Here is a 143,403-nt window from a genome sequence, read left to right as displayed (position 1 = left end):
CGTGCTGCCTGAGTTAGGGCGATGCTCACCGACCACACAAAACCAAGGACGACAAAGAGCTCACCTTTAGCACGGGACATGCTAGCCCTGCCCGCAGCCGGCCTGCACTTACACACGGCCCTGCATCTCCCCCCCCCCCCGCATTGTTCAGATCTTCGCACGATCCTCTAAAGCAAATATCCTCATCATCATTTGCAGAAGAGCCTGTGATTAGGAAGATAGGGAAGAATTTGTAAACTGGGGCAAAGATGAAGTTAAGACAAGAGTTTGGGGAAAAGGAGGTTTTTAAGGTCACTTCCTCTGTGCCCCCCACCTCCCCCGGACCCCTGGCCGGGGAAATGATCCGTTAGGGGTTTACCACCGGGTCTGACCCTTTCGGTCCATAGTTCCACCCCGGGAAAATGGAGGGGGTGGCAGGGAAGAAAAAGGATGCTCTGGCTATTCCCACATCGCTCCCACTTTAAGATGGTGCGTGCAGTGTCCTCAGCTTCCTTGCGGAGCTTGGAATACTTCGCAGTCACTAGGAGAAAGACAGGTTGGGTGCAGGATATTCTGTCCAAGGTTTGCATCATTCTGGGGGACTGAAGGGGCAGCTCGCAGTTCAAAGGAGTCCTTTGAAAATATGGATTCCCACTCAAAAGCAAAAATCGAAAGAAAAAAAAAACAACTGCTCACTGTTTCCGGTATGGGCATTGTACCAAGCGCTTGCCTGTGTTAGAACCCAAAGGCTCCGGAAGTCCCTGGAACATCTCCTGTAGAGTGGCCGTGGCTTTCCTGTCTCCTGAAAAAGGTGCTCTTCCCAGGAATCCCTGCAGTGCGTAGAATATCAACACGTCACAAAGTGGAAATGAAATATCACTGCATCTGAGGACAAGCGATCACTCAGCTACAGCCAAACCGCAAACCTGCGAGAGGATTTATGGAGAAGGGTCACAGTTGGAGTGTGAGCAGCATCAGCACAGAACCCGGACACGTGGGGAGAGTCCAGGACTCTTTCCGTCTCACTGTGTAGCAGGTGTGGCCAGCACCACGGAGGTCCCGGGACCCCCACCTTACCCTGCCTGGTTGGTTCAGCACCTTGCTTCAAGTGCCCCGTGATCGACTTTGTCATTGCGCGACCCACCCAATCTCTGCCCAGTCTCCGTGCCCAAGCGGTGACCCGAGCTCCCTTCTTTCAGATTCTCTAAAAGTGAAAACATGTTGTTCACCAGGAGCGGTGGCTCACGCCTGTAATCCCAGCAACTTTGAGAGGCCGAGACGGGAGGATCACTCGAGGCCAGGAGTTCAAAACCAACCTAAGCAAGAGCCAGATCCCCGCCTCCACCAAAAATAGAAAAATTAGCCGGGCATCCTGGTGCACACCTGTAGTCCCAGCTACTCGGGAGGCTGAGGCGGGAGGATCGCTTACACCCAGGAGTTCGAGGCTGCAGTGAGCTGTGATGCGGCCACAGCACTCCAGCCTGGAGTGACAGAGTGAGACCCTGTCTCAAAAAAATAAAAAATAAAAAAAGAAGGAAAGAAAGAAACATGTTTGAGTTTGCAAGCAGGTGTTTTGCCTCTGTACCAATCAATACTCTTCCCATTAAAGCTCTCCTTGAGCTACTCAGCTGGTTCGCAACTCGGGCTGCCCTTGGACTTGGGAGGTGGAAGAGGGGAGGCTGCAGGGAGGGGGCCCAGCCTGAGATCCAGATTCAACAGTTGGGACCGTGAGCGGCGTCTAGAGGGAGCTGGGTGCCATGACACACCCGTGGAGGAAGTACCCGGGGCCGAACTAGGCGCCTGCAGCAAAGCTTAACTCCTGCGGTGTAGACAGCTGACTCTGCGCTCGAGCCAGGAATCAGCTAATCCACAGGCCGTGCGTGTTCCATGGCTTCGCAATCCGTGATTTATTGTTTTCCCTCCAGAGCCCGAGGGAGAACTCAGTATAAAAGTACCCTGTTCAACGCACAAGTCAAATGACTCCTAAGTGAGATGGATTGGAGGCCGCGTGTGCCCAGAGGGGCGGGCAAACCGAATGCCAGCTGAGCTCAGGGGCTCAGCCCTCCCCGGCTCCCCACAGCCCTGCGGAGAAGAGGCCGGGATCAGAGTCTCCATGTGGGGACCTCTCCATCCCAGAAAATGACTAATTAAAAAAAAAAAAAAACATAGGTAAACAGTTATAGAATCCGAAATGTAAAATGATCATTTTAATTCCCATCCTTACTTTTTATTTTTTTGAGACAGAGTCTCACTCTGTTGCCCAGGCTAGAGTGAGTGCCGTGGCGTCAGCCTAGCTCACAGCAACCTCAAACTCCTGGGCTCAAGCGATCCTCCTGCCTCAGCCTCCTGAGTAGCTGGGACTACAGGCATGCACCACCATGCCCGGCTAATTTTTTCTATATGTTTTTAGTTGGCCAATTAATTTCTTTCTATTTATAGTAGAGACGGGGTCTCGCTCTTGCTCAGGCTGGTTTCGAACTCCTGAGCTCAAATGATCCACCTGCCTCGGCCTCCCAGAGTGCTAGGATGACAGGCGTGAGCCACTGCACCTGGCCCCTGTCCTCACTTTAAATGTTTATACTCATCACTTGCATTGACTGTTTTTATTCTCCTTGACCTCTTATTTTTAGTTGTTTATTTGAATTTTTCTCTGAAAACATTTTGTGACATTCGACTGGGTTATGAAGGTCCTTGAGCTTTCATGCTATCCAGGGCTTCCTTGTTCTCCCCATCATTTCTTAGCTGGGAAGGAGCAGAGGTAGACGTCACAGTTCAGACTCTTGACTCTAAAGCAGTGCTCTCCAAAATTGTTTATGGCATCATATGCCTACCTGTAAGAAAAAAAAAAAAGACCATAAATAAATACAAATAATCGAACCTGAGCTCTCTATTAAATGCATAATTATTTATTTTTATAGAAAATGGCCAGCTGGGCGTGGTGGCTCCCGCCTGCCATCCTAGCACTTTGGGAGGCTGAGGCGGGAGGATGGATGGAGCCCAGAGATTTGAAGTTGCAGTGAGCGATGATGGCACCAGTGTACTCTAGCCAGGGCAACAGAGTGAGACTCTTTCTCAAAAAACAAAACAAAACAACAAAACCCCACAAATCTGATCATGTCCCTGTCTTGCCTGGAATCCTTAAAATGCTTTCTATGAGATAAGTGGGCAAACGTGCCGTTCCTATTCCGGCCTCTGCCTATGTCTCCAACCTCATCTCTTTTCCTCAGTCACCAGCAAAATGCCACCAGGCACTGCAGTCTCACTCCATTCTTGAAATATCTTGAACATACCCTGTGCTTCCTGGCTTAAAGCCTTGGTGTGTACATTGCTGCCTCTACCGAGAATGTCCTTTCTCCCTTCTTCGTCTGTTAAATTCCCACGAATGCACCAAAAATTCCACCCAAACACCCCATCCTTTTTTCACTCCACCAGCTGACGTCAATTGCCTACCTTGGACGCTATGTTAACAGTGTTTAAGACGACGGGTTTCAAAGCCAAAAACGGTCCAGGTTCAAACTTCAGGTGCCACCACTTACTGGCTCCGTGGCTTTGTCAAGAACCAAGCAGAGTTCGAGACTTTCTCCTGCTTACAAGCTTCATCAAGTTATAGCTTGATACAATGTTGCCGTTTTGTAGATGCCGGCCCAAGACATGAGACTCCTGGGTCAGAGACAAAGGACTTGGTTGCTCACAGCAGACACGGCCGACAGAGCTGCGTGTTACCTCGTGTTGGTTCCCTGTGTCCCTGGAGTCTTAGGGTGGGGACGCCAGGGGTCCGTCACGGATGACTACACACAGAGTTGGTCACGTTACAGGAGAGGAACACTGACGGGGGGTGGGGGGAACCACCGCTTTCACAATAAGTGGGATAAAAAGCCCTCTCTTTGCCCTGGGGCGGATGTTACCTATTCCTTAACACAACCCTGAGAAACAGCCCAGGTAAGGGGCAACCAGGGCGTGCCCAGCAAGATGAGGAAGGAACACTCAGGGCCCAAGGTGGATTGCCCATCCCAGCAGCCTTGGACCCATTACATAACCTCTGGGTGCTGCAATTTCCTTGTGTCTTAAATGAGGACAATAATATTAACTACATCATATGGACTTTGAAAAGCCTAACAGCACATTCAGTTCTTTTTTTGAGATGGAGTCTCATTCTGTTGCCTGGGCTAGAGTGCCGTGGTGTCAGCCTCGCTCACAGCAACCTCAAACTCCTGGGCTTAAGCGATCCTCCTGCCTCAGCCACCCGAGTAGCTGGGACTACAGGCATGTGCCTGGCTAATTTTTTCTATATGTTTTTAGTTGGCCAATTAATTTCTTTCTTAGTAGAGAAGGGGTCTTGCTCTTGCTCAGACTGGTTTCTAACTCCTGACCTTGAGCAATCCTCCCACCTCCACTTCCCAGAGTGCTGGGATTACAGGGGTGAGCCACAGCGCCTGGCCCATGCACATTCAGTCCTTAAGTCAATTCCAAGCCCATAATAATTGATCGGTAAGTTATTGCTATCAATTCTCCAATCTGCCTCCTTCCTACCATCCACCTATTTTACTCCTAGATTTTTATATTATCTAATGGTAAATATTTCTTTACCCAGTTTTTTTTTCTTCCTTCCCAAGTGCTCCTGGAGGCATGATCATCCTTGCACCCCGGATACCAGTACAGGGTAGGCAATTATTATATTTGTTGATTGAATAAATAAATAAATAGTCTTCCTGTATACCAAACAGTGGGACCTAAGGAGAGTCCTCTCACTGTATTTTTGATAGAATCTGAGGATTCCAAACTCTTCAATCCTTTGGTGCAGAAAAAAAAAAAAAAGTCAGTCTCTTACAGGTGGTGCTGTTTTCTGACAGAATAGCGTGGAATGGCAATTCGCCAATATAAGAGGATTAAGTAGTTCCTCCGATAGGTGGCAAATTATCTCCTCTCATCTGTCTCTATTTCTATGAAACGAATATGATACTAGTGACTCCTCTATAGTGCGGTTGGGAGGATCAAATGAGTTCATGTATGTAAAACGTTTAGAAGAGCACTTAGCATGTGCGGAATCTATGTTAGCTTTGAATCCCTCATGAGATCCTGCGTCCTCTTATGCTCATTGAGTTAGGGAAGGTCCCTGCTTAGGGGTACTTCAATCACTTGTGATGTAGAAAAGACTGAAATTTAGTTTCATCTATTATTGCTTTAATTCAGAAAACAATATATCTGGGGGACAGGAGTTTGATGGGTCCTTGTTCCTTCAGCTGCTACCCAGAGAACAGTCCCAGCAGATCTGTGGCAGCTGTCCTCGTGGACTGGCCACACCTAACACACTTCCTCTGGCCAGACAGAAGCAGTGACCCAGCACCTAGTGTAGACTCTAGGACCAGCAACTTGGTACACCTTTTGGAGAATGAGCAAATAAAGGAATGCATGAATCAATGAGTGAGGAATGAAAAAGTCACCGAAACCACTTAACATGGTCACTGTTTCACCTACTCAATAGGAGATCACCACCTAGTGTGGGTTTTTTTTTTTTTTCTTCTGAAATAAATTAGGCTCTGGATGGACGACTGTTTGTATTAGAATGTCAAATTCTTCCAGCTGTGCTTCCTGAAATCGTGGTCTTTCACCCTCCTTCTTTGACTGTGCAAACCCTGCTGAGAAAGCCTTCCCTGTCCTTTGGCCCCGTGCGCCGTTTCGTTAGCTAGAAAATGCAGCCTCGTCACAGCTCCGTGTTTTACGGGTCTCCGGTGTCTACTAAATAGCCCAAAGCCCCTCTCGCCCTGGAAACGGCAGAACTGAGAACCGCCCGTGGGGCTGGGGGCGAGATGGGATGGATTGCAGGGCTGCTAACGCCTCGGTCTCACAAGACCCGAGTTGCTCCCTGCTCCGCGGTCCACCCAGAACGGGGATTTCAGCCACAGCTGCTGCCAGCAGCGGCTCACCTCTGACGACACGCACCTGCCCGGCCGGCCAGAGAGCCAGGGCGCCAACGCACTGCTCCTGCAAGGGGGGAGAGGCAGCATGAAGAGGGATCGACACAAAGAGTCGTTCGACAGGTACAGGACGTTCAGGAGGGAAAATTCTAGTCCCAGTTCTAACCCCACCTGGCCCTGTTGCAGATGTACAGCTTTTTAGGTGCATGTGTTGTATGTGCATGTGTGTATATATTTGCACACACATATAAAAACATGTATTCTTTTAAAAAAATATCTAACAATCATAGAATATTATAACTAAAAGGGACTTTATTATTTTTCAGATTAAGAGGCTAATATATCCTAAAGCACATACCTTGGTTGAGAACTGGTCCAAAACTAGCTCTCGTTTACTACGATTCTAGCCCCTCCTATAAGAAAGCGATAGGCTGGGCACGGTGGCTCACGCCTGTCATCCTAGCACTCTGGGAGGTCGAGGCGGGTGGATTGCTTGAGGTCAGGAGTTCAAAACCAGCCTGAGCAAGAGCGAGACCCCATCTCTACTATAAATAGAAAGAAATTAATTGACCAATTAATATATATAGAAAAAATTAGCTGGGGAAGGTGGCACATGCCTGTAGTCCCAGCTACTGGGGAGGCTGAGGCAGGAGGATTGCTTGAGCCCAGGAGTTTGAGGTTGCTGTGAGCTAGACTGACACCACGACACTCACTCTACCCTGGGCAACAAAGCGAGGCTCTGTCTCCAAATAAAAAGAAAACTATAGACGAATGAAGAAAGTACACGGCCTCATCTCTTTAGGTTTGGAAATTCTAACTCTATGTTTCTACTGCGTGAACCAGTAAATTAGAGTAGTCTTACTTACCCAGTATTTGAGGGAAATAGCAAGGAATAATTGATAATCCCGAAATTATTTACAAACGTCAAATGTCATTTTAAAATGTATAAGCAAAGTGTGTCATTGTTAAAGAGTGCTTGCTAGTTACACAAGTGAAACACATTCAGTGCATTAAACTTGGGGAGCACAGAGCAACCTACAGAGGAACATGAAATGCCCTCATCGTCCCACCGTGGCTTTTAAAATTCAAGCATGCAGCCTTTCGGTGCTTTTTTTCCCTAGGCATGTATGTTTTAGCCAAATGAGATCACATTGTATAAACAGAATTGTAACTCGATTTCTCATTTACCAAGAAACAGATGTGTAGCTGTCCACGGAGCTCCAGGTGTATTTTAAGAACTGCAGGCCGGGCGAGGTGGCTCACGCCTGTAATCCTAGCACTCTTGGAGGCCAAGGCGGGAGGATTGCTCAAGGTCAGGAGTTCGAAACCAGCCTGAGCAAGAGCGAGACCCCCGTCTGTACTAAAAATAGAAAGAAATTACTTGGACAGCTAAAACTATATAGAAAAAAAAAAATTAGCCAGGCGTGGTGGTGCATGCCTGTAGTCCCAGCTACTCGGGAGGCTGAGGCAGGAGGATTGCTGGAGCCCAGGAGTGTGAGGTTGCTGGGAGCTAGGCTGACGCCACGGCACTCTAGCCCGGGCAACAGAGTGAGACTCTGTCTCAAAACAAAACAAAAATTAAGCAGTAATAGATTTGGCTCTTCTTTTGTCTATTTTGAAACACACAGACAGGGACACATTCTTTGGGAATCTTAAGCTTTTTAACTCAAAGGGGAAATCAATTTCAGTGAACTGCTCTATGCGTGGCAGCTGCAAACCAGAGTCTGTTAATGTGCAAAGCCACACTTTTCAGGTCTATTCTTTTAACTGATAGATCTCCCCTGAGCAGAAACCACAGCCGCAAAATGTCACAAGCAAGAGAGTAACACGTCGCAGCCACTTAGTGAGTCAGAGGTGGCTGCACCCCAGTTCCACGGTAGCAGCTGCCTTCGCCAGGCACCGGGTAGCGGTAAGATCTTCATTAATTGCGTGAGGCCCCAGGATGTGTTCTGGTTTTGCAGGCTGTTTGGCAGAGCCCGCCTTCCTGTTTCTCCGCCTTGGTGCGAGCTGCTCACAGCACACACGATTCAGAACCCAAGCACGTGTCTTTTGCAGCTCAAAACCAGAAAAGACCACAGTGTTCTTAATTAGACTAAAAAAAAAAAAATAGCCGCTCTGAAAGATCTGTTCCTCTAAGTCTTTTCTTTTGAAGGCTGCAATTAAACACATTTATGGAGAGAACAGATCTTCACAATCCTGAGAAAAGGTGGGGGAGACAGGGGAGATGTAAACCCAATTATTATTATTATTTTTTCTTTTTGAGACAGAGTCTCACTCTGTTGCCCGGGCTAGAGTGCCGTGGCGTCAGCCTAGCTCACAGCAACCTCAGACTCCTGGGCCCAAGCGATCCTCCTGCCTCAGCCTCCCGAGTAGCTGGGACTACAGGCATGCGCCACCATGCCCGGCCAATTTTTTCCTATATGTTTTTAGTTGGCCAATTAATTTATTTCTATTTTTTTTTAAGTAGAGAAGGAGTCTCACTTTTGCTCAGGCTGGTTTCGAACTCCTGACCTTGAGCGATCCTCCCGCCTCGGCCTCCCAGAGTGCTAGGATTACAGGCGTGAGCCACCGGGCCCCGGCCTTAAACCCAATTATTTGGCAGCCAACTTTGCCCCTCCCGTAAATGGAACTGCAAAACCGTCTTTTACCAGACACCCAGGCACGGACAGAAAGCAGCAGGGGCCACTTCTTATCCATCCCCTTAGGGCATGATTTAAGCCAAGAAATCTGTTGTCAGGAGGGAAGTGGAGCAAGGACAGCCCCAGCAATGGCTGCAAAGTGAGGGTGAAGGGGTTTTGCCTCCCTTTCAACCCTGTAAAACTAAGTGAAACCGATCTCTGACTCATTATTAAACACTTTGCAGTAAATGCCTGGGTGTGCGCATTCAATCCCCGGTTCTCGGCAGAGCTCTGGCTGCCGGGTTGCGGTGCTGGGTGCTGGGAGGGAGGTGCCCCCCCCAAGTAAAGGAAGTGGGGTGCACAGGTTGGCACAACTCCTGAGGATGCATGCCATTCCTTGTGGGATGAGAGAATCAGGTGAACAGATATGCATCAATCACCTTCCCTACCGAAGGCGAAGACTCAAGCCGGTGTGAGCGGGAGGGGAACAACTATTTGGAATTCTTGTCTTCCCTTCGGAAGGGGCATGCAGATGGCACCACATTTCTTGTGCATCCCATCCCTTGCAGAATTAATGCCAACAAAGGTCTAGCGTGTTTCTCTTTATTTTTTCTGGCATGAGTTATTAATTTTGGGTGTCGCTTATTTGTGCATTGAAAAAGATTCTGCGCGGCGGTGCCTAACACCGTGGTGGTGTTTCTTTCGTCTAGATGAGGATCCCTGGGTCTTGAACCGAACACTTGGTGGACTGCAAGCGGCAGGCATCAAATCACAGTGTCTTTATTTGCTAGAAATGTTTTCTTCCCATCTTTATGGTTTTTGGTCCCCCCCCCCACCCACTTCACTTGGAATAACATCATCATCTCTCATCTATCTGGGGATAAAAGATGATTACCTTTTTGTTCGGATTCCACTAAACTAATACGGTTACTCTGTTTGTTGCTAAGCAACCGGAGCTGGGTTACCCAGGAGCAGCCGACTCCTCGGTCAGTTCCCTGTTCTCTTTTGGATAATTGACCGTGGAGAGAGTTGGCCTGTTAGGGAGGAAGAGCTTGTAATCAAGAGACTTGAAGATTAAAAAAAAAAAAAAAATTAACTCTCTCCCAAGTTTTGCCAAAAACTTCTATCTTAGATAAACAAATTATGGTTTAGTCATATGCTAGACACTTATCAGTAATAAAAGGAGCAACACGCAGCAACACGGAGGGGACGCAAGTGGATTAGAAAGAAGCCAGACACAGTACTGTGCACTTCATCTCATTCTACAAGAAACTCTAGAAAACACAAATGTGATCTAAAGAAACAGAAATCAGGGCAGGGTTGCCGGAGGCTGTGAGGAGGGTTGGTCTGAGATGGGGCCAAAGGAACTTCTTCAGGAAGGTGTAAATGTCCTGTTACCTATATCTCTTTTTTTGAGACAGATTCTCACTTTGTTGCCCAGGCTAGAGTGAGTGCCGTGGCGTCAGCCTAGCTCACAGCAACCTCAAACTCCTGGGCTCAAGCGATCCTCCTGCCTCAGCCTCCTGAGTAGCTGGGACTACAGGAACACGCCACCATGCCCTGTTAATTTTTTTTCTATATATTTTTAGCTGTCCAAGTTATTTCTTTCTATTTTTAGTAGAGACAGGGTCTCGCTCTTGCTCAGGCTGGTTTCGAACTCCTGACCTCGAGCAATCCGCCCGCCTCAGCCTCCCAGAGGGCTAGGATTACAGGCGTGAGCCACCGCGCCCGGCCGCCGTTATCTGTATCTGGATTGCAATAGAGGTTGCACAGATGCAAATGGAAAATGTCATTTAAATGAATGCATTTTATTCTATGTAAATTATACCTCAACAAAGAAACCAAAGCTCTCAGCCTGCATCCCAGTTTACTAAACTTTGACTTCGTTGTGTTATATTTTAAGGCTAGGTACTTATTTTTCTATGGAGAGAGAGAAAGGATTTTTAGTTTTAGCAGGGGAAGGAAATTCATGTCACAGAAGTAAAACACAACTTAATTTTTTAAAGAAAGAATTTTGTGTATTTTTTTAAAGGATGTTTGCTTGAGAAGTACTGTAATTAATGTTTCTTCCTTTGATGACTTTTTCGCCCTTGTCATCTTAATTTTTATTCAAGTTATACATGCATATAAAGAGCATTCTACTCCTTAGACTTTTCAATGCTTTTTAGCTGTTTCTTTTGGAATTGGTTTTATATTTCTAGTAAAATACTTATATTGTTTCTTCTAGATTTTTTTTTCAGATTTGGCTGTATTGATTTATTACTCTGGAAACTTTAGTATTTAGTATTCTCTCTCTCTCTTTCTCTACACACATACACACACATACACACGCACGCACTTTCCAGTCTCCTGTGTTACACAATACTTTCATTTAGATTTGGTATTTACCTTATCGTGATGGTGTAAATGCCATTCTTGCTAAGACAAGCAGTAAACTATGATTCCCTTTCCTCCTCTGCACAGCTTTTTGTTTTCCCTGGAGTTAATCGGAGCCAGGGTTTTTCTTTGTACTGTTGGTCTGTTGGCTCCAATCAGCTCTCTCGCTCTCCAGGATCACTGGACAACCGTCACCTGCATCTTCTTCCATCCACATCCTGCGGGTCCCCTTTGCCTCTCCCGGGACTGACGCACCTGTGCACGGGGTCACTCGTCCTACGTGACCCCTTTGAAAGGGACAGATGGCAGGTCTGCGTGACTAGATACAGAGAGGGACGCTAGGATCAATAAGGAAACAGACGCAGACTATCATTGAATGAAAGGTCTGTGGTCTGGTGTTGCTGCTAAAGTCATGTCCTTGCTCTGCAATGGAGGACCACAAGAGCAAAGACGTCCCTTAGGTAGTGGACCTTAGTCACAAAAGCCACAGCATGAAGGCTCCACGTTCCATAAAAAAACCTCCACACGACACTTTTCATGCAACTGGAATGTGTCCTAATATGTTTACCCGTCCCTCTCGCCTCCTCCCTGCTTTGTCTACATTAACTGCTATCGTGTTTCCCCGAAAATAAGACCTACCCATAATTTTAAGCCCTAGCAGGATTTCCAAGCATTTTCTCAATAGCAGCCCCACCCCGAAAATAAGCCCTAGTGACAGGCGTGGCTGCGCAGCGCATCTGCACAACCCATGCGTGTCGTCGCGGAGCGGGAAAGAAGACGAGCAGCCCTTCTCATCCGCCCCATGAGAGCTCTGATGCTCCACATGAGAGATCGGGGCCAGTGGTTCTAAAGGAAATAGAGTCGGAAGACATTCAGGATGGAATTCAGGGTTTCGAGAGTGATGATGATGTTCCAGAAGAAGACGACTTCACTCTATTTGAATAAATGTAGATGGTTGTACCGCACTTAAAAAAAAATAACACCTCGCCTGAAAATAAGCCCTAGGGTGTCTTCTTGAGGAAAAATAAACAGAAGACCCTTGTAGAAACACAGTAGTTACTGTAGAAGGTGAAACTCTGAGGGGCCCTGGGCAGACAAGACCTAAGGTGACCCCAGTGCCTTTGCATAGAAGAACATCTGCCACGAGATAGTTTAACGTTACTATGTATAATAACTGATGCACCAAAAAACAACTGAAGTGTCCAGCAACAGAGGGGCAATTTAAAGATGTTATTTGGTTTTGTTTCTTTGTGTGCACTTCGGACCCGCTGGGCAACACACCTGCAAGGTAAATATTTGCATCACCTTTTTGCAAATGACCACGGGGGCTCAAAGAGGAAACGAGATTTGCCCAAAGCAGTCTGGCAATTAAGGATTATAAATTTAGTTCCAAAGCCAATATGTGTTTCCCTAACCATGCTGCAGAGAGGTCAGGCATTGTTTTCAGACAGCCTGTTCTAGGATTACGTCTTTCTTCCCTGGGTGGACACACACTCAACAAATGTGTCTTAATTTTTAGTGACCACAGAAGCAAGAAATCAGGAGTTCCTAAGGCTTCACTATCCTGGGCTAAGCATTTCAAATAGGTGAGGGGGAAGATATTTTAAAAAAACATCAGTGATTATACCATGGAGTACTATTCAGCTCTAAGAAACAATGGTGATATAGCACATCTTATATTTTCCTGGTTAGAGCTGGAACCCATACTACTAAGTGAAGTATCCCAAGAATGGAAAAACAAGCACCAGATATATTCTCCAGCAAACTGGTATTAACTGAGTAGCACCTAAGTGGACACATAGGTACTACAGTAATAGGGTATTGGGCAGGTGGGAGGGGGGAGGGGGGCGGGTATATACATACATAATGAGTGAGATGTGCACCATCTGGGGGATGGTCATGCTGGAGACTCAGACTTTTGGGGGGAGGGGGGAAATGGGCATTTATTGAAACCTTAAAATCTGTTACCCCATAATATGCCAAAATAAAAAAAAATTAAAAAAAAAAACATAATATATAATACAAAAAAAAAAAAAACATCAGTGAACTAGGGACAGGGACTCCAGGGGTGTGAGTTAAAAAGGCAAAGAGCAGGCATCTATTGGCAGACAGCCGACAAGGGGCCCGTCTGCCCTAATAACACAAGACCTTCAGAACTGTTTGCCCTTGACTGATGGAAACCCTGCAAAACACCCTCTAAGTTATCACTATTTTGAAACTTGAGAAGACCACAGAAAAATCCAGATGGCTCCTATCCACGACCAGTTTCAAGATAGCACACAGAAAACATAACAAGAGCTCAAATGTGGGGATTTTCCATTAAAAAGTACAGTATGTAGCAACTTGTGGCACTTAAAAAAAAAAACCAAAAAAAAAACAAAAAAAAAAAACCAGCTGTGACTTTGGCAGCCAAGGCCATAATCTGGTTTCCTAACTGCAGCTTGGTGGAAGAGATTAACGTTCAAAGCCTCACTTTGAAATCAATCTACACAGGCACCAAGAGGAAAATCAGAGAAAACACGGAAGAGTCGGTAATTATGCTTCAGCGTTTCTGAAGCAATCAGGCAGCAAAGAACTATGCGAACCATCCGATGGTTTGAAAGAGAATCCTCACTTTGTCAAAGATTTAAAAAAACACACACAAAACACCCAATCAGCCATCCTTTTGTAAACTTTTCTGCATTGTTACTGATGAGGCTGAAATGAAGGCTTTACATACGGCTTCCTCAATCACAATTCTCAAAACACCAACATGTAAATTATTAAAAATAACTATTAGAAATAATTGACATGTTCACGCCAACGTGTAAATTATTCAAAATGCATTCAAACGCTACCCCTTCGTGAGCATGTACATTTAAACTGGAAAGGAAAGGGAGAAACCTTAAGGCAAAGACGTAAGATTTTTTTTTATGGCACAACGTTTGGGGGATGGACAGGCTTGAAGCTCTTACCGGAGGGGGGAGAGGAGCAAGGGCAATATATGTAACCTTAACACTTGCACCCCCATAATATGCTAAAATTAAAAAAAAAAAAAAAGATTTTTTTATGGCAGAATTTCACACAGGAGAGGGTAGACTGAGTCACCGAGCTAGAGTTTATCTACTCCAATTTCCTCTTGTTACAGAGACCGTGGGCATAAACGTGTAGGTAGTTGGCCAATGTCAGAACGTGGGTGTCCTGCCTCCCAGTTCTGGGCTCTGTTCACCTTGCCAGGCTCCTTGTTCTAAGGGAGGGGGAGATTTCCCTTGTGGCAGCCGGGCCTGTGGCATCCAAGGACCGAGACAGGGGACTCCACATCCGCTTAGGGTGAGCCCGAAAATCTTCGGGGGGTTTTTATGGAGGGGGGTGTCGGTGGGAGAATTTGACAACCCTCAAAAGAGAAACCTGACGCAGACGTGTTTCTGAAGGCTGTGGTCTGCCTCCCAGTCTTACACAAGGTGTTCGATAAGAAAGGCTGCTTTGAAACATTTTGGCTTTAAAGACCTTCCACCTGTGAGCGTGAGGCATGCTTCTCTGTGGTCTTCATTTATTCATTTTCTTTCTAATAATGATGAAACATAACCTCAGAATTACGAGTGCATAGATCATTCCAAGTGTGACTGACTTCTGCAGTGTGTGCTCCCTACAACATAAGTTAAAAAAAAAAACACGATCCCTGCCCATTTTCTTTCCGAAGAAGGCTCAGAGTATTAATAAACAGATCTCTTAACAAAAACCCTGAGCTGAGGCTCCCCAGATAGCCCCGTCTGTAATCACCCATACTTTCCCCCTCTGCTCTTTCTTCTTTCTTTTATATATATATATATATTTTTTTTCTCTTACTTAAGTCTGTCCCATTATTGCTTGGAATAACAAGAAACTACCAAATAATTATTTCTAATTATTCCTGTGGAGGATTCGACAGTTTGAAATAGCAGCCAGTTCCACTTGCAGAAAGATGTAATTTTCAGAAAGTCTCGGCAAAAAGTGTCAGCAACCCTGTCTTGCCTGAAGCCGGAATAATTTCGAGCAGGGAAATGTTATCATGGTAGTCATTCAGGTAGAATTGGATTTCTGCTTCTAACCGGATTGGACCCCTGGGAGGCCGTGGCTCCTACACCCCACCTGGTGTCCCACATGTCCACACCTTCGCTTCCGGCTCAGTGCAAACCCTAGTCTCTGACCCAGGCGTCTCACCGTGAGCCGGGCACAGGGGGATTGGAGATGGAGGAAGGCCCTGCTCAACAATGTCTCCACCACACGCCGCAAATCCACCAGCCCTCTGCACCAGGAACCAGGAGGTGGCAGAGGGACCCCCTCCCCAGGGGAAATGAAGACTGACTTTTGTCTGTTTGCAAGTTTGCTTTGCGCTCCGGTTACTGCCCAGGTACCGACGCCTCTGTTAAAATATTAAGACCAGGCCTGGTGGCGGTGGCTCGCACCTGTAACCCTGGCACTCTAGGAGGCCGAGGCGGTTGGATCGCTCAAGGTCAGGAGTTCGAGACCAGCCTGAGCAAGAGCGAGACCCCCGTCTCTACTAAAAATAGAAAGAAATGAATTGGCCAACTAAAATATATAGAAAAAATTAGTGGGGCATGGTGGTGCATGCCTGTAATTCAAGCTACTTGGGAGGCTGAGGCAGGAGGATCACTTGAGCCCAGGAGTTTGAGGTTGCTGTGAGCTAAGGTGATGCCACGGCACTCACTCTAGCCTAGGTAACAAAGTGAGACTTTGTCTCAAAAAAAAAAAAAAGAAATTAATTGGCCAACTAAAAAATATATAGAAAAAAAAATTAGCCAGGCATGGTGGTGCATGCCTGTAGTCCCAGCTGCTCTGGAGGCTGAGGCAGGAGGATCGCTTGAGCCCAGGAGTCTGAGGTTGCCGTGAGCTAGGCTGATGCCACGGCACTCTAGTCCAGGCAACAGAGTAAGATTCTGACTCAAAAAAAAAAAAAAAGAAAAAAGAAAAGAAAAGAAAGAAAAGACCAGATTGAAAGTGGAAGTGGGTACTCAACCCCCATTCAGTCCCATCCTCCTCTGCTTGTAAGGAGGAGAGAAAGTGAGACCAGAAGAAAAGAAGAAGGAAACCGTCCCCAAACATTCCCGGCATCTGCCTTCTTAGGCGGCCACTATACGGCAAGAAAGATGATGGCCAAGACGCCACCTCCCCAGAGCAATGACACACCTGGTGAGCTGGGCGCTCTCGCGGTGTGTTGGCCGTGGCCCCGAGAACGAGGAAGGTGCAGTGCCCAGCATCGACTCGGTAAGGAGTGCGTGCCTGACCTGTGTCGGTTACATCTCACGCAGACCTGAGCGTCCAGGGCCTGTCTTGCTCTGGGGAGGGGATGTGACCCTTGTCAGAGGGGGTGTGATGGTTTATTGTATGTGTCAACCCGACTGGGCTACAGGGTGCCCAGATCAAACATCCCTTGTGGGCCGGGTGCGGTGGCTCACGCCCGTCATCCCAGCACTCTGGGAGGCCGAGGCGGGAGGATCGTTTGAGCTCAGGAGTTCGAGACCAGCCTGAGCAAGAGCGAGACCCTGTCTCTACTAAAAAAAATAGAAGGAAATTAATTGACCAACTAAAACTATATAGAAAAAAAAAATTAGCCGGGCATGGTGGCGCATGCCTGTAGTCCCAGCGACTCGGGAGGCTGAGGCAGGAGGATCGCTTGAGCCCAGGAGTTTGAGGTTGCTGTGAGCGAGGCTGACGCCACTGCACTGTGGCCCGGGCAACAGAGCCAGACTCTATCTCAAAAAAAACAAAAAAACAAAAACCATCGCTGGTGGGTGTGTCTGTGAGATTGTTTCGGGGATGCAATTGGCATTTAACTGGGGGAACTGAGGAAGGCAGATTCCCCTCCCCATGTCGCTGGCCTCGTCCAGTCCTCTTAGGGCCTGGAAGGAGGAGGGGGAATCCACCCCTTTTCCCTGCCTCTCAGCTCGGCTCTCCCGGTTCCACGGCGTTCAGACTTGGACTGACTCACACCACTTTCCTGGGTCTCCAGGTCATAGATGGGAGATTATTACCGGACTTCTCAGCTTCTGTGATCCTGTGAGCGATATTCGATATTCCTCACAATAAATTGATCTATTTATGTCTACCTATTTAATCTCACCCCGCCCCCATATATATCCCATTAGAGCATTAGAACAGTATTGGAAGTTATTTTGCCCACGCGTGGGGTGGGATTAGGAAGTTGGAGGGCCGTGCAACAGGCCTAGAGTCTGAAGACAGAAGTACAAGGGAGAAGAGGAAAGAAGACCTTGTAGCAGAGACTACCAGTTATTACCCAATATCCATCCATTGCCCCTTCTTAAAAGACCAAATTTGTGTCTTCACCTTGCCCTTTCCTGCAGTTTTTCGTAGCCATGTGACCAAACTGTGGCCAATCAGAAGGAGATGAAAATGCTGAGTGTGGGTCCGGGAAGTTTTCTTGAAAGGCATAAAACTGCTAGCAAGAGTCCGTTCTGCATTTCTGCTTGTCTTCTTTCTCTTTCCTTCCTTAAAGATGTGATAGCTGGAGCCCCAGCAGCTATTTTGGGCCATGAGGTGGCCTTGGAAATGAAAGCCATCCATGCACTGAAAATGTCAGAGTGGAAAGATCAGAACATGGGTACTTAGCGACCACCAGGCTGTCTTGCCCGTCTGCAGAGTTTCGTGACAGAGAAGTAAAACTCCCACCTTGCTTGAGCAACTGTTACTTTGTGGTTTTCTGTTATGTGTGACCACACCTAATTTTAACTAACCAAGAAATCTACTCTCTCTTGCCCTCCAAATAACCTCAACCTTCCTATTTACGGTTACTTAACCTGAGGTGTGGTGATAGCTTTTTTTTTTTAAATAAATTTTTTCTTTTTCTTCTGCATATACCCTTGGTATGTGATAGCTTTTATATAATGAAATAAGCAAGGACAGTGTTGTTTGAATGCTGATTTGATGGAAATACTCATTTTGTTTTACTCGTGCTCTTTGTGATTTGCCATTGAGATTTCCAAGAAAGGGACATTTGTCATGCTGCTTTCCTTGCACCAGTGGTTCTCTCAATGCCTTCAAAAGTAGGAATAGTTCTGCCTCTAGCTTCCTCCCCCATGAGCTCTGGAAGTCCCGAGAAGGGGGGTCACCTGTGCTCTGACGCTGTCCTCCTGCCACTCACCTGCCCCTCTTGCTCTCTGGCAGCCCGCAGCCGCCTAGAAGGAGTGGCTTCTGCCCCTGGTGCGTCCTGTTCTGGGCTCCTTCCCTGCCCACTGGCTCCCAAGCCTGCACCTGGCTGCAATGCATCCGTCACCTCTGTCCAGGGATCTTGCCATCGTTTGCCCCAGTGAGGGCGCCTTGTGCTTGCAACACGTTAAGTAGTTTCACAGCAATTCAATGGAAAGAATTCTTTAAATATTTAACTGCTTTTCCCCGATGGACACCTTTGCAAGTGGTTGATACAAAGCAGGTGCCACACAAGAAGCAAATTAGCATGTGCTTATTTATAAGACCCAAAGGATTTTTTTTTTTTTGCTTTATTTTATTTTTCAAAATTGAATGGGTCTGTGGAAATTATTTTCTATTTTTAGTTGTCCGGCTAATTTCTTTTGTATTTTTAGTAGAGACGGGGTCTCGCTCTTGCTCAGGCTGGTCTCGAACTCCTGAGCTCAAGCAATCCTCCGGCCTCCCAGAGTGCTAGGATTACAGGCGTGAGCCACCACACCCAGCCGAGGACCGAAGGGTTTTGATAAGCCCAGGAAGAAAGTTTATATCTGATTATTCTTTGTGTTCCCGGCACCTGGCATAGTGCCTGGCACCTGGGAGGTATTTATTAAAGTTTTTGCATGAATGATGGCTCCAGTGGATAACACGAACACTCACATTTATTTTCTCTTCTAAGCCTGCATGATTGATCATCCTGGCACCAAACCAGTGTGCCCCAGCTCTCGTCCTTGAAGATAAGGCCTCCCTGGACACTCTTGCTCACCTCTGGCCACCAGAGGGATTCACCGCAGGTCCTGGGGCTGTGACTCCTCACCACACGCAGCCCTGGACATCTTCGGGGAGCTGGGAGAAAGGAGTTAGTCTTTCGCCTCCGTAGCCTTGGTACACCCCAGCATTCGATGATGGAGAAAAGGAAGGGGGGCAAGTAGACTGTGAGCATCGTCATACTACCGTGTTTCCCCGAAAATAAGACAGGGTCTTCTATCTATTTTTCCTTAAGAAGACACCCTAGGGCTTATTTTCAGGGGATGTGTTATTTTTTTTAAGTACAGTACAGCCATCTACGTTGATTCAAATACAGTGAAGTCGTCTTCTTCTGGAACATCATCATCACTCTCCAAACCCCGAATCCCATCCTGAATGTCTTGCGACTCTATTTCCTTTAGAACCATCGGCCCCAATCTCTCATGTGGAGCAACAGAGCTCTCACGGGGCAGATGAGAAGGGCTGCTCGTCTTCTTTCCCGCTCCGCGACGACACGCATGGGTTGTGCAGACGCGCTGCGCAGCCACGCCCGTCACTAGGGCTTATTTTCGGGGTGGAGCTTCTATTGCGCACATGCTTAGAGGTCCTGCTAGGGCTTATTTTATGGATAGGTCTTATTTTCGGGGAAACACGGTATTGGAGATCATTTGACAGATGTAGGACAGGACAACTTTTGGGTGCTTGGGCGAAACTCCCAAGTGGGACCACCTTTAGGTGATGGTGTAGGGTACTCAGTCTCTCGGCCACGTCCAGCCAGAGAGCGCAAGAGCTCCTGGGTCCAGATGCAGGGATGGCGAGGAGGGGGTCTGACCTGCTAACCTGCTGCTGCAAACAGCTCTGTCCTGTCCCCATCAAAGGGGCAATGTCGAGAGCCCATCGGAAAGCTACTGCAGGTTCTTCCTAAGGAAGGTGGGAGGCAGTGGGGGCGTTGTGCTGGGGAGACCCCCATCCCAGCAACAGGGGCAACGGTAAGAAGGGAAGAAGCTGGCTTAGGAAGAACCCCACCCCCACCTTCCCCACCGCCCTGGGGAGTCCCTCTACCCTCTCAATCCCATTAAGCCACAATGGGGAGTGAATCCGTCTTGCTTCCTCATTGTATACCCGGGACGCAGCGCAGTGTCTGGCGTTTGTTAGGAACCCGATAAATATTTGTTGGACAAATAAAGGAATGCACACACAAAGAAACTGCTGATCTGTGGGCTTTAAACCAAATCTCCGGGAACGTCGCAAGGGGTTGATGCAGAGCAGATGCAATGCAGGAAGCAAATTAGCGTGTGCTTATTTGTAGGGACCGCAGGATTTTGATAAGCCCAGGAAGAAATCTATCACACGGCGTTAACCCATCTGTCCCAGCCAGCCGCAGATTGTAAAGCGGACACAGGCTCACGCGCAGCCCCCGGAGACTTCCAGAAAGTCCCTTCTCTCTTTCCTTGCAAACCAGACCCTTGTTGCAGAGAAGGAGTTGAGAAGTTGAGACATCCGGCTCCAGGTCTCACTTCCCGGCAGGGACTCGTGCGCATGCGCGTCAGGGGTTGGGGGGGCTGATTGTGCGCAAATGCCTTATTTTCTCCACATCCCAGAGGAAGGGATCGCGAAGCTAATAACCCCTGCTCGACTGAATGCAGAAGTTTGTGTCGATATCAAATCGGAGACTCAGCTTGAAAAACACTTTTAAACACCCCAAATCCAAAAGGCTGTGCATTCTTCCCATTTTGGGGTGTTCTTTTTTTTCCCTGTTCCCGACCCCCTTGGAATTTCCTTAACTCAATATCTTTTATTTTGTCCTTTCTTTCCCCGCCTCCAATGTTTTTCTTATCTTTTTTTCTTATGTTTGCATGGGTTTGTACACTTCTTTAAAATGCTTGAAAAACGCTTCGGGATCCAGGGACTCCTTTTTGTTTTGTCTTCCATAAAACTGAGCGAAAGTCATTGCATAAAATGGACGCCTGATGGATTTAGTGACACTCAGTTCTCTGCAGTTCCCAGCCTCAGCGACACCAGGTTCTTAGCTCCCCGTAGGAAGCTCCTGGAAGATTTATGCAGAGTTGCTTACTCCCATTCCTCCTATTTCCGCCCCAGATACTACCCAAACAATGACAATTTGCAGTCTCTGTGGGAACTTCTGTACAGAGAGGGGAAAAAAAAAAAAAAAGCTAAAACTACAGATTCCAAACCGTGCCAAAGTAGGACAACATCAACCCCGGATTGAAGAAGGAAAAGGGCTTGAGTTTCCACTCGGGACACAGAATTGCATTTTGATTAAATATGGAACCGTACTTTGAATTCCGAGGCTTCATCCTGCCAGGGCAGCGATTAAGACTCACGGTTCGGCCGGGCTCGGTGGCTCACGCCTGTAATCCTAGCATTCTGGGAGGCCGAGGCGGGAGGATTGCTCAAGGTCAGGAGTTCGAAACCAGCCTGAGCGAGAGCGAGACCCCCCCATCTATACTATAAATAGAAAGAAATTAATTGGCCAACTAATATATATATAGAAAAAAATTAGCTGGGCATGGTGGCGCATGCCTGTGGTCCCAGCTACTCGGGAGGCTGAGGCAGGAGGATTGCTTGAGCCCAGGAGTTTGAGGTTGCTGTGAACTAGGCTGACGCCACGGCACTCACTCTAGCCTGGGCAACAGAGTGAGACTCTGTCTCAAAAAAAAAAAAGACTCACGGTTCATTGGGAAGAGGGAAAGGCTGAGAGATCTTTCCTCTCCCAGCATCCAGTATTTGATATTCCCCAGATCGAGGATGAATAATGACTGCACCAAACATCATATCATTTAACCTTCAAGTAAAAAAAAAAAAAAATACACATCGGTACTATTATTAACATCATTTGACCCAGAAAGAAACAGAGGATTAATGACATGCAGAAGGTCACCAACAAAAAGTGGAGGTCTAACTAGGTTCATTTTTACAGTTTTTCTTTGTAGTTAATTTATAAATTCACGTTGGCTTTATAATTGTGGAAGTCCCGCAGGAAGGGAAGTTTATTCCGCTCCCCATTTCCGAAACACTACAATTTAAATGATGCACGCCACGGGTGGGATCGATAAGCATTTTTTCCTTCATAGAGCTGCCTGGGTCGCTCACACTGGTGGTTTGATCCAGATGTTGTGACAGTGAGGGTGATGTGGGTTGCTAAGCATGTGGTGGCCTACGGTTCTGCCCATCTGCCCGTCTACACCGCAGCCCTCGTGTGTGAACTTGCTAATGAACGTCGAGGTTCCTTAGTGATGGAAAGTCAGCTTTTACAGACTATTAGTTTTGATGACGTTGACAGTGGCGATTACGATCAGAATGAGTTTAAACATCCTGTTTTCCAATTATAAATGTCATTTGTTGCAGAAACTTTGGAAAGTACAGAGTGTAACAAAAAAAAATCCCTTATAACTGCTATAAACCGGAACTCATGCAATATTGGGAGATTTATGCTACCGTTCCTCCCAGCCTTCTTTTCAAAGTCCATCATGCTTTGGATTCCAGACCATACTATTTTTTTTTTCACTTAAAATCATATTGTGCTTCCCATCCCCCACCCCCCGTGGTCTGAAAAATTATGTGAAAACATTTTTTTGCACCTTTCGATAAGCCACGACTTGCCATAATTTATTGAACTATCCCCCCGGGGTTGGACATTAGGATTATTTCCTTTTTAAAAGCATGTTGTAAATAACATGTTTATTTTTGCTGAGCACACATTCCTGAAGCAGAATGGCTGGAATAGAGGGAAAGGTCGTTGTCAAGGTTTGGAATGCAAAATGTTGTGGACTCACCAGGCTGCAGGGCCCCAGGTCTCCCCAGAATTTGGGGATTCACCCCTGCACCCTTTTATAGGTTTCCATGGCCCCCAGGGCACCCAGCACCCCCTCATGACCACTTGTCTGGTCCCTTCCCCTCAGGGAGCTGCTCCCTGAATCTATGTATGTGAGCCAGGTGGAGAAAGGTGTTCTGGAACCTTCCAAATCTCTGTGTCCTCTAAGCACAGGTGTGGGTGCCCCTGAGCCCATGGGCTTCTCCCAGCACCCACTGTCTGCACTCACCCCCTGTCTGTGCGGCTTCCCCTCCTGCACTCCTGTCTCCAGAGCAGGTGGACACCAGCCCCAGGTGGATGTCCCCACCTGGAGGCTGAACCACAGGGCACCATTGGACCCATCCAAGGCCACCTTGCAAGCGCTCCTGGCCCTGGGCCCTTCCAGTACCTCGATGGGTGGGGAGCGAGTTCCTGTTTGCTCTTGGGGGAGACCTGTCACTTTAAAACACTAGAGAGGTGGTGCAAGTTCCACCTAGACTTGCGACATGTACAAATGTGCTTCCCCAGTGCTTAAGGAGCTACTGGCTCCAGCTTGATTTAGGGTTGGGGGACGGTGGGAGTCACAATGGTGTGAGCGGTATTGGGGGGTGCTACTTGGCAAGTTTCCCTCTGATCAAATGAAGAAGACCGGACAGTGGGCCCTGGCCCTGCAGGGTTCCCGCAGAGGGAAGCCGACTCCTTGTCCAGGGTCTTGCACCCACCGGCTGGTTGCGACGTGAACGGAGAAGATTGTTCTGCAAAGGGCCGTGGTCCCTGGGTCGGTCCTAAATCGAGGGGGCTGATTTCCGCTCAGAGACAAGAGAGCCCTCCGGTTAGACCGGGACGAATAGATCCGGTCGCCTTTGTCGCTGTGAGCGTAACGTCTCCCGTTCTCAGTCTTGGGGTTTTGCTAGGTCGATGCTATTCTTTTCTAAGTTGTGAACAAAATCCAGCGCTTTCAAACGAGGACCGAATGCCGTGGCTCCCCGTATGTTGTTCCACCGAACTCTGAGTGTCGGGCCCATCTGAGGAGGGTCTCTCAGGATGAGAAGGGAGAAGTCAAGAAGTGCTTTTTGTTCTACGGAGGCTTAGTATTCGGCACGTTATTTATTTATTTATTTATTTGAGGCAGTCTCGCTCTATTGCCCTGGACTAGAGTGCTGTGGCGTCAGCCTAGCTCACAGCAACCTCAAACTCCTGGGCTCAAGCGATCCTCCTGCCTCAGCCTCCCGAGTAGCTGGGACTACAGGCATGCGCTACCATGCCCGGCTAATTTTTTCTATATAGATTTTTAGTTGTCTAATTTCTTTCTTTCTTTCTTTCTTTCTTTCTTTCTTTCTTTCTTTCTTTCTTTCTTTCTTTCTTTCTTTCTTCCTTCCTTCCTTCCTTCCTTCCTTCCTTCCTTCCTTCCTTCCTTCCTTCCTTCCTTCCTTCCTTCCTTCCTTCCTTCCTTCCTTCCTTCCTTCCTTCCTTCCTTCCTTTCTTTCTTTTTTTTGACAGAGTTTCACTTTGTTGCCCAGGCTAGAGTGAGTGCCGTGGTGTCAGCCTAGCTCACAGCAACCTCAGACTCCTGGGCTCAAGCGATCCTCCTGCCTCAGCCTCCCGAGTAGCTGGGACTACAGGCATGCGCCACCATGCCTGGCTGATTTTTTCTATATAGATTTTTAGTTGTCTAATTTCTTTCTTTCTTTCTTTCTTTCTTTCTTTCTTTCTTTCTTTCTTTCTTTCTTTCTTTCTTTCTTTCTTTCTTCCTTCCTTCCTTCCTTCCTTCCTTCCTTCCTTCCTTCCTTCCTTCCTTCCTTCCTTTCTTTCTTTTTTTTGACAGAGTTTCACTTTGTTGCCCAGGCTAGAGTGAGTGCCGTGGTGTCAGCCTAGCTCACAGCAACCTCAAACTCCTGGGCTCAAGCAATCCTGCTGCCCCAGCCTCCCAAGTAGCTGGGACTACCGGCATGTGCCCCCATGCCTGGCTGATTTTTTCTATATATATTAGTTTGCCAATTAATTTCTTTCTAATTTTAGTAGAGACAGGGTCTTGCTCTTGCTCAGGCTGGTCTTGGACTCCTGACCTCAAGCGATCCTCCCGCCTCGGCCTCCCAGAGTGCCGGGATTACAGGCGTGAGCCACCGCGCCCGGCCTGGGGCCCGTCACTGATCAGCTATGATGCAAAGCTCTCTAAGATCATGAGTAACTTTGTCACAGTGTCTGAAATGGAAAGAAAGTGCACAATGGTTAGAAGTTAACTCCGTTCTCTTGTTTCTTCCAAAGAGGGGGAGGCCAAAGCTGGCATCCACGGCACTGAAAGCAGGGCTGGGTAATTAGGACAAAGAGAAGCGCTATAAATACTGGGGCTGACGGAGCAGCAGATGGTTGTGTTGGAAGAGGGTGTCTGCGGGGGAAATTTGCTAAGTGGTATTGGCATATGTTCCTTCCAGTCTTTGACCCGCTTGTTTCTCAAAAGACTTTTATTAAATGCTCGGAAAAAATAAATTAGAAGAGTTGTGACAGCAAAAGAAAGTTAGAAAAGAAAAGGACCAAAAAAAAAAAAAAAAAAAAGAGAGAGAGAGTCACCAAGACTTGTGCCTGTCCCTCCGCTTTGTGATCAATCTGCATGATGAGTAATCGTTTTATTCCTCCCGAAAAATATCAAAGCAACACCTCAAACTTCCTGGGCCCCCTTTCCCTGGTCGCCAGTCTCAGTGGCCCTGGATTGCAAAGGCGGGAAACCGAGAGAGCAGGTGGGCGACAGGCCTGTGGGTGGGGAGTTGGTTTGACCCCGTTGACCCCGTAGAGACTTCCTCCTGAGCGCTGTCCTGGGACCCCGCCCACCCACACACGCACGGCCACCGAGTGCGGCTCTGCTGGGGACAGCAGCAGCCCGATGCTCCGGCTGTTTGTTCAACCAAGCCACGAACCTCCCAAGTCTGATGCCCATCTCCCTCACGTCGGACCAAGGCCTCCAGCTTCTGTTTGGCTGCACGCAATCCGTCTTTTCTGTGACTGAGAAGTCAGCCCTGGGCCTCAGGTGTGATCTGTGCGTGGTTCATTCACGCCGTTGGCTGGAAACTCCTCCAGGGCCGGACTCTTCTCTGCGCAGCGCCCGGCACGGAGCTTCTGGCAGGAGCAAGGACACGCTCAGCCTTCATGCAGTTGCATTCTTTGCACGGGTCTCACTAGACTGCAAATTCTTTGATGGCAGGAGTCGTGTCGTGTCTTTTAAATTTTTTAATGCACCCAGCACGGCGTCTTGCACCCGAGATACCCACGAAGTGTGGCGTCTGATAGTCCGTGGCTGGGCAGGTGCACGCTCTCATCTCTGTAATGGAAGAGAGCCTCGAAAATGGGCAGTGGGCGGCTGGGCCACCCCCTGTGCCTGCAGGTTGTACCCCGGAATCCAAGCACGGAAGACCCGATCGTGAAGCAGGCGCCCCGTCTCTCCGAAAGGTGGGGCTAGAGGAACTCCAGTACTTGGCATGGGTGACACGGATGCATTGTGGAGTTAAGACTCCCGCCGTTCAGCATCAGCGTCCTGGTGGCCCGCAAGCTTGTGTGGGGTGACTGGGGTCCACGGGCATCAAGTCGGGGACGCAGAGTGGGTGGTGGCTTGGCCAGCTTGGTCCCAGGCCTGCACCTCCCCTCTGCAGGGACTGGTGGCTTGAAGCCCTCGGTGACAGTTTCCCTTCTCTCTGGGGGACGCAGTCCTGCAGCGTTGGGGACCAGCCTGCGGCGTGCAGCCTCCTGGACTGGCGGCCCTCTGGGCGCCCGACAGCAGCGCCCCAGCCTTCCGTGGGCGGCCGCCCCTTCGTGCCATCCCAGCTCCCGCCTCCGACGACTTCCCAGCTGACTGTCACCGTTGACTCGTGGCGGCGAAGCAGCGGTTTCCGCATGTCCCCGTCATCTTGCCCAGCGGGCACCACGTTCTGTGGTCCTGCCTCGATTCCTGAGGAACAAACCACAGGGTGTCACTGAAGATGGGTCCCTTCCACGGAAAGCTGGCACCAGGACAGCGTGGACGACAGCCGGAAGAACGCTGACTTGAAAACAAGCAAGTCACGGTGTTGGCTCTTGCTCCTGCCCAAAGCAGGTGGGAGAAGGTTTCTGCGTCCTGCTACTCCCAACTCTGCCCCGAAGACCAAGGACCCGAGTCTCCGTGGCCTGCTCACGTGCCGCAGAGGCTTAGACTCGGCGGTCCCGTGCAGGAAACGCAAGACCTGCCGCTTGGGGACATCTTTTGAGCTGCCGGATAGAAAATGCCGGTTATCAGCACTGTGCTTTCTCCTGCAGAGGCGGCTGCCGGGCATGTTTTCCAGGGCTCTGTTCCTGCTGTGCCAGTCTCTAAACTTTTCTGTATGCAAATTCTGCAGTCGTTCATTTTCCACCACGTAAAACTGTCTCGGGTTCCTGAGGTTTCAACCATCCAAACTTCAGATCCACTTTGGCTTTGCTCACACCAACACCACGCCTGGTGGCCTCACCAAGAACTCAGTTTGTGCCGGGTGGGAAGGTTATTGTACTTACTGTGTTGTCACGCAGGGGAAGCTACTGATGGTCTAATGGATTCAGAACACAAGGAATTAGGATTAGACTTAAAGGTAATGACCAGCATCTCTCTAAATACTGCTCAAGAGTCTATTTCACTTATTTCGTATAATTTCAATCATTTCAATTTTTTATAATTTAGAGCTAGCTCTATCTGATTAATTTATAACTACAGTGGTTTTTTTTTTTCTACTGAGACTTCCCGTTTTTATTTTTTTATTTCTTCTTTTTTTTTTGCCATTTGTTTTCTTTTTTTTTAGGTGTCAGAGTATAATGTGACCTTTTTTTCCCCCCTCTTTTTCTAATTTATTAATTGCATGAACCTATATTGATTAAGGCAAGGCAAATTCCTTTCTAAAAGTTAACTCTTTTTTTTGGGGGGGGCATATTATGGGGGTACAGATTTTAAGGTTTCAAAAAATGCCCTTTCCCCCTATAATGTGACTTTTAAATAACATCTCAGCAAACGTATATCTCTTGCTAAAATGTCATCAGCATGCAAAGATTATTTTGCACATAAAATTTTCCTAAAAAAGGGATCTGTGAACATAATTGCTTGAAAAAGCAGCAGACACTGCAATTACAAGTTACAGTGATGATATATGTGCTCTGTAATGAGACCAAAACTTCGTATGTTCCTAGGATTCCATGCACTAAAAAGCCTGTTGAAAAACATTGATTTTTAAAATAATTTATTTTTCCACATTTAGAAACACAAACTGCGCTCCCAGACACCATATGGCGGCGAGGGGTTGGATTAGAAGGAGTAGCAGGAGGGGAGGGGACGGGCTGGGGGGAAAAAGGGGGGAGAGGAAGAGGAAATGTGAGTGGACTTGGCTCCAGCTCTCCCAGTTACTGGGGCAGAAACTGCTCCCAAGACCCTGGCACAGGTTCCCAAAGACGGAAGTGCCGAGAGAGTGGGCCGTGGAAGCCACACCACACGGAACAGCTCCTTGATACGGAGTCTGCCCCGCAGAGCCTCCCCAACTCCCTGCACACGGCAGCGATGAATAAAGCGGGTCCCCGTTGTATTCGTGTCTGGGGGCCAGGGCCTCATTTGCCGTCAATGTGGCCTTTGGGCTGCGGAGGTGGCTAGAAATCTCTAGAACCTTCTAGAACCTTCTAGAAATCTCTGGAAGAACCTTCTAGAAGCCTCCTCCACCCAGTAGACCCTTCTCTAGCCCCTCCAGAGGGACCAGCTAGCCCGAATCCCTTTCTCTCTGTCGTTTCTGGCACCTGTGTGTGGGTGTGTGCGGTCCTGGCACAGCTTTCTGCGGGGTTTGGGCACTTCGGCGCCTCTAAAGAGCGCAGTTGAGTTTTGGCGCGTTTTCGACCTTGCGTCAACAGAGCCGTGCAGAATGCATTCTGTCACGTCTGGCTTTGCTCGGGCTGCCAGGGCTGGAGATGCAGAACGTCGAAGCAAGGGCAGGTTCGGGGAAGAGAAGGGACGAGTTGACACCGTGGGACGCCCACTCGCCCGCCCGCCCAGAACCGCGAGCAGCAGGCGGCTGGCACGTGAGCGTGCGGCTGGTGGGAGTGCCGGGGCCCACGTGAGGGTCCCCTGCTGTGGATGATGGCCTTGTAGCCCTGGCGCCGATGGGTTCTGGAAGTTTCTGTGGAATGGAGAGAGATTGCTTCCAGGGACCCTGAGGATGCCGATATTTAAAAGATGGACAGGCCGGACGCGGTGGCTCATGTCTATAATCCTAGCACTCTGGGAGGCCGAGGAGGGAGGATTGTTTGAGGTCAGGAGTTCAAAACCAGCCTGAGCAAGAGCGAGACCCCGTCTCTACTAAATATAGAAAGAAATTAATTGGCCAACTAAAAATTAAAAATGAGCCGGGCATGGTGGTGCATGCCTGTAGTCCCAGCTACTCGGGAGGCTGAGGCAGGAGGATCGCTTGAGCCCAGGAGTCTGAGGTTGCTGTGAGCTAGGCTGACGCCCCAGCTAGGCTGACTCTAGCCCGGGCAACAGAGCAAGACTCTGTCTCGAAAAACAAAAAACAAAAAAACACCTGTCTCCTCTATTCAACTATGTTTCTTTTCTTTCTTTCTTTTTTTGTTACCCAAGCCGTCCTTGAACTCCTTGAACTCCTGGCCTCAAGCAATCCTCCTGCTTCAGCTTTCTGAGCAGCTGAGATTACAGGGGTATACCACCACACCCAGCCCTAGGAAGCTAGGTTTTTTTTTTTTTTTTTTTTTTTTTGAGACAGAGTCTCACTTCGTCGCCCAGGCTAGAGTGAGAGCCATGGTGTCAGCCTAGCTCACAGCAACCTCAGACTCCTGGGCTCAAGCCATCCTCCTGCCTCAGCCTCCCGAGTAGCTGGGACCACAGGCATGCGCCACCATGCCCGGCTAATTTTTTCTATATATATTCGTTGGCCAATTAATTTCTTTCTATTTATAGTAGAGACGGGGTCTCACTCTTGCTCAGGCTGGTTTCGAACTCCTGACCTCGAGCAATCCGCCTGCCTCGGCCTCCCAGAGTGCTGGGATTACAGGCGTGAGCCACCGCGCCCGGCTTTGTAAACATAATCTTAAATACCACAAAGAAAACCATGACTTAATCAAAACAATTAAATCCAGGTTTTTTGCTTTTTCTTTTTTACTGGAGGAATGTATTACTTTGTAAATGTCAAATGTACAACTAGGAGGTTGTCAAATAAAAACGCTCTTGCTGCAATATATATTTAGTGTATGTACATAAATATACTGTATGCATACGTATGTACATATATATACACACATATGTATGCGTGTATATGTGTGTGTATATACTAGAGAAATATTAATCCTTGCAATTGTTCATGTTTTTCTTTTCCCTAGTGATGACTTATAAATTAGTGCCATTATCAAAGTTAAACATGTTAACACCTTAAATGTTATCATGATGGGTAACATTCATTTACTTGCAAATATTAAATGAGCTTGGTACAGGATTGTGAACAAAATTGGCATGCACTCTATTCCTAAAACCTATTTAAAGGGTGTCACTATCACAGCAATGTATTTTTGAAGTAATTAACGATCAAGAGGAAGCATTTTAAGTGTATTTTGATCTATTCGAAATCCTGTCCCATAATTTTTAAGAATGCAAAATGCAGGCATGCCTTTCTCGTGAGGTTTGTTTTCCTTTCCTGTTTGCTTGGTGTTAAGCATATCGCTGGGCTATTTAGCACGTCCCCCGCCCCTCGGTATAGTGTCTTGTTTTCTGTGTGCAGATAAATGCACCACTTTTAAACAGCATGTTGTCGTAGCCTTAGAGATTTCCAGCTTCAACAATGTAAGTTGTTTGTTTGTTTTTTTTCCCCATGTAGCCAGGAACTGGATCAATAAAGTAAAAGTATAATGACTTTCCCTGCTTTATTTTAGTAGGTTATCTGATACTATTTGCTTTTTCAGTGTTAGTCAATACTGCTGTCTCCAGGGAGGAGGAGCTGATAGCGCTTTCCTAAACCCACTTCTCCACAATCCTAAATAAAAAGGCAGCCAGGACAAAGGACACTGGCTGGTGCTGGGTTTTTTATAAGCAGTTCTGAGGTGGTTGATAGCTTCAGCCTAATTTCTCCCGTAATACCGTGTTTCCCCCTAAAGTAAGACAGGGTCTTATATTTATTTTTCCTTAAGAAGACACCCTAGGGCTTATTTTCAGGGGATTGCGTTATCTTTTTTAAAGCACGGTACAACAGTCTACATTGATTCAAATAGAATCAAGTCGTCTTCTTCTGGAACATCATCATCACTCTCCAAACCCCGAATCCCATTCTGAATGTCTTGCGACTCTATTTTCTTTAGAACCATCGGCCCCAATCTCTCATGTGGAGCAACAGAGCTCTCACGGGGCGGATGAGAAGGGCTGCTCGTCTTCTTTCCCGCTCCGCGACGACACGCACGGGTTGTGCAGATGCGCTGCGCAGCCACGCCCGTCACTAGGGCTTATTTTCGGGGTGGGGCTTCTATTGCGCACATGCTTAGACATCCTGCTGGGGCTTATTTTATGGGGAGGGCTTATTTTCGGGGAAACACGGTAATGTCCTTTGCTGGGACTGGGAGCTGAGGCTCCGCCTCTCATCCTTTCCATGCATGGATGCTTTGGGGACAAACAGCGCAGGTCACTGTCGTGAGAGGGCAGCGTGGCAACATTGCTGTCCTCGCTGACCGCTCAGGAACGGATCTGAGAGCTCAGACACCATAAATTCTGCTGCGTTATCAAACAGGAGGGAAAAAAAAAAAAAGAAATTCTGTTTGCTCCCAGCCTGGATTTCTTAGGCTATAACCGGTATATTACCTTGTGGGTACATTTATTTCCCTTCCTCCTTCCTGGAAAAGCCCCCCCTCTCCACCTCCCTCCTTCCTGTCTGCTCTCCCGATGTCTGCAGTGCTCATGTCAAAGGATGAGGCTCTCAAAGAAAAATTTGGAGCTGCCTGGTGTGATCGAGAAAATGAGATTCCACCTAAAATCATCACCCCGCTCCCCAATCCTGTTTCTGCAGACCTGTAGCTTATTCAAAGTTTAGGGAGCCAGTGTTTGTGGGTGATCCTTCCTCCACGTGGCAGTTTCCCCTTAACCGTGACAATGGTACCCCCAGAAGCTGTCAGATGACTTCTTGTCAACAATTAAAAAGCTGTGGGGGCCGGATGACAGGTGGCTCATGCCTGTCATCCTAGCACTCTGGAAGGCCAAGATGGGAGGATCGCTCAAGGTCAGGAGTTTGAGGCCGGGCGGGGTTGCTCACACCTGTAATCCTAGCACTCTGGGAGGCCGAGGCGGGCGGATTGCTTGAGGTCAGGAGTTCAAAACCAGCCTGAGCAAGAGTGAGACCCCATTTCTACTAAAAATAGGAAGAAATTAATTGGCCAACTAATATATAGAGAAAAAATTAGCTGGGCATGGTGGTGCATGCCTGTAGTTCCAGCTACTCGGGAGGCTGAGGCAGGAGGATTGCTTGAGCCCAGGAGTTTGAGGTTGCTGTGGGCTAGGCTGACGCCACGGCACTCACTCCAGCCTGGGCAACAAAGCGAGACCCTGTCTCAAAAAAAAAAAAAAAGCTGTGGAAACAGCCCAAGTGCCCATTGATCCAAGAGTGGATTAATAAAATGTGGTATATGTATACCATGGAGTACTATTCAGCTCTAAGAAACAACGGTGATATAGCACATCTTGTATTTTCCTGGTTAGAGCTGGAACCCATACTACTAAGTGAAGTATCCCAAGAATGGAAAAACAAGCACCACATGTACTCACCAGCAAACTGGTATTAACTGAGCAGCACCTAAGTGGACACATAGGAACTACAGTAATAGGGTATTGGGCAGGGGGGAGAGGGGAGGGGGGTGGGTATATACACACATAATGAGTGAGATGTGCACCGTCTGGGGGATGGTCATGCTGGAAATTCAGACTTGTGGGGGGAAGGGGTGAGAGGGCATTACTTGAAACCTTAAAATTTGTACTCCCATAATATGCAAAAATAAGAATAAAAATAAATAAATTGTTCCCCAGTAAGCAGCATTTTTTAAAAATAAATTAACCTCATGTCGTCACAGGTGTTACTGTCTGGGCTCTCATTTATGTATGTGGGAAACTGAGGCACAAAGAAATAGATTTTTTTGAAAGGCATAAATTTAGCTTCCAGAATTCACTGCTGCCGACCACTGCCCTGGACCGAGTCCAGCACATCTGTGAAAACAATGGAGAAAGTGGGGACCGCCCTGGACTCGGGTCCCAGCGCTGACATTATGTAGCCTTGTGACCCCAAGCGATTCGTTCTACCTCTCTCTCCCGGTCTGTAAAAAAAAAAAAAAAAGAGAGAAGAGGTTGAATTAGACGGGTGGGACCTCAATGTGTTACAATGCTCTGATTTCTAGTTTCATTTCCTGCAGGACAAATGGCATAAATTTGAACCCACTTACAATGTGCCACATATATGTACAATGGAAGAAAATACTTTCCCCAAAATGCTATGATTTGCAGTAGGGGAAAAGGACGCGGGCTGAGTAGGTTTGTAAGGAAAACCGTGTGGGAGTCGCCAATAAAATGCAGCTCTTGAAAGCATCGGCAGCCCATCACCTCCCGTGGCATCAGCATTTGGGAATATCATTGGGTCATCCCGATTTCATAGATGTGAGGTATGTGAGGGAGGAAGGGGACTGTGTTCTGTGGGTCCATTTTTAGCACCAGGGCTTCCAGTCACTCAAGCTGCTATTTCCAAAACAATATATGTAAGAAGTGTCACCTTTGGGGCAGCCGTTTTTTCATTCCTTTTTCGTGTTTACAAGATGAACGTTTGTTCTGCTTCACAGAACAAATTATTTTAGCCACCCAAAGACGAAAATTCAGCACCCGGTCCTAAAATAAATTATTTAAATAAAATATAAATTTTGCTTTCAGAAATAAAATTGTATCTGTCCTGATTTGTGCTCCACTCCTGATATATTTCAAACAGCAGAATGAACTATGGATTCCTTCACTATCTTCTTTCTGAGAATTTTTTCTAGATTAACATTTTTTAAGTTGAGGTCTATGGACTTCACCTGGGGAGCTTACTGTCTTTCTTGAATGGTGTAAAATAGTTGTCAAATCTTCTCAATAGAGTTCAAAAGACATCACGTATATGTCTAGATCTGTAATTTTTTTAATGTGGGCAGAAATTTCAACTTTTTTTCCAGAAATTTTAGGAAATCCTATTCTTAAAAGAGAACACCACTAGCAAGAATAAGAATCACTGTTCTAGGTATGAACTCATAGGACATGACTTGATGAGACTATAGGATTTCTTTTTTTTTTTTTTTTTTCCTACCATGTTACCTAAATTACTTGAATTGAAGTAAGGTCTTCATTTGAACTATTACATGCCTAGGCTTAAAAAATATCAAAATTTCTGAAATGTCAACTTTGTAAAAAAAAAAATCTGTGATTAGAGCTTTCACCAGTCTCAGGAAATTCTGTGTGCTTTTGTACTAAGTATCTCTTGTGACCTATTTGTTAAAAAGTTAACGTGCTACATTTATTGGTCATAAAAAATTCCTTTTGTAAAATGAATTTATACAAGACTGTGAACCTGCTTGGATTACATGGCTTTTGGAAACATAGTATATGTTTCTTCCTTCTCTCTTTGTCTAGCAAACAAACACAAATGCTATAAACCCTTTTTTTTTTTTTTTTTTTTTGCTCCACAATGTAACTACCAAATCGTTATCACTTTAGTGCAATATTTATTTAAGCCCTCTTTGTCTTCCTCCTTTTCCTTCTGTTCAGGAGTCTTGAATTTTGGCTGAAGTGAAATACATTAATTAGATGTTGTCTCCAGGAAGGGCATTGGCAGAAATTGAACCAACACAAGGAGTTTATTTCATGCAACAATCTGACCTATATAGAGTAACACAGTTTGTAATCGATCCCAGGAAGTTTCCTCTTTCTTTTCCCACTGCCCGCAAAATCAGTCGTGCTTGATATAATAACTGCATTCGTCATTTTGGACAATCCCCTTTAAGTGGACTCCACCTGTGCACTGGGACCCCGAGACAGGGACACACCTGAAAAAAAATCAAGGTCACCCGGCATGAGCCACGTTGGCGGAAACTTCAACCCCAGGTAATTCACGTGCTCGTGGGCAACCCCCCGAGCGAGCAGCACGTGGGAAGAAGCGCTGAGGAGGCGGATGCGGGAGATCTGATCCCGTGGGCTTTCCATCGTGGGGCCGGGGAGAGACCCGAGACTGTGAAACTCCAGGGAGATGCTACGTGGAGCGTGCATGCCTGTGGGGTGACACTACAGCACGCCAGAAGAGGACAGAAGTGGAGGGCCCCAAGCAGTTAAAGAGGGAATTCCGAAAATAGGTCTGGACGAGGCCGGAGGGGTGTGCAAAGCATCGGAAGGGAAGCCGAGGCCATGGCACAGCAGGGGGTCAGGGGGGGAGGGGAGAGACAGGGCGATGATGGGAAGGGAAGTGTGATGGCACAGGAAGGGCAGGGAGGGAGGGAGGTGCGTGGAAGAGGGAGAGCAAACACAGGGTTTTCTGGGCGCTGTGGCTGTGGGTGGGGGGAGGGGGGAGGCAGGTGGAGCCCCCAGCAAGAGCGAGGAGTCCCCAAACTTTAGTCACCTCCAGGGTCAAGCAGTGCCCGTGCCACCAACGACTGGCAAAGGACTGGGACAGGGACAGTGGGAGAGGGAGCAGAAAAGGGAGAGGGTTAGGAGATGAGGCAAGACAGAGGGAGCAAGGAGGAGGAGGAGAAGGAGGAGGAGGAGGAGTTGAAAGAAGCACGAACAGCCTCTTTTCATTCACCACCTCCTTGGGACCAGAGCTGTGTGGAGCCAACCCAGCTCGGTGGCATTTGGCTTTATGAAAACCGAGTCTCTGGGCGGCTCCCCAGGCGGCAAACACAGTCACGCATGGCTCAACCACCGGGACGTGTTCTGAGAAACGCGGCGCTGGTCAGTTGGGCGGCGTGCACCTGCCAGCGTGCGCGCGCACACACAGCCCCAGGTGGCGCGTCCCGCCGCTCGGTACCTGGAGGGTGCAGCCCACCCCTGCTGGCCCCGGACCTGCACAGCACGTGACTGTCCCAAATACCGAGGCGGTCGCAACACAGCGGTGAGTCGCTGTGCGTCTGAACGTACCTAAGCACGGGACAGGCACAGCAAAAATGCCATATTGTCATCTTACGGGACCACCGTCACATCCGTGGTCCGTGGGAGACCGTGATGTCGGCATGTGGCATGTGACCGTGCACGGCTGCAGAGGCGCTGCGACTCTCTTAAGCAGCCTGCTTTGGGGACTGAGGGCTCCTTGTCACAGATGAGCACCTTGGCTCACCTGGTGACATTAGGAAAGTTACCGATAAACACATGGGTGAAGCAGAACCGAAGCTCCCACCCGTACAGCTTGTGCGAGGTGGCCTTGATTTTTCCCACGCGGATTCCGTTCTTCCATCCCAGTATACACTCGGAGTCTACTTAGAAGCTTATGGTCTGGCCAGGCGCGGTGGCTCACGCCTGTCATCCTAGCACTCTGGGAGGCCAAGGCAGGAGGATCGCTCGAGGTCAGGAGTTCGAAACCAGCCTGAGCAAGAGCGAGACCCCCCCCCCATCTCTACTATAAAAATAGAAAGAAATTAATTGGCCAACTAAAAATATATAGAAAAAATTATCCGGGCATGGTGGTGCATGCCTGTGGTCCCAGCTACTCGGGAGGCTGAGGCAGGAGGATCGCTTGAGCCCAGGAGTTTGAGGTTGCTGTGAGCTAGGCTGACGCCACGGCACTCACTCTAGCCTGGGCAACAAAAGTGAGACTCTGTCTCAAAAAAAAAAAAAAGCACAAGGTCCAAAGGGACCATGTTGTCTGAGGGTCCCCCAGCTGAAAGCCCCCCTCTCAGAGTCTGACCCTGGGCCAACCAGCTCCTCGATGCCCTATTAAGCCGTTAATTATTTCTCTTTGATACTGGCTTGTTTTTCTTTATCTTTTAATACAACAGTTTTACTGTCGCTGATAATTACCCTGTCTCAGATAACTCTTTTAAATCTAATGAGGCGTGGCTAGCTCTGCTCAACAAGGCGACACATCATTAACTCCCTGCCTCTTTATTTCTTGTCTTATCACGCTCGATTGCTGGGTCACCAGCCAGATGGGCAACCTGTCACTCGTCACTTGCCACTGGCAACACCGAGTGAGGCGACCTGCTATGGGGTCAGCTAGCCGGGGGGCCTCAGTAAACTTCAGGGGCCACCCACCACCCTGTGCTCTGTCCTGCCCATGGCCCAGGTGGAGGGGACCCCCAGAGTCACTCAGCTCTCTCCACCTGCCTAACGAGAAGCTCTGTAGGTGGGGACCTCAGCGTCCTCATTCCCGGCTCCCAGGACACTACAGTGCTTTGTCTCTGAAGTCCCCGAGAAAAGCAAGGTGGAGGAATGCCAGAAGCACGCGGCTTAGTCAAAAGACTTTGGGTCAGTCTAGCTAAGCTCTTTGCCACCTGTGTGGCTCTGGGCAAACCACTTAACCTCTCTGAACCTAGTCCCCTCATCCCAGATGACGACGACAACATATTTCTAAAGGCTGTCTTGAAAGTTCAATGAGGTGATTAATGTATGTATGTTACCAAGCCGTATTACTCTAGAAGAAAGAGTAGGATAATTCCCTCTGGTCTGTTTTGGGATGAGTTACAGAATAAATGAATATAGAGTCAAGACACTATCAGAGGTCTATTTCTTTCTTTCTTTCTTTCTTTCTTTCTTTCTTTCTTTCTTTCTTTCTTTCTTTCTTTCTTTCTTTCTTTCTTTCTTTCTTTCTTTTTTGAGACAGAGTTTTGCCGTGGCGTCAGCCTAGTTCACAGCAACCTCAGACTTCTGGGCTCAAGCGATCCTCCTGCCTCAGCCTCCCGAGTAGCTGGGACGACAGGCATGCACCACCATGCCCCGCTAACTTTTTCTATATATTTTTAGTTGGCCAATTAACTTCTTTCTATTTTTAGTATAGACGGGGTCTCGCTCTCGCTCAGGCTGGTTTCGAACTCCTGACCCAGAGCAATCCTCCCGCCTCGGCCTCCCAGAGTGCTAGGATTACAGGCGTGAGCCACCATGCCCTGCCAATGCTACACCAACCAATCCATCCTTTATCTCAACAAAATGGAGCACCGGCCGCGGGCCAGCGCTGTTCTTCTTTAAAATGCACCTAATACATTCACATGACTCCGCGTTCAAAGTTAGACAAGAACGTACAAACTGAGAAGGTCCCCCTGTCGTTACCAGATTTTGAAGAAAACAGCAGCCTCCACTCATCCTCACCGCCCATCCCCACCCAGGTTATATAGCATGTTGCATTTGTTTTTTTCCAACTCCTAAGGTGCATTGTCATGACGGGGAATGAATCTCATCTCTTCCTTACTCAGCAGTGGAAAACAGTCCACGCCGTGTGTTTAGTGCGTGGTTGAGCCACGTCAAGTCAAATGGGCAGAGGGCAGGTCGGCCTCTGCGGCCGCAGCCTGGCGGTCACCGGTCCCAAGCGTGCACCCGCGTTCCTGCTGTCGCAGAAGGTCGCCTGATGGATTGATGGACCTGGGCCCGTGTCGGAAGTCTGTGCACTTCCTGCAATCACTGACCTCCCTTGTTCCCAGGGGGGGGATGTGTCGGGAAGATGAGAATTGGCTGCTTTGTAACTTTATGACAGATGAAGGAATTTCAGAAATCTGTTAGAGACATACCACGCACGCAATCTTCCTGGGTAACAACGGGCAGTGCTCTAAGTGGTCCTCTTTCACGGAGAAGGGATGGAAGTGCAGGTGATGTCACAGAAAGAAACTCTACTCCACGTGAGTGAGACGGGACACCTGCTGATAGCGAAAATACGTATCTATCAGTGTGATCTAACGACACAAGTGAGTCCATTCAGCTCTTCTTTCTCTTAGTTTTTTCCTTTTATTTTTCATTTTTATTTTTTTGAGACAGAGTCTTGCTTTGTTGCCCAGGCTAGAGTGAGTGCCGTGGCGTCAGCCTAGCTCACAGCAACCTCAAACTCCTGGGCTCAAGCAATCCTCCTGCCTCAGCCTCCTGAGTAGCTGGGACTACAGGCATGCGCCACCACGCCTGGCTAATTTTTTTTTATTTATAGTAGAGACGGGGGAGGGGAGGGCGGGGTCTAGCTCAGGCTGGTTTTGAACTCCTGACCTCGAATAACCCACCCACCTCGGCATCCTAGAGTGCTAGGATTACAGGCGTGAGCCACCGCGCCCGGCCAGCTTTTCCCTTTTATTTAGGTGCCTTATGACAATAATCCACTAGATGGGGACATTCACCTGTTTAATCTGCCAAGGTGCGGCTCTGCCTCCAGGTCGAACTCAGTTTGAAGACTGGAAAGCTAGAGGGCAAGGTTTCCTTAGAAATCAGTTTTTTAAAAACCCGCAGAGAGGAGGGGGCTTTTTCACCCAACGAGAGCGATGACTTTTCTGGAGGTAAGTGGCCGGAATCAAGGGAAGACTCTGAGTCCCCGTGAAAAGCCCTGGATGATTTCCGTTGAGTCTCGCTGCCCCCTGGGAAACGCACCTTAGATCTGGGTGCTGCTCGGGCCTCCGGCCACCTTCCGAGTTCCGTGGCTTTGCAGTGGCCGGTGTGTCCCCTGTCCCCAAGGCAGTGAGGGCAGAGAAGTGGCTTTTCAGAAACACCGATGTCACTGTTTTGCAAAAGGGGGTCACATTTCAAGGTCTTTCCTTGGGTTGGGACCGGAGGGCTGGCATGGTGGGCTCGGGCCACCAAAGCTGGCCACCAAGCGCCCGGTCCACCTCTGCTCCCCGTGACCCAGCCGCTGGGCCCTTCCAGACCTTTCCTCCCGTCCTCCTCCTCCTCCCCTTTCTCCCTTGCCTCTGCCCATCTTGCGACCTCTCCCCGGAGCCGCCTGCTGCTTCGTGTCCTTGGAACCTTCCTTTTTTGCAGGTGTGCGGATTCCCCTCTAAAATGCAAACCAACCGTTCTGTGTGCGCGCTCGGCGTGGGGACACGTCGGGAAACGGTCACTGCGGATTCCCGGGGAACTGAGCTTGTGCCCGGCAGGCTGCGACTTACCGCCGTGACCACCTCTGAACCCGGAAGTGGGGGGCAAGTGGGGGTCACCCAGGCCGGGAAGGGGGCGCTCCCTGAGACCTAGCAGCAGGCCGACGGACAAGATGCCAGTGACGACCGTCCCAGGCCACCCCGGTGCCTGTCCACTTCCATCGGCATCAACGTTGTGACGCGCTGGCTCTCGGCTTCTCGGGGAGAGGACTTAGACACTCCCAGGATAGGAATTCGGGCAAGCGTACCCACCCCCCCCACACTGTCACCATTCCTGGGTGGCTTCCCATAACGTTGCCTTTGGCGTCCCAGGCCCTGTCTTCACCCCTGCTTGAGATGCCGCCACAATCCTTGTGGCCTTCATCAAGCAGACTTGGCCCAAGTGTTCTGAGCACGCTCAATGCATCTGGTTTCCAAAACTGGCTTTTGTTTTATTTATTTATTTATTTATTTATTTATTTATTTATTTATTTATTTATTTATTTAAGTTGAAGGAGAGGGAAACAGAAATTCGTGTGTGCAGCCCCCGAAATACGGGCTGGAGTTTGCCAGCCTAAGTAAAGGCACCAGAAGGGACAGTGGGGTGTGCCCTCATGGCATTTTGCAGAACAGCTGACAGCTAGATAGGTTATAGATAGATAGATGGGCCGGGCGAGGTGGCTCATGCCTGTGATCCCAGCACTCTTGGGAGGCCGAGGCAGGAGGATCGTTTGAGCTCAGGAGTTCGAAACCAGCCTGAGCAAGAGCGAGACCCTGTCTCTACTAAAAATAGAAAGAAATTAGCCTGGACAACTAAAAAAATATACAGAAAAAATTAGCTGGGCATGGTAGTCCCAGCTACTCGGGAGGCTGAGGCAGGAGGATCGCTTGAGCCCAGGAGTTTGAGGTTGCTGTGGGTTAGGCTGATGCCACGGCACTCTGGCCCAGGCAACAGAGCGAGACTCTGTCTCAAAAAACAAAATAGATAGATGGATGGATGAGGGGTAGCGAGACTTTATACTCTAGCTATTTTGCATAACTATAAAGGCAATCCAAAGAAAAGCAAAAATAATTTGTTAGTTTCCTTCTTAGAGCAATCCCATGAAAAGGTGAACTATTTGCCAATTTTTTGGTAAAATGAGCTAAGCGGGCCGGGCATGGTGGCTCATGCCTATAATCCTAGCACTCCGGGAGGCCGAAGCGGGAGGATCAGGAGTTCGAGACCAGCCTGAGCAAGGGTGAGACCCCGGTCTCTACCAAAAATAAAAAGAAATTAATTGGACTACTAAAAATACACAGAAAAAAATTAGCCAGGCATGGTGGTGCATGCCTGTAGTCCCAGCTACTTGGGAGGCTGAGGCAGGAGGATCACTTGAGCTCAGGAGTTTGAGGTTGCTGTGAGCCAGGCTGATGCCACGGCACTCACTCTAGCCCGGGCAACAGAGTGAGACTCTGTCTCAAAAAAAAAAAAAAAAAAAAAAAAAAGAGCTAAGCGGTTCCTTCTCTGATTTGAGCTGCCTTAGCCAGGTGCTGCAGGGGTGTGGAAACATTGGGCTCTGCCCCGTGAGCTCTTTCCCCGGGAGAAGGTGGCTGCAGTCGGGCCTTTCTCTGTGAACTGTGGCAAGAAAGCAAAGTGAAAGTTTAGAGACAGAACAAAAAATGCAGCATTTATTCTGCCTTTGAGTGGCCGAACCTGTCTTAGGAGACTCCGTGGAACGCTGTGTGTATCTCCACTTCCAGGGAAGCCTTGAGGGACAAGTCGAACGCCGTCCTGACGGGCAGGGCTCCTCCGAGCATCGTTTTGACCCGAGAGCTCCCTGCCGGGCAGTGGGAAGAGAGGAAGACGGGCTACTTTGATGGGAAGGCTCTTCTGCCCAGAAATTAAAATATTCAGCGTGAGGTCTCATTAGAAAATGCTCTTGGTGAATTCTTCTGGTGGTCTTAGGCCAATCCATTGATGCACACGTCCCTAAGGTCTGTGTGCTTGCATTTTATAAATAATAATGCCTAATTAAGACTAGGTCCGCCCAGCCCTTCTGCACTGTGCAAAGTACCCTCCAAACAGCAGATGTGTCGTCCTATGGATCGGTTTAGCGACAATGGGCTCGCTTGATTACAATGCCACATGCTTCAAATATTTGCACTGAAACCGAGCAGGCCTCCGGGAGGGACTCCCTAACAAGGGAGGTCGTGGAAGGGCCCCCTGGGGAGAGAATTGGAGATCGCTTCAAAGCTTTCGGTCTTGTGATTAATAATAAGGAGGAAAGAAAGGCCCTACAGAGGTACAGGGTAGTATAGGTTCAGATCTTTCTTTTTTACATCCTTGTCCATGACTTTTTCCACCTCAATAAATCAGGAAACGTTGCTGTCGAATTCTGATTTTTTTCTTTTTCCTCCTCTTCTAGTGAAACGTGTTAAAGGAGCAAAAGGAAGAAAGGCGTGCTTCGAGAATCTGGTTAGATTTTCCCACTTTCAGTTTGGGGAACTGAGCAAGATGGAAAGATTTTACCATTTCCAGAACTTTCTTTCCCCCCAATGATAACTTGTATGCCTGTTGCTTTTTACTCCTGAATATTGTCAACAGGGCACGTTGAGGGGGTATTTTTTTTTCTTAGTTCATAAAAATAACCTTTGACACAACATAAGTTGTTCCTATTCCTGTTGCACACCACACTTGAAAGCAATATGAGATAAACCTAATATTTACAAAAAAGCATAAAGCTATTTCAGAAACACTTACTGATTTTCTTTAACTTCAGCTTATTTTTAAAACGCTGTTGGTTTGGGCATATGAATGTGGTCCAGATTTCTGGGTTACCCACTGTCCTGCTCTTGGTCTGAAGATGTTTCTTAAACTCTCTCCACCTTGATGTCCTCATCTTGTGACAGTCCAATGGCATTATCGCTTACGGTCAAAGTTATTGCAAAAATAAATACAATAGCAATACTGCAACTCAGTTTCTCCATGGAAGTCACTGGGACAGACAGAAATCATACCACGTGGAGAACGCTCACATATAGTTTATGCACATTTCATTCATTTCTAAATGCTTTCCCGTGTTAACCGGCTAGAATCGAATGCATTTGCAGCTATGTGCTGCAGAATAGTACGGTGTAGACGAGAGTCATAAAATCATGGCAGTGAAAGAAACCTACTTCTGGCTTCTCTGATATCGCCAAACAAGCAGAAGGAGCCTTTTCCATACTCTTCACTAACATGTGCCTATCAGATCTTACGAAACAGCATCTCTGAAACATACACCATTGCCTTTGTTAATCAAATTAATTGAATTTTCTATATAAGCAAACACGTATAATATCTTTAATTTTCACTCATTGCTACACAGTTGAAATTGGCTCCAGGTAGCAATTAGCAGTGTTGAGTGAATCTCTAATTGATAATATAACTGATGTTCTGTCTTTTTTTTTTTTTTTTTGCCACCATGACACTTTTTTAGCAGGACAACCTGATTTCATGGTGATAAGATTTTCCTTTTCTTCCGTCCCGACTTGACGAACAGTGTTTAATATTAAACGAACGTGTCTTTGGGAAACCACTCGATTCATCTTCCCTGGATGTGCAGCAATGCATTTTGACTTTGATCTGCGAAAATGGATGGGCCAGTTTCTCTTAAAAGCTACGGGAGAGGTGGGGGCTATCAGGAATGACACAGGCTGGTGCAGCAGCAGCTGATTGGACAAATACTGATGGGTCCCTACCGCCACCTGCCGGACACTGTGCTGGCCTTGGGACACCCAGAAATTAGTCTCTGCCCTGTGCTTCTGGCTTTGTGGACCATAGGGACGCCTGATTTTCCTGTTGCGTGCCAGGCCCTAACCTTTTCTGTTTATTCTGAGGTTTAATTGATTCTTTAACACTCTTCCCTTTTTAAATCCATTCATTCGTTCATTCGACAAAGCTCTGCTCAGTCCCTACTGTGTGCCAGGCACTGTGCTGGGGTCTGGGGGTAAAACGAGGTGCAAAACCAGGCCTGGCTCCTGTTCTTGGAGCTTACACTGCAGCGGGGGAGAAAGATGTTCATCAGAATGGGCACGGTGGCTCACGCCTGTCATCCTAGCGGTCTGGGAGGCCCAGGCAGGCGGATTGCTCGAAGTCAGGTGTTCAAAACCAGCCTGAGCAAGAGCGAAACCCCCATCTCTACTATAAATAGAAAAGAAATTAATTGGCCAACTAATAGATATAGAAAAAATTAGCCGGGCATGGTGGTGCACGCCTGTAGTCCCAGCTACTCGGGAGGCTGAGGCAGGAGGATCGCTTGAGCCCAGGAGTTGGAGGTTGCTGTGAGCTAGGCTGACGCCACGGCACTCACTCTAGCCTGGGCAACAGAGCGAGACTCTGTCTGAAAAAAAAAGAAGGAAAGAAAGAAAGAGAGAGAGAGAGAGAGAGAGAGAGAGAGAAAGAAAAGAAAGAAAGAAAGAAAGAAAGAAAGAAAGAAAGAAAGAAAGAAAGAAAGAAAGAAAGAAAGAAAGAAAGAAAGAGAGAGAGAGAGAAAGAAAGACGTTCATCAACGACTCACGGGGTCCAAATGCAAACTGGCGCCCACCACGGCTGGGCTGTCGCTGTCCAGAAGCAGCAAGAGAGCCCTGGGACAGTGGGGGAGGGGCAGGGAGGACGGCTGGGCCTGGGGTCCCAGGGTGGGAGGGGCTGAGTCAGCACTGAGGGCCTGGAAGCCTTCCCCACCCCCATCGGAAATGGGGAGCAGAGAGGGAGGGAAAGGTGTGGTTTGGGGCCAGATCAGAGAAGAGGGAGGACAGGTTACTCCACCTGCAGTGGTGGCTTGCTCACACCCAAGGTTAGAAAAGAGCTCCCCAGCTGCAGTGCGGGGGACACGGGGAGGGAGGCCTTGCTGGAAGTTGTCACTCCCAAGGATTTGTGACGTCTGAGTAAGAGCCTTGATGCTGAAGCGAGGCCCCCCTCCCTGTGTTGAGGAAGCCCCCATCACATCTGGGGAGACGGCACCGAGTCTAGCGGTCTGGAATTGCTGGGCTAGGCTTTGCAGCACGATTTACACAACAGAACACCAGCCCTGGGAGGGAACTTACTTCCAGTCTCACACGAATAAATAACATGGGTTTTGTTCCTTTTTGTTCTGAGACAGAATCTCATTCTGTCACCTGGGCTAGAGTGCCATGGCATCAGCCTCGCTCACAGCAACCTCAAACTCCTAGGCTCAAGCAATCCTCCTGCCTCAGCCTCCCAGGTAGCTGGGACTACAGGTGTGCACCACCATGCCCGGCTAATATTTTTTGTATATTTTTACTTGTCCAGCTAATTTCTTTCTCTTTTTAGTAGAGACGGGGTCTCGCTCTTGCTCAGGCTGGTCTCGAACTCCTGACCTTGAGTTATCCTCCCGCCTCGGCCTCCCATACTGGTGTGAGCCACCGTGCGCGGCCAGGTTTTGTTCCTTATCTTCCTACAGTAAGAAGCTGTGAAAGCAGGCCGAGTGAGTAAAACGGTGGAAGATAGATCTGTGGGCTCCTGAAATTCCTCTTGCTTTGCGGAGGAGCGTTCTGTCCACAAGGGCCGAAGCCGTGTGTCTTCATTGCCTGGAAACCAGAGCATCCTTGTCCCTGATCCAAAGGATGACGGGGAAAGAAACGATGGCTCATTTAACAACATGGCATCTCCATTTCAGAACTGGCTGCCAATAATACAAAGTCTCGAATTTTTTTTTAAAGGTTTTTAAGGATGGGAGGCCAGGGAAAGGGAAGCCACAATTTTCTCCACTGCGAAGGTGTTTGGGTAGTAGCTCCCTTTGCTCTTTGTTTAGGTACCCGGTGGATTTTGTTTTGGAGGCCACGGTGGCCCAGCCACTGTACGGTCCGGAGGGCAGTTCCTGTCCTGCGTGGTGGACTGTCGGGATCATTCCTTACTGGGGCGCAGAGATTATAGGAAGTGACCCAGGGGGTCCAGCTTGGGCGGATTTAGCCTTTGTGTCATAGAAGGAGGCCCTGGTGTGGCGTTTCTGTTGGCCACAGCTTAGTTTCTCACCCCGTGGGCCTCCACAGAAGGTTCTTTGTCAGATCCCCACCACTCCTGTGCTCGGCGAACAAAAGGAGCCTCAGGGGCTAAGCTGACCCGTGTGCCACGCTGGTCAGGGTTCACCAGCAAGGAGCAGGGTCTGTGCATCCAGGGCAGGCCGAGGAGATGGATTCCAGGGTGTCGGGTGACACCCCCCCCCCCGAAACGTAGGCGGGACTGAAGATATTGAAGAAACTCCAGGCTGAGTTTCTGGGAACGACCCTCAAAGCCACAACCCAGAAGCGGGCCACCAAGAAGCTGAGATTCTGTCATCATGAGACAGCTACCCGCATGCCCGATGACACAGTTCGTGCTGCGTCCACACTGGTCCCCTGCGTGTCTCTACCCCGTCTCTCCTCCCCCAAGTCAGCTCAGAATTCAAGTCCCAGGAAGTTGCTTCTGTTCGTGGAATGTAAATCCCATTTTTGGTGCCCTGAATCAGGTGTCAGGAGCCCTGTAGTCCAGTTCTTAAGAGAAACAGAACCGCCTGTGTGTGTGTGTGTGTGTGTGTGTGTGTGTGTGTAAAGAGAGATTTATTACAAGGGTTGGGCTCACACAATTACTGAGACCTGGCAAATCCACAATCTGCAAGGCAGGTCGGTAGAGGCTGGAGGCCCAGGAGAGCCAATGGCGTTGTTCCAGTCCAAATGCAGTCTGTCGGTGAAATTCCTCCGGGGTCAGACTTCTGTTCAATTCAGGCCTTCAAATAATCGGACGAGGCCCACACACACTGGGGAAGGCATCTGCTCTTCTCAAAGTCTGCTGGTTTAAATGTTAATCTCATCCAAAAGACACCCTCGCAGAAACATCCAGAAACATCCAGAAAAATCCAGAAACATCCAACCAAACATTGGTTTGACCACATATCTGACACTGATGCATAAAGTTAAGCATCCTATGGCCGGTTAGCTGCAAGGACCCTAACACGTGTCTTCCGCCCACCCCAGACAGCCCGCAGGGAGGCTGGAGTGGATGAGTGTGAGCCAGTGTGCAGAACCGGCTGTGCCAGGTGTCTATGGAGACATCCCTGTGAAAATGGGATCACTCTCTCAGTTTATTTACAAAGCCTTGAAGATCAAAGGTAGAGTTTCGCTGCTGCTGTTTTTGGTTTCCCTTGTTATGAGGAAGTCTTAGTGGAAGGCGAAAGTTTCTACTTGAGTACTATCCTAAATGTAGGGGAAAATAACCATGGCATAGCAGTTAGTCCCGGAGACGGCAAGCTGTTTTTATCACTCAACGCTAGTTGGATTTCCTCTGCTCCACAGCTCACAGGCTCCAGGCTTTGTTTCAGCATAACCTGAACCCTAACCCTAACCCTAACCCTAACCCTAACCCTAACCCTAACCCTAACCCTAACAAGATTATCAAGAAGATGCCAACTCTTACGAATTTCTCTGTCTTGGTTCATGCATCCCCTTCGAGGCAGTTCAAATGGGGTGCGATATTTGCCAAAAATTAATTTTCACTCCCATTGAAAATATATTCGAGTTCTATATTTGAAGTCCATGACCCTTTCTGAGCTTTTTTTTTTTTTTTTTTTTTTTGAGACAGAGTCTCACTGTGTTGCCCAGGCTAGAGTGAGTGCTGTGGCGTCAGCCTAGCTCATAGCAACCTCAAACTCCTGGGCTCAAGCGATCCTCCTGCCTCAGCATCCCGAGTAGCTGGGACTACAGGCATGCGCCACCACGCCCGGCTAATTTTTTCTATATATATTAGTTGGCCAATTAATTTCTTTCTATTTATAGTAGAGACGGGGTCTCGCTCTTGCTCAGGCTGATTTTGAACTCCTGACCTTGAGCAATCCTCCCGTTTGGGCCTCCCAGAGTGCTAGGATTACAGGCGTGAGCCACCGCGCCCGGCCGACCCTTTCTGTTTTAATATTTCTCCAACAGTCTCGCAAGGCGGCCATAAGAGTTCTGGGAGTGGCTGAACATTCTGGCACAGTCTGTCTTGTGATAGTTTGTTTGATATTTTTTATGTATAAACAGACCAGAAAACTTAGTATTTATGTTTTATGGAAAAAAAATGCAAGAAAATGTGCTGCTGTACTGTTTACATGGTTGGACTGCTTTCTTATTAGAAGTCAGTGCTAGATGGGAGGCTTGTTCCCTAAGGCCCTTTTTCTTGGCTCTGCCCTGTTTAAGTTTGTGCTGATAGTTTCCGGTATTTTCTTCCTGTTGGGTCTTTTTAATGTTTGTCAGGGGCTCCAACCTGCTCACATGCCCTGCACGTAGGCCTGGTGGTAATGCAGGTAGAACAACCCCACTTAAGATCATGAGGATGTTGATTTAATATTGTTGGCTTCTTAGAGCAGGCGTCCTCAAACTGCGGCCCTCGGGCCACATGCTGCCCGTCTAGGACATTTATCCGGCCCGCCGGGTGTTTTTGCCACCGCTGCCTGTCCTGCTTAGCAGCCGACTCGTCCCGGGCCCACAGTGCGCATGTGTGGAACGTGCGCCACGCTCTCCAACGGCCCTCCAGCAGTCTGAGGGACAGTGACCTGGGCCCGGTTTAAAAAGTTTGAGGACCCCTGCCTTAGAGGAAGGGATCATGCCATGTGCATTCCTTTGCATTCTAGAAAAGCACTGTCCAACGGGGCCACCTTAGTGCCAGTGTTATAGAGCAATTGCCTTTGAAGTAAATGAGTCGCTCAAGCACTTGTTGAACTTATAAAAGAATGAATGAATGAGTGAATGAATGAATGAGTCAACAACAGCTCTTCAGGTGGGCAAGATGGACCAGGAGGATCACAGGTTCTCGAGTCCAGTGCCCACTTCTGCTAAGTGATTTCTCATCCCTAGAAGCAATGCCTGGCTCCCAAAGCCTTGCCTTTGCCTCTTTTTTTTTTGGACAGATTCTCACTCTGTTGCCCAGGCTAGAGTGCCGTGGCGTCAGCCTAGCTCACAGCAACCTCAGACTCCTGGGCTCGGGTGGTCCTCCTGCCTAAGTCTCCTGAGTAGCTGGGACTACAGGCATGCACCACCATGCCTGGATAATTATATATATATATATATTTTTTTTTTAGTTGGCCAATTAATTTCTTTCTGTTTTTAGTAGAGACGGGGTCTCGCTCTTGCTCAGGCTGGTTTCGAACTCCTGACCTTGAGTGATCCTCCTGCCTTGGCCTCGTAGAGAGCTAGGATTACAGGCGTGAGCCACCGTGCCCGGGCAGCCGTTGTAATAGTCACAAAGTTTGTTTCCTATCTCAATACTTCAAGTTCCTGGAGATCTTGGAACAGTGGTTTCCAGCCCGAGGCGAGAATCACCTCCGGAGCTTTAGAAAATTTCGACTCCTGGGCCTCACACCTGAGAATGTGATTCAGGGGGTGTGAAGCGGAGCAAACAGGGGTGCGGGTTCCATGGTGCATCTGATGCACCCCTGGCGAGCAAAGCCATTGCCCCGGGGCATGAGACCAAAGAGCCCACACTACGGTGGTCTGCAAGGGCTGGAACGTAGTTTTATTCTTGTTCTTCTCTGGCTGCTCTCGTTCACAATATTCTTTCGCTTCCCTGAATTTTTACTCTATCACCGCCAGATCCCTACATATGCTTCCTCCTAATTGTCTCCTGTGCGAGTCTGCCTCACAGCTGGACAATCAGCCCTTGGCGTCCCTCACGATGCCTTGCACAGAGCGGGCACTGATTATGCATCCATCCCATCGCCGTAAAGTTGGTCTCCCCGGGTTACACGTCCACACGGAAGAAATCTGCAGCCCCGTGACCTGTTATAAAAATGCGACATCCCACTCGAGCACCCGGATGCCCTTCGAAGACAGGAAAATAAATGTCACGTTTGTCTTCTTGTTTTTCTGATCCTCGTGCGATCCGTCGTGGCTTCCCTCTGGGGATGGGAAGAGTTGGATGGGTTTGTAATTGCCGGGAAGTTAAGCGTGAGATGCACACTGGGGTGTGTTTAGCTCTGGGGGTGGTGAGAAAGGGAGAAACTGGGAAGGGATGGAGCAATGGAATCCGGCTGGGCACCCCTCTCTGTCTACTTTTTCGTGGGAGAGGAGCGGATGGTGGGAGGGTGGAAGGAATGGCTGTTTCAAGTCGCTCCAAACACTGGGAGTGTGTGGGAATAAAGTCACTGTCGGGTCAAGTGAATGCTGGTTAGAACCAGCAGGGCGAATGAGGGTGAGCCCTGGCATTTACTTGTTTGGCAGGAGTTTAAAAGTCCTTCCGACAAAGCACTCCAGCTCTCTCGAATGCAGCGCCTGTGATGTCCACTGAATCCCGGAGGCTCTGTTTTCTCTGTGGACTGGAGGGTTATGTGTCTTGCTTAATCTGCACAGCTCAGGGTGGAGAAAAATCTGTGTTCTTCTCCCATCTCTTGGCTTACTAACCCTGCTCCCAGCTGGCTTCGGTAATGCCCTTGGCGGAGTGAGTGGTGCTCTGTGGGTAGTGCCCCGTTCCTCCCCGGGGACTTGAAGAATGTGCCCGATCAGAGGTGCAAAAAGCAGACCATAGATGTGCTTAGCAGCTGCGGGCACCCCGGAGACCAAGAGAAAAAGGACTGAATACCTGAGACTCGAGCCAGAGCCGTAACCAAATCGTAGAGGAATGGAACGATCACATCGCCCATCCGATGGAGTGCCAGGGGGTCCTCAAACTTTTTAAACAGGGGGCCAGTTCACTGTCCCTCAGACCGTTGGAGAGTGCGCACTGTGGGCCCGGGACAGGCAGCGGCGGCAAAAACACCCGGAGGGCCGGATGAATGTGCCAGGCTGCCCGCACGTGGCCCTCGGGCCGTAGTTTGAGGACGCCTGGCAGTAGACGATCCGACGTTCAGTTCCTTTTGGTTTAGAACCCGATGTGCTGTCGGCACGTCAAGCTTTCTTTTTCAGATTGTGCTTGAATAATCTGATCGTGCAGCTTCTCCGGATCCTCGCAAGCGCACGCCCATCTGTGGCCGTGGCGTGCGCCCCGATGAAGGTTCGTGTGGGGTGCGGGAGAGTGGCAAGCGGATGCCACCTGTGAGGGGCCCCCAGCTGTCCATTCACCGACAACAGATTTTTCTTTTTCCACCCTTAGTTGGCAACTAGCGGCTCTGCGATGGGTCAGACGGCGAGGAAATTTTTATTCTAGCTGGAGAGGCGCGCCGTTTCGCTCCCTCCGTAATTTTTAAGTGGAGATTTGCGGTTGGAGGAGAAGCCTCGTTTGATAGTTTGCTCTTTTGCAGGTGAACTCCCTGAGAGCAGAGACCTCGGTGCATCTCTTAGGAGAAGAAAATCCCACGGCGTGCCATGCATGAGCCGAAACACAAACAGCAGGTGCACGGACCGCAAGGAACCGATGGTGTCATGTATGAGGAGTGGAGTGAACGTTTGACATACATTCTCTTCCTTATCTGAGAAGCAAAACTATATATTCCCTCCAGATGAAGGCAGAACTGAAACAAGCAAGACTCGTTCCTCCTTCGTTCCCTGGGACCGCAGGTGTGGCCCGTGAGATCTGTGGAGCCGTTCCCTGCCCAAAGGACACGGAGGCCAGTTCCTCGCTGAAGTGAGGTCCCTCCTGCACACGGCTGGTCCCGCACAGTCACGCCTCCGGGGACTTGCATTCCGCCAGGCGTGGGGGCGGAGGCGGGGAGCTCCCGGTGCCGTTGCCATGGCTCCCTCCCGGTGTTTCCAAAACACGGCCGCCCCGCAGCCCCGGCAAGGCAAGCCAACTGGGACGGACCGTCCGCCCAGCACGCCGCGAGTCGGGCTGGAAAATGATCAAGGATCCTTTGGGAGTGATGTTCCGATTTTTCTGTGTGAGAGTTTAACCCCGGCCCCAGATCTCAAAGGGAAAGCGCTGGCTGTGCTCCACCTCCTCGCCTTGCCGTGGGGGCGCTGGGAGCCAGCAGGGAGCTCCTCTGAGTGCTTTGGCTGCGGGTTCCTTCCATCTGCGGGGTCTGAGTAGCTGCCAGGAGTGGGATGAAAGTGGGAAGAACAGTGAGTAAGGACAAGGGGACCCACAGGGGCGAAGCTCCGTGGCTCAAGACTTTAGAAAGTGGTTTGCACACTTCCCTACTCTATTCTTTTTTTTCTTTTTTTTACAAAGAACACCAAGGAATTCAGAAACTTAATTTGAACCTGAGTTTTTGTTTTTTGTTTTTTCTTTTTTGAGTCAGAATCTCACTCTATTGCCCAGGCTAGAGTGAGTGCCGTGGCGTCAGCCCAGCTCACAGCAACCTCAAACTCCTGGGCTCAAGCGATCCTCCTGCCTCGGCCTCCCAGGTAGCTGGGACTACAGGCATGCGCCACCACGCCCGGCTCATTTTTTCTCTATATATTTTTAGTTGCCCAGCTAATTTCTTTCTATTTTTAGTAGAGACGGGTCTCACTCTTGCTCAGGCTGGTTTCGAACTCCCGACCTTGAGCGATCTGCCCTGAACTTGAGTTTTAAGAGATCTTCGGTTTCTTGGCAGTGGCAAGCCACCCCCCACCCCCCCCACCATCTGGGGCTTGTCAATGTCATTGAAAAAAGAGTCCCCTCCTGGCAGAAGCAGAGTGTACGGCAGGCGTGGCCAGCTTGGAATCCCCGCTGGGTCTCACGGCTCATTTTAATCAGCGATTCTATTGCAGTATCGAGTATGCAGGGGACAGAGTTTCACTACTGCTCCTGGCTCAGAACCAGGGAAACACCCTGTCGGGGCTGAGTCCCCCTGCTGTCTGCGAGCTCCACCTGCCAAGTGGGGGTACGTGGGCCCGAAGGCCACAGAGGGAAGAAGAAAAAGGAAAGGGGGAGAGAGAGCTGATTCTTTTCTTATTAATTTTTAAAGTCATCCATATCCATTATTGGATTGATTGGATCCTATGAAATTGATTAAGAGGACAGACTCTCGAGAAAAACTGCCAGGGTTTGAACCAAGCTCTGGCACCTACCAGCTGTGTGATCTCGGGAAAATTATTCAATTTCTTTGTGCCTCAGTTTCCCCGGCTGTAAGACGGAAATAACAGCAGGGTTATTGCAAGGATTCCAGTGCTTTATACTTAGATACGTATAAAGCACTTTCAAACCGTGACTGCCCGTAAGTTTTACGTGTTGGCTGTTATCATTTTAATACTTGAGTGATTTTGCACATTTAACATTTTAATCTGTTTGGCATTTCGGGGTAAGCAGTAGAGTGAGGAATTAGGGATTAATTCCCCCCTCTTCCAGTGGCTACATGGATAGCCAGTTATCCCAACATCATTTGTTGACTAACCTCTCTTTCCACATCTTATGGGTTGAATTGTGTCGCCCCAAAAGATGTGTTAGTATCCTCACCCCTGGTAACTCGGAATATGACCTTATTTAGAAATAAGGTTGTTAATGATGTGATTAATTAAGGTGGGGTCATTTGCTAGGGTGGGACCCAAACCAATACGACTGGTGTCTTTATAAGAAGAGGAAAAGGGACGGACGCAAAGGCAGAGGTCCCAGTGATGCCTGCACAAGCCAAGGATGCAAAGAAGAATGGTCTCTACCGTGATTCCCCGAAAATAAGCCCTACCCATTAAATAAGCCCCAGCGGGATCTCTAAGCATGTGCGCAATAGCAGCCCCACCCCGAAAATAAGCCCTAGTGACGGGCGTGGCTGCGCAGCGCGTCTGCACAACCCATGCGTGTCGTCGCGGAGCGGGAAAGAAGACGAGCAGCCCTTCTCATCCGCCCCGTCGTGACAGCTGCTGTCCCAGAGGTGACCGGAAAGGTGCGGGCAGCCCCACCAACAAGGTCGGCTCCCCTGTCAGGTCCCGGCCACCCTGTGCGTGCTGCAAGCTGAGGCTTTGAGGGGAAAATCACACATGCCCTGAAAATAAGCCCTAGGGTGTCTTCTTGGGGAAAAATACATATAAGACCCTGTCTTATTTTCGGGGAGACACGTTAGAGGCCTCGGAGAGCTGCCAACATCTTAACTTCAGACTTCCGGCCTCTGGAACAGTGAGACCGTACATCTCTGTACATCTCTGTTGTTTTCAGCCTTCATACTTTTGTAACTTTGTTTCATCAGCCTCAGGAAACTAACGTAACGTATCATGGGTATGTCTTTTTTTTGTTGTTTTTTTTTTTTGGTCTTATCGGTTATTCCTGTGCTTTAAGGATTTGTTTAAGGATCAATAAGTCCCATCGTTCAAAAGAAAGATGCTGAACATTCCCCTTATTCCCAATAGAAGGTTTTTGGGATAAAATCTGACAACTTGATATCCAAAGTGCCAAACCAGTGACTGCTGCCGGCCGTTGTAATTAGTCTCGTGCTTTCCTGAAAGTCTATGTCCCCGGGTCCCTGGCAGCTCCGCCTCCTGCTCCATGGCACCCCAGCGCGGAGACCCTCTCCCAAATGACACCCAATGGGAGGACTTCACAGCGCGGCTGCCATGTCGCTCCTGTACTGTAGAGGTTCACAAAATTTAGTGAGATGTGGTTGGTGATTCATAAACTCCGTCCAGGCCGGGCGCGGTGGCTCACGCCTGTAATCCTAGCACTCTGGGAGGCCGAGGTGGGCGGATCGCTCTGGGTCAGGAGTTCGAAACCAGCCTGAGCAAGAGCGAGACCCCCGTCTCTACTATAAATAGAAAGAAAGTAGCTGGACAACTAAAAATATATAGAAAAAATTAGCCGGGCATGGTGGCGCATGCCTGTAGTCCCAGCTACTTGGGAGGCTGAGGCAGGAGGATCCCTTGAGCCCCAGGAGTCTGAGGTTGCTGTGAGCTAGGCTGACGCCACAGCACTCTAGCTCAGGTGACAGAGTGAGACTCTGCCTCGAAAGAAAGAAAGAAAGAAAGAAAGAAAGAAAGAAAGAAAGAAAGAAAGAAAGAAAGAAAGAAAGAAAGAAAGAAAGAAAGAAAGAAAGAAATAATAAAAAAATCAATAACTCCGTCCATGGGTAGAACTAAAGACCGTGTTAGTGCAAAATGAAGTCTTCATTCTTCGGCGTATGATGATGTTAATTGGTTTTTAGCCGATTGCATAGGTACCAACGCCAGGTTCTATTTCAGTTGTGTAAAGAAAATCAGATTAAAATACTGAGTGACAACCCAGGAACCCGGCAGCTTCCGGGGGTGGGGGGGTGGTGACTGCCCACTGGTCTCGGCGACAGCCTCCTCTGTGGCCCACGCAGGGATGCATTTCACAGCAGCTAAGCGTCAGGAAATATGCTTTTCATTATCACTTAAGATGCGACCTGTCAGAGGTATTAGTATCACTTGTGTTTAATGAGAATTGATCTCCGGATTGCATTTCCCAGGAAGCCCAGGATAATGGAAACCCCTGGTTCTTTCCTGAGACGTTAGTCCCCGCCTGCCTCTCTGTGCAAAGCTCCTCCTCTGTGTCCGCAGCCACCTCCGGACACCTGATCTTCCCGCACACGGCCCCGGCACAGGCCTGCATAGCCTTAAAGTGGCTTCCGATGCACGAGATTCCATAGAGCTGCACCGGGCTCATGAGTTTTATACTGCAAAATGAGAGAGCTCCAGGGAAACACGAATGAGGGACTGAGGTTTTCACCAGGGCTCGCAGACTGGCTGCGTCTATGCACGCATGCAGAGCAGAAACAATGTGTTGGCAGCAGGGGCATCCATTTGAGCAATGCCCACCTCCGGCTTGGTCTTCTACTGGTTTCCTGACCTTTCCTGAAGTGGTTGTGTTAGGCATCGTGTTTCCCCAAAAATAAGACAGGCTCTTATATGTATTGTTCCTCAAGAAGACACCCTAGGGCTTATTTTCAGGGGATGTGTTATTTTTTTTAGGCACAGTACAATAATCTACATTTATTCAAATAGGGTGAAGTCGTCTTCTTCTGGAACATCATAACTCTCCAAACCCCGAATCCCATCCTGAATTTCTTGCAACTCTATTTCCTTTAGAACAACAGACGCCATTCTCTCCTGTCGAGAAAAAGAGCTCTCACGGGGCGGATGAGAAGGGCTGCTCGTCTTCTTTCCCACTCCAAGACGACACGCACGGGTTGTGCAGACGCGCTGCGCAGCCACGCCCGTCACTAGGGCTTATTTTCGGGGTGGGGCTTCTATTGCGCACATGCTTAGAAATCCTGCTGTGGCCTGTTTTATGGGTAGGTCTTATTTTGGGGAACACGGTAGATAGTTAGGATCTGGGCTCTCCCCGGGGCAAGGGCTCCCTGCTCTGGTGCTGTCTGGAGCAGCTGCCCCGCCTGGGAAGAAGGATGAGAGCAGGCACTCCACCTGGGGGGGTGCTGCCCCACCCTCAATCCTATCCCAGCAACCGCTACACCTGGGGAAGGAGGGCATATGCTTTATCAATCGGGGACTTCCCCAGCTCAGGTGCGGACAGGATTCAGAAAGCCACCTAGAGTGACCTAAGGGAGATTAACATGGCATTAGCTTGATTCTGCATATCCGGGTTCACCACCCCCAGGTGGGCTTCCTTAGAGGGAGCTCCTACCATACTTCCCTGAAAATAAGCCCTACCCATAACATAAGCCCTAGCAGGATCTCTAAGCATGTACGCAATAGAAGCCCCACCCCGAAAATAAGCCCTAGTGACGGGCGTGGCTGCGCAGCGCGTCTGCACAACCCGTGCATGTCGTCGCGGAGCGGGAAAGAAGACGAGCAGCCCTTCTCCTCTGCCCCGTGAGAGCTCTGATGCTCCACATGAGAGATTGGGGCCAGTGGTTCTAAAGGAAACAGAGTCGTAAGAAATTCAGGATGGAATCCGGGGTTTGGAGAGTTATGATGATGTTCCAGAAGAAGACGACTTCACCCTATTTGAATAAATGTAGATTATCGTACCGTGCTTAAAAAAATAACACATCCCCTGAAAATAAGCCCTAGGGTGTCTTCTCAAGGAAAAATAAATAGAAGACTCTGCTTTAGTTTCGGGGAAACACAGTACATGAAGATGGAAAGTTGAGTACACCTGTTGATCATTTGATGCATCTCCTACATCTCGCGAGAACCCCCCCCCCCACTGGGCCAATGAAAGGAAACAATCCCAGAAGCCAGAGAGAGAGATAGTGGGGTCGGTGAGTGAGTGAGTGAGTGAGTGAGTGAGTGAGTGAGTGAGTTTGGAGCCAGGAGAAGGACCGGATCTGGCCAGCTCTTGGCCGCTCAGGCGCTGATTACACGGACTTAACCTGCTGTTGACATTGAGCCACTGCTCTGGCCTGCAGGGGAGCCAGTTGGTTACACTCATCTGGAGGCGTTTCTGGCAAACAGGTGCTAGGGGAGGAAAGGAAAGCTCAGCCTCGTCCCCTGTCCTGGGAGGCTGGCGAGTTTCCTGGGCTTGAAGACGTTCCTCTGGGCTCCCGGTGGCACAGGTACCTGGGCGCTGCCTCTGCTGGATTGCCATTCACTGCCCCCAAAGCACCGCCCCTCCACGACACACACGATTTTGAGCTACGTGCTTTATTTCCACACTTTGTTTTCATGCGTCCTGGCGACAGGTAGCAGCACGAGGGGATGTCAGCTCCCCAGGAGGAAGGCCGTCCCACGCTGAGATCCTAGCGTTGGTGTCACTCCGCTGTCGTGGTGATAGTTACCTTCCCCCCAACTCCTGCAGGCCCAGGAGGTTCGTCTTAGACGACGTTCCAGACCCCCAGTGTAGGAATGCTCACTGTGCTTTTCCTGGCCAACAGAAGTTGGCCTCGGTGTCCCTCCAAAGGCCTCTCAGAGCAAAAGGGAGCAGCGCCAGGCACCACGGCCAGGGCGGGAAACTGGCTAATGGGATGGGGAGGAAGGAAACATCATCCTGTGCCATTCTTTGCAAAAGGAACATTCTCTTTATCTTTTTTATTATTTATTTTATTTTATTTTTTGAGACAGAGTCTCACTCTGTTGCCCGGGCTAGAGTGAGTGCCGTGGCGTCAGCCTAGCTCACAGCAACCTCACACTCCTGGGCTCAAGCGATCCTCCTGCCTCAGCCTTCCAAGTAGCTGGGACTACAGGCATGCGCCACCATGCCCAGCTCATTTTTTCTATATACTTTTAGTTGGCTAATTAATTTGTTTCTATTTTTAGTAGAGACGGGGGTGGGGGTGTCTCGCTCTTGCTCAGGCTGGTCTCGAACTCCTGACTTTCAGCGATCCTCCCACCTCGGCCTCCCAGAGTGCTAGGATTACAGGCGTGAGCCACTGTGCCCGGCCAGGAATGTTCTCTTAAGGACTTGGATTTCCTTGAGGAACCCTTAATGCCATGAAATGGCACGTCCTGCAGGTAAGGAGAGAGCCACCGGGGGCGCCCACGAGGCTCAGAGTAGGTTACTGGGGTGTCCACCCCCCACATCTGGCTCTGCCTGTGTTTCGAAGCTTCTCCTTAGGGTGCATATTTTTCCCAGTTTTCCGTGAACAGCCTGGAAACCCCAGTGACTCGGAGCTGTCCTGATGCTTCCTGTCCTTGAGAGTCACCCTCCAAATAAAAGAGGCATAAAGGAAGTTTAGACTTACGAGGTCTAAACTTACGAGGTCTTCTTTCCTTACGAGGAAGTTTAAACTTACGAGGGCTGGTGGCTGTCACTGGCTTGGTTCAGTCAAAGGACAGGAAATGGAAAACAATCTGTATTTATTTGTCTTTCCCCCCCAAAAAAATGTGCCAATAATAGGAAACAGAATGACCTTTAGCTTCTGAGAACTTCAAGATATTTCTAGCTTTTGCACCAAACCCACCTTCCCCTCCCCCGGCCCCAAACATTGTAAATCATAAGTATTGTTCCCACATCATTGTGTGGCTTTCCCGAGCCACTGGGGTCCTCTTTCAGCAACAATGCACCATCGGGTGGCCGGGAGTGAGTGGTTCGGGAGGGTCGGGGCTGAGCCCGGCTCTATGATAAACTTTATAATAGAAAACCTGCTTCACCGTCATTCACTACCCAGTTGCAGGGTCTTGTTCAAAATTATTTTCTGTCTCGATTACAAAATAATGAAACTTCTTATGCCTCTTTGAGGCCATCCGGTTTTGGGTGGAGGAAAACTTTGTCCTGAGGACCTGTGAACAGAAGACAAACAGGAGTGACAACCTTCAGTGGAGGTGTCACTGGTCAAAACCAAAAACTGCAGCCGGGCGCGGTGGCTCACGCCTGTCATCCTAGCGCTCTGGGAGGCCGGCCGAGGCGGGAGGATCACTCAAGGTCAGGAGTTCGAAACCAGCTCTGAGCAAGAGCGAGAACCCGTCTCTACTAAAAATAGAAAGAAATAAATTGATCAACTAAAAATATATATAAAAAATTAGCCAGGCATGGTGGTGCATGCCTGTAGTCCCAGCTACTCGGGAGGCTGAGGCAGGAGGATTGCTTGAGCCCAGGAGTTTGAGGTTGCTGTGAGCTAGGCTGACGCCACGGTACTCACTCTAGCCTGGGCAGCAAAGCGCTTTTTTAATTTTTGTCTCAAAAAAATAACCAAAAAAAACCAAGAAGAGTGTCAGGTATGAACCCGCCCACATGGCCTTCAACGTGATCCTTTAGGTGGAGTCAGTATGTGTTAAGTCAGGCATCCGGATCCAGAAAGGGTAAGTTGTTAATATACTTGCAACATTTATTACAAAAGTTACATATGCCATATATCCACTGAGAGTACTATGTATTCATTGTAGAAACTTTACACACTACTAAATATAAAAAGGAAACGAAACTCCTCTATAGTTCCACCACCCCAAAATGATGGGTATTTACTCTCCTGGCACATTCCTTGTGGTCTTTCCTGGGGTGTGTACGCTGCTTTCTTTCCCGTTCAATAGATAGGAATGCTTTCCCATGGCGTCGAACATTCTTGCACAGTAAGATTCCTTCGGTGGCATTAAGCACAGTCACTCCGCTGTGCGTGGACAGACAGGACTCTGAGGTTTGCCACGCAAGTCTGAATGACGCCAGGAAGGGCAGTCACCCCCATCTCCTGGCCTAGAAAGGGAAATGTGGGTGCTCGCCAGGCTGGATCTCTTGGGGGGGGGAGAGGCTTCTCACAGCTGGTCTGGGAGGGCTTGGTGGCCGGTAATGTCCCAGGACAGGTTCTGTGTCCCACCCCAGCAGCCTGGACGTGGGCCCTCCCTGCTGCTCATCCACTGCCTCCCTCCTCCCCTCACCCCTGCAGCAGGGCCCCCGCAGGCTGCAGCCTTCCCCATGCATGTTCTTTACGCCCCATAGCCAGAGACTGAGCGGCCCGACCTGGGGGTGCTGGGCAAATTCGGCCCCCCTCCTGCCTATCTGGCCACGCTTCCCGCCAGCCCCGGCTCCCCGAGCCCCGAGGTGCTAGGGTTTCCGGGCTGGCTGTGGGGTGGGCACGGAGCCTCTGCTTATCAGAGTCCATCGCACTGTCTCTCAGCAGGCGCCCGGCTGCCAGCATGGCCTGGACTCCAATTTCAGCCCCATTTTCTCTGCTTAACACCTCCCTGCCCGCCCCCTCCAGCCCGCACAAGGAGCTCTATTCTTCCCCAGGGCCGGTGGCGGCGGCGACAGCAGCCCAGACCCTACCTCGTGGGGACTGGACCCGGCTCCACTCAACCTGCGGCTTTTTCTGCCTGTGTGACCGGCGCTGTCAGCTGTAACCCTAGCAGGGCCGGGCCGTGAGGGCTGAGCAACGTTGGGGGTAGGGTGACCACTCGGGCGGGCCTGGCGTTGCCCCGCTGGGTGGTCGTCAGCAGTCGGTGGGTGGGAGCTTCCATCCCACCCCAGGAGCAAGAAAGGGTGGGCTCGCCCGGCCCTGGCCCCCCGGGGAGGTGTTGGGAACGGCTCTGGCCCACGTGCTGGGTACTGCCGCCTGCCCACCGCATGGGGTGCGCTGATTTGGAAGCTTTGGTGAAAGAGTGTGGTTCGGGGCCTTCTGGGGGGGGGGTGTGACATTTTATTTGTTTAAAGACCGGGAGTCCCTAGATCTCATAGCACATCAGATGCTCCAAGTGTCCGGGCCTGGGAAGAGTCCGGCACAAGGGCCCCCTCGTGATCCGGAGCTTGCCGCTTACTTTTCCCACTGCGAGGCCCAGCCAGCTGGAGGGGGCGGAGGAGGGGACGGGGAGACACGAGTCAGGGGCTGTCCAGGAGATCCTGGGGGAGCCCCGGGAACCGGTTACCTTCCCCGAAGACGGGCGGCTCCCAGCTGGACCTGCCTTCGCTCCTCTGAGCAAGCCTTGGTGCGCAACAGCGTGCAAAGGAGGCTGGCCAGGGACGCAGGAGACGTTCCCCAAGGTTGTCATCACCTTTGGGCTGTGGTGGTCCTTTCTGGTTTTTTTCCAGAGACACGGTCTCGCCGTCGCCCAGGCTGGAGTGCAGTGGTGCAATCACAGCTTGCCGCAGCCTCGGACTCTTGGCCTCTAGCCGTCCTCCAGCCCCAGCCTCCCTAGTAGCAGGGGTGTCACCACACCTGGTCTGGGTCATCGTGCTCTTTGCTGCACCTGCCCCCATCTCCCTTCCCTCCACCCTTGAGGACTCTCTCCTCATGCCTGTGACGCTGTCTCAAGTCTCTATTCTGCTACCTCATTTCTTCCTGCCTGCTCCCCCCTCAAGCTGTCTTGGGGACTTATCTCCTCCGCAGAAACCGGGGCGCGTTCCCCCCCCCCCACCGCCCAGCACAGCCCTGGAAAAGGCCGCCTCTGCCTCCACCCCCGGCCAGGTGCAGCCCAGCGGCTCATTAATCACACCAATAGCTGCATTGTCTCAGCCTCTCCCAGGAAGACAAGTGACATTTAAAAGCCACTAAATATGCATGTCAGCCCTGCCTCTCTCTCTCTCTCTCCCTTTCTGTGTTTGGAGCCCGGGGTGGGGGTTGGGGCCGGATCAGATGTGGCGACATGCCATCCCGTTCGGGCGCTCCAGGCCCCCGCACCCCTGCCCGGACGTGCTTCCGCTTCCTCCGGTCTAACGGGGATTTGCTCTGGATGCTACTGGCCCAGGCTTCTCCGTGGGCCAGTCTCTCGCTAGCCAGGTCTCTGTGCGAGAACAGCCTCGCCCGATTAGAAACACCTGGGAGGTGCAGGTGCCCTTCCCGACGCAGCCCCCGAATGCCCAGCCGTCAGACGTCCCTGCCCTCTCCCCCCCCGCCCGGCGGGCAAGGTGGCAAACTTTCCCCACAGTGGACGCCGCGTTGGCATGGAAACAGGCCTTGCTGAAACCACCACCTCCGGGGACTAAGAAAGCCCTGCGGCCACCCCTGTGGCCTGCTCGGGCCCCGCAGCCCATGGCAGTCGCCGTAGAGGCTGCCCTTGTTTAGTCCAAAGCAGCCCAGAGTCGTGAAAGCAGGAAGGGCCTAGCAGCCAGGCCATATGAGCACTGCACGAGGAGAATGATCCAGACGTCCGCTATACAACTTATTTTCCTTCCCCTTATAGTGGCTTTTTTTTTCTTTTTTTTTTTTGAGACACAGTCTCACTCTGTCACCTGGGCTAGAGTGCCGTGGCGTCAGCCTGGCTCACAGCAACCTCAAACTCCTGGGCTCAAGCGATCCTCCTGCCTCAGCCTCCCGAGTAGCTGGGACTACAGGCATGCGCCACCATGCCCGGCTCATTTTTTTCTCTATTTTTTTTAGTCGTCCAATTAATTTCCTTTTATTTCTTAGTAGAGACGGAGGTCTCGCTCTTGCTCAGGCTGGTTTTGAGCTCCTGACCTTGATCGATCCCCCCGCCTCGGCGTCCCAGAGTGCCAGGGTTACAGGCGTGAGCCACTGCACCCGGCCCCCTTATAGTGTTTTGATGAAGAATAAATTATTATATAAAACGCTCCTAGACATTTTCCTCCCCCCTCCAAACCTGCCCAGCGCTGCCAGACCTGGACCTGGCCCCAGGCTAGAAACAAAGCCTGCCTTTGTGGGGCCCTGTCCATGTTATCTGTCCCTCTGCGAGACAAGGAGAAAGGGCTGCCGTCCCTCCCGCTATCGTAACGAATTACGTCAAACAGCAACTCCAGGGCTGGGTGGGAAAGAAGCCCTGTGCCTTTCACATAGTTTGTGCTAAATATTATATAGCTGAATGAAAGCATACATGAGCGTGTTTGTTTTGAATCGTTTTCTCTGCTGGGCAAATGGCACGAGCAATTCAAGAATTATGTTACTGTTATTCAAGAATATACATGGGTTTTAGCCCATGTTTCGTCATCACCAGTTTTCAGAATGCTCTGTTTTCGTTTTTTCCAGGCAGATAAAGAGATTAGAAGGACATGTCGTTCATTTCCTACAAGTTCTAGAACTTTTAGCTTCTAGAATATTCCCAGGCTCAAATGCAAAGAAAATTCGCTCTTGAGCCGAGCCTGAAAGTGTGTTTGCCTTCCCGGATAAAGGCTTGTTACTTTCTATTCTTTGCCATATGGACCTTAGGAATACAAGCTGGGCTCTGGTAGTGTCTGATCTTTTACCTGTTATCATCAATAGAGCGTACGGTAACGGTACCGCCGAAGGATTCTGGAAACACGAGGCAGATTTCCAGATGGAAGTTGGACGGGACGGACCCAGTCTCTGTGTGGCACTCAGGCGTTTATTCACACACCACTACCCAGAGCAGGGTGTTTTCTGCACTGTCCTTATACATTTCAAATAAAACCTGTTTTCAAAAAAGCATCCTGCAATGTATTCGCAGGGGATTTTGTGCTCGAGGTTCAGCAAAGTTATGCAGTGGGCATGCCAATAAACCTCGTACGTGGGAGTCTCCAACTTATATAATCAGACATCCCCAGTGAGCCAACAGGACACTGGGTCTTGCACAAACACAGCTGTTGTTTTGAGAAAATAATATGATTAACAGGGAATTTTCAGGAAACACACTGTGTCAATGAAAAATCAATGCCAGGTTGGGTTTCTATGAAATGCACCCAACACGTGTGTGTGTGTGTGTGTGTGTGTGTGTGTGTGTGTGTGCAGGTGCGTGAGTGTACACATATATACGTATTTCTCCTGTATTTTGCAACGACCAAAATAGAAAAGGATGGTGCTAGAACTTCCCCGCCCTTTCTTTCCGGATCTCCAATCCCAAACACTGTAATTTAAAACAGAGACACTTTGAAGGTGGAAAGTTCGACCTAACGCCCGCGTTCGAGGTGACATCAGAGCCACCAAAGGGAGGGAGGGAGGGGAGCGGCAGGTTCACAGCCAGAGCCACCCACGTCCCCAGAGGCAGGCGTGGAAAACCGGGAGCGGAGAGGGTCGGGCAGGCACCCCAGGGCACGTCTGTGCATTGGCAGAGGAAAGGAATTCATCAAAGGAAACGGGACGGGTTAAAAAAAAAAATGACACAAAAAAAGCAAAGGGACCCAACGCCTTGTGAAAGAGGAAGAGGCCACAGAGTCTGGGACACGGACAAGGGGATCAGTCATGTGACACCCGAGATTTGGTTCCGCAGGTGCGGGGAAGCACCTGACGCCGTTAGCCACCGCCCAGGAGATGGGAAACACGAGGGTTTGTGTCACCCATCCCTCGAGCAAATCTGACCCCAGAATAAAAGAGAAGACAGGAGCCCCAAGGGGGGCCCAATCAAGGGATGGCAGTTTCAGACTAGAGGAAACTTTTTGGGAAGGTATTTGCAACTGAGGTGGAGGGCAAGGCACTCACTCACAGGGAAACGGTGACTTCGGTTTTGCCAGATGGCAGCAGCAGCCCTGTCCCCGCCGTGCGCCCGTGGCAGGGTTCTGAGACTGTCCCCCGGATTTCTCATTCTCCTGCGTCTCAGGAGTAGGCGGGAAAGGAGCAAGTGACATCGGTGCAGGGTTGGACACCTGTCTGGCACAGGGGCAAGGGACTGGGGCACCTGGGATCCCCCAAGTGTTCTCCACCGTGGGTTCTCAGAAACTGCCACCTCCCCAGCGCCAAGCCTGAGACCGGGCGCGGTGAGAAGATGGCACCTGCGGACTGGGGCGTGCTCGCGGCCGCCTGGCACCATAGAAACCGTCGCGTCTGTGGTTGCCTCCGTGCACGCTCCTCTTCCTCCAAGCTTGACGCTCCATCTTTGGCACGGTCTCCTGACCTCCTTCCTGCCTTCACTGTCTGAGCTCACGCCACCACCCCTGGCAAAGTTCTCCTGACAGCGCTAATCACACCTGCTTCCAGCCTCTGCGTTCTTTCTGTGCCCTGTTCCAAACCGCGAACGCCACAGAGCCGAGAACTTGCCTGTCTTCCCCGGAGTCCCTGGGCCCGGGACATCGGAACCTGAAATGTTCACGGGGGTCCCCTAGTGAGTCATTTTGCATTTATCGCTCGGCAGTTCCGGAAGCGTCTGCATCTGAAGACGGAAGCCGAAGATGACAGGGTCTCACGCATGACCTTGGTCCGGCCCCTTTGTTTTCCAGCGAAAGCAGCCAAAGCCCAGAGAGGCCGACCCGAAGCCCTCCATACCAGGTGTCGAGCGTGTTTTCTCTTCACACGGACGACCCGTGACGGCTGCCTCGGGTGCCCTGTCTGCTTTGGATCTGGCCAGGTGTCGCTCCGTTCGGAATGCAGCGGGGCGCGGTGGACATTTGCACGAGACCCGGCAGGACCACGCAGGACTGGAGGGGGGAATGCGGGGGCCACAGCTGGAAGCGGGGCCCATGGCGGGAGATGCCCCTGAGCCACAGGGAAGATGCTCCAAGCAAGATGGCAGGTAAACAAGCGCCAACAAGAAGGTCATCGAAGTTGGCGTTGCCAGTCCCCAGACAGGTATGGACCGGAGAGAGTTAAGATACTCCCGTGCACAGGGCAGCTTTAGAAGCACACAGGAGTGGCTGCTATAAATCTGCTGCTCTCTACAATCACTTGTGTTACTTTAACATTATTCTTCCAACGCCACTGGTCCGTTTACACATCGTTTCACGCCATCAGAAATTCCCAGGGACAAGCAGTGCAGTCAGATTCGTCGTGTTTGTTCTCAATAGCCCCGATTCCATTTTCCCTCAAAAAAAAAAAAAAAAAAAAACACCAAAAAACAAAATAAACGCACCAATGTGTTGTTTGCTTTTACACAGCATTTGCTTACAAGTTTTTGTTTAAGAAGAGATGCCTCTCGAATGTGAACTCTCTTGTACCCTACTTGCTATTTTAAACAGACGGAAATAAATATTTAGAGCTACATTTCTAAGTATTTGCTAAGCCGTGTTATTTTATTTGCTGTTTGTTTTAGCTGGCTGGTGTTCTCGGGTCGTTCCAAGAGTCCTTTCAATTTTCTTTTTTCTTTTCTTTCTTTTTTTTGAGACAGAGTCTCACTCTGTTGCCCTGGCTAGAGTGAGTGCCGTGGCGTCAGCCTAGCTCACAGCAACCTCAAACTCCTGGGCTCAAGCAATCCTCCTGCCTCAGCCTCCCTAGTAGCTGGGACTACAGGCATGCGCCACCATGCCTGGTTAATTTTTTCTATATATACTTTTAGTTGTCCAAGTAATTCCTTCCTTCCTTCCTTCCTTCCTTCCTTCCTTCCTTCCTTCCTTCCTTCCTTCCTTCCTTCCTTCCTTTCTTTCTTTCTTTTTTTTTTTTTTTTGAGACAGAGTCTCACTCTGTTGCCCAGGCTAGAGTGAGTGCCATGGCGTCAGCCTAGTTCACAGCAACCTCAAACTCCTGTGCTCAAGAGATCCTCCTGCCTCAGCCTCCCGAGTAGCTGGGACTACAGGCATGCGCCACCGTGCCCGGCTTATTTTTTCTATATGTTTCTAGTTGACCAATTAATTTCTTTCTATTTATAGTAGAGACGGGGGTCTCGCTCTTGCTCAGGCAATTTTCGAACTCCTGACCTCGAGCAATCCTCCCGCCTCGGCCTCCCAGAGTGCTAGGATTACAGGCGTGAGCCACCGCGCCCGGCCTGTCCTTTCAATTTTAATAGCAGCATTGTGTGTGTGTGTGTTCTGGGTAGCTTAAAGAAAGAACAAAAAAAGCAGTTCCTATGTTGAGTGATTTAGTGTCTGAGCTTGGTTGGGCTGCTAGAACAAGAATACCACAAACTGGGGAAACAAAGAATATTTATTTCTCCAGCTCCAGAGCCTGGGAAGTCCAAAGTCAAGGCACCAGCAGGTGTGGCACCTGGTGAGAGCTCTCTTCCTGGTTTGCCGGTGGCTGTCTCCTCGTGGTGTCCTCGGGTGACAGAGATCACCTCTCTCGTGTGGTTTCCTACAAGGGCACTAACTCCATTCATGGGGGGGGGGTCTCTGCCCAAGAGACCCAGTCACTGTCCAAAGGCCTCACCTCCAAGGACCATCACGTTGAGGATTTAGGCTCCGACACGTGAATTTCGGGAGGACGCAGACATTCGGCTCATGGCGCACGGCTTAGCCAAAAGATGAATGTAAAGGGATGAATCCTGCTCCTAAATCCACCTATAAATAAGGATGCACGACTCCACTAAATGTCTAACGTTACTCCTGACAGGAGCAAAGGGGCACTCGCCCCAGGCCCCAGCCTCTGCGTCCCCCCCCCCAGAGCTCCCGGCTCTGACCCCCCGCTGCGAGCATTCAGCCCCCAACGCACACCCCTCCCTTTAGCCCGAAGTCCCCGAAAGGCCAAGCGGAGGAGGACAAGGCACCTAGCATCGGTGGGTAGAGAATGTTCAGTCGACTTTATTTGGGGAATATGACACTTAAAAATCAGAAAACCGCTAAAGACGACCCATTCCGATTGTTTTCTTTGGCAGACGAGGGAGGATATTGAAACCCGGAGACAGGGACCTGCCCAGGGTCCCCATGAGTCAATTATAATGTCTCATTAGCATTAGCTGTTATGGTAACAATGAGATGCGTCTCCTCTAACTGTGACATATTTCTTAATCTCATTCAATTGCTCGTTTAGTAACCCTCACCTCTCATTTATCAATGCTCAAGGAAAATAAATGAGTACCCACCTAGTGGAAGAGTGTCAAAGCTAATAAAATGAACTCTAAGATGCTCAGCCTAGCCTCGCTCTATCTAACTCTTTTATATAACTTGATGGGGAAAAAAAATCACCCAGTGGCAGCTTGCCTCAGTTTTCCCATCTGGAACAGAATTCCTCCTTTCCTCTGCATTTATTTCAGAGAGCTTGCTATTTCACTACACGTGTAGCCGGAGGAAAACTCGGTGTTTGCTCAATGAAATGAAAAGGTCCTAAGTATAGCAGTGGCGTGAGGTTTCAGGCTCACAGATACTAACTCCAACTAAAACAGAAAACGTATTGGCAAATACTGTTTGCAAAAAAAGAGAGAGAGAGAGAAAGAGAGATCTATAGCAAAAGAAGAGGAGAAAGAAAGTGGTATTTATCTAAAGTAAAAATACAATTTTTAAAATAAAAACTCAACTTTGATACTTTTTATTTTTATTTTTTTTTCTGAGTGGGCGTGTAAGCTGTGGGTGAGTCATTGGAGTGTTTTTCTCTGCTCTTAGGCAAGGTAGCAGCAGACACTTGGGAGCTGGTCTTGGCTAATAAGACTCCCTCCTCTCTCCGCAGTGTCCAGAGCTACACCTGTGACAACAGATCGCTGCTCCAAGCGCTGCACGGTGGCCTGGGCCTCTCGGCCGGGGACCGTCTGCCCAGCTGGGGTTTACATAACGGGGACGGCCCCGGGGAAGCTGGCCCCGGGCTCGGCCGGCCCTGGCTCCTGCGCTGCCTCTGGGCCCTGAAACATGCAGCATCTGGCTGCCGCGTGGGCCGGCGGCCCTGCCACCGTTGTCGTGGAGACAGGCGGCTGAGCTTCCGAGGATGGGAGAGAAATAAACAGCAGAGCAGACAGGCCCCGGGCCCGGTGGGTTCACAGAGTGACAAGACTCCGACACGGGACAGGACAGGCAGTCTCCCAGCCCCAGCTCCCTCCCGAAGCCACCGGGGCCGACAGGGACATGCGGATGTCGTCCTGCGGCCAGCATGTTTCCCCCCGGGAAGGTGAACACGATAAACAATTTCCCTAACTCGGCTCTCTCTCTCGCTAAGTGCTGAGCACGCCTGCGCCGCTCAGGCCTGGGCCGCCCTGGCCTCGTGCCGGGGGGTGACGAAGCCACGTGGGAGGCCGGTCCCAAAGCCTTTAACCTCCGGCCCGCATCAAAACAGCCTCTGTCTCTGAGCTCGCAGTCTTTCGTTCTCTGCTCTTTGGCCCAAGCTTCCCTGCGGCCATCTGCTTCCCGGCCAGGCCCTGAGATGACCCAGGAGGAAGAAAAATCGAAAACCTCTAATCGGGGCGGGGATGGAGGCGTGGGGCATTGGCCTTTGATGACAGGACCGGGCTTTACAGGGGGGTTTGGAACGAGAAGGGTGACGTTCGCTGATTTTAACCTTTTCCTTAGCAGATCAGGTTTGTACAAGTTTTGGAACCAAAGTCCCCGTTCACATGGATTTCCTGGGTTTTGCCCATCTGAGAGGAGGGAAGCCTTTTCAACCTTTCTAAGCACATACGTTCTTCCTGCTGTGGGCACGCTGACGAGCATGCCCTGTCCTGGCTCTGTCCCCTGTCCCAGGGCTGTGTCCTGGCTCTTCCCTCCCTCCACTCCCCCGTCCCAGGGCTGTGCACATGTGACTCATCGCCTCCTGGCGGACCACAGGCCATAAAGCCCCAGGAACTTTGACAAAGGCCGAAGAGCTCCAAGTAAAAGATTCCTCACTCCACAGGCAGACTCTGCAGCACCGGGACGGGCCAGTCAAAGCCACCCACACGGGCTGCCCTGTTTATTAAAAGCACTTGGCTTATTGGAACGAATCGGAGAATACCCATTATTAGCAAAAGCAAACGATTGACAAAGCCCATTAGAGAGAGACCAGTATCTGGACTGTCCATTTTTCTATGCTCCGTTACTTTTGCAAATGAGAACCGATTTTAAGGGCAAGACACCACAGCAGAAGAAAACCTTAAGGAAAGACTTCATTGCTCACAACGATCGAATGTATGCACCGCTTGCATGACCGACCGGGGGCCCGGCTTCAACGGGGACGGGGGGGGGGGGCTTCCTTCGAGGCAGAGGCTGGCCGCACAGCCGGGGGACACCCGGAACTAAAAGGAGCGATCCCTAAGCGTCAGCATAAGGCAAAAGCAGACTGCCCGGGGCTGGCTGTTTCCATGGAGAAAACACGTTTTGGGGCAACCCACCCCTTCACCGGCAGGTGTGAGACCTTACGGTGGGCCGCCGGACAGACAAGCCAGCTGGCACAAGAAACAGACTTTCTTGCTTTTGAAGACTACGACCTTTCTCCCCGCGGGGCTACCGTGTTTCTCAGCTGCAGAGGGGAGGGTGCAGGAGGCAGGAAGAGCGAGTAGAAGGAGGCGACATTGGTGCTCGAGCTTCCCGCCACCCCCATCTGCTCAAGCAGACATAGGACCCGCACCCCACCAGCCGTGGGTCGCCGGCGGGGGGGGGGGCAGGTACCTGCCAAGACTGCAGGTGCACACAGCACACGGGCCACCTCCCAGACGAGCCGCACCACCAGGTCCCCCAGGCCACCCCCGTCTGCCGAGCACACGCGCCGCTCAGGCTGCCAGCCTCAGAGTCCCCCGGGTGCTCCCCGGCCAAGCGCCATCTCCGTGTCGAACGGGTGGGACGCCAGGTAGTCCCGGTACTCCCCGTCGATCAGCTTGGCGGCGCTGTTCCTGGCAAACCAGCAGTCCACCTGCTCCTCCCCGTTGTAAATCCTCCGCTGTTTCCAGACCACGGGGACCCGGCGCCCTTTCACCTCGAGGACGGCCTCAGAGGGCTCTGCCGCCTGGGAGGGTGGCGGGCGGGTGCGGTTCCCGCCGAGCCCCCCGGGCTCCTCCGTGAGTTCGGCCTCCTGATTCAGGAACTGACCTGGGGGGACAGAGAAAGCACCGGGTCCAAGTCACACGGGGACCGCAGAGCACGCCGAGACCCCACTTCAGCGATGCCAGCGGCAGGAGGGAGTTTTAACCGACCACGGTCCTATTAACAGAGGGCGTTCACACCTTGTCCCGTGTTGTGGAAAAAACACGTGTGGTGGAAGACGTGGAGGAGAGAAATGAGGGTCTGCTCGTAGCAGCTGCTGCTTCTGGAAGCTGCCCGGTTCCTAACGCTGCAAAGTTGCTTTAACGAGTTGAGAGAGAAAGCCACCGTCTCCCGCAGAGCTGGGAGGACTGAGACAGAGGCAGATAAACAGGGAGGTGGGGTCTGGGCTTCCCTCTCTCCTTCCTGGTCACAGACCCCCCTCTCCCCGCTATCTATTGGTGGAGGGGGTGGTACGTGCCACTTGGTGTCCAGCTCATTCCTGACACTTCGTCCTCAGAATTCTCCAGGTCGGGTGGGGGCACTGCTGAGACCCAAGGCGCACAGAGGTGCGTCTGCACCAGGGGCTCACGCGTGGCGGCCGGGCACCACGGGACCCGTCCCGCTCAGGGGCCAGGAAATCCTGCCTCTACAAAGAGCCCTGACGGAGGCTCGCCCTTCATTTTCAGGCAAGAGGCCCGTGTAAAATTGCACGTTGAAGAAAGCCAGCCAGAGTGACCATGCGGGTGACTCCCACGGAGGAAATATGAACATCTCCTGCACACTGGGTGCTGGAAGACAGGTCCCTGGCCGCTCTTTCCTGTGCCTTCTGCCTGGGGGTGGGGGGGGTGAGGAGCCGGACCTTACGATGATTTCTCCCCATTTCTTTGTTCGTTCTCCCAGAAGGCGAGTGACAACTGGTTCATAAAGCCCATTCTCATCCCAGAAGGTCACAGGGACACGAGAAACCTAACTTGCACATCATACAGACAGTCACCTGCCACGTAACGACCTCTCGGGCAATGACAGGCTGCCTATATGCGCTGGTGGGTCCCAGGAGGCTGTGACACCGTATTTTTACTGTCCCTTCTCTAGGTCTAGACGTGGTTAGATGCACAAATACTCAGCGCTGCGTGACAGCTGCCTGCAGTACTCAGTCCGGCCACACGCTGTGCAGGTGAGCAGCCCAGCGGCGTCAGGATGTACCACATCGTCCAGGTGTGCGGTCGGCCACACTACCTACCGTGTTTCCCCGAAAACAAGACAGGGTCTTCTATTTATTTTTCCTCAAGAAGATGCCCTAGGGCTTATTTTCAGGGGATGTGTTATCTTTTTTTAAGTACGGTACGACAATCTACATTGATTCAAATAGAGTGAAGTCGTCTTCCTCTGGAACACCATCCTCACTCTCCAAACCCCAAATCCCATAATGAATGTCTTGCGACTCTATTTCCTTTACAACCATTGGCCCCAGTCTATCACGTCTAGCCATAGAGCTCTCACGGGGCAGATGGGAAGGGCTGCTCGTCTTCTTTCCCGCTCCGCGACGACACGCATGGGTTGTGCAGACACGCTGCGCAGCCACGCCCGTCACTGGGTCTTATTTTCGGGGTGGGGCTTCTATTGCGCACATGCTTAGACATCCTGCTAGGGCTCATTTTATGGGTAGGGCTTATTTTCGGGGAAACACGGTAGGTTTGTGGAAGGGCACTCTGTGATGCTCACACAACAATGAAATCACCTAACAACACAGTTTTCAGAACATATCCCCACGGCTAAGTGACACATGGCTGTAAATATACACACACACACACATATATGTATATGTATAAGAGCCTTATCCCCATTGCATTTCTCAATCAAGCTACAGATATTGGAAATACCAGCTTCCCTTTGGGAAATTTAATTGCATCCTCTAAACCTGTGGTCCCCAAGCCCTGGGTGGAGGACCAGTACCAGTCCGTGGCCTGTCAGGGACTGTGTCGCAGAACTCCTCGCCCCCTCCCCCCTGCCCCGTCCCATCTGTGCAAACACTGCCTTCCATGAAACTTAGGAACCTGGGTGGGGGGATGGCGCTCCCCATTGCCCCTGAGCTCCACAGCCCCCCCCCACCCCGCACCCCCCACCCCTGCACCCGTGTGTTCCATGAAGCCGGTCCCTGCTGCCCTAAGCCCAGAGCGGAGGAGTGAGAGGCTGCCTACCTAGCAGTCCGTGGCAGTTGCCGGAGAGGCCCCCGCTGCCCGAGATGTAGAAGCCCAGGTGGTTGCGCTGGAAGGGGGCGGGCTTCTTGTACAGGTGGATGAGGATGACGAAGGCCACGGAGCCCTGGATGGTGACGGTGACGTTGGCGTTGGCGGACACGGACACCTCCAGCCCCCGGTTCCCCACCACCGCGCTGCGGTTGCAGGGTAGGACCAGCCTGTCGCCCCCGTCCAGGATGACCCTGTGGGGCGTGACCTCCAGGTACGACCTCTCGGGCTTGTTGACGAGGATGGTGATGGTGCCGAAGTAGGTGCGCTGCTTCTTGTGGCCGTTGGGAGGAGCGGGGGCCCCGATGAGCTCCCCGTTCACTGTCACGCCTCACAGGCCCGGGGGAAAAGAACAAGGGTTAGGAAGACCAACACTGTGCCCCCGCTTTCCTGCTGAAGGCATCCCATCAGAATGTCCTTCCTCCTCCGGGGTCATCATGCAAACGGCCCCAGCACGGGGCACGTGGCCTGTGGACATGCAGAGGCCACACGGTGGCTACCCAATGAATCAGTGAATGAATGAATGAATGAATGAATGAATGAATGGAGTCAGTGCAGGAAGTTATGACTGGGTTTTTCCCCTGAGTCTGACAAGTATCTTGGGATAGGGGAAGGAAGATGCACGTTTGGGCCAAGATATCACAGGAGGAAACACAATGCTAAGTATTTGTGTATCCAAACGTAGCTAAATGTGAAGTTTATTTGCCTTCATTCCCATGGCTGGTTGTAGTGACAAAAGGTCTCCTGTGGCCCCGATGTGTGTTTTGCACCTACCGGTGGCCACAGATCCTAATTAGGGGACGCCGTGATGCCGCTGAGCAGTGTGGCGGAATGCAAAGTTAGCATCAGTAGTCCCCAAACTCAAATGCCTCCACTTAGGTGCTCAAAGAAAACTTTGAGCCTCGATTTCCTCATCTGTAAAATGGGGAGTATAAAAATCTAACAATTTGAGGGGAGGCCCCCCCCAGGAGGTTGTATATGTGTAGGCTGCAAAGTGCCACCAAATATAACCCCTTTCTTTTTTCCTTCCTCATTACAAACATGACTGGGGCCTTTCTGGACTTGAGCAAAGCCCGTTCTGTGCCGTCTGGCCCAACAGCAAACAGACGGCGGCAACTGCCCGTGACATGTTGGGGGCCGAATTAGGGCGACGCACGCTAAGCGTGTTTTGCTCTCAGGCGAAGAGGCAATTTGCAATAATAAAAGATTACTGTCTAACGAATTCTTATCTTCTCTGCTTTGGGAATAACCGTCCCAATAAATCCTGGCCAATAACTTCTCAGACGTTCAAGGAGAACAGCGCCTTCCCCGGGACAGGGGTCGGGCGAGAGGAGAAACCCCAGCATGAGCAGAGCCCAGGCTCTTCGGGCTGAGCTCCCATCAGGGACACCGTGAGGAATGCAGAAACCATGGCAACAGTTCCTAGGAGAGGGGCACTTCCAGCTAGGGGAACAATTGGGCCCCATGTCACTCCTGAGCCCCTTGACCTAGGAAATAGGCGAGATCGATTTAGCTCTGAGGCTAGAAAGTCCTACAGGGGAACGATATGCTAAAGGAGGCCCAGGATCAACTTTATATCATTTAATGATACGTGTCGCCCAGCTGGGGACCCTCTGCAACGTAACCTCCAGAGACACCCATGCTCTCGGCACCGAAAACGCCAGAATGTCCCCTCTGAAGCTGGTCCTTGCAGAGCCAGGCTGCCCACATACTGCTCATGAGCATTGTCACCTGCATGGGCTCGAAACGCTGCTTCTTGCTAATCTCTGTCGCCCAGTCCCCCTGCAGACCGACAGGGACCAGGGCCCTGTTGACAGCCATGCTCACGGCACACGGCACACAGACAGCCCTGTGGCTGACACCTGAGCTTTCCATCTGAGTCGTCCAGGAACCAAGACAGGTGAGTTTAGACTCTGTCCAGCGTCGCAGCTGCTGAATGGAGGGACGTGATGACAATAACAATCCATCGTGGGTTTGCGTAGCGCCCGAGCGTTCATGAAACAACTTCCTGCCCATTATTTAATCGGAGCCACGTTAGAATAGCCGGGCGAGGCCAGCAAAGCTTCACTCCCTTCATTTTGCAAAGGAAACACCCGCAGCACCCACACAGGGGTGTGCTCGGCCTCACACGGCACCCCGGCAGGCTCCGGACGCACGCCTTTCTGACTCCAAGTCCAAGAGCAGAGTCCAATTCCTTCAACCATCGACCATCGGCCGTCTGTCCTCCCCGAGCATCTATAACGTGGCCCTTATATTTTACTAACGGGACGTTCATCCTAAGAACGGGGGGCGGGGGGGACTGAGTACCTGCCTGGTCCTTGTCCAGAGACCACGACGCGGGGCAGCACTTACCGGAGTCCAGGTGATCCGAGACCAGTCTCAGGATGTCCCCGGGCTGCCCGTCGATGTTGAAGCAGACGGTGAGCTTGCTCGCGGGGAAGTCCACCACAAAGTGGGGGTCTCCATCCACTGGGGGCCGGGGGAAAGAAGGAGAGAGAAAAAAGAGGCATCTCCTGGGTGCCTTCCGTGCGTTCAACTCTACTTCCCATTTTCCCACGAATGATTTATCCAATCCCGACGACGACACAACTGGAACTGGAACTTGCCCTCGGTTTCCACGTGAGGACGATGGATGGGAGAAAAGCCACTCCCCAAAGTGACCCATTTACGTGGTAGATTTACGTGGCAAAGTAAATATTTGGCTTCAGGCCTTCTAAATTCAAATACGATGCTCCTCTCTCCCTCCCTCGGCTGGGCATAGACGACCGAGCTTTGAAAGGCAACGCGAACGAGAAGAGGAAGAGAGAGAACTCGCCACACGCCCCAACTGTCAGCGAGCCACGCTCTCCGATTTCCCACGTGGATGTCCCTGTCATCTGCTTCCCCTCCGACAGCACAGAGGAGAGATCTGAGCGAGGACCCGTCCCTTCTCCTGCAGGCAGAGTTCTACGGCTCTTCTTCTCCCAGGAAGCCACAGGCCAGGCGTCCTCAACCTGCGGCCCCGCGGGCCACATGCGGGTGTTTTCACCCGTTTGTTTTTTTTACTTCTAAATAAGATATGTGCAGTGTGCATAGGAATTTGTTCATAGTTTTTTTTTAAAAACTATAGTCCGGCCTTCCAACGGTCTGAGGGCCAGTGAACTGGCCCCCCCTGTTTAAAAAGTTTGAGGACCCCTGCCCTAGGGTGTCCTCTCAGACACATATGTGGCGCCAGCTGTATGCAACCCCTGCTGGGAGCCACGCCCGATGCAGGGGAGTGACCCATGGGGGACAGAGTCAGGGATGCTGCTGGAAATCCCTCCTTCGGGTCACACCGACTTCTCAGCTCTCAAATTGTCATCCACAACGTTCAGCTGGTCCCTGATCCTGTCTGTTCCTGCACAGCCTTCCCCTTCTGTGCAGACAAAATACTTCCCGACAGTCGCCCTCAACTCCCTCCTCTAACGAGACTGGAGGTACAGCTTCTCTCTAAGGTACCGCCCATAAAATAAGCCCTGGCAGGATTTCTGAGCGTTTGCACAATAGAAGCCCCACCCCGAAAATAAGCCCTAGTGACGGGCGTGGCTGCGCAGCGCGTCTGCACAACCCATGCGTGTCGTCGAGGAGCGGGAAAGAACACGAGCAGCCCTTCTCATCCGCCCTGTGAGAGCTCTAGTGCTCCACATGAGAGATGGGGGCCAGTGGTTCTAAAGGAAGTAGAGTCGCAAGAAATTCAGGATGGAATTCGGGGTTTGGAGAGTGAGGATGATGTCCCAGAAGAAGACGACTTCACTCTATTTTAATACATTTAGATGGTTGTACCGTACTTAAAAAAATAACACATCCCCTGAATATAAGCCCTAGGGTGTCTTCTTGAGGAACAATAAATATAAGACCCTGTCTTATTTTCGGGGAAACACGGTATGCACCAAACGCAGCCTGCTTCACGCACACCTCTCCCTGTCTACGTGGGTGTGCAGGCATGCGTGGCCCTGTGTGCTAGAGTGTGTGGGCCCAGAGGCGGCGGATCTTTCCAAGCTGCCAGCAGATTAACGTCCTTGCTGTCACTGTCCCCAGCATCACTGAGAGGGGCCCCTGCAAGAATCTGTCTGCCCTCCCCGTGAGGAGCCTCAGGCACCCTGTGAACTGCAATGCAGGAAGAAATACGAGGTGTTGCTCTTTTGCTGGAGAAAAAAAAAAAAAAAAAGACACCCAGAGGAGATAAAAGTTCTCATCCATATTTTTGGCATCCTTTAGGTCTGACTGCAGTCACCTGTCGGTGGTGTGGCAGAGTGGCCCCAGGGCCCAGGAGGGTATCAGAATCCATGGACTCTAAGTCCCTGTTATAAAATGGCATATCACCGGCTGGTCCGATGGTCGTGGGTTCTCAGAACGTATTAACATTAGCGTCACTAAAGTTGGTATTCAACCCCGCCCCACTGCTCAATTTGACTGGCTTAAAAAAAATACAATAAAAATTTAAAATTAAAATAAAAATAATAAAATAAAATGGCATATAAGCTTCGCACCTCCTCCCGAATGCTTTAAATCACCTCTAGATTACTTATAATGCTTAAGACAATGTAAACGCTATGGAAACAGTCATTATGCGGTATTGTTTGGGGAATAACGACAAGGAAAACAGTCTGTGCGTGTGCAGCAGAGATGCAGTACTTTTTCTTGAGCAATTTCCATCTGAGGTTGGTTGAATCCACGGATATGAGACCCACGGATACAGAGGCAACTGTGTAACGTTATCTGACTGTTTTCTGGGAGTTTCTACGGGAGCATACCACACCATTTCTGCTCAAATAGTCCCAACCCTTTTATAAGGAAAGATAGTGCTCGCCCCCAAAAAAGAGGGGTGGTTCCAAAGTCATTAGCCCAGACAGCACCCAGGAGGAAGGCTTCCCTGCATTCCACAAAGCCTGCGTGAGTTCGAAGGAATTACACTCTGTCCACCAGAGACCGTGTGGCTTCCACCCCCCTTAGCTGATCCCTAGGATGTCTCCGGGTTTATGAACCTCCGCGTGAACGCCCGTCGGCAGACAGGCGACCGAAAAGGCTTACAAAGGACGACACGCACATTGTAGGAACAAAACCCGGCTCTTATGTTCCTCCTCAGGATTTTTATCTTAATCCCAGCAGGTTGGCGAAAGGAAATTTTATGACTTTTTCCCCCAAATTTTTTCTTCCCCTTCTAAAGCTGAGGATTAAAAAGCAAAAACAAAAACCCTACCGGTCACACCAGACACTGCTTTTTGTAGCACCAATTTTTTTTATCTGTAACACCAGAGGCTAGAAGCATGCATGCTTCAGATCGCTGAAACAAATGTCTTTTAAACCCAGTGACGATCAAAACGTGTCCTTGCTGTCTGTCTATCCTTCTACCAGGGCTCCGGCCGGGCCTCCTCCGGACTGTGTTATCTCCACGGTGTTTATGTGACGGCCCAGTGACCGTCCTGCCTCTTAGTATCTGCCACTCACCACTGGCTCGATGCTGGGTTCTGTGAGCTGGTTTTTTTTTTTTTTTTTTTTTGAGACAGAGTCTGACTCTGTTGCCCGGGCTAGAGTGCCTTGGCGTCAGCCTAGCTCACAGCAACCTCCAACTCCTAGGCTCAAGCAATCCTTCTGCCTCAGCCTCCCGAGTAGCTGGGACTACAGGCATGTGCCACCATGCCCGGCTAATTTTTTCTATATAATTTTAGCTATCCAATTAACTTATTTTCTATTTTTAGTAGAGACGGGGTCTCGCTCTTGCTCAGGCTGGTCTCGAACTCCTGAGCTCAAACGATCCACCCAGCTCAGCCTCCCAGAGTGCTAGGATTACAGGCGTGAGCCACCGCGCCCGGCCTACGAGCTGGTATTTTAACTGGCTTTGGGGGGTGTCTGGTTGCCCACTCTCTGAACATCCCTGGTACCCTCAACCCACACACAACCACACTCTTTTCTTTACCTGACGTTTTGGAGATTTTAATTCTTGGCTCGTACGGTTTCTCCAGTGCAGATTCTAAAACAAAGCAAGAGGATGCCACTGTTAGTCCTTAGAAAGGATGAAGGGGTTTTGAAGCAAGACTTGTCAGTGAAAAAAAAAAGAAGAGAAAGGATGAAGGGAGAGGCACACAAGAGCCGCTAGAGATGAGTGAATACAGCCCTCGGATACATTTGCAGCAACTTAAAGAATCAAACAACCTCTTCAAAACCTCATCTATCTCAAAAGAGGGAGGTTGGCCTCAAAGCACACAAGCGGGGGCAGTAAAATGTGCAGGATTCATTATTCTTTTATAAATTAGATCATATTCTTCTTTCCTTGGATTTGTGTGTATATATAATAACGAGAAACACTTTATCGCACTTAAGATGCAGTAATAGGGGGAGGGAGAAATGGGGAGTTTTTTTTCCTGGGTGCAGAGTTTCAGATTTGCAAGATGAAGGAGTGCTAGAGATCTATCGCGACACAAGTCAAATATACTTAACACTACTCAACGGGCATTGAACCGTGCACTCAAAAACGGTGAAGACGGTAAATGTCAAGTGAGGCGGTTTTTACCACAATAGAAACAAAAGACAACAAAAAATGTAAAAAAAAAAAAAAAAAAAAAGAGTTATAACCCAGTGTCTGTATCTAGTGTCCAAAGCACCCGGCTTTGAAACACTTTGCATTTCGAAGTATTTTTGTATTTGGCATAGGCATTCAATTAAAGAACAACCTAAAGGTCCTTCGTTTCTATGAAGACGCCCGCTATCTCACGTCACGTTGCACGAGCAGAACTGTGTCCCTCTCAGAGACAAAAGCTCGAGGCACCTGCATGGGTTCAAGCGCCCGCTTCTCAAAGCCGGTCCCCGGCCAGCCCGCAGCCGGGCCGCGGGGAGCACGTTTCTGCGGGATGTTTGCAGCAAAGAGCGCCAGCCGCCTTACCTGGCGGCGTGCCGGCCCCTCGCAGGCTCTGCAACACCGGCTGGGGTCCCGCGGCCGCCAACACGCCACCGTGGGCCTCCTCCAGGCTGCCCGAGGGAAGGCCGGGCCTCCTGAGCCTCATGGCGGTGAAGGGCATGAGGAAGCGCCGGCTCACGGCCAGCGCCTGGGCCCTCTGCCGCAGCTGCTCCTTCTCCCGCCCGTCGTTGCTCTGCAGCCAGGAGCTCAGCAGCTCCTTCACCGTCAGGTAGCTCCAGAGCCGCTCCAGGGGGTTGGGGTCCTCCGCCCCACCGTCGCCTCTGGGCCCCGGGCTCCCGGCGGGGTGACCCCCCGCCGCCTGGGGCCCCACGGGCACGTCCGTCTTGAGGATGACGAATTTCTTGCTGTTGCTGGCCGTGACCTCCACGTGCAGCTGGTCCAGCTGCCTGTCCACCAGCTTCCCGGCCACCACGATCTCCGAGCCGTTGAAGTAGTTGGGGAACAGGGTTTTGGTGGCCTGCTCCACCGCGCTGGCCGGGTAATCCACGCGGATGTCGGAGAGGAGAGGAGTCCTGATCTCGTCGTAGAACCTGCAGCAGTGGAACAGAGAGAGAGAGAGAGAGAGAGAGAGAGAGGGAGGGAGAGAGGGAGAGAGAGGGGATCAGGGCACTCCGGCCCGGACAACACAGTGAGACTTCGTCCACCCCCCGCCCCACAAAAAAAAGGTCTTTTAACTACACTCCCTCTCTAACCTACTTCAAAGGGCAGACTAAACAAGAACTTACTAGAAAAATGCCTTGAAATGTCAAGAACACAATTATAACCACAGGAGCCCGTCGGGCACTTAATGTGATGGCCATCCTGCCGACACTTTATGCAGGTTTGTCCACTAAGCTCTGCCGACCCACCGTAACCCTCATTATTTATACATGAGAAAACTAAGCCACAAACAGACTTAAAATCTCGCCTAAAGCCACAGAGCAGGGCCACAATTGGGACCCAGCTCTGCCCGGTTTCAAAAACACATCCTGGCCCGGCGCGGTGGCTCACGCCTGTCATCCCAGCACTCTGGGAGGCCCAGGCGGGAGGATCGCTCGAGGTCAGGAGTTCGAAACCAGCCTGAGCAAGAGCAAGACCCCCGTCTCTACTAAAAACAGAAAGAAATTAATTGGCCAACTAAAAATATATATGGAAAAAATTAGTTAGCCGGGCACGGTGGTGCATGCCTGTCGTCCCAGCTACTCGGGAGGCTGAGGCAGGAGGATCGCTTGAGCCCAGGAGTTTGAGGTTGCTGTGAGCCAGGCTGATGCCACGGCACTCGCTCTAGCCCGGGCAACAGAGTGAGACTCTGTCTCAAAAAAAAAAGACAACACATCCCGACGTCTCCCGGCGCAACGCGGCGCGATCATTTCCGGCAGACGCGAGGAGGTTCCGGGGCGGCAAAGCATCCTCCTGCCTGGGCCTCCCGCTGAACCCTACCCTGGGACAGCCCCTGGTGGCCCCGAGACGCAGACCACAGACCCGATGAGCTGCGCGCCGGCGTCCTCCTCCTCCCGCACGCGCCGTGTGAGCCCGCAGTTCTCCAGCGACAGCTTCTCCAGCAGCCTGAAGTCCACGTCGTCGCCGATGCCCACGGTGAAGATGCAGACGCGGCCCCGGGCTGCCGCCCGCGTGTTGTTGAGGATGGTGAGGGTGTGGGTCTCGCCCACGGTGGGCTTCCCGTCCGTCAGGAAGACGACCAGCGACACGCTGCGGGCCTCCATGTCCTCCCGGGCCACGTAGTCGCCGAGCAGCGCGATGGCCCTCTGCAGGGCCCCGTTGATGTCCGTGCCTGCGGGACACCAGCGCGGCACAGCTCACGCCTCCGCGCGCACCTGCTGGCCCTGCGCGGCTCCGGAGAACACGCAACCGTTCACCCGCTAGCGAGAGGGAGATGTGGGGCGGGGGGAGGAACCGCCTGCATGCATGCGGTGAGCCCAGGTCGTGCCCCCTCCGTCCAGAGACTTGGCAAGTGCTTGCTAAATAAACATAAACGGGCCGGGCAAGGTGGCTCACGCCTGTCATCCTGGCACTCTGGGAGGCCGAGGCGGGAGGATCGCTCAAGGTCAGGAGTTCGAGACCAGCCTGAGCAAGAGCGAGAACCTCGCCTCTACTAAAAAAAAAAATAGAGAGAAATTAATTGGCCAACTAAAAGTATATAGAAAAAATGAGCCAGGCATGGTGGCGCATGCCTGTAGTCCCAGCTACTCGGGAGGCTGAGGCAGGAGGATCGCTTGAGCCCAGGAGTTGGAGGTTGCTGTGAGCTAGGCTGACGCCATGCACTCTAGCCCAGGCAACAGAGTGAGACTCTGTCTCAAAAATAAATAAATAAATAAATATAAATAAATGACTCAGGACTAACCCACTGCAAAACAACCTCCTCTGGAAGGTATGTGATGATACGTTAGCTTAGAAATCTTCACTGCCTTAGCATCGATGATTTCCATCCCATTTCCTGAGAAGGGCTTTTAAAAAGAGCAAAAGTGGCCAGGCATGGTGGCTCACACCTGTCATCCTAGCACTCTGGGAGGCCGAGGCAGGCGGATTGTTGGAGCTCAAGAGTTCGAAACCAGCCTGAGCAAGAGTGAGACTCCCGTCCCTACCAAAAAAATAGAAATAAATTAATTGGCCAACTAAAAATACATAGTCCCATCTCCACATTGCTTTAAAGAAAAAAAAAATAAATAAATAAAATAAAAATACATAGAACAAATGAGTCGGGCATGGTGGCGCATGCCTGTAGTCCCAGCTACTCGGGAGGCTGAGGCAGGAGGATGGCTTGAGCCCAGAAGTTTGAGGTTGCTGTGAGCTAGGCTGACGCCACGGCACTCACTCTAGCCTGGGCAACAGAGTGAGACTCTGGCTCAAAAACAAAACAAAACCAGCTTTGTTCTTGTGACTCCAGAGCGTTTTGTAACAGGATCCGAGAGGCAACCAGGAGGGTCTCCAACCACCTCTCAGGGATTCTCCCCCCATGATGGACCGACTCTGGGAGCCATGGGTGGAGAATTTACAGAGCTGGTGTCCAGGGAAACCTGAGCTGCTGGGAAAGGTCTGGCCTGCCACCTCCTTCCCCGTCATCAGCTTCGGCTTTCAGATCCTCCACTCCCGGCCAAAAAAAAAATAATAATAATAAGTTTCTTATCACGTCGAAGCTAATAGGAAAAGAAGGAGCCGTTTGTACCTCCACTGGGGGACATGTGGTGAATGTAGACTTTGCCATCCCTGATGTTGTCCGGGGTGACTGGTATCAGGTGGTCCTTCCACACCTTGATCCGGTTGGAAAACCCAATGATGCTGAAGCGGTCCTGGGGTCGGAGGTCGTGGAGGATGGTGAAGAGCGCGTCCTTGGTCTGGGCAAACACAAAACCAGAACCGGTCACAGCCAGTCACGTTAGTGCACTTGTCCCCGTCCTCGAACAATCTCAGGGTTCAAGTTCAATGCCTACGTGCGCAGTAAAAGGAACTTGGCTGAATGTCAAGGAACTTGTCACCTCACTGGGAACAAAAAATGGTATAAACATGTCAACAGTTGTATACAAGATATGAACAAGTGTTTAATATAATAATACAGGAGGCCGGGCACGGTGGCTCACTCCCGTCATCCTAACACTCTGGGAGGCCGAGGCGGGCGGATTGCTCAAGGTCAGGAGTGTGAGACCAGCTTGAGCAAGAGCGAGACCCCTGTCTCTACTAAAATTACAAAGAAATTAATTGGCCAACTAAAAATATATAGAAAAAATCAGCCGCGCATGGGGCGCATGCCTGTAGTCCCAGCTACTTGGGAGGCTGAGGCAGGAGGATCGCTTGAGCCCAGAAGTTTGAGGTTGCTGTGAGCTAGGCTGACGCCACGGCACTCATTCTAGCCCGAGCTACAGAGTGAGACTCTGTCTTAAAAAAAAGAAGAAGCGTGAGCAGATACTCTGTAGACCTCGCTGCAGAGTTGTTTTCGTGTACTGCATCGTACGCGGTTTTCATTCGGCAGATAAACGCTCGCCACACTCTGACAGCTGCAGGGCGTGCACACACCCCCCGCTTTAATGTCTTGAGTGTGTGAGCAGCGCTGCTGTGAGCTTGTCATTCAGCCATCCTCTGCCCGGGGCTCTTGCCTTCGGACGCATTCCCAAAAATGGAGCTGGAGCGACAAAGGGCTTGCACTTTTGGGGGAGGACTCCGCACGTCCCCTCGTTGCTGCCAGAGTTAGATTTTTCAACCTTCTGCTCTTAAAAACAAAACAAAACAAAACAAAAAAAACCTCCACCGGCTCTTTGCTGCCCTCAGCAGAAAAGTTCAAATGCTTTTCGGATACAAGATCCTCCATAACCATGAGTGATCCCGGTGGAACTTTCTGGCTTTGTTTCCTGCTGTTCGAGCCCCCACTGCAGACTCTAAAGCCTCATTTCCTGGGGCACCCGGCCTCCCTAAACGACACCCTGCTTTTTGCAGGACTGCCTCCCGCGGCACAAGCCCCCACCCTCTTTCCTCACCTGTCCCTGAACCATGGTCCCTTCTGGGGGCCCCAGGCCTGTCCCTCCTGGGTGAGGACGTGCCCAGCTCGGCTGTGAAGACAGGCAGTGGCTCCGCCCGCCCGCTATGGCACCCCATTGCCTCTGCACGCTCCCTCCCAGCGAGGGGACTTTGCATCTGCCATTCCCTTCCCCCAAAATGCCCTTCCTCGCCACCCACACCGCTGCTGCTGTCCCTTCTCCTCCTGATGCGCTGGGCTCACTCGTTCTGTCCCAAGAGAGCCCTGCCCGCCCCACCGCCCACCCCGACCTTCCCTTCACTGCCCGGACACAGGGAATGAACAGTCACTCTCCTCTGTGCCTGGGCTGTCCTGCCCTTGTCCACGCCACGCCCCTCAGGGCAGGAGCATGTTCTGTTTTACTATTCTATATTTAATGCCCTATACTCTATCTTTTTTGTTTGTTTGAGACAGAGTCTCACTCTGTTGCCTGGGCTAGAGTGCCGTGGCGTCAGCCTCGCTCATAGCAGCCTCCAACTCCTGGGCTCAAGCCATCCTCCTGCCTCAGCCTCCCGAGTAGCTGGGACTACAGGCATGCACGACCCTGCCTGGCTGATTTTTTTCTATATATTTTCAGTTGGCCGATTAATTTGTTTCTATTTTTAATAGAGACGGGGCCTCGCTCTTGCTCAGGCTGGTCTCGAACTCCTGACCTTGAGCGATCCTCCCGCCTCGGCCTACCAGAGTGCTAGGATGACAGGCGTGAGCCACCGTGCCCGGCCCCTGTACTTTATTCCATTATTCTGTATTCCATAGTCAATGCTCAGCGGTGCCTGGCACGTAAGAGACGCTTGATAAACATTTCCTGAGTACGTGGGTGGTGAGTAAATCCTCTCTCTGCCACGCTTGGGAGGGGGCTCCTCGGAACAGCTGTTCCCCTGGCCTTCCCCGCCCTCCCCACGTGATTTTTTGCGCCGAGTGGGCTTTCAGTAAACGTCTGTTGCATTAGAAAACAAGTGAGAGAGGCAGATGGACAAAGAGACACTAGGACAGACAGAGATGGGGACTGGTCCTGCTGTTGCAAAGGATGTGAGAGAGGGGACACAGCCCGTCCCGGGCGACCTGGACAGATGCCACTGAGGGACAGATGACGCCCAGGAAGCCATGGACAAGCTGCGGCAGTGCCCAGTAACTCAGATCGATGGTCACGCCAGCAGCCAGGCTGCAGGGCGGGGCATGGGGCAGGGGACCCATGTCGCAGAGCCAGGCCTGTTAGCTGCCGGCATCCTCAGGGATCCTTAAATAGCGCGCTGAGGACCCCCGGGGGGACGGCTGGCTCCTGTGCTGGTGTTTTTCCCCCGTGGTGACGGGCTTGCTGCTCTATGAAGGGCGGTGCGGTCCCCCTCCTCCCCCGGCTCAGCAGCCCGAGGCTCCGTATGACCTTGTAAGGTCGCAGCTGTGCCTTGTCCTCACGTGCACCCGGGAAGGCGGGCGGGCGGCAGCCGCCCTGTCCCTGCTGGCTGGGAGAGCCCTGGACGGTCTCCCGCCCTGGTCCCAGAGGGGCCACCAGAAGTCGCTGCTGCTGCTGCTTCCTACAGCTACCAGCTGCCGTTAACCCCTGACTGGCCGGTCCCTGGGCTGCCCACACAGAGCCCTGCACCCCCAGAGGGCTGGGGGGGGTGGGGAAGGTGGGCGTCCACACAGGCGTGCACCGGCCAGCGCCTGCAGCCCCGCCTCCTGCACGCCGTGTTCCAATGCCCGCGACAGACAGAAACCCGGGCTCGGTCCGGAGCGCGGGGTGAGCTCGTCCCGGGTAGGTCAGAGACGGAGGACATGGAAGGAAGCCTGTCCGGAGGCCTGAACTGCCCCGAAGCCAAGAGGTCACCCCTGGAGGGGCTGGACTAGGTGCCCGCCAGGGTCCCTCCCGAGTCTGAGATGCTGCAACGTGCCCAGGAAGAGCTGCAGAGCCCCCCTACCAGTGCAGGGGACGGACCAGGCTGGTGGCCACCCGCCCGCCGACACCCTTCCCGCCTGGACACCCCGGGACGCCCCCTGTCCCCTGGATTTTTCCTCCCCGCCCCGTCCTCAACGCTCCCTCCAGCGCCCCTCCACGCTGCAAAGAGGCCACCCTGCTCGAGACGGGTACCCCCAAAACACGCAACGAGGCGTAATCATGCCCCCCCCAAATCAATCTGTTAGTAGGTAACCCCAGAAGCCTATGGGAAAGTCTCCCTTGGAGACCCGTATGATAAAATGAACACGTGAAATCTGTGAGCTCACGGGCTACACACAGTTTCCATCCACAGGCGACAGCAGGAGAGATCTTTAGAAAATTCCAGATTGTGTTTGGACCCAAGGGAGATTTTTCTTAAAAGGGATGCAGACACCACGCACGGAAAAGCTCTGTTTCTGAATATCTGGGCAGCGAGGAAGTGCCCGGGCCCGGCTGCAGGCGTCGGACAAGATTCCTTCCAATCCCAGTTATTTAGAATCACAAAGCATAGAGATTCCTCTCTGCTTAAAACTGTGTCGTGGTGGTGAATCCCTCTTCTTATGTGTACTTTCCTTGGGTCGACAGAAGAAAAAAAGTGTTTCTTTAAAAAAGCACGGCCTGGCCGGGCGCGGTGGCTCACGCCTGTAATCCTAGCTCTCTGGGAGGCCGAGGTGGGCGGATTGCTCGAGGTCAGGAGTTCGAAACCAGCCTGAGCAAGAGCGAGACCCCGTCTCTACTATAAATAGAAAGAAATTAATTGGCCAACTAATATATATATACAAAAAATTAGCCGGGCATGGTGGCGCATGCCTGTAGTCCCAGCTACTCGGGAGGCTGAGGCAGGAGGATCGCTTGAGTCCAGGAGTTTGAGGTTGCTGTGAGCTAGGCTGACGCCACGGCACTCACTCTAGCCTGGGCAACAAAGCGAGACTCTGTCTCAAAAAAAAAAAAGAAAAGCACGGCCTTAGAAGGCTCGTTCCGGGCTCTGCCTTGGATTTACTACCGAGTAAGTCGTTTAATCTCTATTTTAAATTCTTCCAGGCGCAGGCGGGACATAAATAAATAAGAGTAAACTCAAGATTCTCTCCATCCATTCGACCTGGCTGGCGTTGGTCCCTCTTGTCCCAGCGGGTCTTCGGGGAGGAAAATGAGACGATCCCTTCTGTCGGTGTCTGTAGAAGGTCGAGCTGGGCCTCCGGACACACGGCCTCCTTTCGTGTCACACGTCCGAGGACAGGAGTGTCCAGGCGGGCAGCTCTGTCCCGTGCACTGTGGCCCCGCAGGAGGTTGCACCAGGGGCCGGGCGAGGTGGCTCACGCCTGTAATCCTAGCACTCGGGGAGGCCGAGGCGGGAGGATGGCTCAAGGTCAGGAATTCGAAACCAGCCTGAGCAAGAGCGAGACGCCCGTCCCTACTATACATAGAAAGAAATTAATTGGCCAACTAAAAACATATATAAAAAAAATGAGCCGGGCATGGTGGCACATGCCTGTAGTCCCAGCTACTTGGGAGGCTGAGGCAGGAGGATTGCTTGAGCCCAGGAGTTTGAGGTTGCTGTGAGCTAGGCTGACACCACGGCACTCACTCTAGCCTGGGCAACAAAGGGAGAAAACAAACAAACAAAAAAAAAAACATATTGCACCAGGAACAAGGACGGATCCCTCCCTTCCCGTCCTCTCTCTCCGTCTTCCCTAGAAAACTGGGCCCGGACAACCCCAGGCTCCCGGCCCAGCCCTCAAAGGAGCCGCCATGGCGTCAGCGACCAGCGACCCCTCCCCAAGTGGTGGCCAAGCGTCATCTAACAAGACCCTCGGGGAGAAGCCAGCGGAGCCCAGGCAAGAGCCAGCTGCGAACCGACGCTGACACAAAAAGGCTTTTGTATCAGGCACCCTCGGTCGTCGGGCGTCAGGCGAGGGGAGCCAGTGACATCATAGGTGAATCCGAGTTCAAGGGATCTGGGTATTGGCCATCCTGTGCTTCGAGCACAGCGACCGGGCTGTTCTCCTGAGTGGTCCGTGCCATGACCCCTCTAAGATGCTTTCCAAGGAGCTGGCACTTTCTTCACGGGAAGTGGGTCGTCCACACGGTCCTCTTGAATGAGCCCCGGAGGAAGATCTAAGACCGACAGCTTCCAACGAGGAAACCAAGAAATCAAAGGCCTTCTAAAGGCTGAAGCGGGGCACGGGAGAGAATCGTGGTCAGGAAACACATCTCGTGAGAAGAGCCCCGAGGTAATGCTGGACAACGGAACGTGCCCAAGACGGTGATTGCAGGACAGTCCCTCACCTTTCCGAAGGAGGGCAGACAGCGGACACAGAGGGGAGGGGACAGCACGTCCTCACCGTCCTTCTGTGTCCCTGTGAGTCCTCCCCGATCCAGCAGGCAGGAGGGTCTCGGAGCCCAGGACCCCTGCCCCTCCCTGGCTGGCGGTATGGCCACCCGAGTGGACAGACAGAAATAAGAAAAACCGTCCGGACTCCAGGAAAGTTTGCAGCGACAGATGCTCACTGCAGCCTTCAACTGTGTGTCTCACCCTGAAGTGAGGAGAAGGAACGTGCACCAGCCCGGCCTCAGATCTGTCGCCCCTCTCTGCACCCCACAGACACCTGTAGACGGCGGGGTCCTGGGTCACCTTGGAGTCACACTCACAGCTGACACCAGAGTAACCGTGACTCGCCGGCGGGTGTGGCCGGTCCGCGGGTACCAGCTTCACCTCCGTGGGAGAGTTTCAAGACCGAGTGGCGTTGCAAGATCATAAAGACTTATTCTGCACAAAGGGCAGCATAAACTTCTATGACAGCCTGCCGGTCTATCCACGACTTGCAGGAGAGTTCTCTGAGATCTTACCACGACTGGCACATCCAGCGACCAGATTTTTTTTGTTGTTGTTTATCCCAACTTTAGGAGGAAGGCGATTACATTGAGTGATAAAGGCCATGTCTCCATAATATATTTGTGTTTACGTCATCGTTGCCCTTAATAAAAAAAAAAAAAATCTAACAACAATTTGGGTTCAGAGAAGAAACCAACCAAAACATTAAAAGAAATAATGCTAGTCCACTGACTACAGTAGAGTTGACTCTCAAACAACAGGTCTGAACTGCGTGGGTCCAATTGCATGCAAGATCAACCCTTCCCCCCCCTCCCTCAGCCTACTTGACGTGAACATGACAAAGATGAAGATCTGCTTCCACGTAATGGATAGTAAATATATTCTTTTTTCCTTATGATTTTATTATTTTATTTTATTTTATTTTTTTGAGGCAGAGTCTCACTCTGTTGCCCAGGCTAGAGTGAGTGCCGTGGCGTCAGCCTAGCTCACAGCAACCTCAAACTCCTGGGCTCAAGCGATCCTCCTGCCTCAGCCTCCCGAGTAGCTGGGACTACAGGCATGCACCACCATGCCCGGCTAATTTTTTCTATATATTTTTAGTTGGCTCATTAATTTCTTTCTATTTTTAGTAGCAAAGGAGTCTCGCTCTTGCTCAGGCTGGTCTCAAACTCCTGACCTTGAGCAATCCAACCACCTCGGCCTCCCAGAGTGCTGGGATTACAGGTGTGAGCCACCGCGCCTGGCCATGATTTTCTTGATCACATTTTCTTTTCTCTAGCTTACTTTATCATAAGAATACAGTACATGTAATACACATAACATATAAAATATGTGTTAATCAACTGTTTATGTTACCAGTAAGGCTTCAAGTCAATAGAAGGCTGTTAGTAGTGAAGTTTTGGGGGAAGTCAAGAGTTATATGTGGATTATCGACTTTGTAGGGGGCCAGCCACCCCTAACCCCCAGTTTGTTCAAGGCTCAACCATATAAGTAACACTTCAAGGGTTCGTGAAAACTCATAAAGGAAACCAACACCAGCATAAATCCCTAGTTACTTCTTGTTGCTACCGTGCTATAAATATATCTCCTGGAATGAACAACACTGTAGAATTTATATTAAAAATAAAAATTCTAAGCTACAATAAAAGAAAGAGACTGTAACCAAAAAGACATCTCTGTCAAATTTGGGGTGTCTTGTTGAAAGAAAACTAAAACTATTTTTCTTACTGGCTGAAATAAAATGTTCTTTCTGAGGAAACAGCGGAACCTAATATAAGCTTTCTTTATATAAATGGAAAATTTGGAATAGAAGTCATCACCTCTTCCAATATGTTAAAACACTTTAGTAGACACTATCTAGTAACTTGAAAGTCCACATAGAAGTAAAATGTAGAAAACACTGTATTCGTTGGACTCAGCATTTTAATGTTCACACTACTATGGAAAGCATATTTCTTAAACAAAATCACAGGGTTCCTCGCATTTAAAAATACATTATTTTATTTATTTTTTAGCTTTTTTGAACCCTGTCCCTTCTACAAAAAAAAATATGTTATTTTAAATAACAATTTCACATACTATTTGAATTCTAATTTCAAATGCTCTTCCAATGCAGTACTGTGCAGAAAATAATGCAGCTCAGATTTGGAATACCTCTTCACATGCCTGTTTGCCTAATCTGTGTAAAAATATAAAACAGTTATTTCTTCCTAGCAAGATAAAAAAAAAAAAAAAGAGCACCTTTATAGTTCAGAGCTAAATACTAATATCACTTCAGGGCTGGTTCTAAAATCGATTGTTACAGACTTAAATTCTGGTTAAATTCAGGCTTAACGTCAAAAAAAAAAAAGATTAGGTTTAGATATTAAAATATTTTTGCGATGTAAACATAACTAAATCGCATTAGCCTTTGTGTTTGGATAGCGTTATCCCAACGTGAGAAGCCAACTATGTGTCGTCTCAACCCTCCTGCTCGCATTCGGATCCGCTCCTGATGTTTTGACTCTGCCATGACAAGCGTGTCAAACATTTACCTAATAACGTCACCGTGCATTTGTCTAAAGAGCTCTTTGCCAGTAAAATTTCTTTGACTCTTTATGGTGTATCAGGCACATCTATCTTTCACACTTGGCGTGTAAAATGACAACAGGGGCCCAGGCGGGGGAAATGGCGGACGGGAAGGCGGGAGAGGAGAAGCCTGAAAAGTCGCAGCGAGCTGGAGCCACCGGAGGACCTGAAGAAGAAGCAGGAAAACCTGTGAAAACTAAGACTGTGTCTTCCAGTAGTGGAGGGGAGAGTTCCAGTCGCAGCGCTGAGAAGAGATCAGCCAAAGAAGCAACTGCAGACCTCCCAACAAAGCCTGCAAAGAATCTCCAAGTTTGGATCTGCCATAGGTCGTCAGACAACAAAGAAAGCATCGGCCATGTCCATCAAGCTTGGATCAAGTAAGCCTAAAGAAACTGTTCCAACTCCTGCTCCAAAAACTCTTTCAGTAGCAGCGGCTTTTAATGAAGATAGTGAACCAGAGGAAATGCCTCCAGAGGCAAAGATGAGGATGAAGAATATTGGAAGGGATACACCAACATCAGCTGGACCAAACTCCTTCAATAAAGGAAAGCATGGGTTTTCTGATAACTAGAAGCTATGGGAACGAAATATGAAATCTCATCTTGGAAATGTCCATGACCAAGACAATTAAATGATGTGTTTTGAAAAATCGGGGTGTGGGGTGGGTGTAAAGTTAAAAGGAACAGTTTCCTCTTTTAAAGAATGGTATAAGACTATCTTTGGAGCCGCTTTTTTTTTTTTCTTTTTCATTTTTTTTTTTTTTAAGATTGAGTGGTACACTAATAAATGAGAGTTTGAAATTAGAGGTAATTTATGTTTTATATACAGATTTCAAGACATTTGCTAATTTTGTAGTGTCATGTGATTAGTTTCCAAAGGTTACAGACAATAAAGAAATCAGAAATGGTAAAAAAAAATAATAATAATAAAAATAAAAAAATAAAATAAAATGACAACAGGCGCCAAACAGGTTTTTTTCCCCCCATTTCTCTCCACGTGGAAGGCTAGCACTTGCGAGGAGAGATGTCCATGATCGGTTCTATACCTCTCGCTCTGCCAAGAATACAGCCTTGTCACGTGGCCCTGGGAGCCTTCCCGAGATCACAGCCACCTGCCCCTGCAGGGTCCAGGTGGTCACGCCCAGGTGCGAAGGATGCTGACCAGGTGAAGCTCACCTGCGTCTACAGATCTCCGAGCACCTGGTGACCCCCACCCGCTGTGCTGATGAGCTTCTGGCTAAAATGATGCAGTTCCAAGTCTCCAGTGCCTTGGTCTAGATTCTAAAGTTTATATTTCCCGGCTGTGTGTTTGGATTCCGGAGTCCCGCCTGTTTCACTCTACAGATATTTTGGCGTCCGACTCTCTGCCTGCCCTTGACCCGCTGGATCCTCCCTCCAGCCCGAGTTCCCGTGATGCCTGCCCCCCGGGCTCAGGTCCATCCACCCTCTGCCTCTTACTCTACAAATTCCCAGAGATTTTGCTTGACAAAACATTAAGAACATAAAACACAAAAGTATGGAGAGGCTGGGGAAAAAGCCATGCTCCGTGTAAAAATCACGGAACAGTTATGTGGGAAGTAAACACAGTGTATCAACAAATGTCGTTTGTATATACGAGAAAGTATGTAGAGGAAGAGGAGCCACACTGCACCAGGCAGGGAGCATGACGACACCATCCCTGTGTCTCTTCCCAGACTTGCTTGAGGTGAGATTTTTATTGCAGGAGGGAAAGGCTTATAAAACTGGGTGAACTTCACTGATTATTGGGGACTGGGGAGGACCCTGTGGTTACTTTTTCTTGTCTTCCTTATTTGCACTAAACAGGACCGGGACAGCCAGAGGGTCTACGGCAGCTCTACAGGGAAAGAGGTCTAAGTGAAACCTTATACTGTGTTTCCCTGAAAATAAGACCTACCCATAAAATAAGCCCTAGCAGGATTTCTGAGCATTTGTGCAATAGAAGCCCCACCCCGAAAATAAGACCTAGTTGTAGTGACGGGCGTGGCTGCGCAGCGCGTCTGCACAACCCATGCGTGTCGTCGAGGAGCAGGAAAGAACTCGAGCAGCCCTTCTCATCTGCCCCACGAGAGCTCTGTTGCTCGGCATGAGAGATCGGGGCCAGTGGTTGTAAAGGAAATAGAGTCGCAAGAAATTCAGGATGGGATTCGGGGTTTGGAGAGTGATGATGATGTTTTAGAAGAAGATGACTTCACTCTATTTGAATCAATGTAGATTGTTGTACCTTACTTAAAAAAAATAAGCCCTAGGGTGTCTTCTTGAGGAAAAAATAAATATAAGACCCTGTCTTATTTTCAGGGAAACACGGTAGTTGACGCCCTTCTTGTACATACATTTCCTCTTGCTTTTGCACACGCTATACATCTCTCTCTCTCTCTGCTCCAATCCTCTCCTCCCCCTTCTTGTGCCACCCCTCAACTAACTTCTAAGAGACCTTCCAGACTCACTCCAGACGCCCTCCTCTGAGAAGCATCCATCAGCCCTGCACCCTCCAACCCTGGGAAGGAACCGATCACCACCCCACCGTGCAACGGCGTGACCTCGCATAACGTCTCTACCGCAGGGAGCTCTTTGCGTGCAACTTCCTCCTCTCCTCTGGGCTTCTCGAGAGAACCGGCTCTGTCTCGCCTATCTTTGTACGCCCCAGCAGCTCTCCCCCAGCAGATAACCAGTATTTGTTTCATTCTTGGAGAATCTGAAGTCTAGAGTCAAAGCCAAGACTGGGAACCTGAGGGAGAGTCCGGTGTCCCGAACAAGGGAAGGCGGCACCTGTGCTATCAGGAATCCAACGTCCCCAGTTGCAATTCAATCAGCCCCGGGGGGCTTTGCAAGCCCAGGAGTGACAAAGCTCTCTGACACTCTGATAAGCACTTCCCCGTTTGTTATCTCACTTAATTTTCTTTGACTTGCAGTGTTTATCTGGTTGTTGCTTGTAGCAAAGTTTCCTTTCAGCCTCTATCTATCCCTTTACAGAAAAAAATTTTGGAGCCTTGCGTGTAAAATTAGGAGACCAGAAATGGGCCGAGCCGGGCTTGGCTGTCGTTTCCTGGCGCCATGTTCCCAGGCCCTCCCACCAGGGCTGCAACCTGAGCAGGAAACTCAGGAGCAGGCAAAGCTCCGTAGCGATGAGTTTTTCTTTGTCCGCAGTCACATAGTGGCTCCATTCAGAGAGGCTCAGCGTTTTTAAAAGTATGACCTCGTTTGGGTACATCTTAACTACCTCGACCAAAAAAAAAAAAAAAATCTCTTAAAAAACGAGGACCTCCAATTTATCTAAAATCATCTGCATTGTCATTGTTGAAGAGCAATTTTTTTTTCTTGAAACTAAAGACGCAAGTTTTCACTGATGGGCTAGGGAAAAAAACATTCTGCCCTCTGTCCGCCATCGATTACCTCATCGTCTGAGTCAGAGACAAAAACTCCAGTTTTCCCACTGACTTCTCTTCTCTGCCCCACGTCCCAGATCTCTGTTTTGCAACGTGTTCCTGAAACATGCATCTGCAGTAGGAATGCTCTGATGAGGGAAGCCCGGTAGACGACAATAAATACTGTCGACTGAAATGACCTCTCGTCACATGCCAATAAGTCACTGCTCTAGACAAAGGGTCAGCAAACTATGGCCCGGGGCCCAAGTCCATACTGCTGTCTGTTTTTAATAAAGCTTTATTGGAACACAACCATGCCCGCTGCTTTGCATACGGCTATGCCTGTGCTCTTGAACCACAACAGCGGAGCTGAGTTGAGTGGTTACCATAGAAACCATCTGGCCTGCAAAGCTAAGATTATCTATTATCTGTCCCTTTGCAGAAAAAGTTTGCTGACCCCTTTCAGAAAAACCAGAGAGGGAAGCTAGACTATTCTAGGGCCACACTTTCCGACACTCACAAAGCCCCAGCAATCTGCATGGGCAATGCACGTGGACTCAAAGCTCTATATTTTTTATTTTTGTTTGTGGGACAGCCACAGAGTGCTTCCTTTCTGAGACTCCCCCAGTTTTCCAGACCAGATCTCATCGGGCATCTGGCATCCTCCTTCCTTCTGAGCTCCTTCATTTGTCCAGGGAGTTCTCTCTTCCTAGCCAGATGGCAAGTCTTTTGCAGCCTTTTTGGGCCCTGTGGCCTGTGCCTGACATTCCTCCAGGCTGCTTCAGGGGACCTCAGGCTGCCTTCTTGGATGCTCACACACTAATGTCTTTCCAGAACCCTCCCTTTCAAAACGTGGCAGATAGACATATTCTTGAAGAGGACAGCTAGAATGTCACACCGCTGGGCATCACTGCACTTGACAACTGTACCCACCTTTCCTCAGTCTGTACCTCCACCGTCTCCACGCTTGGACTCAACCTGTCCAGTCCAAATTACAAAAGGGAGAGAAGTCTGCAGCCTTGTACCTGTCTGAGGGATGCTGCATATTAATTCTACTGATCAGAGAAGAGCAGCTTCATTAATTATTCTTAACACCAGTCTGCTGGCTGATGCCTCTTTGGGCAGGTGACATCTGTGTGTGCACTCAGCTGAGATGGGCAGCACTGCCCCTCACATCGCTTATTCACAAGAACAGGTAGAGCCTCCAAGCTTAGCAGGTGGCCTACAGCTACGGCATGGTCCATATCTAATGTCACGGTGAAGCGCTTTAGGTAGGCCCACCTGGGCTTGAAACCTAACCTTTCTACTCATAACGTTGTGTATTTCAGCATAATTACATCGCCTTCCTGTTTATAAAATGAGGATAGCAATGTCTACTTCATTGCATGGCTGAAAGATTAAATGAAAAAAAAAATGCATGTAACACCCTCAGAGTGCTTGGTATATGCACTGATCACTCAATGGTCTCTACTGTGCCCTAAAAAAAAAATAAATGCAAGGTACACTTACTGTCTATGTGCTGGTAGTTCTGCAGCAAATGTCCTTACCTACCGTGTATCAGGTAACGTGGTGAGGGCTAGGAATATATACTATAATGAACAACAAAAAAAGATTTTCCCCAAATCATGGAGCTTACCAACTATTCCCCTGTAAGGTTACACATAAAATGCCCAAATAGCTCTTGGGAGCCCCGTTTTGGACAGTGAGGGGGAAACTCGTGTCCTAGAGCACAAAGTAAACCTGTGAATGAATCGCGAGCAGCATGCAATGCTCCAACGCGTTAATTCACATGTCCCCTCATTTTAATATGGCAACTACGGGTAAGGAAAATGCTTGTTCTTTACCCTCTAAAACTGTCGAGCAAATTAAGCAGAAAAAAAAAGAGACAACCTTTCAAAAGCTACCTGGGAACCTGGGTTGGCAAAGAAAGGCACCGAGTGTGGGAACGAGTTTGGAGAAAGTCACAGCATGAGAAGCATCCGGAAAATGATCCATTTGTTGCTGCTTGGCTGCCAAAGAGGGTCCCTTAGCCAAGCCCCTTAACATGAAGGTGAAAGTGGGAGATACAGTTATAGAGATTAGGGGAAAGGAAGAGAAGAAAGTGGTAGGTCTTGGTCAAGGAAAAGCGTATTTAAGAGACAAAGTATTATCCTTAGTGTCCCCAACAACAAGCACGGTTGCCATTGTGCAAGTGCTTATGCCTTAGCGTGCAACTAAGAAAGAAGGAAATCGACCTGATCTCATTTGTCTCCCCTCTTTTTGGTCTTCTCAGCTGCTACCCTGAGAAGTTTCACGAGCTCCCATCGGGAGCCAGAGATCCTGCCTGCCTCAGCTCTACAGCCAGTGCATTTATCTGCAGATGCAGATGGAGGAGAAAACAGCCACGACACGTGCCAGCCAGCCGGGGGGCAGCTCTGTCACTGTCCCCCAAGCCCGGGAAGTCCCGGCTTCCGGGCGCATATTCCCGCCGGAATTAGGACAAGAACCAGAGAATTCCAGGTGCCCCCAGCTTCTGGGGCTCCCCTGTGCCGATACGCCCCTCACTGAGTGTGCATTTTAAGGTTGAATGACCTTGACAAGTCATCATTAAAAACCAACTCGGTGCCCTACATTGAGATAAGTGCAGGGACGTCTTCCAGGCCCCTCACCGGCGAGGGGCGCCAAGAACATCCAGAACGACAGCGAATCTTCGTAACAGAATCCAAGGGGACCAGTGACAAAGGTCCCGAGCTGCCCAGCCTGTCGGCACAACAGGAGAGCCCTGTGCGTGGGGCAATGCTCTTTCTCACCAGTGGACATCCTAGGACAGACAAGACTCTTCGAAGCGCCAGCTAAGCTCTTCACTCAGTGCTGTGGCCTCGGAGAGGCCAAGGATTGCTGAAACAGTCAACAGTTTCCAACCCCGCTCCAGGCGGCGACAGGAGTGGCTGGACATGTGTTTGGCTGCTCCGGGGCAGCTGTCCTGGAGAGGAGCCACGCCGTAGCTCAGCAGCCAGCGGAGAGCGTGCCAGACGCTCGGGGCCAGCAAGGGATGGATTGTAACATCCAGGAATGAAGGAAGAAGAGAGAATAACAAAGGGTCTGGCATCTGTTCTTGCACGGCTCTTGCACAATGCAAGGAAACCCCTGCCCTCTGCAGCGCGTCCCTCTTCCCATGTGGGCCCGAAAACGTAAAATAGCACTGACCTTACATCCCTGTGCACGTCTCCCGGTTGCCTTGCCGCACCGGTACTGCATTTCCCCGAAAATAAGACAGGGTCTTATATTTGTTTTTCCTCCAAGAAGACACCCTAGGGCTTATTTTCGGGGGATGTGTTATTTTCCCCTCAAAGCCTCAGCTTGCAGCACGCACAGGGTGGCCGGGACCCGACAGGGGGAGCCGACCTTGTTGGTGGGGCTGCCCGCACCTTTCCGGTCCCCTCTGGGACAGCAGCTGTCACGATGGGGCAGATGAGAAGGGCTGCTCGTCTTCTTTCCCGCTCCGAGACGACACGCATGGGTTGTGCAGACGCGCTGCGCAGCCACGCCCGTCACTAGGGCTTATTTTCGGGGTGGGGCTTCTATTGCGCACATGCTTAGACATCCTGCCAGGGCTTATTTTATGGGTAGGTCTTATTTTGGGGGAAACGAGGTAGGTGCACAAAGGAACCAGAGCTTTGTGTATGGTGCATGGGCTTGGGAGTCAGGCTGGCCCTGCCACTTGTTAGCCAAGTTATTTATCTTTGCAAAGCCAGTAGCTCTCTATTTTCCATTATGTGAGTTTGAAACAGATTATACATGTAGGCTGGGAGCAGTGGCTCACGCCTGTCATCCTAGCACTCTGGGAGGCCAAGGTGGGAGGACTGCTTGAGCTCATGAGTTCGAGACCAGCCTGAGCAAGAGCGAGACCCCGTCTCTACTATAAATAGAAAGAAACTAGCCGGGCGTGGTGGCGCATGCCCGTAGTCCCAGCTACTCGGGAGGCTGAGGCAGGAGGATTGCTTGAGCCCAGGAGTCTGATGTGAGCTAGGCTGACACCACGGCACTCTAGCCTGGGCAACAGAGTGACACTCTGTCTCAAAAAAAAAAAAAAAAAATTAAATTTCCTGAAAATACAACTATTTACATTTTTCTTACACATCACTGGCAAAGGCTATTTCTTATCTTAGTCTGGTATCATAAATGTCAAAATTTTACATTTATAATCTTTTTTTTTTTTAGACAGAGTCTCGCTCTGTTGCCCAGGCTAGAGTACCGTGGCGTCAGCCTCGCTCACAGCAACCTCAAACTCCTGGGCTCCAGCAATCCTCCTGCCTCAGCCTCCCGAGTAGCTGGGACTACAGGCATGAGCCACCATGCCCGGCTCATTTTTTTCTAGATATTTTTAGTTGGCCAATTAATTTCTTTCTATTTATAGTAGAGACAGGGTCTCGCTCTTGCTCAGGGTGGTCTCGAACTCCTGAGCTCCAGCAATCCTCCCTCCTTGGCCTCCCAGAGTGCTAGGATGACAGCCTCTGCCCTCTTAAAGCCACCCATGCTGAAATGTGTGTGTGGATGCATTAACCGAATCAGTTCAGGAACGTTCTCTGTATGCAGGAAGGGCTGCATGGGAAAGCTGACATTGAGCACCGACTGAATGCTACTCACAAAGCAGGTGGTTGTCCCGGGGGAAAGCGAGGCAGGAACAAAACGGGCAGGTGACTCACCTGGCGGAGCTTGGTTCCCACCATGGAGGCGCTGCTGTCAAGCACAAACACCACGTTCTTGGGCAGAGGGGGCAGGTCTTTAGGAGCAAAGTAGTGCACGAAATAGCCATTTAGCACCTGGGGGAGGGAAAAGGACGCGAAAGTGGTAGTACCTAGACTATAGGGAGGAAAAACACCGAAAACGGAGAGTCCATGGAACTTGTAAAACTCAAAGACTGCAAGAAACAGAGTCTGGGGTCCGATTACACACCCAAAATAAAATGATCTATGGTCCTAATCCCTCCAACAGAACTAATTGCTAATTTAATTTGTAGAAGGATAGAATCTCCCCTTAAAAAATATATCAATTATGGCCACTAATTTCAATTTTAATTATCCCTCCTTCCCTGTCCCTTTCTACCTGAGAGTCCTGCTTCCCTCCTCATCTGGTTCTTACCAAGCATCTTACGAGTTGAGACATCAAGGTTGTCTACATTCTAGATGCACGTTAATACCTTTTAATATTCCCACCCTGTCTCTAGAGCAATGAAACCTAAGGGGAAAGGAGGCATGGAGCAGTCTCTTTTAATTAAAACTGAAGATGAACTGAAATTCTAACTTAATCTAAAACGCCACAGGGAAAATCATGTTACAGATTTCGTTTGCTCTCCAGATTGCTGAAGCAGGAAGTAGGTTGGCTCGGCTTCCAGCAAAAGAGCACCGCTAGTCTCTTCGAAGATGTATTTTGGGTTAGAACAAATTCAGCAAGAAACAGAAAGTTCTCCATGCCTTAGGGAAGTGTGCAATCCACAGTTCCGAGTCCAGCTAAAAGCATTCAGCAACCAACACGAAACAGCCACGGTGAACCCAGTAAGTACCTGGATGTCCCCAATGGTCTTTCCCCTGTTGACGTCGTATCGAATGATGAAGTCTCCCAAAATTCCATTCTGGGCGATCTTGGCTTGTTGTACCACACTAGGCTTAAACACTATGTTGGCAAAAGTCTTGTTTTGGTTGATAACGGTAGAAGGAGGAGGTCCAGAATCATCTACAAACACGATAGAAACATAATAACTGAACATAGAAATATTTTTCTGAAAAGAAAGAAGAATATTTTTTTTGCATAGACACATTTTATTGCAGGTATGTATTTCGTAGGAACTTCTAAGACTCTGTGCTGCCTAAGTGGACACAGGTACTACAGTAATTGGGGACTGGGCCTGTGGGAGGGGGGAGGGGGCGGGTATATACATATGTAATGAGTGAGATGTGCACCATCTGGGGGATGGTCACGCTGGAGACTCAGACTTGCGGGGGGAGGAAGGGAAAGGTCATTTTTTGAAACCTTAAAATTTATACCCCCATAATATGCCGAAATTAAAAAAAAAAGACTCTGTGCTGATAATATGTCACAATGCAAGAGATATAGATCATATAGTTCACCTTTATGCCCCCTTTTGAACCTTTTATTACGAAAAATTTTAAAACACACAAAAGTAGAGAGAATAGTAAAACCAACCCCTGTGTACCTACCACCCAGCTTTAACACTTAGCATTTTATCAATCTTTTGTATCTCTTTTTGTCTATTATCCCACTATTTCTTTTCCAAGAGTATTTTTATTTATTTATTTGAGACAGAGTCTCACTTTGTTGCCCGGGCTAGAGTGCCGTGGCATCAGTCTAACTCACAGCAACCTCAATCTCCTGGGCTCAAGCGATCCTCCTGCCTCAGCCTCCCGAGTAGCTGGGACTACAGGCATGTGCCACCATGCCCGGCTTATTTTTTCTATATATATGTATATATATATATATTAGTTGGTCAATTAATTTCTTTCTATTTATAGTAGAGACGGGGGTCTCGCTCTTGCTCAGGCTGGTTTCGAACTCCTGACCTCCAACGATCCTCCAACGATCCTCCCGCCTCGGCCTCCCAGAGTGCTAGGATTATAGGCGTGAGCCACCGCGCCCGGCCGAAAATAAGAATTCTTAATCCTAAGCGTACATGAAGGATTTTCATCCAGATACTGAATCAAAGCTAAGCTTACAACGGCTGCGAAGCAACCGCTTCTCCTTTTAAATCTCCTCCAGTTGACACCGTGGACTGGGCTCACCAGCAGTTCCCCATCTTCAGTGAGCAGAAGAGAAAAGGAAATGAGGCGAAAGTGGCCACAGCAATTTGCTCTTAAGAATAAACTTCCTTCTGCTAAGGGCTGATGAGACACCAAAGTCAAAGGAAGTTTAAACATTTCCTTTGACACAACAGACAACGATTTTTTTTTTCAGAGACAATTTAGGTGTGACCTTAACAGGAATCACAAGGCAGGACTGATGCTTCTACTAGCTGCCCTTATCCAGGGCAGGGATTTTGGAAGTGATCGGAGAGTCAGCAGATAGAAGAGTTTATTGCTGGAGGACACAGTTACACAAGGAGAGAGAACGCGCTTCCACGGATCTGCTCATCTCAAGAGGCTGGGGAAATACGGGTGGCACGTTGGCAAGTGCCACTGTCCAGGTCACCTGCGTGGTTGACGGCGCCTTGGAAACATTAGGGGAGAGGAAACAGAGGAGGCTGGAGATGGGAAGGCCCTTGAAATGAGAGGAAACCGCATGTCCCGGGGCCCATCTCTCACTGGTGATTCTTGGTAGAGCACCCAGAGTGACAGGCATAAAACACATCAGCTAGGAACTCAGGACCACGCGCCAGAAGGACTCACACTCCAATATCGGTTCCCCCCTTTTTTTTTTTTTTTTTTGAGACAGAGTCTCGCTTTGTTGCCTAGGCCAGAGTGAGTGCCGTGGCGTCAGCCTAGCTCACAGCAACCTCAAACTCCTGGGCTCAAGCAATCCTCCTGCCTCAGCCTCCCGAGTAGCTGGGATTACAGGCATGCGCCACCATGCCCGGCTAGTTTTTTCTATATATATTAGTTGGCCAATTCATTTCTTTCTATTTATAGTAGAGACGGGGTCTCGCTCTTGCTCAGGCTGGTTTCGAACTCCTGACCTCGAGCGATCTGCCCGCCTCGGCCTCCCAGAGAGCTAGGATTACAGGTGTGAGCCACCGCGCCCGGCCTCGGTTCCCCTTTTCACTCGCTGTGAGACCTTGGGCACGGCCCCGAGCCTTGGCTATCTCATCTGTAAAGTTAACGGTAGCCCCAACCTCACACCGTTGAAGAGACGAGAAGTGACGCCATGCACCCTGGAGCCATTACGGGTCATGGTAAGCAGTCACACTAGCTAATGTTATCGTCACCCTTAAATATTTGCAAAATAGAAGGAGGAATTAAGTGTAAGACCGTAAGATATGTCAAACTTGGGATACTACGTGGCAATAAAAACCAAAGAACTACGACTGCCGTTTACAACGTGGTTGAATCTCACCATAGTCATCTTGAGTAGAAAAATAGCGATTCAAGAGTGTCTGCTCTACGTTTCCATTTATGTGGGGTTCAAGAGCAAGCATAACACAACCCCGGCCATCGAAGCGGGACAGTGGCTGGTTGCCTTTAGGGCTACTGCCCGAAAACGGGTCCGGGGGAATTTTGGAGGGATGGTGAAAAACATTCCGTATCTTGATGTGGAAGGTAGCTGTGCAGGTGTATACAGATGTAAAAATTCATCAAGCTGTAACTCTACGATCTGCACATTTTGGTGCATGCACACACTCCAATGTTTAAAAGATTTACATCTGCTGGGAGTCGGGTAGCAGAACAGATGGAACAGGCATTCCCTGGCATGGAACCTACCGTGTTTCCCCGAAAATAAGACTTACCCATAAAATAAGCCCTGGCAGGATGTCTAAGCATGTGCGCAATAGAAGCCCCACCCCGAAAATAAGCCCTAGTGACGGGCGTGGCTGCGCAGCGCATCTGCACAACCCATGCGTGTGGTCTCGGAGCGGGAAAGAAGACGAGCAGCCCTTCCCATCTGCCCCATGAGAGCCCTATGGTTTGACATGAGAGATTGGGGCCCAAGTTTCTAAAGGAAATAGAGGCCAAGCGAGGTGGCTCACACCTGTGATCCTAGCACTTTTGGAGGCCGAGGCAGGCGGATTGCTCGAGGTCAGGAGTTCAAAACCAGCCTGAGCAAGAGCGAGACCCCGTCTCTACTATACATAGAAAGAAATTAATTGGCCAACTAATATATATAGAAAAAATTAGCCGGGCATGGTGGCGTACGCCTGTCGTCCCAGCTACTCGGGAGGCTGAGGCAGGAGGATTGCTTGAGCCCAGGAGTTGGAGGTTGCTGTGAGCTAGGCTGATGCCACGGCACTCACTCTAGCCTGGGCTACAGACTGAGACTCTGTCTCCAAAAAGATAAATAAATAAATAAAGGATATAGAGTCGCAAGAAATTCAGGATGGGATTTGGTGTTTGGAGAGTGATGATGATGTTCCAGAAGAAGAAGACTTCAAGCTATTTGAATACATGTAGATAGTTGCACCGTCCTTAAAAAAAAACAACACATTCCCTGAAAATAAGCCCTAGGGTGTCTTCTTGAGGAAAAATAAACAGAAGACCCTGTCTTGTTTTGGGGGAAACTCGGTAACAGTGTTATGTGCCCCTAGAACCCCTACCCATCCTTTTCCTGAGAACAAGTGTGTCCGTGCGGGCGTTTCCATGGGGATTCAGTGTCGCCAGAGTCGGAGCCAGGACCAGGTGTAGAGTCACCTGGAGCACCTGCAGTGCGGTGTCTGCACACTCTGAGAAAGACATGCTATCGGCACGGGCAGAAGCCACGCTCCTGCCACCAGAAACGTTCCAGCGAGCCGGGGGACAGTCACCCGCAGGATGGCGCAGAGCAGTGGCCACGGCGTGAGCTGGGACCAGCAACGGCATCGTCACCTGGGAACATGCTAGAAATGCAGACCCCCCGGCCCACCCTGGGGAACCCTGGATCAGACGCTCTTGGGGCGGAACCGGGCGATGCGTAGTCTGGTGAGCCTCTCAGGTGATTCCAAGTCTGGCCCGCAGAAAACACACCTGCGCCTTACCCACAGACGAGAGTCGGTACAATGCGCCGTACGTAATCAGGCAGCACCTAGATTGTCTCTTACGATTCTGCAGTCATCATTAGAGGCGACCCTCTGTACAGTGCCAGCGTGCACCTGCTTTGTGTCTGGCTTCACCTCTCTCCCACGAACACGCTTCTCACGAGGCCCCTGAATGCATGCCGTCCGAGGCTGCACAAAAGCCCAGGGGGGTTAGGAAGTATAATTTCCATCTTCATAATTCCTGTGACTGGGCTCCTTCATCGGATCGCCCATGAGAAAGGACAGTGTTATGAGGATGCCGGTTTCCTGCTCACCTCTCGAGTCAGCTAGTTCGTGATGAAAATTCGTGAGATTCGCCCCACGTGGGCTTGTTTTCCACGCCCAAGGAGTGGGTTGACCCTCAGCCTGGGCACCCGCCCAGAAGCCCGGTTCCTGACCCGGCCTCCACTCGTGAACTGCCAGACGGGACACGTTGACCCCGTGCACGTGCCGCTCCCTGTTGTTTTGCAGAAGAAGTTTACTGGGCACGATTCTAGAGTTCATAGCTCTAGAAAAGAAAAACCCTCTTTTTAGTAGAAAGAGGAGGAGGGGGAAAAAGCTGCACAGTTACGGACCCAGCCCCCAAAGCAGAATGGTAACGATTTCGTTTCTCCCGGCTGGGGGTCCGGGCTTGTCCTGCCGGGCGCCGTGGCACAGTGAACGTCCCCAGCCGGGGCCTCGGAGTCACAGGCTGTTCTGAAAAGCGCAAGGAGAGAGGTTGGGAGTGGACCAAAAAAAAAAAGGAAGAATCTGACCTACTTTCCTAATGAGAAGCACGTATCTCTTCCTCCTTTTTGTTTCCCTTCATTCTCGCCCACTTGGCTGGGAGTGGCAGCGAACGGCGGTGGCTGCTGTGGTTTGGGGGAGACCGAGTCCCCTAATGCCATTCCCTCCCCCCCCCTCCCCGGGAGCACTGGTGGTCCCACGCAAGACGCCCCGTCTCGTGCGTGCACCTTCCGGAAAATGCACCCACCGCTCCGCCACCCACCGACTGCGCTCTGTCTCGCAGGGCGCCCGGGAGGCTCTCGTCCCTCCCACAGCCCCACGCTTTGGAGCGAGAAGCGGTGTCCTCCTTGGAAGTCACAGGACACCAGTGACAGTGGGCTCCAGAGCCGGACAGAACCCAAGTGACCCACTTAATCCTCCTGAGCCCCACTTCCAGGCCTGTTAACGAGGGCCAATGCCACAATCACGGAGTCACGGTCGGGATTGAGCGGTATCACATACGCGAGGTGCCCAGCACACAGTAGGTGCTCAATGCATGCTATTCCCACCCTCTTCCCCACTCAGCTTCAGCTTCTTGTACCCTTTGTCTATCATGAAAGGCAACTTACAGAGAAAAAATATTCTTTGATAACCTAGAGTTTTACGTTGTGTCGTAATGGTTTTCTCTATACTCCTGAAAGCTTGATTTAAAAAAAACAGGCCGGGCGCTGTGGCTCACGCCTGTAATCCTAGCTCTTGGGAGGCCGAGGCGGGCGGATTGCTCAAGGTCAGGAGTTCAAAACCAGCCTGAGCAAGAGCGAGACCCTGTCTCTACTATAAATAGAAAGAAATTAATTGGCCAACTGATATATATATAAAAAATTAGCCGGGCATGGTGGCTCGTGCCTGTAGTCCCAGCTACTCAGGAGGCTGAGGCAGGAGGATCGCTTGAGCCCAGGAGTTTGAGGTTGCTGTGAGCTAGGCTGACGCCACGGCACTCACTCTAGCCTGGACAACAAAGCGAGACTCTGTCTCAAAAAAAAAAAAAAAACAAATAAGTGTTTGGAAAAGACAGACACAGAATAGTGAACATTCATAACAGGGAGTTGAATATACATATTACAGGCCGGGCCTGGTGGCTCACGCCTGTAATCCCAGCACTCTGGGAGGCCGAGGCAGGAGGATAGTTTGAGCTCAGGCGTTTGAGACCAGCCTGAGCAAGAGCGAGACCCCCGTCTCTACTAAAAAAAAAATAGAAAGAAATTAGGTGGACAACTAAAATAGATAGATAGATAGATAGATAGATAATTATCCAGGCATGGTGGCACATGCCTATAGTCCCAGCTACTCGGGAGGCTGAGGCAGGAGGATCGTTTGAGCCCAGGAGTTTGAGGTTGCTGTGAGCTAGGCTGACACCATGGTACTCTAGCTGGGGCAACAGAGCAAAACTCTGTCTCAAAAAACAAAAAGACTATATATATTACATATGTAATATAGCAATATATTTCTATAAAGAGCAATCTTTATAAAGTAGAATGGAGTCAGTATCTGTCCAAAGCCCCCTGAAATGACATGCAGAGTCTCACATGTTAGGGACACATATATGTATATTTTTTTCTTGAGGAAGGGTTCGTAGCCTTCACCACATACCCCAAGGAGTCAAAAGAGAGTTAAGAACCATGCTTCTAAGTGCTATTAAATAGTCCCCCGTTTGATTCTACTTTGCAATGACAAAGCGCTTTAAATATAGCGCACAAAGGTTGAAGGGAACAAAACATGTGTGCTTAGCTTTGTCCTGGAACACGAATGTCAGTCCCAAATAAACATTCTCCTCCTAGACAACCGCGTGGGGAACAAAGGAAGCCACCTGCTCTGGACAGTGAGCAAAGGTGACAAGATTTGGACGCAAAGAACCGCGCTCAAGGACGCCGGCTGGAGGCTGCACCCTGTGGGCAGATGGACAGAGGGATTCCCGGGCTGCGCTTCCTGCGCTGCTTGGCTTTGGCTGCTGCAGAGAAAAACAGCCGGCACCTGGTGCTTCCACTAAAGGGCTTCCCAGCGCACACTGCCTGCGAGTTTCCCCTTCAGAGAGAGCCTGACTTGGCCGCACAACGACACGCATATACCTAACACGACTGAACTGAACACTTACAAATGGTTAAGACGGTCGGTTTTATGTCACGTGCTTTGCACCACGATTTAAAGTTAAAACTAATTTTGCACTGCCGACTCGAAGTTCTGCAAGGGTGGTGGCAATGTCTTAGATATTAGTATCTTCAGATCCCAGGCACCTGGCACAGCGCGGGTAGCACGGTGGGTGGGAGCTCCCAACAGGCTTGCTGAACCCTGAAGGTGTCCGGGTGGGTGACCTGTTGTCACGTACCTGGACCCGCCCCTGGGTCCAGCCACAGGTTTGGTGGACCGTGTTGTACACGCAGGGTGACAACACCTGCGTCACACAGAAAACCAGGACAGGAGCAAAAGGGAGAAACACAGTGACATGTCCCAGGGAAGAGCGGGCTGCTCTGGGGACCGGGCTAACGAAGACAAGCTCCAAACCTCGCTCCACTCTCAAGGGCTGACCGAACGACAGCTGGTGTCGGAACAAACAAGGTAACGCGGGGGTTTTCGTACTGGCGCTAAAACAGCAAAACAAAACCCACTACGGGGTCAAATGATTCATACCTGAGTGATTTCTGCGCTGAGCAATGCTGGAAACAAGCCCTCAGAACAATCAGATTATTTCCTGGCAAATACGCAGAGATTTCATAGAGGCCAAACAGGGGCGTGCCCTGCCAGCCAGCTGCTCAGTGGACGCCAGATCCAGGGCAAGAACATGGAAATCGGGGCTTGACCAATCCGTCACAAGGCAGCCCTTTAGTAGGGTGGGGTTGCCAGACATAGCAAGTCAAAATACAGGATACCCAGTTACACCTGCATTTCAGATAAACAATGAATTTTTTTTTTAGTATAAGTATGTCCCAAATATTGCACGGCACATATTGTTTATGTGAAATTCCAACGAAACTGGTGGGCATCCTACATTTTATCTAGAAACCCTAGCAAAGGCGGATTGATCTAGAGCTAGATTTTTTTGCAACCAAAGTCTTTCTGGAACCAAAGTGAATTATTAATTCTGTCTTCTAATCCCTCCTTCATAGAAACATAAGAGCTGGACTCAAGATCTGGCAAAATTCACCAGCGCAAGCCGGGAGAGCGCTGAAAACGTAATAGCGCTATCATAACCAGCGGTTACCTGTTCCTTAGTTCAAAGAACCAATATTTATTTCACACCCATTCTACGCCAGGCACCACATCAGGGGCCCAAGGGTACAACCCTGCGAGAGTCTGCTCAGCAAAGACAGAGTCATGATGTAAACAGATCAAAGAAAAACATAACAAAACTTTAAAAACAGATTCAATTCCTTACTGGGCATCTACTGAAATACAAGACACTGTGCTAGGGGAAACATCTGGAGGCCAAGGGGACTTGAATTCTCAGCACATGTGGCTGGTCACCAACCAGTTCTCAAAGACAGGTGCAGCCTCAAGCCCTCCCTCTTCAGTAGGAAAGCCCACAAAGCTGTGTTGCGAGTGGTTCTCTTCTTTCCGATTAAGCTTCCTTAGTTCTTCTGATTATCTGAAAATCAAAATTTCACAGGAAGCTTCCATAGGGGTGATACGATTTAAAAAGCAAGCCGAGAGTTGAGTTCCACCCACTCCTATCATTTGCCTCGATAGACACGTAAAGGACTCCCAGAAAACTACTGGAGAACGCACCGAACTCGCTTCCGGGGCATGAGGAGGGAGGTGGATTCTAGCAACCTACAATGTAATTTTTTCTTTTTTAAATCAAGGTGAAAGTCACAGAACATAAAGTGTACCATTTTAAGGTGGGCAGAGCAGTGGCATTTAGTAGATTCACAACGCTCCCCGTAGCATGTTATCAGCACTTTATTCCTTTCTATGCCCGGAAAATAGTCCATTGTGCGCATGCACATACTACATTTTGTTTATCCCTTTACCTGCTGCTGGGCATTTGGGTTTTTTCCACCTTTTGGCTATTGTGAATACAGCTACTGTGAACATTCTTATGCAAGTATTTGAGGACCTGTTTTCAATCATTTTGGGTATATACCTAGAGAGGAATCGCTGGATCAAATGGTTGAACTTTGTGAAGACCCTCCAAATGTTTCCCACGGCAGCTGGACCACTTCAAGTAGTATCTCAATGTGGTTTTTATCTGCATTTTCCTAATGACTCATGGTGTTAGGTATCTTATACTTGTTGGCCACTCGTATATCTTCTTTGGAAGAACGTCTATTCAAGTCCTTTGCCCATGTTTTAATTGGGCCGTTTATCCTTTTCTGGTTGAGTTGTGAGAATTCTTTGTAGATTCTGGACGCTAGACTCCTACAAGATACATGAGGTGCAAATTTTCCCTCCCATTCTGTAGGTTGTCTTTTTAGTAAAGGGATACTCATTCTTCTGTGTTCTTGAGTGTGAGGCACTTGCCAATGATGAACCAGACGGCGGGAGAACGTGAAAATAGTTACAAAGGTCTCCTTGTTCTTGGAACTAAAGTTTCCTTTCAATGTTAGGTTGGGGTGAGGTCATATGAGTCCCTCAGTTTTGACAGAGATGAGGAATTGCGATTACCCAGAAACCCCTGCTGGGGGACTTGGAAACAGAGTCAGCAGACCAAGAAAAAAAATTTTAGGGAAGAAAGGGGGAGGAACGAAAGCCAAATTATGCTAGAAAACAAGAAGTCACAGTGTAGACCCCAAGCTTCGCTGCACGTTGGAATCACACGAGGATCTTTTTAAAAAAAATACCAAGCACTGGTTTCCATCTGCAGCTATTTTGATTTCATTGGCATGGGGGAGACTTGAGCAACAGAGTCACAAAAGCTCCCTGGGGGATTATAATGTGCAGTAAAGTATGGGAACCACCAAGCTTGGCGATGGAGCTGTGTCCAACAGCAAGGACGAAGGCTGACACTCGGGGGCTGGGGAAGGGGCGATCCCACAAGTCCAAGAAGCCACGGTGGAACCACGTTAATCGGAGAGGCCCTTTTTTGACACTAAAAATGTCCTGAATGATCGATCACGTTGCCTGCTCCAAGAGCAGACGGGACACGGAATTTAAAGCACTCGAGGTTGCATCACAGAGACTGCCCGGTAGGGACGGCCTGTTGGTGCTTCTCCTCCTCTGGTTTCCATGTCCATGAGCAGAAGCTGGATATGGGAAGCGGTTATTTCTACCACCCGGGTGGGTTATTCTACGTGGGCCTGGATCCGATAGTAAAAACATGGCGGAAAAGAGGAATAATACACATTTTAATAAGGATCCAAAGTCAGAGTGTTCTGAAGGCCCCATGAAATGAAGGGGCAATCTCGTTTGCTTCTGTAGATCAAGATCCTGACATAGCGATGTCCCTAAATTCCACCAGAAAGTCCAAAGTGATGGTCCCCCACCTGTACTAAGCATCGGAATCACCTAAGGTGTTTTAAGAAACACAGCTGTCCGAAATCTATAGGGACAAAGTGCAAATGAGTGCTTGCTTGGAGCTTGGGGGTGGGATCAGGGAATGACTGGGTACAAGGATCTCTCCGAGGTGACACAAATGTGCTAATATTGGATTGTGATGATGGTTGCACAACTCTACAATGTACTAAAAGTCATCAAATTGTACACTTAAAATGGGTAAAGTATATGGTATGTAAATTAAACCTCAATAAAACTTTTTTTTAAAGCGAGGAACAGCTGAGCATGGTGGTGCATGCTGGTAATCCCAGCACTCTGGGAGGCCGAGGCAGGAGGATTGCTTGAGGCCAGGGGTTCAAGACCAGCCTGGGCAATCAATAGGGAGACCGTATCTCTACAAAAAGTTAAAAAAACAAACAAACAAAAAAAAAAACCAGACAAAAAAACAAGGAATATAAAGGGTAAACCATGAAAGTCATATAACTATACCTGGTTAGTGGTAGGAAAATTAGTCAGCATTATTCTTTAACTTTACAAATAATTTAAAATTTTTAAAAGCACTCGTGCATTTTTAAGTTTTTAATATAAATTTATAGGATATCACACTCAAAAGTATAGCTCCCTATTCCCCACCCCACACACAAAGAAAATTCTAATTCGCTTTCTGGGCTAAGACTGGGGTGTCTGGAACCCTTTCTAAATCGCTCAGGTCACTACAGAGCATCACCAGGTTTGAGAGTCCCTGATGTAATGCCTACAGGGGAATAAAAGAAGTAAGGTACCAAGGGGCCGGGCACGGTGGCTCACGCCTGTAATCCTAGTGCTCTGGGAGGCCAAGATGGGAGGATCACTTGAGATCAAGAGTTTGAGACCAGCCTGAGCAAGAGTGAGACCCCGTCTCTACAAGAAACAACAAAAAAATTAGCCAGGCATGATGGCATGCACCTGTAGTCCCTCCCAGCTACTCGGGAGGCTGAGGAAGGAGGATCACTTGAGCCCAGGAGTTTGAGGTTGCTGTGAGCAAGGCTGACGCCACGGCACTCACTCTAGCCTGGGCAACAAGTGAGACTCTGTCTCAAAAAAAAAAAAAAAAAATACATGACCTGCAAGAGCTGTTATAAAGATTGGATGAGATCATTCTACATGCAAAGTGCTTCGTTAAAAGTAAGACAGGGTCTTATATTTATTTTTCCTCAAGAAGACACCCTAGCGCTTATTTTCAGGAGATGTGTTATTGTTTTTTTAAGTACATTACAACAATCTATTTATTCAAATATAGTTAAATCGTCTTCTTCTGGAACATTGTAACTCTCCAAACCCTGAATTCCATCCTGAATGTCTTGCAACTCTATTTCCTTTAGAACCATCGGCCCCAATCTCTCCTGTCGAGCAACAGAGCTCTCACGGGGCAGATGAGAAGGGCTGCTCGTCTTCTTTCCCGCTCCGAGACGACATGCATGGGTTGTGCAGACGCGCTGCGCAGCCACGCCCGTCACTAGGGCTTATTTTCGGGGTGGGGCTTCTATTGCGCACATGCTTAGCAATCCTGCTAGGGCTTATTTCCTGGGGAGGTCTTATTTTCGGGGAAACACGGTAGTATCCAGCACACAGAAGCAACCCTTATCTAGAGTTGTTATCTCAAAGGATGCAAATGGGTCTCGAGTGGTCTGAGGTTTGCTTACACAAATTCCAGAACTCTGATTTCTTAACCACAGCCAGATCTGTGCGAGGAATGTACTGGCTTGGGCCACGTCCACGCAGGGCCAGCTCATGTTCTGGAGCAAGCCCAATTCTAGTTTGATCTCCGCCCTAGATTTCTTCTGGAGACACGCGGCGGTGTGCAGACAAAACCACAACGCCCCGTGCTTTGCGCGGCTGGGTGAGCCCGCGGCCGGAACCACCACAACCAGAGCTGGGCTCTGCACCACGGGAACCGGGCCGGCAGGGAGGGACCCGGCCCGCGGCACCTGCCTCTGGGGCAGCTGCTTGGGAAATCTCCACGTTCCGGACAGCGAAGCGCCGGCTTTGGTATGCGGAGCCAGGAAAACAATTTTCTTGAAAATAAACAGATCCCAAGATCTGTCCGAGGTCTGGACAGATTCCTCCGAAATGCTAGCGGGCCCTGAATACAAACAGCAAGCAACTTTTTGGCTAACAACTGCAATTCATACGCCCTCCAAAACTAACACACACACACACACACACACACACACACACACACACACACACACACACGTACAGGCCTCTGAAGGGTCCCAGGGCCTCTGCAAAGCAGGGAGGATGCACGTTTCGTTACAGCGCGTGACCAGCCTCAGTGTCCCCTCCGGCCACACGTGCTGAACGCTGTGGTCTCCCCAGACACGCGACACAGGTGCTCTGCCTCCTTCCTCCCGAGAGAGAAGATGTCCCTACAGTTGCACACAGGAAAATTTCCCGCTAAATTACGATTAGAGAGAGAACGCAATTTTAAAGCATTCTTTGTTATTTGTGTGTGTGTGTGTGTGTGTGTGTGTGTGTGTGTGTGTGTGTTTTCTTTTCTTCTCAGATCTGAAGACACTCCACTGGCCATGGGCTGTTGGAAAGGCTCCGTGTTAGATACCAAGTGGACAAGGTAAATCAGGCACAGACCCACCTTCAAAGGTACTTATGCGCGTATCAGGGAAACGAGATCTGCTTTAAAAATATATATATTATATAATATATTATATATTATTTATATGATATATTTATGTACTATATATAATTATATTAATATATAATTATATATTATAATATATAAGATAATTTTATATTATATATAATATAATATATATAAATATTATATAAATATATATTATATAAATAATTATAATATATATTTATATATTATATAATATAATATATATTTTTATATAATATATATAAATATATATATATATTTAAGGTGATGACAATGATAGCAGGTGGTGGCTCATGCCTTTAATCCCAGCACTTTGGGAGGTCCAGGCAGGAGAATTGCTTGAGGCCAGGAGTTTGAGACCAGCTGGGGCAACATAGCAAGACCCTGTTACTATGAAAATTTTGTTTGTTTGTTTGTTTTTTAATTATCCAGGCCGGGCGAGGTGGCTCACGCCTGAAAATCCTAGCACTCTGGGAGGCCGAGGCAAGAGGATCGCTCAAGGTCCAGAGTTCAAAACCAGCCTGAGCAAGAGCAAGACCCCGTCTCTACTATAAATAGAAAGAAATTAATTGGACAACTAAAAATATATATATAGAAAACATTAGCCAGGCATGGTGGATGCCTGTAGTCCCAGCTACTCAGGAAGCTGAGGCAGGAGGATTGCTTGAGCCCAGGAGTTCAAGGCTGCAGTGAGTTATGATTGCGCCATTGCGCTCCTACCTGGGTGACAGAATGAGACCCCCAACTCTAAAAGCATAGTAATAATGATGATAACAATTATTCAACTCTTACAATAACCCTAGGAGGTAGTTATTATCCCTGTTTTCCAGATAAGGAGGCTGAGTCTTATAGGCTTGCAGTGATTTTTTTCAAGGTTATATCGTTAATAACCGAACCACAACCCATTAACCATATGACTGCCACCTACAAGACATAAGAACGGCGTCTTGTAATCTCACGCCATTGCTAAATGCCAGAGACCCTGAAGACACGTTTGCTTTTTCCATTAGATCTTGATGGAGAATGACAAGCTCAGTGTTGGGAGTCAACGCACAATAAGCGACCTGCCTCTCCCAAAGAGCCAGGAAACAGTCTGTGAGGGTGACAACTTCTCTCACACAAGGCCATTAACTCAACTGTGCTTTAGAAAGAATATATATAGCATATCACTGGATGTTTAAAAACAGAGTTTTAGAACATGGCCCCATAGTCCACACCCCTAATATAAAATGATTATTTTTATCACTTTCTAGTTTTCTTTCACTTCATATTTAACAAAGTGGACATACTTAATATCATAGCATATGTACGATTTCATCTTTTTCTCCCTGTCACATGCTGAATTGTCTTATAATCGTAATTTACTACTTTCCCCTTTATCGTTGGCTATTTAGGCTGATGGACTGTCTTTGCTACTATAAATATTATCAAAGAGGTTCGTACATATAACATATCCAATATTTTAGATAGATCCCCTAAATGTGGTATAACTATGCCAATAATTTAAACACCTTAAAACCTATTAGAGCCTGGTGCTTTAGAAAAATAATAATTAAGGCTGGGAGCGATGGGATTACACGCCTGTCATCCTAGCACTCTGGGAAGCCGAGGCGGGAGGATCGTTCAAGGTCAGGAGTTCAAAACCAGCCTGAGCAAGAGCGAGACGCCCCTCTCTACTAAAAATAGAAAGAAATTAATTGGCCATTATTTTCTATAATATATATAGAAAAAAGTATCCGGGCATGGTGGTGCATGCCTGTAGTCCCAGCTACTCGGGAGGCTGAGGCAGGAGGATCGCTTGAGCCCAGGAGTTTGAGGTTGCTGTGAGCTAGGCTGACACCACAGCACTCTAGCCCGGGCAACAGAGCGAGACTCTGTCTCAAGAAACAAACAAACAAAAGCAAAACAAAAATAATAATTAAAATAAAGTGCAAGGCCTGTCGTTGCTGGGTTGCTACCTTCCCAGGTCCAAGCCTCCGTCGCGGGTGGGCGCCCCCTACAGGTGTCCCTGGAGCCAGGGCCTGGCCCTGTGTGCTTGCGGCCGCTGCTCCGGGGAACTGGCACCGCACTCACCTTCCGCTCGCCCGCCGCCCTTCTGCCGGCGGTTGTGCAGGGGCAGCACCTGCAGCGCCGCGATGCCCGAGGGCTCCAGGATGTTCACCTCCACCGACAGCCTCCCGGCCAGCTGCTGCGGCCGCACGCTCACCACGTGCTCGTACTTCCCCAGGCGCCGCTGCAGGAGCTCTTCGTAACTCAGGAAGAAGGCGGCTTTGTCCTTGCTGGGAATCGCCAAAGAGGCCCTGAACACCTCCGTGCCCTTCTCCCTGGCAGGAGGAACAAAGGGGCCTCAGGGAGGAGGGCTCAGAGCAGGACAGAGCCAGGTGCCTTCCCTCCGTCCCTCCCGGGGGGGCCCCGGCCACACCCTCTCCGCTGGGTTCCAGGGAGACCCGGTGTGCACGGCGGGGAGTCCTGGGAAAGGACACGTAAAAATCAGTCCTGGAAGGAGCAAAGACCCGCACTAGAGGAAGGTCGCCAAGGGTCAGAGAACACTGAATCGGAAAGACTTCAAAGACAACTGACCTCTCCACCTCTCCCCCGGGACAGGCCGAAGGGGACAATCCAAAGAGGGGACACTTTTAAGGCCCTGAACCGCTAGACGACAGGGCTTTGCAGTCAGGGTGTGAACTGCCTTCTTCTCCCCTCTACAGGGGTGGCCGAATGAATGCCGACACTTTGCGTAACTTTCAAACAGCTGGTACGTTAGGTCTGTGCACCTGGTGAAGCTTGGTGGGTGTGTTTAGCAGGAAACATAAGGAATAAATGACTGCAAGGCTTTATAAAAAGGCAAACTATTCTGAACGCTTTCACCGTATTCACCAAAAGAATAAGCATGAGGAGTGACTGTCAGCGGGGTAAGACAATCCCAAAGGTTTCCAGAAAACTTGGGGGATTCGGTAGAGCAAGAACTCTACAGCTCAGAACATGCAGGAAGGAACTGCAGCAAAGAAGAGAGCCAACTGCAAGCCAATGCAAGCCAATGCAAGAAGGAACTGCAGCAAAGGAGAGAGCCAACGGCCTACTCTGTATCCAGCAGGACACCACCAGGTGTAAGTGACAAAGAACCAAGTCCATATATGAATGAATGACTAAGACGATGGGCTTCCTACACTCCTCTTTCCCAGAGAAAACAAGTATTGAGATGGAAAAGCTTTATTGATCACTGGGCAGAAGGAATGAAAAACTTCAGAACATCCAATAGAGAAAACATGTAAAAGGAATATTAGACCACATGAGATGCATCATCAGTGAGACTGGATGTTATAAGACATCGGAGCAATGCCTCAAGGTCAGAGTTCAGAAGGAGTATTATTTTGACTTTACATTTCATGCAGACAACCAAAATATTAATCAAGGTCTCAGAATGTTTACCTCCCATGCATCCATTCTGAGAAAGTTACTTCAGTAAACACTTCAGCCAAGTAAAGGTGAAAACCAAGGAAGAGGAAAATGCGGAATATAGAAATAACAAAAGCAACCCAGAAGAAAATGAAAAGAAACCCCCCGGGTAAAAGTTTTGCAACAAAGCTGCAAAGCAATGATGGTATTCCATGGATCTGGAGGTATTTATGTTTTAACACTATGTTTTAACAGCTCTAAAATCCAAATGTCTTCCCAACAAGTGATGTCTTACAATATCAGGCGTGATACAGATTGTCATTGCTTACAGAAACTTGGTCATAACTGTTTGTCTTGTCATCATTTCAAATGAGTTATGTGTCTTGCTAAATGTTAATAGCGAAAAAATTAAATTTTATCTCATGAGAAAGAAGAAAGGTAATGGGAGACTCCAAGAAAAACAGAAACTTAGAAGGCATGATCTAACTAAACTAAACTATGGCATGATTCTGAATAATTGTGATAAAGACTGCTTGGGACACACCTGTAGTCCAACAAAGTTAGTTTTTAATAACTGGCTACAGCAGGGAGACCACATACCAGACGGACCATGAGGCATCTCACCAAACAAAGGAAGAGACAGGGTTATTGTAGGATTGGGAGAAGAGTGGAGTGGAGGTAAAAGTTAAAGGAAACAGTGATTTCGACAGGCTCAAAGCAATGCATGGCTGTGTTTAAAGCTGTTGGTATCAGCTGGACTGAGAAACAGACTCAAGGTTATGAGTCCTTAGTAACTACGACATTAAGATAAATGTGGAATTCTGTGCCTGAAACCCCCTTATCTGAAGCTCTGGACCCAAGTTGCTTTTCTGCAGCAAAGTGAACCTTTGGCTCAGGCCTTCCAGACAAGAGTGAGATGTCCCATGCTCACTAATAGGATTTCCAACAGCAAAGTTTCCGACAGTTTAAGATTTTAGAGAACTAGCTTTCTCAAAGCTATGTCCTTTTATTAACCAGGCATACAGGTTCCCATCATTTTATCCAGATTCAAAGATCACTTTTCTGCAAAGGTTATGGAGGCCTCATGTCAGGCTAATAGCGAGGGAAATGCAATCTTCGTGCACTGCATAGCTCTGCAGTTACTGTTATTTATATAGCCCTTAAAAAGCAAATGCTATTGATTGGTTTTCGATGCTTAGATTCAGTTTAGAGACAAAATAGAGAATACGAGTATTGTTGCAGATCAGAATTTAAAAGTTAATAACTCTGATAATATCAAATAAATGATAAGGTAACAAAAGACAGGCATAGGAAATGGGACAGGAGAGGCAGAGTGAAGGTTAAGAGAGGCAATATTATCATCTCAGACAGTAAAGACCACTCAAGATGGCCTCAACACTGATTAACGGATGGAAGAAAAAATAAAATAATGATACGAACATTTGGAATGCAGAGGGAAAATAAGAGTATTGTACATTTGCTAAATCCTCTTTCTCCACAGCAGAGAGACAACAGATAATGTCTTATTTTTTATTGAGAAATAAGCTCAGGTGTGATGGTGTACCCCTGTAGTCCCAGCTACTCGGGAGGCTGAGGCAGGAGGATCACTTGAGCCCAGGAGTCGGAGGTTGCTGTGAGCTGTGATGACGCCATTGCACTCTACCCAGGGAGACAGAGTGAGACCCTATCAAAAAAAAAAAAAGAAAGAAAAGAAAAGAAAGAAGAAGAAAAGGGAGGGAGGGAGGAAGGGAGAAAGGAAGGAAGGAGAAAGAAAGAAAAAGAGAAAAATAATTGGAGGTAGAGAAGAGACCAAGATGAGGAGGCAGAGGGATGGCCAACATGCACCACCTTGCTCAAGTGGACTTTTAATTCCTTAATCAAACAATACTTACCCATTATCTTCTGCAGTTTTATTCCTTTTCTCTTTCACCCTGTTGCCATTCTTCTTCTCTCTCTCTGTAATTTCGCCCTGATAGACCTTGTCTCCAATAAGCCTGAAACACAAGAGACCGAGCTGGGTTACCAGCGAGCAGTTCCAACACAAACTCAGATGCGGATCTTATAACCATGGCAACCCGAGAAAATATTTTTATTTGCCTCTTGGGTATGCAGAAAGAGCACATTCCGGACGAGGGCACTACCCTTGACTCATTCATTTCGTCCCAGGGCCATTTTCAGCAGGTCCAAATGGTAGGACCCAACCCTCGGTGCCTCTGTCATTCTGCTGGAGAAAATCACAAGATAGGTTCGAACTTCCACGAGGGTTCACCATCTTGAACATTGCACAGACCAAAACCTAAACTCAACACCTACCTTGTTTTGCGTATCTTTTTTTTTTTTTTCTGAGACAGAGTCTCACTCTGTTGCCCAGGCTAGAGTGAGTGCCGTGGTGTCAGCCTAGCTCACAGCAACCTCCAACTCCTGGGCTCAAGCGATCCTCCTGCCTCAGCCTCCCGAGTAGCTGGGACTACAGGCATGTGCCACCACGCCCGGCTAATTTTTTGTTTATATATTTTTAGTTGGTCAATTAATTTCTTTCTATTTATAGTAGAGACGGGGTCTCGCTCTCTCTCAGGCTGGTTTCGAACTCCTGACCTCGAGCAATCCGCCCACCTCGGCCTCCCAGAGTGCTAGGATTACAGGCGTGAGCCACCGCGCCCGGCCTGTTTTGGGAATCTTTACATCTTGGATCAGAAGAGGAGGAAAGACATCCCATGCAGTATGTCAGAGGTCTCATGTTGCCTCGTGGCTCCAGTCTCAACTCAACCTTCCTGATTGCGCCACCTGACAAAGCCCCTCTCAGTCTGACTTGTCACCTTTATGACACAATTGTCTGAAATTATTCTATTTACTATTTTGCTTGCTTAATTTATTGACCATTTCTCCCCACTGGAATTTCTGCAGCAGAGTGACATTGTCCCCTTTTTGCCCCCCGAAACAGAGTCTCACTCTGTCGCCCAGGCTAGAGTGCAGTGACATCAGCCTAGCTCACTGCAGCCTCAACCTCCTGGGCCCAAGCAATCCTCCTGCCTCAGCCTCCCGAGTAGCTGGGACTAAAGGTGCATACCACCACCCCCAGCTAAATTTTTAAAAATTTTTTTGTAGAGATGGGGTCTCAGATGTTGCTCAGGCAGGTCTTGGACTCCTGGCCTCAGGAGATCCTCCTGCCTTGGCCTCCCAACGTGTTGAAATTACAGGTGTGAGCCACTGCGCCCAGCAAACATTGTCTTTTTCATAGAAGTTTATCACTAGCACTCTGGGAGGCGGAAGCGGGTGGATCATTTGAGTTCAGGAGTTCAAGACCAGCCTGAGCAAGAGCGAGACCCTGTCTCTACTAAAAATAGAAAGAAATTACTTAGACAGCTGAAAATCTATAGAAGAAATTAGCCAGGCATGGTGGCGCATGCCTGTACTCCCAGCTACTCGGGAGACTGAGGCAGGAGGATCGCTTGAGCCCAGGAGTTTCAGGTTGCTGTGAGTTAGGCTGATGCCATGGCACTCTAGCCTGGGCAACAGAGCAAGACTCTGTCTCAAAAAAAAAAAAAAAAAAAAGCAGCATATCAATCCCCTTGAAGGGTAGCTGACCTATAATGGACACTCGTTTGCTGGTGGGAAGGAGGGAAGATAAGAAAGAGGAAAGGATGGGCCGGGCGCTGTGGCTCACGCCTGTAATCCTAGCTCTTGGGAGGCCGAGGCGGGCGGATTGCTCAAGGTCAGGAGTTCAAAACCAGCCTGAGCAAGAGCGAGACCCCGTCTCTACTATAAATAAAAAAAAAAAATAAAAAAAAAAATAAAATAAAATAAAATAAAATAAAAAAATAAAGAGAAAAAAAAAAGAGGAAAGGATGGAGGAAAGAAGAGAGAATGGACAGGAGGAATGAAGAAAGGAAGGAAGGAAGGACAGGAAGGAGGGAGGAAGAGAGGAAGGAACAAAGGAGTCAGCCTTCTCGCCCACACACCATCTACCACCACGCAAACTCTCACAGCCGAAAGCCCGCGGCCCTGCCACCAGCCCAGGCTCGCCCCGAGGGCCCCGCGTGGCAGTCTTCCTCCCCCACCCAGGCGTCACCTACATCGTGAAGTTGGTGATGAAAGCGGCCGCCGGGATTTGCATCTGGAACTCGACTTGCTGCTCCCCCGAGGCTCGGTTGAGCATCCTGCAGGAAACCGTGGTGAAGGCATACCGCGAAATGACGGTGGACTTCACCGCGAACTCCGTCAGCAGCGGCTTGGTTTTCTGCAGGGACGAAAACACGCGGTATTCTCCGTGGTGCACGCAAGCACGATTCGAACGTTTTGGGGTAGGTGAGGGTCTTCTCCCCTACGAGGGACATAATCCTCAACTTGGGAGCCTGTGGCCTGCCATTCCCTTCTCCTTTCAAGCGAGTCGCCCTGAATTCCCACTGACTCCCTTCGCTCGGGAAATGCCCAATTCACAACACGCGAGCAAACCTCTAACGCAGTGACGGTTTCCAAGTAAACGGAAGATACACGTGGCTCAAGCAATTCAATCCATCACTGGAATTTCAGAAGTAAGTTGGGTGACAGATATCATTCTTTTAACAAAAGTTAATCACTTTTAGAGCACATTCACAGGACCTCTGAATGGATCAAAACATCAGAACACGCCTAGAGAAATTCTGGTATGTTCAAATCAGTCTCAATGTCAGCTTAGAGAAACAATGCACGAGGGATTCCTCACCTGGCTTTTGGCCACCTTAGCGTGAGACACGAATCGGTACTAAACCCAGCAGGGTACTGGGGGAATCAGCTCCCAGAAGACGGGAAGCCTAAGTCCGTGCTCATGAAATTTATCCCCAAATCTCTGTTCAGGGCAGTAGCTAGAGGGTGTGAATTTAAAAGCCTGTTAGGCCGGGCGCGGTGGCTCACGCCTGTAATCCTAGCACTTTGGGAGGCCGAGGTGGGCAGATCGCTCAAGGTCAGGAGTTCGAAACCAGCCTGAGCGAGACCCCGTCTCTACCAAAAATAGAAATTAATTGACCAACTAAAAATATATATACAAAAAATTAGCCGGGCATGGTGGCGCATGCCTGTAGTCCCAGCTACTCGGGAGGCTGAGGCAGGATGATCGCTGAGCCCAGGAGTTTGAGGTTGCTGTGAGCCAGGCTGACGCCACGGCACTCACTCTAGCCTGGACAACAAAGTGAGACTCTGTCTCAAAAAAAAAATAAATAAATAAAAATAAAAGCCTGTTAAAACTGTTCAGGGATACTTTCCACAGCTTTATCCTAAAGAAAAAAAAAAAAAAAAAAAAAAAAAAAAAAAAAAAAAACTGTTCAGGGTTTTTGTTTTTTTTTTTTTCCCAGCCTTCTCAACATGCTACATCTGGTGACAGCTGGCGGCAGAAGGCTAAAGGAGGAAGGAACATTCCTGAGAAAAGCCCCGGAATAACAGAGCGATCATCTAACTCCAGGGACTGGCCCAGGAATTGGCATGCATGGGACGGGCTGACTACGTCCTCCCAAAATTCACACGTTGAAGCCCTAAGCCTTCCCCTAATGTGATGATATTTGGAAGGTGATTAGGGTGAGATGAGGTCATGAAGGTGCATCCTATGATGGAATTATCAAAGGAGTGCCCTTATCAAAGGAGACACAAGACAGCTCTCTCTCTCTTTCTCTGTCTCCACGTGCTCGCACCTAGAAAGACCACGTGAGCAGGCCATCGAGAAGGCAGCCATCGGTAAACCAGGACAGGAGCCCTCGCCAGAAACCAGACCCTGCAGAACCTTGACCTTGGACTTCCAGCCTCCACAGCTGTGAGACAGCACATTTCTGTTGTTTAAGCCACACAAAGGATATGGAAGCCCAAGCAGAGAGACTAAGGCAAGACATTATCCCATTACTGTCTTGGGACAGATACCTGAAGTTCCCATTTTATTCCCATTCATAGATGGACGGAAGTCGAGCTTAGTGACAGCACCTATTGCTCCAAAGCCTGCCTGCCCACTCTCTGCAGACACATCCTACTCATCCTCCTGGGCTCGCCCCACCAGCCCGGCCTCTGGCATACAGCAGGTGCTCAATAAGTGTTGACTACAACAGACTTACTCTAAGAGGATCCTACTCCCTCCTACGGGGACTGTGGGTTACCTGGGCAATGTTTATGTCAACCCTCATATGCTGTGTTAATGTATGCACAGCCCTGGGCTGTAATTATTTTTGAAATAAACAGAAGGTTATGACCTGTTGATATCAAGACCTATTGCTCCTGTGATACCCAAAGGCGATCACAAACCCTGTTTCACAAGGGTGACCACAGTGGGCTCTTCCATTTAAACTAAATATTTACTCAAAAACGTTTGAGTCCAAGCATGCTCTGCACAGCAAAGCACCAAAAGCTTAAGATGCATCTCATACAAAAGAGGTATTTTATGCGACATCTTAGAGAAGCAGCTATAAATACAAAGCGTGTCTTAGAGAGGCTCAAACCCCCACTCGAGGGTGAGTAGCAGGTACCAGAGCAGGCGCAGGAGCAAGAACAGAGTAGGGGCAGGAGCTCTGTGCACAGGTGTCAGGACTATTCATCCTTGTGACAGGCTGTGGCCCAACTTCCAAATCTTGGTGGCTCTAGAAATTTAAAGACAGATAAGAACAGCTGAGGGAAAATGCCAGGGTATGTGTGGTTTTCTCAGAAATCTGGAAGGGATAATAAACATACAGAGTGTGGTTAAGCAACAATCAAGTAAAAAACAAAAAAAAATCTGAGCATATTTGAAAGATTTTTGTCTAAAAGAGAAGAAAACTCTGCAATTTGGTCCAAGAAGGAATTATTTGAAAGCAGCGGTTCTCAAAGTGTGGGCCCGGACTGGCAGCATCTGCTTCACCTAGAAACTTGCTAGAGATTCTCAGACTCCATCCCAAACCCTCATCAGTGACTCAGAGGATGGGCCCAGCTATCTGTAATCTAGCAAGCCCTCCATGTAATCCTACCACTCTGGGAGGCCGAGGAGGGAGGATCACTTGAGGTCAGGAGTTTGAGACCAGCCTGAGCAAGAGTGAGACCCCATCTCTACTAAAGATAGAAAACATTAGCTGGGCATGGTGGTGCAGGCCTGTAGTCCCAGCTACTTGGGAGGCTGAGGCAAGAGGATCTCTTGAGCCCAGGAATTTGAGGCTGCTGTGAGCGAGGCTGATGCCACGGTGCTCTAGCCCAAGTGACAGAGTGTGACTCTGTCTCAAAACGAAAACAAAAACAAAAAATGAGCCCTCCAAGTGATTCTGGTGGATGCTCACGTTTGAAAGCCACTATTTTAAAGTCATTTAATGAGGTGACCTTTTTCATATATTTACTCATCTGTCAATGGAGGTGGCTAGAATAACTCAGCAAAATTACATCCGCATCTGAGACCCAGAGATCTTAGGCAAAGCCAAAACTAAGGCATAGAACCTTTGGATTTAGGAAACTATTTCTGAATTCAGAAAATGGATTGTACAACTTTATTTGATGAAAACCTAGTCTCTTTAGGACAGAACCTATCTCACTTGCCAGAAGTGATTTGGATTAAAAAGAGATTCCAGTTACAGTTTAACCAAATGCTTCTGCTAAATGATCTCATTAAAAAAACATTTAATACATTTCAGTCAAGGTGATGAGGATTAGGCTGAGGATGGTAGTGATGATGATCTTAACAGCTCGACAACCTGTTGGGTTTTTTAAAAGTTAAAATTTGTATCGCATCATCTTTCAAAGAAAGAACCCTGAGGTGCATAAAACCATGAATTGCAATGAGGTGTTTGCTTTGATCTGTGTTATTTCTGGAAACAAGTTTTCTTCCTAAATTATCCATTTTTAAATATATTCTTTTATCTCCAAATCTGAGCTGCTGGACAAGAACCGGTTCACTGGTCCCATGCTCTTGTGAATTTGTGAAAAAAGTCTAAAATATCATTGCACACGGCTCTGATATCTATAGATGCATTGCAAAATAAATTGAAGTCAATGCTTTTAAAAAAAAAAAATCCTGTGAACTCAGAAAATACCAGCTCTTCTCAGTTTTATCATTCTTCAGTTTAGTTAAAATTTCAAAAAATTATCAAGTAACATAAGCACATGGTAAAAACTTCAACAAGTCGCTGAATATAGAATGGAAAGTGTATGATGGTTCCCCTCCCACGCTGTAGTCTCAGTTCTGTTTCCCAGAAACAATATTTAACAGTTTCTGTATATATATCCTTCATAAATATATACTGTGCCGATTGCTTTAGTTTCACCTAATGTTCGTCCTTTTTTTTTTTTTTTTTTCTGTCTACATTCCGGGTATCTCATGCTGCTTAACAAATCATTCTAAAAATTCAGTGGTTTAAAACAGCCGCACTCATCGTACTCTTTCTCGGGGCTGGCTGGTGTGTCTGTCCCTCTTATGTGGACCCCAAACCCTCTCGATGTGGTTCTTTCAAATGAGCAGGTGTAGGCCAACTCGCAGCACGGGGGCCACACCCGGGAGTCAGACAGACTGGCCACCTGGGAGTTACAGACTTTACCAGTCACCTGGTAGCTTTCCCGGCAGCGAGGTGGCAGTTACATCCACCCTTTTATGCCCTAACCTCAAAAAAATCACATAGCACCACCGCTGTCCCTATGCCAATGGTCAGAACAGTCACAAAAGCACACTCGGTTTCACAGGCAGAGGGTACAGACCCCATCTCCATGGGCGCAGTGGAGGGACAAAACGCCACCACCAGGCCGGGCGCGGTGGCTCACGCCTGTAATCCTAGCTCTCTGGGAGGCCCAGGCGGGCGGATCGCTCAAGGTCAGGAGTTCGAAACCAGCCTGAGTAAGAGCGAGACCCCCGTCTCTACTATAAATAGAAAGAAATTAATTGGCCAACTAACATATATAGAAAAAATTAGCCAGGCATGGTGGCGCATGCCTGTAGTCCCAGCTACTCGGGAGGCTGAGGCAGGAGGATCGCTTGAGCCCAGGAGATTGAGGTTGCTGTGAGCTAGGCTGACGCCACGGCACTCACTCTAGCCTGGGCAACAAAGTGAGACTCTGTCTTAAAACAAAACAAAACAAAACAAAACAAAAAAACGCCACCACCTTTGGAAAATGCAATCAGCCACTGAACAAAAAAGATGTACCTTTATCTTTTTTAAATGGCTGTATAGTTTGAATTGCAAAGACAAGACAGAAATTAAAAGAGCCTCTGGAGTCCAATCCTCTCACTTTCCCAATGTAGGCCAAAGTCACCGGCTGTGGGACTTGGCCAGGGTACACAGGTGGCCAATCCGGGGTGGCATCAAAAGACCCTGATGTCCAATCCTGCCTCTTTGCTAAAAGGAGTCCAGCGGCAACCTGGCTGCTCAGGGCTTCTCACAGTGGGAATTGTTAGATCACCAACAAAATATAGAACCTCCAAAGTGCACTACAGGCCGGGCGCCGTGGCTCCCACCTGTAATCCTACCACTCTGGGAGGCCGAGGCGGGAGGACTGCTTGAGCTCAGGAGTTCAAGATCAGCCTGAGCAAGAGCGAGACTCCGTCTCTACTAAAAATAGAAAGAAATTAGCCAAACAACTAAAAATAGAAAAAATTAGCCGGGCGTGGTGGCGCATGCCTGTAGTCCCAGCTACTCGGGAGGCTGAGGCAGGAGGATTGCCTGAGCCCAGGAGTTGGAGGTTGCTGTGAGCTAGGCTGACGTCACAGCACTCTAGCCCGGGCAACAGAGTGAGACTCTGTCTCAAAAAAAAAAAAAAAAAAGAAAAAAGAAAGTGCAGTACACATAAGTCAGTCTTTGTTGCTGGTTCAAAAACTACTTGTGAACCTCGGTTATCAACCTCTAAACCGTAAGCCCTGAATACACAGACGTTAAACGGAATCTATTCTGCCTGTCCTAGTCACTTCCTGATACATTCCGAAAGTTTTTCTTATCACCTTGTCTCTTAACGCTTTCACATAAAAGCGTACTAAGGGGAGAAGAACGCATCATGTTTACATCTTGGATAAGCAGAAGTTTCTAGGTCTGACCGCACGGTGCTACAAATAAAATGTAGCTCCTTCAGTTAGATGGCTCTCGCCTGGCACTATTTTTAAAATAACGGAAAATCTTCTCCACTTGGTACATTTGAGGCTATTTTTGATGTCATGTTGATTTGTTCTTATTTATAAGGAATGATATTATTTAATTTGAAATGCGAAAATTAGAAGGCACCCAACACAATGTTGTGTTTATTACAGTGCTTTCTTATCCCTTAAATTAAGATTATAGATGTTCCAGAATTTTCCATAATAGTACATGAAAAATATGAAGCATAGTTTGTGGGCCCAAGAGACAGGCTGAAAAAAAGTCTCGAGGAACTGTTTTAGTTTCTCTGTCCCGGCCCAGTTATTATTCTCCCGGGAGTCCCTGATGTCACTGACACTCCATGGCCCTCCCTTACAGCACTGGTGGTCTACAATCCACTAGGATCAATTCAGTACAAGTCCATGCCCCACCCAAGAGTCACCAACTGCTTACCCATGCCCCTACCAGATTGTAATCATGTGGAGAACAGAAACCAGGACTGCTGCTGTTGCTTCTTTTTTGTTTTTACCCACAGCTCTCGAGATAGATAAAAACTCAAAAAAAAAAAAAATCATTTATGGAATTGAATTTTCTGAATCTAAACAATGAAAGAAAATGATATATATATATATATGTGTGTGTGTGTGTGTGTGTGTGTGTGTGTGTATACCAAAAAAGGGAATGTAGTAAGCTAATATTTATTAAGCACTATTATAGATTAAATTCTATGAAGGTTTTTTTGTGGTTTTTTTGAGACAGAGTCTCGCTTTGTTGCCCAGGCTAGAGTGAGTGCCGTGGCGTCAGCCTAGCTCACAGCAACCTCAGACTCCTGGGCTCAAGCGATCCTCCTGCCTCAGCCTCCCGAGTAGCTGGGACTACAGGCATGTGCCACCGTGCCTGGCTAATTTTTTGTATATATTTTTTTAGTTGATCAATTAATTTATTTCTATTTTTGGTAGAGATGGGGTCTCGCTCAGACTGGTTTCGAACTCCTGACCTCGAGCAGTCCGCCTGCCTCGGCCTCCCAGAGTGCTAGGATTACAGGCGTGAGCCACCACACCCAGCCTCTATGAAGCTTTGAAAAAAAATATTACACGTGGTTCCCTCTCTAAAGGAATTTGTAATCAAGTTGGGAAGAAAGTGTAAAAAATATAAGCAACACAGGAAGATAGAAGGAGGGAGATATAGACATCGAGAGGGAGAGGACAGGGAGAGAGTGGATGGATGGTTGGATGGATGGATAAGTGGATGGATGGATGGATGGATGGATGGATGGATGGATGGATGGAAGGAAGGATGGATGGATGGATGGATGGATGGATGGATGGATGGATGGATAAGTGGATGGATGGATGGATGGATGGATGGATGGATAGGTGGATGGATGGATGGATAAGTGGATGGATGGATGGATGGATGGATGGATGGATGGATGGATGGATGGATAGATGGTTGGATGGATGGATGGATAAGTGGATGGATGGATGGATGGATGGATGGATGGATGGATGGATGGATGGATAGGTGGATAGATGGATGGATAAGTGGATGGATGGATGGATGGATGGATGGATGGATGGATGGATGGATAGATGGTTGGATGGATGGATGGATGGATAAGTGGATGGATGGATGGATGGATGGATGGATGGATGGATGGATGGATGGATAGATGGTTGGATGGATGGATGGTTGCTTGGATGGATGGATAGATAAGTAGATAGATGGATGGATGGATAGACAGATAGATAGACAGATGAAGACCTTGACTGTAAGAGCTTCCAGAGTTCGGAAGAAAGATAAATCAGTGAAGTCTGTAAAAGCAAGAAAAGATTTTAAAACAGCATTTGTAAGTGGTGAAAGAGAACAGAAAAAACATTCTAAGAACGCAGAAGACATGGCAGCGGGAATGAAGCACAGCACATTCTGGAACAATAACTAGAAAGGAAGGCACAGTGAGAAGAATGTTGGACTGGTAGGTAACATCGTCAGGGAACCGACAACCCTAAAACAACAAGCGAGAGCTCTGCATGGCAGAGGCTCATGAAAATGTGTCATAAAAGGAAGGATATAAAGCAGCTGCCTCAATTTTTCCCCATGCAGTTCTTAAAAATCCAACATGTTTTCCATATTTATATTTAAATAATAATTTGGTGTGAGGATGTCAACTGGAAAAAAAAAAAAAACTCTTCCTGTGACATAATGTAATTTCTTCATTATTTTTTCCTACAAAGGCAGAACAGATGGAAAAGTATTTGAGGCAGGGAGTGTCTTAATTAGCTGCTCCAGGGACCAAAGGGTTCTTCTGTATGACTCATGTGAGTCACTTAAAATCAAGCCACCCAGAGGATGTCCTGAATTGCCCAGGATGCCATCTGGGATTTGCCAGAACTCGGGCCTCCACGCCTCTTCCTAGAAGATTAACCTCTTGCTGCTTTATTCTGGTCTAAAAATCCTTTAGTGACCATTATAAGAAATCCTCTTGGAGGTGGCAGAGAACCTTAGAAACCACCTGACTTTGCACTCTGTTTGTTTTACAGAGGGGAAGGCTGGAGCATGGGTCCAAAATCTTTACTAAACTTCAATGCCGGCCATACTCGGTGGCTCACGCCTGTAATCCTGGCACTCAGGGAGGCTGAGGCGGGAGGATTGCCTGAGCTCAAGAGTTTGAGACCAGCCTGAGCGAGAGAGAGACCCCATCTCTACTATGAATAGAAAGAAATTAGCCAAACAGCTAAAAATAGAAAAAATTAGCCGGGCTCGGTGGCGCATGCCTGTAGTCCCAGCTACCCGGGAGGCTGAGGCAGGAGGATCGCTTGAGCCCAGGAGTTGGAGGTTGCTGTGAGCTAGGCTGACGCCACGGGCACTCTAGCCCAGGCAAGAGTGTGAGACTCTGTCTCAGAAAAATAAATAAATAAAAGATAAAAAATAAAACAATAACAAATAAGTAAACTTCTATGCCTCTCCTTTTGGAGAAAAACAATAAAGACCGTGTTGTTACTACACGAAGCAGAAGACAAGGGCACTTCCCTGACTACTGGATTTCTCGCCTTGGGGAAATGATTTGACCTCTCTGTAGACAGAAAAATCGTCGGCTTTAAATCACCTACTTGCAGTAGTAATAAATTCTACTTAGCAATATTTCATTGTATTTAGAGGAAGAGAAGCATAAAATGCAATTATCATCTTTATATAGGAAAGCCCCCCCCATTCTGTACACCCCCTGAAAAGGGCAGACCACGGTGGTTAGAGTTGGGGACAGGGACACAGACACACATATACCACCCTCCGCTCTGTGAGGCGGTGAGGTCCAACATCAGGCTACCTGCTGGACGGACTACATTTTCTTAGTTTCTATATTCCTGATACTCTGGCATTTGGGACTTTGGTCCTGGAGACACCGTCGTGCCCAAGGCCGGCTCACTCTTAGAGACAGCAGACGATGCCCCTGTGAGCGCACCTTTTTTTTTTTTTTTTTTTTTTTTTTTTGAGACAGAGTCTCACTCTGTTGCCCAGGCTAGAGTGAGTGCCGTGGCGTCAGCCTAGCTCACAGCGACCTCCAACTCCTGGGCTCAAGCGATCCTTCTGCCTCAGCCTCCCGAGTAGCTGGGACTACAGGCATGCGCCACCATGCCTGGCTAATTTTTTCTATATATATTAGTTGGCCAATTAATTTCTTTGTATTTATAGTAGAGACGGGGGTCTCGCTCTTGCCCAGGCTGGTTTCGAACTCCTGACCTCGAGCAATCCGCCCACCTCGGCCTCCCAGAGTGCTGGGATTACAGGCGTGAGCCACCACGCCTGGCTGTGAGCGCACCTTTGATGGGCAGACCCTCCATTGCAGAGCACACGCCCCCAACCACCTACTCCATCCATCCCTCCAGCAGCAAGCCAATACTCCCCCTGCCCTGAATCACACCAGGGCCCAGTAACAGACAAGCAGGGACCACCCCTCTAATCCCAAGCCTGCCCCCGCCCATTAATTATTCAAACCATCCAGTCCTAAGCCTGTTCAGCACCCTGCCCTGCCTCGCCCACTCTGTAGCAGGAAAACCCTGACAAAGCCCTGGGCCCTGCTCTGTCCTCTCCCCGTCTGGCACTTCCCCGTGGGACCCTGGGTCCTGTTTCTAGGCACCCGTGAGTGTGAGCTTCTTCCTTCGTGACAGTCCTTTCTGTGTCTGCATGTCTTACCGCACCTGGCCGAGACAAATCCTGGGTATACACTTCCACATGCCTGCTAAGAAGACGCCACCAAGACACAGTGGCTGCTGTCAGAAGGTTCAATGACAACCGCTGAGTCGTCTTAGGAAAACCAGCCAGTATCTGTGAGGCACCATGGAAACTCGAAACACAAAGATACCCCTGCTTTCCAAATTGTAAATATTTTGTGTTTGCATGTGACGCCAAGGAACTCGTAAAAAGGGTATATCTAATGAATTCAGAGTTAAAATCAAGCAAATCCCTGCAGTCCTGGCAATGGGAGGAGAGTAGCAGCTGTTGCCATCCACACTCTGTTCACTAACGAAAGCACGGAACATTCGGGGAACTACAGTTAGAGCAGGATGGCAGGGGCACAGGCTATGAGGAGCCCATGGGGTAAACTGAGGCTCTGGGCAGGAGCCAGGTCACACAGGGCCGTGTATACCCTTGGAGTCTATCTCACAGGTCCTGCAAAGTCATAGAAGATATTCATGCAAGAGGATGACATGCCAGGTCTACAGTTGGAAAGATCATTCTGGTACCAGTTGGATGGTGAATAAAGTTAGTGTTGAAAATTCTAAATGCCGTGTGATAGTAAGACTTTTAAAATGCTAAGTGGTTTCGAAGAAAATCTAAGAGATTATACCAACAGTCTGAGCCAAGGGGTCAGGAAAATCTTTGTAACTAAGAATGAAAACTTGGAGGTTACAAAGAAAGAGATAAACTTATCTATTACTTGGGAACTTAAAACTTTTATATGGCAAAGAAACCATAAGCTAAGTTAATAGACAAATGACAGGTTTAGGGGGGAAATCTTCCAATCCGGAAGACAGAGGGTGCCTATAACACACAAAGATCTCTGATAAACTGACAATGAGGTAGATAAAAAACACAATAGAAAGGTGGGCAAAGGACTTGAAAAAAAAGCCAGTCACAGACTAAAGACTCTGAACTGATAACAAACATATTTTCACATGTCCAAATCCATAAGTAGTCAGGGAAATGCAAGTTAAAGGAACAATGAGATGTCGCTATATCTAAAAGACTGCAAAATCAAAAAGAGTCATCATATCAATTACTCACGGGAATGTTATGTATTCATCACTGCCGACAAAGATGGAACAAATACAGATGGTGTTAAAAGTAACAGTATTCAGAAAGTAACCTGACAACCCCTACCAAAATTTAAAATGTATATGCACTTTGAATCGCAATCCTCCTATTGAAAATCTAAGCCACGGAGTTGAAAGCACCCATTCAATGGGAAAAATTAAAGAAGGGTTTTTTTGGCAGCATTGTTTATAGGGGCAACAGCTGAGAACACATTGAGAGCTCATCGAGAGTGGAATGCTTAATGGATTCTGGTGTGCTAACAGTGTGGCATGTTCTCAGCCATTGTAAAAAGTGGATAGAGCTATGCCAGGTGAGGAATCGCTGGGTCAAAACTATAAGGAATAGAAAAATGCATAGAATTGAGAAGACATTTGGTGTATTAGTTAAGAGCATGGCCTCAGACGCCAGGTTGTTGAGACTCAAATCCTGGCTCTAGCCGCCTCCTCCCAACTGTGTCATTCCGGGAAAGTTACTCTGCCTCTCTGAATCTCAGTTTTCTCATCTGCAAAATGCCTCAAAGAGTATCGTTATAAGAGTAATGAAGTCATGACACATAAAGCACTTAGAACCATGCCCAGCACATCAGAAGCACTCGATGCACATCAGCTGTCCTTATATCATCTTTGGTTTTAAAGCAATGATCAGAAATCTCATACGTGCAAATGTACACAGGGTCCCCCACCCCCATCTTCCCCTGTTGTGTTATTTTTCTCTGTGGTGTTTCATCTTTCCAATTACTAATACACTTATAATTTATTTATATACTTTGTTTTTGTTGTTAGTGGTGGTTTTTTTCTTTTTTTTGAGACAGAGTATCACTCTGTTGCCCGGGCTAGAGTGCCGTGGCATCAGCCTAGCTCACAGCAACCTCCAACTCCTGGGCTCAAGCAATCCTCCTGCCTCAGCCTTCCGAGTAGCTGGAACTACAGGCATGCGCCACCACGCCTGGCTAATTTTTTCTATATATTTTTAGTTGGCCAATTAATTCCTTTCTATTTATATTAGAGACGGGGTCTCGCTCTTGCTCAGGCTGGTCTCGAACTCCTGACCTTGAGCGATCCTCCCGCCTCGGCCTCCCAGAGTGCTAGGATTACAGGTGTGAGCCACCATGCCGGGCCCCCTTCCCAATTCTTGACACACTTATGTGTGCATATGTTTGTCTAGGATTACGTGAACACGGAGAAAACATGAAAGAATGAATTCTAAATTAACAAATTTGGGATGTGGGGAGGCAGGATTGCGAGAATCGGGGGAGGAAAGAAGAGAGAAAAGCCAAGCTATAAATGAAAAGAATACAAAGTCCCGGTCCAAAGGAGATGGTAATGATTGTGACATTGGCAATAACAAGAAATCGGAATCCACTCACACACCAGCCAGATGCAGGGAGGGCTGGAAAACGCCTCACCAGAGCCTAAGGGCATTTCCCCCCATGTTTGGATATTCCAGGCAGGCACAATAGTAAGGAAAATCCGAGATCATTTCAAATAAGCTCTTTTTTTTTTTTTTTTTTTTTTTGAGACAGAGTCTCACTTTGTTGCCCAGGCTAGAGTGAGTGCCGTGGCGTCAGCCTAGCTCACAGCAACCTCAAACTCCTGGGCCCGAGTGATCCTTCTGCCTCAGCCTCCCAGGTAGCTGGGACTACAGGCATGCGCCACCATGCCCGGCTAATTTTTTATATATATATATCAGTTGGCCAATTAATTTCTTTCTATTTATAGTAGAGGCGGGGTCTCGCTCTTGCTCAGGCTGGTTTTGAACTCCTGACCTTGAGCAATCCGCCCGCCTCGGCCTCCCAAGAGCTAGGATTACAGGCGTGAGCCACAGCGCCCGGCCCAAATAAGCTCTTAATTGTTTCTGGACATTGGGCTCAAGTTCCAAACTATCAGCCTCCGACAACTGCCCAACTCTCATCGCCTGATACTTTAATCTCCAATTGTGGAATCTTTGGTTGCTTTGGTTGTTTACTTTGTAACAAAGCTTCTATTTCCCGGGTAAGGATGTCATTAAAAAAAAAATCAAGGTTATATTTAGATTTTGTTTGTTTTCTTTTAGAAGGTCTTTGATATTCCACGATGTGTCCTTAACAGTCCTACTGAAATAATCAGTTCTCTTTCTAGAAAAAAAAAATCCACTTAAAGAAAGCCTTATAAAAAAGAATCGGCTACACTGTTTCATGTTAGAATTCTTCTACATGCAAGCTGTATAAGATTTGGAGGATCTGCAAGCCAAGTGGATGCCTGGTTCAAGATAAATAGAAGAGTGAGGGAGTGGACTTTTGGGTTAGACCGTGACCATACGTACCAGCCTCTGCAGGAGCCGGACTTGCCTCGGGACCCTGAGTCCAACCTGGAAAAAGAGGAGAGACAGGAAACACGATTGTGAGGTCATTCTTACATGAGTTATAGGAGGGGGTTCAAACTGACTCAAATACACCCAAAGGTCTATGTATCTCAAAAAGTAGTAGCTTTGACTTTTTTATTGACTTTTTTATTTCCAGGCCAGAATTGGAATTCATCCGTCTCAGATGTACTTAACCGATAGTGTCACACTACCTTGTCCCCTGAGTGTTCTTAAATCTCTTAGAGGAGTATGAAATGACAAGAACGAAAAGATCATTAGAGGCCAGGCGTGGTGGCTCGCGCCTGTAATCCTAGCACTCTGGGAGACCGAGGCAGGTGGATTGCTCGAGGTCAGGAGTTTGAAACCAGCCTGAGCAAGAGGGAGACCCCCGTCTCTACTATAATATAGAAAGAAATTAATTGGCCAACTAATAGATATAGAAAAAAATTAGCCGGGCATGGTGGCGCATGCCTGTAGTCCCAGCTACTGGGGAGGCTGAGGCAGCAGGATCGCTTGAGCCCAGGAGTTTGAGGTTTCTGTGAGTTAGGCTGACACCACGGTACTCACTCTAGCCTGGGCAACAAAGCGAGACTCTGTCTCAAAAAAAAAAAAAGAAAAAGAAAAGAAAAGATCATTAGAATACTGGTATCTGTTTCCTTTTTTTTTTTTTTTTTTTTGAGAGAGAGTCTTGCTTTGTTGCCCAGGCTAGAGTGAGTGCCGTGGCGTCAGCCTAGCTCACAGCAACCTCAGACCCCTGGGCTCAAGCATTCCTGCTGCCTCAGCCTCCCGAGTAGCTGGGACTACAGGCATGTAGTCCCAGCTACTCGGGAGGGCTGGGACTACACCATGCCCGGCTAATTTTTTCTATATATATTAGTTGGCCAATTAATTTCTTTCTATTTATAGTAGAGACAGGGTCTTGCTCTTGTCAGGCTGGTTTCGAACTCCTGACCTCAAGCAATCCACCCCTCTCGGCCTCCCAGGGTGCTAGGATTACAGGCGTGTGCCACCACGCCCGGCCTGTTTCCTTTTATTTGTGGCTTAAAATTAAGCTCTTTGCTATTGCGTCTACTACAATGAGTAAAGGGTGCTGGCCTTATTCGGATAGGCTCCTTCCTTAGTGAACTCAAAACTCCAGGAAACTCTGGAAGCAAAACTGAACTTACCCTGAGTTTTCTTATTACGTCTTTGTTGGATATTTTGCTCTATTTTCCCACATGCAGAGGAGGGACGTAAAATCAACAATCATCTTTAAAAAAAAAATCTCATTAATAATTAACCAGCCCCTCGGGACTAAATTTAAAAGTTTTAGCTGGTCGTTGAACATTACTCACAGCAAATCTCTGTTTAAATAACAGAAGCGTAAACTGTCATTACCGTGAGTAATAAATTTTCTTTTCTGGAAGGCAATGGGGACAATGTAGATCAAAACTTGGAAAATATGCCTAGACTTTATGCATATTTTTAAACATCTTTATGAGCTACAATTTACATATAATAAAATTTATTCATTTAAAGTACACAAGTAAATGTTCTTTACTGTATATACAGAGTATCTATATAGTATATATATACATATATATCTATATGTATATACTATATAGATAGTAAAATGGTTCAGTTGAATGTGGAGATGTATATATAGTGTATAGTATATACTATCTATAGTATAGATAATACTATCTATACTATAGATATAATATACTATATACTATATAGATAGTATATACTATCTATAGTATAGATAATACTATCTATACTATAGATTAGATATACTATACTATATACTGTGTAGATAGTGTATAGTATCTATAGTATAGATAATACTATCTATACTATAGATATACTATAGCATATACTATATACTATATAGGTAGTATATACTATCTATAGTATAGATAATACTATCTATACTATAGATTAGATATACTATAGTATATACTATATACTGTATAGATAGTGTATACTATCTATAGTATAGATAATACTATCTATACTATCTATACTATAGATATACTATAGCATATACTATACTATACTATCTATACTATAGATATACTATAGCATATACTATATACTATATAGATAGTATATACTATCTATAGTATAGATAATACTATCTATACTATAGATTAGATATACTATAGTATATACTATATATGTATCTCCACATTCAACTGAGACATTTTTATTTTCTTAAAAACAAATCCTTGCACCTGTTAGCTATCACTTCTCAGTCTTCCCTGTTCGCCAGCCCTTGGCAACCACTAATCTACTTTGTCTCTATGGTTTTGCCCACTCTGGACATTTCATATAAATGGAATAACACAATATGTAGCCTTTTGTGTTTGGCTTTTTTCGCTTAGTATAACGTTTTCAAGGTTTGTCTAGATCGTAGCAATCAGTGCTTCATTCCTTTTGATGTCCGAGTAATATTCCACTGTATGGATATACCACATTCTTTTTTTTTTTTTTATTTGCCTGCAGAAAATGGAACCACATTCTTTTTATCTAGCCTCCAGTTGACATATTTGGGTTGTTTCTACCTTTTATCTATGGCAAATAATACAGAACTTGAATGAACATTACATGCACGTTCATAGGCAAACCTTTATGTTGGAGATACATTTTCATTTTCCTAGGAGTGGAATTCCTCCTGAGTCATACGGTAAATTTAAGTTTAACTTTTCAAGAAACTGCCTAACTGTTTTCCAAAGTGGCTGTAGCATTTTACATTCCCACCAGCATGCATGGCTTTTAATTTACAAATTCTGTTCACTGAAAGAAAAGTAATCATAAAAATGAATGTATTATGCAAGAAAAGTCTTTGCAACTTTTAAAACGATTGCTCATAAGTTACGAATGTAAGTAACATTTGTCACTTCTGGGCCAGGCATTAAATTTCAGATGTTACAGCCTCCAGAACTGCGCTTTCCCTCTGGCACTGTCATTACCAGTGTTTGGGGTGGTAGCTGCTCTATCAAGCCCAAGTTCAGAGTGACCACCGTGGGCATAGCGCTCCCCTGCCAACCCAAGATGAACAAGTCCGAGGCAAGAAAGAAACATTTGTTCTTTAAGACACTGAGAATCGGGAGTTGTTTGGTACCACAGCATAACCTAGCCTATCCTGACAGATATATTCACGGCACGATTTTAAGTGAATAATAAATCAGGCAACAAAACATTATATTTAACATGATCCTCTTTCTGTTAAGGATAAGTGTTTTTTTGTGTAGCATGTGCACCAAAATGCTAATGCCTGTTAGTTACCTTTGGGTGGTTAAAATCCTTGTCTTTAAGTTTTTCTGTATTAAATCGAGTTTCGACAAATTGGCATGTATTGTTTCCAGAGTAGAAAGCGATAAGGATATTTACATTTTGTAAACTGCAAATATAACAGAAACTGTTTCAACCCCATCCTCTCTCTTACACCCCCTCCAAAAAATAAATATATATACGCTATTGTAAATTACCATTCTAAGCCACGATAGAACCCCCTATGTGGTAGAACACAGAACAGAGAGAAATAGAAATGTCAGGATTTAGGCTGACACCCACCCTGGCTCCAAAGGAGAGTCAAACAATTCCTGGGAGCATGCCAGTTTCAGATTTCTAAAATGAGGTGAGGCGACCGAGAGACCCTCAAAGAAAGGCCATACTAAGGCTCCCGGGCAAGTTCTCTCCTGGGTCTGTGGGTTCATCTCTGGCCTTTCCCTCCCTAAAATTGTGGAATAGTCTGGGGACCACTTAAAATAACTACAGTCAGCAGGGAAGCCCAGCCCCTCTCAGGTATTAAGTTCGCTGATTGATCTAAAGTATTCTCTTTGAAGTTCCCTCCTTTCTAAACTAGGTTTTCCAAGAAAATGAGCATGCTTTCAGAAGAACAAGAAAAGCTGCTTTTTCATTTTTGAGATGACTATCTGACGTCCCCTGGGATCACTGTGGCTCCTTCAGTCCAAGTTTAAACTCAGCTTGACGCTGAATCAAAACTTCCCGGTACACAGGGATTCCCAGTGCCCGAGAGGACTGGAAGTGGAAGTGGCCCTAATGTCATTGTGTTTTGTTAGGAGTTCCTGGTCCTATTTACTGTGTGTGTGTTTCCACGTTGCCCTATAAAAAACTGAGGGAGAGGTTTGGGGACAGAGAAGTTAACTGATTTTCAGCTTCGTGACAAGAACTGCCATAAATAGTCATCTCAGAGCCTCTTGCTCACTTGCTTGGGCCCCAATCATGGACTTAGGAGCTGGCTCACTAGGGTTCACTTGGTTCTACCCAGCTGAGCGTATTTCTCTAGCACCAGAACAGAAGATTTCCAGACCACTATATTTATTAAGAAACATATAACATCTGTACCCCCATAATATGCCGAAATAAAAAAAAAAAGAAACATAACCACCATCTCTGTCACCCAAGACCACACTATCTAACGTTCAAAAAAAGAAATATACCCACGAAAATGTAATAGACAAGGGAAGTTTTAGACGTCACAAAGGAAATGGGAAAAAGAAGAGGTCACTATGTTATTGAGGGACCGTGAAAGGCTTTATGTTGGAGATACAGCTAGAAGCAGCTGTGCAGATGTTTGTAGGAGTGGGAAGAAAGGGGAGAAGTCAAAGAGAATCAGGTTCCATACAGGAGCTGTGCTCAGAAATCTCAGCCCCAGAGAGCTGTCCTGGCTCTTTAACTCCCATGGACCAGTTTGCATTCACTGCCAGGAAACAGGATGGCAGGTAAGGGTCTCCTTTGCACAAGCATGCAGCCATAACACCGTCAGAGCCTTGGCATTTAAAATATCCGCATCCGCTCTATTATCAACAGGTGCAACTATAGGTAAAAAAAAAATTGCAGGTGCTGCTTAGATGTTTCTAATTTGAATGATAGCAGCTCTGTTTTGTCCCAGGAGCTATCCCAGCATGGGATCCCAATTGAGAAAGGAAAAGACAAAAGCCCTTAGAACGTTCCATAAGTCCATCAGTGGGAAGGAAATACAGGGGATAGAAAAATAGAAACAAAGCGGAATTCTTGAGCACATATGCTCCCTTTTTGGTATGGATGCTTTAATGACCTGGTTGATTGGAAGAGAGATGTATAGGCAGAGTTTATATCCGCTGCTCTTCCTTCTGAGCTCTGTCACTGCATCCATGGCTGTAGGTCCCAAAACAGATCCAAGAGATGCTGCACTTGGTCCAGCCTCAGCCAAACACCTACAATTGCCCAAACTCATGGGTTCCTAGAGGGATCCATACAAGGAATTTATCTGCCAGTTGGCCCCTGTTCTTCTGAGGGTATTCTGAAATCCCGACACCAAGACCCAGCAGCTAAGGAGCCAGTTATCTTAGCGGTCTGCTCTAGCACCTGCAACAAAACCCAGGGCTCTTATGTTGGGAAGTCACACGAGATGCCACTTGTCATGTGGGCTAACGGTTGGTCTGGGAATATTCCCATCACCTTTCTTTGAAGTAATGTTGCTGCCAATTGTTCAGCTACGAACCTTCTCCAATTTGGGGTGCCTCGAACCTCAGAAAATGGAAGAAGAAACTGGATAGTTCAGCTAAAGTTCCAATTTCCAGGCAGATTAAACATTTCAGAAAGCACTGGTTTTAGGCAAGTCACCCTGTTTCTTTCCTTTTCCTGTGAAAAATCAGGGAAATAGACCTTGCTTGTGGAAAAATAGGGAGTGGTACGGAATGCCTCCCCCAGACCCCCAGAAAAGCTCAGGTGTTCATCTGTGGCCCCAGCTTCCCAGATCGGCCCTCCTGTTCCTTGCATACAATACCACAGGCAGCAAGAGAGCCTTACGCTGAGCACCCAAGGACTGGGGGGAAGTGCTGGTTAGGAACACGAAGGCACATACCACTCATCATCCAGTACATACCACCCCTCCTTTCCGCCTCCAAGAAAGGAGCTATGTCTGGTTTGGGAGTGAGTAAATCTCTGGAATTTCTCCTATAACATCCTCCTTCCTGGCTCAGCTCTGCGATTCCATTGCAACACTCTCATCAGTATACATATAGGAGACATTATTGAATGGCCTACAGCCTGCTAAATCTTTCACTGGCTTTATTTTTTTAAAGAGTTAAAAAAAAATTAAGACCAGTTGTCTTGATTCTCTCCTTTTTTCCCAAATGCAAAGATTTGGTTTTGAGTGAGAATGTATAAGAAATTAAACATCTGCAAACTTCCAATTCAGGGAATTAGATGTGTAACACCACAGCATACAGATGTTTAAACTCTGACCAGCATGTATCGAGCACTCTCTATGTACCAGGAGCTACAAATAAAAATCGAATTTAGACTGGACGCAGTGGTTCATGCTTGTAATCCTAGCACTTTAGGAGGCTAAGGTGGGAGGATTGTGAGACTCCATTTCTGCAAAACAATAGAAAAATTAGCCGGGCGTGGTGGCACATGCCTGTAGTCCCAGCTACCAGGGAGGCTGAGGCAGGAGGATCACCTGAGCCCAGGAGTTGGAAGTTGCAATGAGCTGCGATGATGCCATTGCATGCTAGCCCAGGCGGCAGAGCAAGACCCTGTCTCAAAAAAAAAAAAAAATGCATTTAAACAAATTAAGCTAAATTACAAGCGTGAAAGTGGCTTGCTATTTGGAAGAGTCACTGAGGACCTCAGCTTTGGCGCTCAGCACACCTGGGCTCTAATCCAGCCTCTGCACAGAGTGTGTTGCATCTGTCACTTTTGGCAAACGACTTTCCTAGTTGTCCTCCCAAAAGCAAGTGCACTAAGACCTTGTTGTGGCAGTCAGAGATTCAACTTGGCTGTACATACATACTAAAAACTGCTAATATTACGTGTTTACTATATGCAAATGCTTTCCCTGAATTAACTCATTTAATCCTCACAACGACCATAAAAGCAGAACTGGAATTAGTATTTTTATTTAATATTTGATTATTATTGGAAAGCTAATAAATGCAAGCTTTGGGACCCTGCTCTCCTTGTATGGGCCCCTAACGATAGGTGATGTTTCTGGTGTTTATCGGATTGTCAAAATATGTAATCTGTTGTGCTTCATTTATTTTTATTGCATACCGCAGGTTGAAAACTACTGCTGCTAGGAGTCATTCCACTTTGGGTCATACTGTTTGCTGCTAGAACGGAGGGTGAGAGGTGAAGCAACCTGAGTCTAAGGTGTTAGAGGTATATTTCCAATTGAAGGCAAAGGACAAATAAGAATTGCAATGTAAGTCAATAGTCACAGTCTGTCACATTAAAATCTGCATGATATTTGCATAACCTGTTACATTTTAAAAGTTAAGTTTACATGCAACTTTAAAGACCATAATTATTGAGAATAGAGCACTCACTGCATTCCCAGGTTCTGTTAAAATATGTAAGTGTATTAATTATTTCACACTTCACAATCCTTTTAATTAAGTAATCACATCATCCTCATTCAGAGACAGAAGCAAACAGACATTAAGTAACTCCCCAGTAAGTGCAGAACCAGGATTTGAACCCAGAAACTCTAATGCCAAAGCCTGCACTCTCAAATTCTACATCACAAAAACTAAATTAAAAAAAAAAAAAAGAGAGAGAGAGCAGGGATAAAAGGTAAAATTTCATAGAACTTTATGCCTTGTGATTTTTCTTTCCTGCTCTAGTCATTTTCAAGATAAATAAATACTGCTGTGAGTTGAAGACAGCACGAAATGACTAAAATGAGCCAAATCCACGTATTCCTATGAAGGAAAGTCTAGCCAGTGTTCAGCCTGCTTGGCCTTATAAACAGTAGAGTCTCATTGGTCTTCCTGGTTCACAAACAGAACCTTTGTTTCCGTTCATCCCACACTCTCCTGGCTCCACCCTCCAAAAACCCTTCAAGATCTTTACCCTAAATTCCTCCGGTCTGGTCCACACTGCAGCTGCCCAAGCCCACGGCAACGGCCAGCACTCAGTGCGGACGCTGTCGGAAGCACTTTAGGGGCATGCACTCACTCAATCCTCACAGCCCTCTTATTTTCCCACATTTTACACCAGAGGAAATCCAGGCCCGGAGGACCTGGCCCAGGGTCCCAGAGCTGGTAAGTGACACAACCAGCAAATCAAACCTGGACCTCCTGGTGCCAGGTCTGTGCCCTTAACCACTTGCTAAAACATCACCCAGTTATCGAGTGCTGGCTGTATACCAGGTCTTTGACACAAACTAGTGGAATCCTTACAAGATGTCCAAAAGGAGCTGTGTTCCCAGCTGTGACCAAAAAGGAACAAGGAAAAGAGAAGGCTCAGAGACATTAAAAAGGGGTTTGCCGGGGTGACAAAACTAAGTGAACACCAACCCGTCTGTCTGCATCCAAAGCCTGAACTTCTCCGACACCACCAGGAAGCCTCCTGGGATTTTTTTATTAGCTATTCCTCCTGACAACCCCAGCAGAAAATTGTCATTACTCCCATTTTACAGACACGCACATTCACAAGACAGGGTCAGCGTGAAAACCACCATCTGATGTTTGGACAGTCCAGTCTTCCAGATCTGCTTTTCCAAACAAGAAACGGGGAAAGGGCAGAAAAGGTCTGCCAGCTTCTAGCTTCCTCCCGCCACGCGAAAACACCGCTGTAAACTAAAGGACTGGATACGTAAACGGCAGGCGTGTCAACAGCACTATGTTAATTGTGATAGAGCGAGCCATTTTCATGCAAGATCTTAATGAGATTCGTAGGAACCTGCCTCGCACTTTCCCCAAGAGCTTCCTAGTCACCAGACGTCGTACTGAGAGTCCACGCTTGCGGGCTGCATTCGCCTGTGACGGTAAAGCCACTTTTCTGGCTGGACTAACTAGGGACAGCAACCACAAACTGTCCCCACACACGGCAAAGAAGAAAGCTTGTCATTAACTTGGGAGAGGGCTCCGTGTCAGAAATCCACAACGACCTGCAGAGTGGGCGCGGATGACAGGGGCCGGCAAGAAAACCCGGTTTTGCAGGGCTTGCAAGCCGCGGGCGCGACCCTGCAGGGAACCCGGGCGGAGGCGGGCGCCGCGGCACGAGTGACCCCGCGCCACCAACAGCTGGGGAACCTCCCGGGCAGAAGGCTGGGGACAGGGACGCCGCGCAAAGGCCGGGCGCGGGACGCCTCCTTCCTCGCGGCCAGCACCGGCCAGGGGGAGCCCGGCCAGCAGCCACGAGGCCCGGGGAAGCGGAGGAGGGACAGCAGCAGCGCCCCGGCCCCCCGGCTGTCCCACTTACTTGCTCCGAAGTGTCGCCCCAGCTCCGCGCCTGCCCGTGCGCCCCCGCGCAGAGGGGCAGCCCCAGGCACAGCCCCAGCAGCAGGAGCATGGCGGGGCGAGGCGGCCGCCGCTCGGGGACCGCGGGACGCGCAGGGCAGCGCCCAGGGCTCCGGCAGCCGCGGGACGCGCTCCGGCCCCGCCTGCCTCTCCCCGGGCCCGCCTTCCCTGGGCTCCGCCCCCGCCGGCCCCGCCTCCCCGGAGCCCCCAACCATGGGCCCCTCTCACCGCGCCCCCCACCCTGGGCCCCGCCCCCACCGGCCCCGCCTCCCTGGAGCCCCCAACCACGGGCCCCTCTCACCGCGCCCCCAACCCTGGGCCCCGCCCCCACCGGCCTCGCCTCCCTGGAGCCCCCAACCACGGGCCCCTCTCGCCGCGCCCCCCAC

At 49.0% G+C, this 143,403-nt stretch overlaps 1 protein-coding gene and 1 pseudogene across 1 annotated transcript; one reads left to right on the top strand and one right to left on the bottom strand.

Annotated features, from left to right (window-relative positions):
- Positions 1-69,864: 69,864 nt before the first annotated feature.
- ITIH5 (inter-alpha-trypsin inhibitor heavy chain 5) lies at positions 69,865-143,151 on the bottom strand. The gene is made up of 14 exons (XM_075997483.1): positions 142,980-143,151; positions 133,740-133,784; positions 120,174-120,337; positions 117,993-118,094; positions 114,778-115,028; positions 99,702-99,871; positions 98,845-98,961; positions 82,604-82,772; positions 80,902-81,211; positions 79,405-79,970; positions 78,442-78,495; positions 74,859-74,975; positions 72,459-72,836; positions 69,865-70,326 (listed from the first exon to the last, which is right to left on the bottom strand). Exons 1-14 carry the CDS (start codon positions 143,067-143,069, stop codon positions 70,025-70,027), a joined length of 2,835 nt encoding a protein of 944 aa, XP_075853598.1. The 5' UTR covers positions 143,070-143,151; the 3' UTR covers positions 69,865-70,024.
- Positions 90,670-91,408, top strand: LOC105858244 (PEST proteolytic signal-containing nuclear protein-like; annotated as a pseudogene).
- Positions 143,152-143,403: the final 252 nt, after the last annotated feature.

This window comes from Microcebus murinus, chromosome 25, assembly GCF_040939455.1.
Source record: "Microcebus murinus isolate Inina chromosome 25, M.murinus_Inina_mat1.0, whole genome shotgun sequence".
In the NCBI taxonomy this organism is placed as follows: domain Eukaryota; kingdom Metazoa; phylum Chordata; class Mammalia; order Primates; family Cheirogaleidae; genus Microcebus; species Microcebus murinus.
This window is presented reverse-complemented; position numbering and strand designations above follow the sequence as displayed.

Excerpts from the sequence above, each read along its gene's own strand:
- ITIH5 (XM_075997483.1), bottom strand. The coding sequence starts at position 143,069 with ATGCTCCTGCTGCTGGGGCTGTGCCTGGGGCTGCCCCTCTGCGCGGGG. Across the intron at positions 133,785-142,979 it reads GGGGCGACACTTCGGAGCAA|GTTGGACTCAGGGTCCCGAG; the intron begins GTAAGTGGGACA and ends CTCTTTTTCCAG. Across the intron at positions 82,773-98,844 it reads TGGGAACCAAGCTCCGCCAG|ACCAAGGACGCGCTCTTCAC; the intron begins GTGAGTCACCTG and ends GTGTTTGCCCAG.